The 144,179-nt window shown below is 45.8% G+C and overlaps 3 protein-coding genes across 3 annotated transcripts; 1 reads left to right on the top strand and 2 right to left on the bottom strand.

The window, feature by feature from the left end:
- Positions 1-32,454: 32,454 nt before the first annotated feature.
- LOC139412704 (E3 ubiquitin-protein ligase TRIM63-like) lies at positions 32,455-45,372 on the bottom strand. The gene is made up of 6 exons (XM_071159362.1): positions 45,196-45,372; positions 44,794-44,952; positions 43,115-43,285; positions 38,566-38,760; positions 32,812-32,969; positions 32,455-32,644 (listed from the first exon to the last, which is right to left on the bottom strand). Exons 1-6 carry the CDS (start codon positions 45,370-45,372, stop codon positions 32,455-32,457), a joined length of 1,050 nt encoding a protein of 349 aa, XP_071015463.1.
- A 1,649-nt stretch (positions 45,373-47,021) lies between these two features.
- Positions 47,022-140,845, bottom strand: LOC139413952 (protein tyrosine phosphatase domain containing 1a). The gene is made up of 11 exons (XM_071161842.1): positions 140,655-140,845; positions 123,746-123,835; positions 106,316-106,487; positions 87,669-87,749; positions 86,544-86,662; positions 84,447-84,584; positions 70,133-70,452; positions 63,932-65,320; positions 62,368-62,553; positions 58,867-58,977; positions 47,022-50,762 (listed from the first exon to the last, which is right to left on the bottom strand). Exons 2-11 carry the CDS (start codon positions 123,825-123,827, stop codon positions 50,643-50,645), a joined length of 2,718 nt encoding a protein of 905 aa, XP_071017943.1. The 5' UTR covers positions 123,828-123,835; positions 140,655-140,845; the 3' UTR covers positions 47,022-50,642.
- Positions 96,900-100,443, top strand: LOC139413971 (polysialoglycoprotein-like). The gene is made up of 2 exons (XM_071161858.1): positions 96,900-97,241; positions 99,196-100,443. Exons 1-2 carry the CDS (start codon positions 96,900-96,902, stop codon positions 100,441-100,443), a joined length of 1,590 nt encoding a protein of 529 aa, XP_071017959.1.
- Positions 140,846-144,179: the final 3,334 nt, after the last annotated feature.

Genomic DNA, 144,179 nt, shown 5'->3' with positions numbered 1-144,179 from the left:
ACTACAACATGTAGTTCCACACTACAACATGTAGTTCCACACTACAACATTCTGTTACACACTACAACATTCTGTGACACACTACAACATGTAGTTCCACACTACAACATGTTGTTACACACTACAACATGTTGCTACACACTACAACATGTTGCTACACACTACAACATGTTGTTACACACTACAACATGTTGTTACACACTACAACATGTTGTTACACACTACAACATGTTGCTACACACTACAACATGTTGTGACACACTACAACATGTAGTTCCACACTACACCATGTTGTTACACACTACAACATGTTGCTACACACTACAACATGTTGCTACACACTACAACATGTTGCTACACACTACAACATGTTGTTACACACTACAACATGTTGTTACACACTACAACATGTAGTTCCACACTACAACATGTTGTTACACACTACAACATGTTGTTACACACTACAACATGTTGTTACACACTACAACATGTAGTTCCACCCTAGAACATGTTGTTACACACTACAACATGTAGTTCCACACTACAACATGTAGTTCCACACTACAACATTCTGTTACACACTACAACATTCTGTGACACACTACAACATGCTGTGACACACTACAACACGTTCTTACACACTCGCGGGTGTCAACTTAGTGTTAAGAGTTAGAAAAATAGAATAGACAGTCACTCGATTTGCCCATGTCAGCAAAAACATATATCTCTAGCTGAAACAGACAGGCCGCAGAAACATATATCTCTAGCTGAAACAGACAGGCCGCAGAAACTGACTCAAGAGGGGTAAAGTCAAACATCACAAAAGTCCTTTTGTCCACATGGCTACGCTTTGTTACCCCCAAATATATTGTGAAGAGTGCCCATTACTTTGTTTTTGTAAGGACCCAAAAAACTAAGGGAAAGGGAGAACCCATTCAAATAAATTGAAGTTAATAGATTTTGGAAATGTACAAAAAACATATGTATTATTAGCTAGCTAACTGGCTACAGTAGGCCACTTTGATGGCTAACTGAGCAGTTAGATAGCTAATTTTACACATCGTTTAGCTAAGTGATTTAATCAAATCAAATATATTTATAAAACCCTTCTTACATCAGCTGAATAAAATACAATGAAACAAGTGTTGTACAGAAAACCAGCCTAAAACCCCAAACAGCAAGAAATGCAGGTGTAGAAGCACGGTGGCTAGCAAAAACTCCCTAGAAAGGCCAAAACCTAGGAAGAAACCTAGAGAGGAACCAGGCTATGAGTGGTGGCCAGTCCTCTTCTGGCTGTGCTGGGTGGAGTTTCTAACTTCTCTGGGATATGTGAGACGCTAGCGTCCCACCTGGCCAACATCCAGTGAAAATGCAGAGCGCCAAATTCAAATAAATTAATATAAAACTTAATATAAAAATTTAACTTTCATGAAATCACATATGCAACACACCAAATTCAAGCTACACTTGTTGTGAGTTCATGATGTTCAAATCTTCGTGATGACCAGCAGGGTCAAATAATAATAATCACAGTGGATGCATCAGGTCAGCACCTCAGGAGTAAATGTCAGTTGGCTTTTCATAGCCGATCTGCTGTTTCTAGGGAGTTGGAAACAGCAGGTCTGGGACAGGTAGCACGTCCGGTGAACAGGTCAGGATTCCATAGCCGCAGTTGAAACTGGAGCAGCAGCACGGCCAGGTGGACTGGGGACAGCAAGGAGTCATCAGGCCAGGAGGTCCTGAGGCATGGTCCTAGGGCTCAGGTCCTCAGAGAGAGAGAGAAGGAAGGATTAGGGAGAGCCAACAAAAGAAGCTCGTCATTTTATTTCAGCGTTTTGTGTAGCGCCTGCTATGCTAGCTCCTTTGCTTCTGATTCTAGTTCAGACAGTGCAGCAGTATCTAAGAAGTAATCTAACAATTCCCTAACAACTACCGTATACACACAAATCTAAGTAAAGGAATGGAATAAGAATATATACTGTTGAAGTTGGAAATTTACATACACATAGATTAGAGTCATTAAAAGTCATTTTTCAATGACCAAGTACCATGTTCATCTGTACAAACAATAGTACGCAAGTATAAACACCATGGGACCACGCAGCAGTCATACCGCTCAGGAAGGAGACACGTTCTGTCTCCTAGAGATGAACGTACTTTGGTGCGAGAAGTCTAAATCAATCCCAGAACAACAGCAAAAGTTATTGTGAAGATGCTGGAGGAAACAGGTACAAAAGTATCTATATCCACAGTAAAACGAGTTCTATATCGACATAACCTGAAAGGCCGCTCAGCAAGGAAGAAGCCACTGCTCCAAAACCGCCATAAAAAATGCCAGACTACGGTTTGCAACTGCACATGGGGACAAAGATCGTACTTTTTGGAGAAATGTCCTCTGGTCTGACGAAACAAAAATAAAACTGTTTGGCCATAATGACCATCGTTAGATTTGGATGAAAAAAACAAAGAACAATATTCCAACCGTGAAGCACGGGGGTGGCAGCATCATGTTGTAGGGGTGCATTGCTGCAGGAGGGACTGGTGCACTTCACAAAATAGATGGCATCATGAGGTAGGAAAATGATGTGTATATATTGAAGTAACTTCTCAAGACATCATTTAAAGCTTGGTTGCAGATGGGTCTTACAAATGGACCATGACCCTAAGTAATCTTCCAAAGTTGTGGCAAAATGGCTTAAGGACAACAAAGTCAAGGTATTGGAGTGGCCATCACAAAGCCATGACCTCAATCCTATAGAAAATTTGAGGGCAGAACTGACAAAGCGTGTGCGAGCAAGGAGGCCTACTAACCTGACTCAGTTACACCAGCTCTGTCAGGAGGAATGGGCCAAAATTCAACTTATTGTGGGAAGCTTGTGGAAGGCTACACGAAACGTTTGACTGAAGTTTAACAATTTAAAGGCAATGCTACCAAATACTAATTGAGTGTATGTAAACTTCTGACCCACTGGGAATATGATGAAAGAAATAAAAGCTGAAATAAATCATTCTCTCTACTATTATTTTGACATTTCACATTCTTAAAATAAGGAGGTGATTCTAACTAACCTAAGGCAGGGCATTTTTACTAGGATTACATTTCCGGAATTATGAAAAACTGATTTTAAATATATTTGGCTAAGGTGTATGTGAACTTTCAACCTCAACTGTAAATATAAATATATGGATGAACAATGGCAGATCGGCATAGGCAAGATGCAATATATTAAATACAGTATATAAACGAAATGTCCTATAACTATCAACTGCGTTTATTTTCAGCACACTTAACATGTGTAAATATTTGTATGAAAATAACAAGATTCAACAACTGAGACATAAACTGAACAAGTTCTACAGACATGTGACTAACAGAAATTGAATAATGTGTCTCTGATCAAAGGGGGAGTCAAATCAAAAGTAACAGTCAAAATCTGGTGTGGCCACCAGCTGCATTAAGTAGTGCATATCCTCCTCATGGACTGCACCAGGTTTGCCAGTTCTTGCTGTGAGATGTTACCCCACTCTTCCATCAAGGCACCTGCAACTTTCCAGACATTTCTGGGGGAATGGCCCTAGCCCTCACCCTCCGATCCAACAGGTCTCTTCGCTGGCCATGGCAGAACACTGACATTCCTGTCTTGCAGGAACTCACCAGGTGTAGTTCTAGAACTGTCTGTCTGGCTGGCTGAGTTAAGGGTGAAGAGCTGTCTCCAGGTGTAGTTCTAGAACTGTCTGTCTGGCTGAGTTAAGGGTGAAGATATGTTTCCAGGGGTAGTTCTAGAGCTGTCTGTCTGGCTGAGTTAAGCGTGAAATGCTGTCTCCAGGTGTAGTTCTTGAACTGTCTGTCTGGCTGAGTTAAGGGTGAAAAGCTGTCTCCAGGTGTAGTTCTAGAACTGTCTGTCTGGCTGAGTTAAGTGTGAAGAGCTGTCTCCAGGTGTAGTTCTAGAACTGTCTGTCTGTCTGGCTGAGTTAAGGGTGAAGAGCTGTCTCCAGGTGTAGTTCTTGAACTGTCTGGCTGGCTGAGTTAAGGGTGAAATGCTGTCTCCAGGTGTAGTTCTTGAAGTCTGTCTGGATGAGTTAAGGGTGAAGAGCTGTCTCCAGGTGTAGTTCTAGAACTCCCTGTCTGTCTGGCTGAGTTAAGGGTGAAGAGCTGTCTCCAGGTGTAGTTCTAGAACTGTCAGTCTGGCTGATTGAAGGGTGAAGAGCTGTCAGACAGGTGTAGTTATAGAACTGTCTGTCTGGCTGAGTTAAGGGTGAAGAGATGTTTCCAGGGGTAGTTCTAGAACTGTCTGTCTGGCTGAGTTAAGCGTGAAGAGCTGTCTCCAGGTGTAGTTCTAGAACTGTCTGTCTGGCTGAGTTAAGGGTGAAGAGCTGTCTACAGGTGTAGTTCTAGAACTGTCTGTCTGGCTGATTTAAGGGTGAAGAGCTGTCAGACAGGTGTAGTTCTAGAACTGTCTGTCTGGCTGAGTTAAGGGTGAAGAACTGTCTCCAGGTGTAGTTCTAGAACTCCCTGTCTGTCTGGCTGATTTAAGGGTGAAGAGCTGTCAGACAGGTGTAGTTCTAGAACTCTCTGGCTGGCTGAGTTAAGGGTGAAGAACTGTCTCCAGGGGTCGTTCTAGAACTGTCTGTCTGGCTGAGTTAAGGGTGAAGAGCTGTCTCCAGGGGTCGTTGTACAGCTGTCTGTCTCTCTCTGGCTAATTTAAGAGTGAAGAGCTACCCTCTCTGGCTAAGTTAACCCCTAAGGTCGATGTCTGTGCCCCTGCGGAAATCTAATTAGCAAAAAAAACATTTCCCATCAAAATCCGTCAGTTTAAACAAGAGACCTTTTTTTAGCACTGGGTTCGTCTCGATCCACCACATCCGTCCACGTCCCATTTCCACATCTACGGTGAAAGGTGACAGAGCTAGAGCTGTGTTTTTCAGACCATGAGACATCCTGAAAATCGTTCTTCTCACAAAGTCGCCTGTCCGAACTGTGTTGCCTACAAACTATTATGCCCCCTCTGTGGAAAGAAGAAACGAAAACGATGGTGTTCTCCGTTTTGCTCGACAACCCCCACAAAGCATCCTGAGACTCGTCTGAAGTCGGTTCAGCCGATCTTCCATCTTCTGTCTGCAGCGTCCGAACTGCTTGAGCTACAAACTACTATGACACTAATATGTTTTGCTCCATGACGCCCACAGGCCTCACCAGACTGTTCTGAAGGTATCCCTGTACCAGTTGAATGGAAGTATATATGAAGACTGTTTAATGCCAAAAAATATGTGGTTAAATACATATAAAATGTCAAAATGTTTGCTGATCTCTCAGATATAGATAGGACAGACACTTCAGAACAAATTCCCTTATTATTTTGGGTCTATCTGTTGTTCCATGTAGTGAATCTGTTATTCAATGTGTTTCTATGGGCTAATAGCAGTAAGGACTATCTGTTATTCAGTGTGTTTCTATGGGCTAATAGCAGTAAGGACTATCTGTTATTCAATGTGTTTCTATGGGCTAATAGCAGTAAGGACTATCTGTTATTCAATGTGTCTGACTCCTCCCTCTGCTCTCTCCATCCTCTCCCTTTGTCTTCCTTCCACCCCCCATCTCTCCTCCCCCATCTCATTAATAGCCGTAATTAGTAGTTGATAACAGATTCATTCATCAGCACTAATAACAGGGGAGTCAGAAAACATCTCTCAATCGTCTTGAGATGGCTCAGGACTGAGATTAGATCAGCAGACAGGTCAGGTTGATCATATACGCATGTCAACAGACTTCAGGTCCTACGGGGGAGAGGCCATACAGCCTTCAGGTCCTACAGGGGAGAGGGCATTCAGCCTTCAGGTCCTACAGGGGAGAGGCCATTCAGCCTTCAGGTCCTACGGGGGAGAGGCCATACAGCCTTCAGGTCCTACGGGGGAGAGGCCATTCAGCCTTCAGGCCATTAATTTATAGTCTCAAAAACCTAAATACTCTCCTGTATCCTCACCGGTCTACTCTCCTGTCTATTCTTATCGAGTATCAAGGTAAGTGCAGACTGTGTGAAGTAACAATGTTTATTATAACAACAGGGGCAGGCAAACGACAGGTCAAGGCAGGCAGGGGTCGATAATCCAGAGTAGGAGCAAAGGTACAGGATGGCAGGCAGGGTCAGGGACAGTGACAGGCAGAATGGTCAGGCAGGCGGGTAAAGGGTCAGGACAGGCAAGGGTCAAAAACCAGGAGGATGAGAAAAAGAGAGGCTGGGAAAAGACAGGATCTGACAGGACAAACGCTGGTAAACTTGACAAACAAGACGAACTGGCACCGACAGACAGAAAACACAGGTATAAATACCCAGAGGATAAGTGAGGAAGATGGACGACACCTAGAGGGGGTGGAGACAAGCACAAGGACAGGTGAAACAGATCCTGGCGTGACAACTCTCCTGTCTAACCAGCAAGAGACCCTGGTCTCAATTCAATCAAACCCACATTGCAGTATTTTCACAGTAGCTCTTTTTCCAAAGTAACTCATAAACTGGTCTTGGGTACTGTATAAAAACCTACAACTACTACCAGGTATGGTTTCACTTTTCAGAATTGCAAGTGTGTGGGCACAGGATGAATAATGTAAATACACTGCGTAGACATTAGTATGGAGGGTTAGAATTAATCGGAAATTACCTTTAATTCAAATCGCAGAATATTTAACTCTTCAGCTTTACAAAGGGAATAGAGCCCTAACACCACCCAGGGCAAGGCAGTCACAGTTTGAATAGAGCCCTAACACCACCCAGGAAAAGGCAGTCACAGTTTGAATAGAGCCCTAACACCCACCCAGGAAAAGGCAGTCACAGTTTGAATAGAGCCCTAACACCACCCAGGGCAAGGCAGTCACAGTTTGAATAGAGCCCTAACACCCACCCAGGAAAAGGCAGTCACAGTTTGAATAGAGCCCTAACACCACCCAGGGCAAGGCAGTCACAGTTTGAATAGAGCCCTAACACCCACCCAGGAAAAGGCAGTAACAGTTTGAATAGAGCCCTAACACCACCCAGGGCAAGGCAGTCACAGTTTGAATAGAGCCCTAACACCACCCAGGGCAAGGCAGTCACAGTTTGAATAGAGCCCTAACACCCACCCAGGAAAAGGCAGTCACAGTTTGAATAGAGAGGGCAAGGCAGTCACAGTTTGAACAACACCACCCAGGAAAAGGCAGTCACAGTTTGAATAGAGCCCTAACACCACCCAGGAAAAGGCAGTCACAGTTTGAATAGAGCCCTAACACCACCCAGGAAAAGGCAGTCACAGTTTGAATAGAGCCCTAACACCCACCCAGGAAAAGGCAGTCACAGTTTGAATAGAGCCCTAACACCACCCAGGGCAAGGCAGTCACAGTTTGAATAGAGCCCTAACACCCACCCAGGAAAAGGCAGTCACAGTTTGAATAGAGCCCTAACACCACCCAGGGCAAGGCAGTCACAGTTTGAATAGAGCCCTAACACCCACCCAGGAAAAGGCAGTAACAGTTTGAATAGAGCCCTAACACCACCCAGGGCAAGGCAGTCACAGTTTGAATAGAGCCCTAACACCACCCAGGGCAAGACAGTCACAGTTTGAATAGAGCCCTAACACCCACCCAGGAAAAGGCAGTCACAGTTTGAATAGAGCCCTAACACCACCCAGGAAAAGGCAGTCACAGTTTGAATAGAGCCCTAACACCACCCAGGGCAAGGCAGTCACAGTTTGAATAGAGCCCTAACACCACCCAGGAAAAGGCAGTCACAGTTTGAATAGAGCCCTAACACCCACCCAGGAAAAGGCAGTCACAGTTTGAATAGAGCCCTAATACCCACCCAGGAAAAGGCAGTCCCAGTTTGAATAGAGCCCTAACACCACCCAGAGCAAGGCAGTCACAGTTTGAATAGAGCCCTAACACCACCCAGGGCAAGGCAGTCACAGTTTGAATAGAGCCCTAACACCACCCAGGGCAAGGCAGTCACAGTTTGAATAGAGCCCTAACACCCACCCAGGGCAAGGCAGTCACAGTTTGAATAGAGCCCTAACACCACCCAGGACAAGGCAGTCCCAGTTTGAATAGAGCCCTAACACCACCCAGAGCAAGGCAGTCACAGTTTGAATAGAGCCCTAACACCACCCAGGACAAGGCAGTCACAGTTTGAATAGAGCCCTAACACCACCCAGGGCAAGGCAGTCACAGTTTGAATAGAGCCCTAACACCACCCAGGGCAAGGCAGTCACAGTTTGAATAGAGCCCTAACACCACCCAGGGCAATGCAGTCACAGTTTGAATAGAGCCCTAACACCCACCCAGGGCGAGGCAGTCCCAGTTTGAATAGAGCCCTAACAGCACCCAGGGCAAGGCAGTCACAGTTTGAATAGAGCCCTAACACCACCCAGGGCAAGGCAGTCACAGTTTGAATAGAGCCCTAACACCACCCAGGGCAAGGCAGTCACAGTTTGAATAGAGCCCTAACACCACCCAGGGCAAGGCAGTCACAGTTTGAATAGAGCCCTAACACCCACCCAGGGCAAGGCAGTCACAGTTTGAATAGAGCCCTAACACCACCCAGGACAAGGCAGTCACAGTTTTAATAGAGCCCTAACACCACCCAGGGCAAGGCAGTCACAGTTTGAATAGAGCCCTAACACCCCCCAGGGCAAGGCAGTCACAGTTTGAATAGAGCCCTAACACCACCCAGGGCAAGGCAGTCACAGTTTGAATAGAGCCCTAACACCACCCAGGGCAAGGCAGTCACAGTTTGAATAGAGCCCTAACACCCACCCAGGGCAAGGCAGTCCCAGTTTGAATAGAGCCCTAACACCACCCAGGGCAAGGCAGTCCCAGTTTGAATAGAGCCCTAACACCACCCAGGGCAAGGCAGTCACAGTTTGAATAGAGCCCTAACACCACCCAGGGCAAGGCAGTCACAGTTTGAATAGAGCCCTAACACCACCCAGGGCAAGGCAGTCCCAGTTTGAATAGAGCCCTAACACCACCCAGGGCAAGGCAGTCACAGCTTCATTCAAAGATCTAAATCAAATGTTATTGGTCACGTACACGTGTTTAGCAGATGTTATTGCGGGTTTAGCGACACGCTTGTGTTTCTATCTCCGAAAGTGCCGTAACATCTAACAAGTAATATCTAATAAATACCCAATACACACAAATCTAAGTAAAGGGATGGAATGAAGAATATATAAATATATGGACGAGTAAAGTCAGAACAGCATAGACTAAGATACAGTAGAATAGAATAGTGGCCAGTGATTTCAACTCTATTTATATAGGCAGCAGCCCATAATGTGCTAGTGATGGCTATTTATAACAGTCTGATGGCCTTGAGATAGAAGCTGTTTTTCAGTCTCTCGGTCCCAGCTTTGATGCACCTGTACTGACCTCGCCTTCTGGATGATAGCGGTGTGAACAGGCAATGGCTCCAGTGATTGTTGTTATTTTTGGCCTTCCTGTGACATCGGGTGCTGTAGGTGTCCTGGAGGGCAGGTAGTTTGTCACTGTTGATGCGTTGGGCAGACTGCACCACCCTCTGGAGAGCCCTGCAGTTGCGGGCGGTGCAGTTGCTGTACCAGACGGTGATACAGCCCGACAGGATGCTCTCGATTGTGCATCTGTAAAAGTTTGTGAGGGTTTTAGGTGCCAAGCCAAATTTCTTCAGCCTCCTCAGGCTTTCCACCTTCTCCACTGCAGTCCCGTCGATGTGGATAGGGGGCTGCTCCCTCTGCTGTTTCCTGAAGTCCACAATCATCTCCTATGTTTTGTTGACGTTGAGTGAGAAGTTGTTTTCCAGGCACCACACTCCCAGGGGCCTCACCTCCTCCCTGTAGGCTGTCTCATCATTGTTGGTAATCAAGCCTACTTCTGTTGTGTCGTCTGCAAACGTGATGATTGAGTTGGAGAAATGCTTGGCCACACAGTCATAGGTGAACAGGGAGTACAGGAGGGGGCTGAGCACGCACCCTTGTGGGGCCCCAGTGTTGAGGATCAGAGAAGTGGAGGTGTTGTTTCCTAATTTCACCACCTGGTGGCGGCCAGTCAGGAAGTCCAGGACTCTGTTGCACAGGGCGGGGTTCAGACCCAGGGCCTCAAACTTAATTATGAGATTGGAGGGTACTGAAATGTAAGAAGAACAATCTATGAATTTTCTCCATCAGAGAGAGAGAGCCTGGTTCGTGGTCTCAGGTGTTACCTGTGTGACAGGGAGAGAGGTAATTCAGCTGAACTCTGCCTCCTGCTCTAGCCTCCAGCTACATCTCCCGACTCCCGTCTGTCTTCTGCAAATAACATGGCGCATTCCAGAACCATGCCCTGCGGTTGTAGTACTTCCACTGAAGTACACTGGAACCCTTTCATTGTCAATAATGGCATGGCAAGAGATTTGTGGCACAAGAAAGTATAAAACCAGAAGGTGAAGTCCCAGATGTTGTCTTCAGGCGACAACTTCTTTCACTAAGCTGTTCACCTGTTCTGTTGGCAGGCATCAGCTTAGCAGCATTTCATATTGAACTAATTTACCACCAGTAACATTAACAGTATCAGAACAGGGTCAATTCGTGCTGCACCACTGCACACAGAGCACTTGTGTCAGTCTGTGCCAACGTTCTGACGTGACCTTCAGTTTACCTGTAATTTACCTGAGTTCTACCTTTGATGGAATCTCCCTAATCAACACACACACACACACACACACACACACACACACACACACGCACACGCACACGCACACGCACACAAGCACACACAGAAGCACAAAACACACACACAAGCACACACACACACAAACACACACACACACAAGCATGGCAGTGCACACACAAGGACACACGCACACATGATCACTGCCAGGACAAAGCCGACCGAACCAGAGCTTGTGCATGCACTAGTTTGTGAATACAGTGAGTGTCTAAACTGATTGTATACTGTGTCCCGAATGCCATTCTATTCCCTATTGGCCCTTGTCAAAATAAGTGCACTAGAGTACGTAGGAGTACAGTGCCATTTGGGACGCAGCCTCTTTAACTATCAGTGAGGTAGCATGAGTGACATGAAGTGAATCATGGGTAATGGGATAATAGCCTCTGTAACTCTCAGTGAGGTAGCATGAGTGACATGAAGTGAATCATGGGTAATGGGATGCAGCCTCTTTAACTCTCAGTGAGGTAGCATGAGTGACATGAAGTGAATCATGGGTAATGGGATAATAGGGATGCAGCCTCTGTAACTCTCAGTGAGGTAGCATGCGTGACTGAGTGACATGAAGTGAATCATGGGTAATGGGATAATAGGGACACAGCCTCTGTAACTCTCAGTGAGGTAGCATGAGTGACTGAGTGACATGAAGTGAATCATGGGTAATGGGATAATAGCCTCTGTAACTCTCAGTGAGGTAGCATGAGTGACATGAAGTGAATCATGGGTAATGGGATAATAGGGACACAGCCTCTGTAACTCTCAGTGAGGTAGCATGAGTGACATGAAGTGAATCATGGGTAATGGGATAATAGCCTCTGTAACTCTCAGTGAGGTAGCATGAGTGACATGAAGTGAATCATGGGTAATGGGATAATAGCCTCTGTAACTCTCAGTGAGGTAGCATGAGTGACATGAAGTGAATCATGGGTAATGGGATAATAGGGACACAGCCTCTGTAACTCTCAGTGAGGTAGCATGAGTGACATGAAGTGAATCATGGGTAATGGGATAATAGGGATGCAGCCTCTTTAACTCTCAGTGAGGTAGCATGAGTGACATGAAGTGAATCATGGGTAATGGGATAATAGGGACGCAGCCTCTGTAACTCTCAGTGAGGTAGCATGAGTGACATGAAGTGAATCATGGGTAATGGGATAATAGGGACACAGCCTCTGTAACTCTCAGTGAGGTAGCATGAGTGACTGAGTGACATGAAGTGAATCATGGGATAATAGTGTTTAATTCCTGTGACCCGTCAGGTTCTTTAACCCAGTTGAAAAAATCCACCGTGTTAAAGCCGGTCAGACATTGGATAAAACATACAGAGCACCATGGAAGCACTATCAAATGTAAAATGTCAATGTAAATATGAATTTATGTGATGAAATGTTGTGTACCTTTAGTATTTATACTTACCTGATATATTCTGTTGTTATTAGTGTACCTTAGTTCATGGCTCTCCCTCTTGCACATTCATTGTACTGTGACGTGTGTTAGTGTTAGGATTAAGGCAGGATTAAGGCAGGAAGTTGGGCCTTTGGTGGGAGGAGTCCAAGCTAGAAGTGATACAGTCTTTTGCATACACACAGACCATATGTCACAAGTGCAGTCTGTGTGAAGTAACAATGTTTATTGTAACCACAGGGGCAGGCAAACGACAGGACAAGGCAGGCAGGGGTCGATAATCCAGAGCAGAGGCAAAGGTACAGGACGGCAGGCAGGCTCAGGGTCAGGTAGTGGTCAGGCAGGCGGGTACAGGGTCAGGACAGGCAAAGGTCAAAAACCAGGAGGATGAGAAAAGAGAGACTAGGGAAAAACAGGATCTGAAACACAAAACGCTGGTTGACTTGAACTGGCAACAGACAAACAGAGAACACAGGTATAAATACACAGGGGATAATGGGGAAGATGGCTAACACCTGGAGGGGGATGCAGACAACCACAAAGACAGGTGAAACAGATCAACTCGTAATATAGTTTCCACTGTAACATGACGTGATGAAACGGTGAAACTAAACTGCAAAGCTACTTTTGAATCAAAGTATTGTAGAACGAGTGTCTAATGAAGCACAGTCCAGACACTGGTTCTTGCTGACTCAAAGCTACTTTTGATTCAAAGTGTTGTAGAACGAGTGTCTAAAGAAGCACAGTCCAGACACTGGTTCTTGCTGACTCTTGCTATCTTGCCATAATTGATTTGACAGAGAAATATCAGCTAGATAGGACAGCCAGCTGCAGCTATGACCAAGCTATGCTACACTATGTATACAAACGTTTGACTTTGTAGAATTATACAAAACATATCCTTGACTCTGTCTAAACAAATAACTATTACTGTTATTTTTATTTATTTATATATTTCCACAAATATGTATTAATGCAATTACTACTTTGCAATAGTTTATTTATATTTATCAATCGTTGGTGCACCTTGATATCCATCTGATGCTGATACTAAAGAGGACGCCTGGCAACATTCTCCAGTGGTACTGATAGAATGAAAGGTGGTTCTAGGCCCTGACCTGAGTCAGTGTGGAAGAAAAGAGTCCGACCAACAAACTGATTGACTCGACATGGAACAGCTTGAAGATTGTTGACTGGATGATACAATACATTATGTTGGAGGCTCCTGAGTGGCGCAGCGGTCTATGGCACTGCATCTCTGTGTTTGAGGCTTCACTACAGACACCCTGGATCGATTCCAGGCTGTATCACAACCGGCCGTGATTGGGAGTCCCATTTGGTGGTGCACAATTGGCCCAGGGTTGTCTGGGTTCGGCCGGTGTTGTGAATAACAATTTGTTCGTAACTGACTTGTTAAATGAAGGTTACATTTTGTATTTTTTATTACCAAAAATAACGTTGAAAAGAAGTCTGAAATTGTACTATACAGTTTACATACACTTAGGTTGGAGTCACTAAAACTCGTTTTTCAACCAACCCACACATTTCTTGTTAATTAACAAACTATAGTTTTGGCAAGTCAGTTAGCACATCTACTTTGTGCATGACACAAGTCATTTTTCCAAAATTTGTTTACAGACAGATTATTTCACTTATAGTTCACTGTATCACAATTCTAGTGGGTCAGAAGTTTACATACACTCACTTGACTGTGCATTTAAACAGCTTGGAAAATTCCAGACAATGATGTCATGGCTTTAGAAGCTTCTTATAGACTAATTGACATCATTTCATTCAGTTGGAGATGTACCTGTGGATGTATTTCAAGGCCTACCTTCAAACTCAGTGCCTCTTTGCTTGATATCATGGGAAAATCAAAAGAAATCAGACAAGACTTCAGAAAAGAACTGTAGACCTCCACAAGGCTGGTTCATCCTTGGGAGCAATTTCCAAACGCCTGAAGGTACCACGTTCATCTGTACAAACAGTAGTATGCAAGTATAAACACCTTGTGACCACGCAGCCGTCATACAGCTCAGGAAGGAGACGCATTCTGTCTCCTAGAGATGAACGTACTTTGGTGCGCAAAGTGCAAATCAATCCCAGAACAACAGCAAAGGACCATGTAAAGATGCTGGAGGAAACAGGTACAAAACTATATATCCACAGTAAAACGAGTCCTATATCGACATAACCTGAAAGGCCGCTCAGCAAGGAAGAAGCCACTGCTCCAAAACCGTCATAAAAAAGCCAGACTACGGTTTGCAACTGCACATGGGGACAAAGATCATACTTTTTGGAGAAATGTCCTCTGGTCTGATGAAACAAAAATAGAACTGTTTGGCCATAATGACCATCGTTATGTTTGGAGGAAAAAGGGGGATGCTTTCAAGCCGATGAACACCATCCCAACCGTGAAGCACGGGGGTGGCAGCATCATGTTGTGGGGGTGCTTTGCTGCAGGAGGGACTGGTGCACTTCACAAAATAGATGGCATCATGAGGTAGGAACATTATGTGGATATATTGAAGCAACATCTCAAGACATCAGTCAGGAAGTTAAAGCTTGGTCGCAAATGGGTCTTCCAAATGGACAATGACCCCAAACATGCTTCCAAAGTTGTGGTAAAATGACTTCAGGACAACAAAGTCAAGGTATTGGAGGGGCCATCACAAAGCCCTGACCTCAGTCCTATAGAACATTTTGTGGGCAGAACTGAAAAAGTGTGTGTGAGCAAAGAGCCCTACAAACCTGACTCCGTTTCTCCAGCTCTGTCATGTCCAAAATTCACCCAATTTGTTGTGGAAAGCTTGTGGAAGACTACCTGAAACATTGACCCAAGTTAAACAATTTAAAGGCAATGCTACCAAATACTAATTGAGTGTATGTTAACTTCTGACCCACTGGGAATGTGATGAAAGAAATTGAAATAAAGTAATTTGCTCTAGTATTATTCTGACATTTCACATTCTTAAAATAAAGTGGTGATCCTCAGTGACGTATGACAGGGAATTTTTACTAGGATTAAATATCAGGAATTTTGAAAAACTGAGTTAAAATGTATTTGGCTAAGGTGGTTGTAAACTTCCAACCTCAACTGTACATGTTGGCCTGGGATAAAACCTGCATGGTCAGGATGTCAGAAATATATTAATTAAATCGGTTTGCAAACATCTTTGTCAAAAACCTTCTTTTCTATGGGGAGCAACGACTCGGGACGATAAGATAAACATCTCCATGGAATCTCTTTTGACATCAGTGCTTTGGTGGCCTCATACGGTGTTTGTGGGAGTTATTCTTTGGCTGTTTAAACATTCGCAACAGAAGATAGGCACAGTACTTCTTATAGAATTCTATTACATATCCATCGGGCCCAGGGGCCTTGCTGTGCTATCACTGCGTTAATCTCCTCAAAAGTTTTTCCGGCATCGAGTGCAGCATGGGATTTATTTCCATTGTTAAATCATGGAAAATAACACACAATAAAGTTAATAAAGTTAATCTTTTCACAAATATTTCATATAGCCAGCTTGTACGGTCCAATCAAAAAATTCCCTGAGCCAGCTTGTACGGTCCAATCAAAAAATTCCCTGAGCCAGCTTGTACGGTCCAATCAAAAAATCATAATGTTCTCTGCCATCCAATAAGAAAATACTCCAGTACTATATGTTTCCTATATGGGGCGCTTGACGTTCTCTGCCATCCAATGAGAAAATACTGCAATACTGTATGTTCTCCGTAGGGGGCGCTTGAGAGTTCTCACCCAAATAGCAGTTCAAACACACACAAAAATACCACCTTTTTAGGACCCTGAAAGGTTTACTTGATTTTCAAACCAGGCATATTAGCATGCTATTTCCAGGCTATTTCAGTGGTTTTCCTCACAAGGACCATGTTTTTGGACCCAACTTGTCCAAAGGTCCTAATATGGAATGTGTTTATACAAGTGTAAGTCCACACACACTCTCGCACACACACACACTCTCGCACACACACACACTTTCACACACTTTCTCACACACACACACACACACACACACACACACACACACACACACACACACACACACACACACACACATACACACACACACACACACTTTCACACACACACACTCTATTCCTACCAGGTGGTGTAGTTTCCATGCTGTGTGCATGTGTGGACCAGCCCAGCTAGAGGGCCTGGGAATAACCGTACACATGGAAAATACCAGACCACATCTGCCCTGGGACAACCTATTGCTTCCCTAACGTTCCACAGAAAACAACAGAAAACATCTGCCCTGGGACAACCTATTGCTTCCCTAACGTTCCACAGAAAACAACAGAAAACATCTCCCCTGGGACAACCTATTGCTTCCCTAACGTTCCACAGAAAACAACAGAAAACATCTGCCCTGGGACAACCTATTGCTTCCCTAACGTTCCACAGAAAACAACAGAAAACATCTCCCCTGGGACAACCTATTGCTTCCCTAACGTTCCACAGAAAACAACAGAAAACATCTCCCCTGGGACAACCTATTGCTTCCCTAACGTTCCACAGAAAACAACAGAAAACATCTGCCCTGGGACAACCTATTGCTTCCCTAACGTTCCACAGAAAACAACAGAAAACATCTCCCCTGGGACAACCTGTTGCTTCCAGATTCTTTCCTAAACTTCCAGTGGGGTTTGCTATGAGCTACATGACTTGGAACGGCACAGCTCTACGAGATCATAACAAGTTGTGATTTGAGGCCTTCCAATGCTTTTGCAATAGCTCCATCTACAGACAAGGACATGTTACTTCGGGTTATATCAGGACTGATGATTCAAATCAAATCATACTTTATGTGCCGAATACAACAAGTGTAGACCGTGAAATGCTTACTTACAAGCCCTTAACCAACAGTGCAGTTCAAGAAAGAGATAAGAAAATAATTACCAAAAAAACTATAGTAAAAAAATAACAAAAACTAACACAATAAAATAAAAATCATGAGGCTATATACAGGGGGTACAGAGTCTATGTGGGTACAGGTTATTTGAGGTAATTTGTACATGTAGTGAAGTGACTATAATGTGACTATAATAAACAGCGTGGCAGCAGTGTAAAAAAACAATGGGGGGGGGGGTTCAATGTAATAGTGATGTACTGGGCTGTACCTTCTGTAGCGCCTTTCAGTCAGATGCCGAGCAGTTGCCATACCAGGCAGTGATGCAACCGGTCAGGATGCTCTTGATGGGGCAGCTGTAGAACTTTCCCAGAGGATCTGGGGACCCATGACAAATCTTTTCAGTCTCCTGAGCTCCTGAGGGGGATTAGGTGCTGTTGTGCCCTCTTCATGACTGTCTTGGTGTGTTTGGACCATAATAGTTTGTTGGTGATGTGGACACCAAGGAACTTGAAACTCTCGACGTGCTCCATTACAGCTCCTGTCAATGTTAATGGGGGTGTGTTAGGCCCGCCTCTTCCTGTAGTCCTTTGTCTTGATCACTAAGAGGGAGAGGTTGTTGTTCTGGCACCACACTGCCAGGTCTCTGACCTCCTCCCTATAGGCTGTCTCATCGTTGTCGGTGATCAGGCCGACCACCTTTGTGTCATCAGCAAACTTAATGATGGTGTTGGAGTTGTGCTTGGCAACGCAGTCGGGGGTGAACAGGGAGTACAGGAGGGGACTAAGCACACATCCCTGAAGGGCCTCAGTGTTGAGAATCAGCATGGCAGACGTATTGTTGCCTCCGCTTACCACATGGGGGCGGACCGTCAGGAAGTCCAGAATCCAGTTGCAGAGGGAGAGGTTTAGTTCCAGGGTCCTTAGCTTAGTGATGAGCTTTGAGGGCACTATGGTGTTGAACGCTGAGCTGTAGTCAATGAACAGCATTCTCACATAAGTGTTCCTTTTGTCCAGGTCGGAAAGGGCAATGTGGAGTGCGATTGAGATAGCATTATCTGTGGATCGTTTTTTATTATACATATATTTTTTAACCTTTATTTAATTAGGCAAGTCAGTTAAGAACAAATTCGAATTTACATACGATTTAATGACGGCCTACCAAAAGGCAAAAGGCCTCTGGCCTCCAGTCGCTAGCTGCAGTGAACTGAAAAGAGGAGCAACCCAGGGATCTGTGTGTTTTGGGGACCTTTAACAGAATGCGACTGGCAAAGGTGGTAAATGTGTAAATATGTGGTAAATAAGTAAATAAGAATTTGTTCTTGACTGACTTGCCTAGTTAAGTAAAGAAAAAAAATGAATGGATTCCGCTATTTCAGACACACCCGTTGCTGACAGGTGTATAAGATCGAGCACAGAGCCACGCAATCTCTATAGACAAACATTGACAGTAGAATGGCCCATACTGAAGAGTTCAGTGACTTTCAACATGGCACCATCATAGGATGCCACCTTTACAACAAGTCAGTTTGTCAAATTTCTGCCCTGCCCTGGTCAACGCTAAGTGCTGTTATTGTGAAGTGGAAATGTCTACGAGCAACAACGGCTTAGCCCCGAAGCGGTAGGCCACACAAGCTCATAGAATGAGACCACCAAGTGCAGAAGTGTGTAAAAATAATTTGTCCTCGGGTTGCAACACTCACTACCGAGTTCCAAACTGCCTCTGGAAGCAATGTTAGCACAATAACTGTTCGTCGGGAGCATCATGAAATGGGTTTCCATGGTCGAGCAGCCGCGCACAAGTCGAAGATCACCATGCGCAATGCCAAGCGTCGGCTGGAGCGCTGTAAAGCTAGCCGCCATTGGACTCTGGAGCAATGGAAACGCGTTCTCTAGAGTGATGAATCACGCTTCACCATCTGTCAGTCTGATGGAGAAATCTGGGTTTTGCAGATGCCAGGAGACCTCTACTTGCCCCAATGCATAGTGGCAACTGTAAAGTTTGGTGGATGCTAATTTGTCCTGGGATATAAACATTGAGTTGTTATTTTACCTGAAATACACAAGGTCCGCTACTCCGCCAATTAATCCAAACATAAAACGGTCAACCGAATCGTTTCTAGTCATCTCTCCTTCTTCCAGGCTTTTTCTTCTCTTGACTTTATATTGTGATGGCAACTTTCATAAATTAGGTGCATTACCGCCACTGACCTCGTTCATCTTTCAGTCACCCACATTGGTTATACCCATGAGGAGATGGCACATGGGTACCTGCTTCTGTAAACCAATGAGGAGATGGGAGAGGCAGGACTTACAGCAAGATCTGCATCACAAATAGAACTGACTTCTATTTTATCCCTTGGCAGAGCAGACGCTCATTTGCATGCGCGAGCAGTGTGGGTACAATAATTGAATCGTATAGATTTCTACATTTATTTTCCAACACTTCCACATGCGACGCGAGCGGTGTAGTCAGCTTGTAAGACAACATAATGTTAAATTAAGTTGTTGGCGTTTTTGGTGGAGCGCCTCCAGCAGCACCATGGAGAGGCGCGCTAGGCATGGACAAGGTAAATATATTTGCGCCTTTGCCTTTGGCAAAGTGTGCACTGGTTATCGTGGGCCGGCATCAGCGCTCACCTAAATAGCCCTCATGCCGCTAGGTGAGAGGAGTTATCATTGTTTATGGAGAGAATAATGTGAGGTGTTATGAGTTGTTGGAGGTGCGACCTTGGTCAGTTTAGCGTGGAAAATGCCTCCCTCATCAAACTGCCTCTCTAGGCGGTTGCCAAGTCCTGCCTAATTCAGTAGCATCTCTGTGAGCCATAAATATATAAATAAATATTAGTCATTTGACTTTTAAAATGTATGACCTTTTATTGTACCATGAACACAACCAGTCATGATGTTTTCCCCTGATTGTCAAACAATCACTTCAAAGGGCTCCTTTACTAGGTTACCCGTGCACTCATACACACACCATCTCAGGATGGTAAGTTGGTGGTTGAAGATATCCCTCTAGTGGTGTGGGGGCTGTGCGTTGGCAAAGTGGGTGGGGTTATATCCTTCCTATTTGGCCCTGTCCGGGGGTGTCCTCGGATGGGGCCACAGTGTCTTCTGACCCCTCCTGTCTCAGCCTCCAGTATTTATGCTGCAGTAGTTTATGTGTCGGGGGGCTAGGGTCCGTTTGTTATATCTGGAGTACTTCTCCTGTCCTATTCGGTGTCCTGTGTGAATCTAAGTGTGCGTTCTCTAATTCTCTCCTTCTCTCTTTCTTTCTCTCTCTCGGAGGACCTGAGCCCTAGGACCATGCCCCAGGACTACCTGACATGATGACTCCTTGCTGTCCCCAGTCCACCTGGCCGTGCTGCTGCTCCAGTTTAAATTGTTCTGCCTTATTATTATTCGACCATGCTGGTCATTTATGAACATTTGAACATCTTGGCCATGTTCTGTTATAATCTCCACCCGGCACAGCCAGAAGAGGACTGGCCACCCCACATAGCCTGGTTCCTCTCTAGGTTTCTTCCTAGGTTTTGGCCTTTCTATGGAGTTTTTCCTAGCCACCGTGCTTCTACACCTGCATTGCTTGCTGTTTGGGGTTTTAGGCTGGGTTTCTGTACAGCACTTTGAGATATCAGCTGATGTACGATGTATTTTATTTGACCAAAAAGTGTAATGACATTTGTCGATTGTCATCAGGCCAGAATTAATGCCTCCACTGGTCTCCACGAGCATCTCGGAGTCTGCCACATCTCTGCCTTGGCAAAATGGCAGTATTCTTGTGGAATCACATTGCATTTGGAGCGAAAGCTAAACCACCCGTTTAACTCCATTCGCTAATGTTTCATGCCTCTGTCATACAGTAATCAGGGCCAGTCCTTGCAATTCTTCTGCACTAGTCGAGACCAAAACATGCAGCCCCGGCAAAACTAGAATAGTCCCAGTTATCAAAATGATGTTGAAGAGGCCTAAAATACGTATTATCTAGACGTTGAAATTAAGTTAAATTTAGGTTCAGAATGAAAAGTGAAAATAAGTATTTTCTGTAAATTTAAAATCCGTATTTTCCAGGATGTGGAAAGGGCATCTTTTTCAGACGTTCTGAATGAAAGTTGAAAATGTCTATTTTTCAGACAATGAAATTACGTATTTTCCGGACGTTGAAATCAGACAGAAATTCAACAGCAGAGTCCCAACACCTTACCACTGCTACACCTGGCTTTCAGCTGAGCCTTGTCTGGCAGCGAAACAGTTCATTCAGCCTCATTTATTGCCTTTAAAAATACGTAGCTGATATGGCTGACCGGCTGTAATGAATGGGTCAGCTGTGATGAGTGGGTCAGCTGTAATGAATGGGCCGGCTGTGATGAGTGGACAAGCTGTAAGGAGTGGGCCAGCTGTGATGAGTGGGCCAGCTGTGATGAGTGGGCCAGCTGTAATGAGTGGGCTGGCTGTAATGAGTGGGCCGGCTGTAATGAGTGGGCCGGCTGTAATGAGTGGGCCGGCTGTAATGAGTGGGCCAGCTGTAATGAATGCGTCGGCTGTAATGAGTGGGCCAGCTGTAATGAATGGGTCGGCTGTAATGAGTGGGCCAGCTGTAATGAGTGGGCCATCTGTGATGAGTGGGCCGGCTGTAATGAATGGGTCGGCTGTAATGAGGGGGCCTGCTGTAATGAGTGGGCCTGCTGTAATGAGTGGGCCAGCTGTAATGAGTGGGCCAGCTGTAATGAGTGGGCCAGCTGTAATGATTGGGCCGGCTGTAATGAATGGACCGGCTGTAATGAGTGGACCAGCTGTAATGAGTGGACCGGCTGTGACGGTAATAATAAATCATGGTGTAATTGCCTACAGTTTTCTTGACATTTTGTTTTCATTGTTGTGATAGGCTGTGATGGAAAGTACATTTATACCGTTTCTGGAGAAAATAAACAAATATGGTGTCTAATTGAGATTTACAAACCACGGTGTAAATTTACACAGCAAGAAATGCAGAAGTATTACATTTTTCGCTATGATCAGCTTGTCAAAAATTGACAGATATATACTTGAAGTATGTGAGGTTTTTTGTGTTGCTGGCGGGTCATATTCAGTTTAGCAAATCTGCCGCCACAGGCCTGGGCTAGCTGTAATGAGTGGGCCATCTGTGATGAGTGGGCCTGCTGTAATGAGTGGGCCTGCTGTAATGAGTGGGCCGGCTGATGAGTGGGTCGGCTGATGAGTGGGTCGGCTGTAATAAGTGGGCCAGCTGTAATGAGTGGGCCTGCTGTAATGAGTGGGTCAGCTGTGATGAGTGGGTCGGCTGTAATAAGTGGGCCAGCTGTGATGAGTGGGCCAGCTGTGATGAGTGGGCCAGCTGTGATGAGTGGGTCGGCTGATGAGTGGGTCGGCTGTAATAAGTGGGCCAGCTGTAATGAGTGGGCCTGCTGTAATGAGTGGGTCAGCTGTGATGAGTGGGTCGGCTGTAATAAGTGGGCCAGCTGTGATGAGTGGGCCGGCTGTGATGAGTGAAACATTCCTTTTTCAGGACCCTGTCTTTCAAAAAAAAAAAAACATAAAAATACAAATGACTTCACACATCTTCATTGTAAAGGGTTTAAACACTGTTTCCCATGCTCGTTCAATGAACAAATTAAAGGTCAAAATAAAATAAAAACCATAAACAATTAAAGAACATGCACCTGTGGAACGGTCGTCAAGACACTAAGAACTTACAGACGGTAGGCAATTAAGGTCACAGTTATGAAAAGTTAGGACACTAAAGAGGCCTTTCTACTGACTCTGAAAAACACCAAAAGAAAGATGCCCAGGGTCCCTGCTCATCTGCGTGAACGTGCCTTAGGCATGCTGCAAGGAGGCATGAGGACTGCAGATGTGGCCAGGGCAATAAATTGCAATGACCGTACTGTGAGATGCCTAAGACCGTGCTACAGGGAGACAGGACGGACAGCTGATCGTCCTCGCAGTGGCAGACCATGTGTAACAACACCTGCACAGGATCGGTACATCCGAACATCACCTGCGGGACAGGTACAGGATGGCAACAACAACTGCCTGAGTTACAACAGGAATCCACAATCCCTCTATTAGCTCTCAGACTGTCCGCAATAGGCTGAGAGAGGCTGGACTGAGGGCTTGTAGGCCTGTTGTAAGGCAGGTCCTCATCAGACATCACCGGCAACAACGTCGCCTATGGGCACAAACCCACCGTCGCTGGACCAGACAGGACTGGCAAAAAGTGCTCTTCACTAACGAGTCGCGGTTTTGTCTCACCAGGGGTGATGGGCGCGTTTATCGTCGAAGGAATGAGTGTTACACGGTGTCCTGTACTCTGGAGAGGGATCAATTTGGAGGTGGAGGGTCCGTCATGGTCTGGGGCGGTGTGTCACAGCATCATTGGACTGAGCTTGTTGTCATTGCAGGTCATCTCAACGCTGTGCGTTTCAGGGAAGACATCCTCCTCCCTCATGTGGTACCCTTCCTGTAGGCTCATCCTGACATGACACTCCAGCATCACAATGTCACCAGCCATACTGTTCGTTCTGTGCGTGATTTCCTGCAAGACAGGAATGTCAGTGTGCTGCCATGGCCAGCGAAGAGCCCGGATCTCAATCCCATTGAGCACACCATTGACCTGTTGGATAGGAGGGTGAGGGCTAGGGCATTCCCCCCAGAAATGTCCGGGAATTTGCAGGTGCCTTGGTGGAAGACTGGGGTAACATCTCACAGCAAGAACTGGCAAATCTGGTGCAGTCCATGAGGAGATGCACTGCAGTACTTAATGCAGCTGGTGGCCACACCAGATACTGACTGTTACTTTTGACCCTCCCTTTGTTCAGGGTCACATTATTCCATTTCTGTTTCTGTCACATGTCTTTTGGATCTTGTTATTTTTATGTCTCGGTTGTTGAATCTTATGTTCATACAAATATTTACACGTTTAGTTTGCTGAAAATAAACACAGTTGACAGTGAGAGGATTTTTCTTTTTTTGCTGAGTTTATATATTTTGTATTTGTTTTGTGATGTTGGTGGGAGGGGCACTTGATTCAGCAGCCCTGGTACCATGAAGGCAAAGTGTTCCCATTTTGAACCATTTCATGTTTCTGAAGGTAGTACTCCATCTACCCGGCAGGCCCAGAGAGCAAATCAAACTCACCTATAGGTCTACCGCTGGCCAATCAGATAGCTACGATCACCATGTCTTCCATAGACGGTAAAAAGAAGGAACACACAGCAAAGTTGATACTTCAGAGATTTCAAAATGTTTAAAACCTGAGACTCAACAAACACAATGAGTTTATGTTTACGTTGTTATTCAGCACTGTTCAACACTTTTATAAGCCATAAGCTTCCTTCTCCGTACTTCCGCTAACTACAACCAGCACTGCAGCTGTAGTGAATGAGTCTAACAAAGTGTTTCCGATAAGCTTGCATTTGTTATTATTAGCAACTTGGGACTTTTTTAATATCAAGGAATATTTCACTCTCTCTGATCATAGGAGTAACAACATGAATTGGTGCATGAGACAGAAATAATGCAGTGTGATTTGAGTTTCGCCATCAGCTGGAAGACTGTGTCCCCTTTTCTCAGCAGAGGGACGGTGAGTCGGGTGAGAGGCAGCCTCACCGCTGCCCCCTCCCTCCCTCAGACTGACCATCAGCTGGAAGACTGTGTCCCCTTTTCTCAACGGAGGGAGGGAGAGCAGAGGGACGGTGAGTCAGGTGAGGCAGCCTTACTGCTGCCCCCTCCCTCCCTCCCTCAGACTGACCATCAGCTGGAAGACTGTGTCCCCTTTTCTCAACGGAGGGAGGGAGAGCAGAGGGACGGGTGAGTCAGGTGAGGCAGCCTCACTGCTGCCCCCTCCCTTCCTCCCTCAGACTGACCATCAGCTGGAAGACTGTGTCCCGTTTTCTCAGCAGAGGGAAGGAGGGCAGAGGGACGGTGAGTCAGGTGAGAGCCAGCCTCACTGCTGCCCCCTCCCTCCCTCCCTCAGACTGACCATCAGCTGGAAGACTGTGTCCCCTTTTCTCAGCAGAGGGACGGTGAGTCAGGTGAGAGGCAGCCTCACTGCTGCCCCCTCCCTCCCTCAGACTGACCATCAGATGCAGACCATCAGGGAAAAAAGCTATTTATTTTGCTCACTCAGCTGTCTCACAAGCAAAACAACAAACTACATATTACCACTGTAATGTATTGGGTCTATAGCCTACTGAGTATAGCCAATATGCAGTGATAATGTACTGGGTCTATAGCCTACTGAGCATAGCCAATATGCAGGGATAATGTATTGGGTCTATAGCCTACTGAGCATAGCCAATATGCAGTGATAATGTACTGGGTCTATAGCCTACTGAGTATAGCCAATATGCAGGGATAATGTATTGGGTCTATAGCCTACTGAGCATAGCCAATATGCAGTGATAATGTATTGGGTCTATAGCCTACTGAGTATAGCCAATATGCAGGGATAATGTACTGGGTCTATAGCCTACTGAGTATAGCCAATATGCAGGGATAATGTACTGGTACTATAGCCTACTGCGCATAGCCAATATGCAGTGATAATGTATTGGGTCTACTGAGTATAGCCAATATGCAGGGATAATGTATTGGGTCTACTGAGTATAGCCAATATGCAGGGATAATGTATTGGGCCTAATGAGCATAGCCAATAAGCAGTGATAATGTATTGGGTCTACTGAGCATAGACAATATGCATGGATAATGTATTGGGTCTACTGAGTATAGCCAATATGCAGGGATAATGTACTGGGTCTATAGCCTACTGAGTATAGCCAATATGCAGTGATAATGTATTGGGTCTACTGAGTATAGCCAATATGCAGTGATAATGTATTGGGTCTATAGCCTACTGAGTATAGCCAATATGCAGTGATAATGTATTGGGTCTACTGAGTATAGCCAATATGCAGGGATAATGTACTGGGTCTATAGCCTTCTGAGTATAGCCAATATGCAGTGATAATGTATTGGGTCTACTGAGTATAGCCAATATGCAGGCATAATGTACTGGGTCTATAGCCTACTGAGTATAGCCAATATGCAGTGATAATGTATTGGGTCTACTGAGTATAGCCAATATGCAGTGATAATGTACTGGGTCTATAGCCTACTGCGCATAGCCAATATGCAGTGATAATGTATTGGGTCTACTGAGTATAGCCAATATGCAGTGATAATGTATTGGGCCTACTGAGTATAGCCAATATGTAGTGATAATGTATTGGGTCTATAGCCTACTGAGTATAGCCAATATGCAGGGATAATGTACTGGGGCTATAGCCTACTGAGCATAGCCAATATGCAGGGATAATGTATTGGGCCTATAGCCTACTGAGTATAGCCAATATGCAGGGATAATGTATTGGGTCTACTGAGTATAGCCAATATGCAGGGATAATGTACTGGGTCTACTGAGTATAGCCAATATGCAGGGATAATGTACTGGGTCTATAGCCTACTGAGTATAGCCAATATGCAGGGATAATGTACTGGGTCTATAGCCTACTGAGTATAGCCAATATGCAGGGATAATGTAATGGGTCTATAGCCTACTGAGCATAGCCAATATGCAGTGATAATGTATTGGGTCTATAGCCTACTGCGCATAGCCAATATGCAGTGATAATGTATTGGGTCTACTGAGTATAGCCAATATGCAGGGATAATGTACTGGGTCTACTGAGTATAGCCAATATGCAGGGATAATGTACTGGGTCTATAGCCTACTGAGTATAGCCAATATGCAGTGATAATGTATTGGGTCTACTGAGTATAGCCAATATGCAGGGATAATGTACTGGGTCTATAGCCTACTGAATATAGCCAATATGCAGTGATAATGTATTGGGTCTACTGAGTATAGCCAATATGCAGGGATAATGTACTGGGTCTATAGCCTACTGTGTATAGCCAATATGCAGGGATAATGTACTGGGTCTATAGCCTACTGAATATAGCCAATATGCAGTGATAATGTATTGGGTCTACTGAGTATAGCCAATATGCAGGGATAATGTACTGGGTCTATAGCCTACTGAGTATAGCCAATATGCAGGGATAATGTACTGGGTCTATAGCCTACTGAATATAGCCAATATGCAGTGATAATGTATTGGGTCTATAGCCTACTGAGTATAGCCAATATGCAGGGATAATGTACTGGGTCTATAGCCTACTGAGTATAGCCAATATGCAGTGATAATGTACTGGGCCTATAGCCTACTGAGTATAGCCAATATGCAGTGTTAATGTATTGGGTCTATAGCCTACTGAGCATAGCCAATATGCAGTAATAATGTATTGGGTCTATAGCCTACTGAGTATAGCCAATATGCAGGGATAATGTACTGGGTCTATAGCCTACTGAGTATAGCCAATATGCAGGGATAATGTACTGGGTTTATAACCTACTGAGTCTAGCCAATATGCAGGGATAATGTACTGGGTCTATAGCCTACTGAGTATAGCCAATATGCAGGGATAATGTACTGGGTCTATAGCCTACTGAGTATAGCCAATATGCAGTGATAATGTACTGGGCCTATAGCCTACTGAGTATAGCCAATATGCAGTGTTAATGTATTGGGTCTATAGCCTACTGAGCATAGCCAATATGCAGTAATAATGTATTGGGTCTACTGAGTATAGCCAATATGCAGGGATAATGTACTGGGTCTATAGCCTACTGAGTATAGCCAATATGCAGGGATAATGTACTGGGTCTATAGCCTACTGAATATAGCCAATATGCAGTGATAATGTATTGGGTCTACTGAGTATAGCCAATATGCAGGGATAATGTACTGGGTCTATAGCCTACTGAGTATAGCCAATATGCAGGGATAATGTACTGGGTCTATAGCCTACTGAATATAGCCAATATGCAGTGATAATGTATTGGGTCTATAGCCTACTGAGTATAGCCAATATGCAGGGATAATGTATTGGGTCTATAGCCTACTGAGCATAGCCAATATGCAGTAATAATGTATTGGGTCTATAGCCTGCTGAGTATAGCCAATATGCAGGGATAATGTGCTGGGTCTATAGCCTACTGAGTATAGCCAATATGCAGGGATAATGTACTGGGTTTATAACCTACTGAGTATAGCCAATATGCAGTGATAATGTATTGGGTCTACTGAGTATAGCCAATATGCAGGGATAATGTATTGGGAGTGCTGAGCATTGCCAATATGCAGGGATAATGTATTGGGTCTATAGCCTACTGAGCATAGCCAATATGCAGTAATAATGTATTGGGTCTATAGCCTGCTGAGTATAGCCAATATGCAGGGATAATGTACTGGGTCTATAGCCTACTGAGTATAGCCAATATGCAGGGATAATGTACTGGGTTTATAACCTACTGAGTATAGCCAATATGCAGTGATAATGTATTGGGTCTACTGAGTATAGCCAATATGCAGGGATAATGTATTGGGAGTGCTGAGCATTGCCAATATGCAGGGATAATGTATTGGGTCTATAGCCTACTGAGTATAGCCAATATGCAGTGATAATGTACTGGGTCTATAGCCTACTGAGTATAGCCAATATGCAGGGATAATGTACTAGGTCTATAGCCTACTGAGTATAGCCAATATGCAGGGATAATGTACAGGGCCTATAGCCTACTGAGCATAGCCAATATGCAGTGATAATGTATTGGGTCTACTGAGCGTAGCCAATATGCAGGGATAATGTACTGGGTCTATAGCCTACTGAGTATAGCCAATATGCAGTGATAATGTACTGGGTCTATAGCCTACTGAGTATAGCCAATATGCAGGGATAATGTACTGGGTCTATAGCCTACTGAGTATAGCCAATATGCAGTGATAATGTACTGGGTCTATAGCCTACTGAGCATAGCCAATATGCAGTGATAATGTATTTGGTCTATAGCCTACTGAGTATAGCCAATATGCAGGGATAATGTACTGGGTCTATAGCCTACTGAGTATAGACAATATGCAGAGATAATGTATTGGGTCTACTGAGCGTAGCCAATATGCAGGGATAATGTACTGGGTCTATAGCCTACTGAGTATAGCCAATATGCAGTGATAATGTACTGGGTCTATAGCCTACTGAGTATAGCCAATATGCAGGGATAATGTACTGGGTCTATAGCCTACTGAGTATAGCCAATATGCAGTGATAATGTACTGGGTCTATAGCCTACTGAGCATAGCCAATATGCAGTGATAATGTATTGGGTCTATAGCCTACTGAGTATAGCCAATATGCAGGGATAATGTACTGGGTCTATAGCCTACTGAGTATAGACAATATGCAGAGATAATGTATTGGGTCTATAGCCTACTACTGTACAAACATTGCTACAGAACTGTTTTTAATTGATTAATGTTGCATAGGCTTATGTTTAAGTCATATTTAGCAGGAGATCTCGGCTTGCATTTTGACACAAAGGGATCAAAAAATCAAAGAAGACATTGTGAAGACGGAAAAAAAGATTTCTGGATCTCCAGGACACAGCAGCCAGAATGTTATAGCGAGTACTGAATGAAGAGGTTCCCCCCTCCCAGGTTCCTGAGCATGTGTAGGGATCTGAATAGAAACTTGAATCCGACTGGAGGAGCACAGTTTTATTTTGCGTTAAAGTTGGTCAGTTTCCCCCCATCCAGTAGGTGGCGGCACGCAACTTTAGTTGTTTGCGGGCCGCTGTAATACCATAGAAGATGATAGTACCACAGAGAACAACGAGCCAGATATTTCAGCGGATGTTTCAATGGGACGTTTCCACTCGCTACGAAATATGCCTAGTGGCCGGCAGCGGGAGAAGATGGTACTACCAAATATGGTAGTGAGAGGAAGCCCAGTGGCAGGCCGTGGGACAAGATGCCGCGAGATGGATTTTGGCTGACATTCTGCACATTTTCTCATCAATGAAACATTTAACCTCCATACAGTTTTCTGTTTCCAAAACTAGAATCTGTAACTAACAGAGTGGACTGCAAATATGCAAATAAATGCTAGAACGCGCCAATAGGATCTCACTAGTTCGTGCTGGGTTCAGCTCACCTCTGTGCTTGTTCTGCCCACTATGATTCATTAGCTCCAGGCTTTGGTCTGTCTTGGGTTAGTTATAAAAAGCTTTGAAAGTACTCATCACGAGTTTTGATTGGTTTACAGTTTAGTACTCGGCGGCGTTTGCCTGTCCAGCCACCGAACATAAAAGTAAGTATATTAAATTGCAAGAATTGACAACAAATGGAAATATGTTCAGAGTAACTAAATATACCCAATATGTGAAAACCAGCTCCTCCCATGACATACAGAAAAATGTTTGGACACACCTACTCATTCAAGGGTTTTTCTTCATTTATACTATTTTCTACATTGTAGAATAATAATGAAGACATCAAAACAATGAAATAACACAAATGGAATCATGTAGTAACCAAAAAAAGTGTAAAACATATCTAAATATATTTTAGATTCTTCAAAGTAGCCACCCTTTGCCTTGATGACAGCTTTGCCTACTCTTGGCTTTCTCTCAACCAGCTTCATGATAAATGCTTTTCCAACAGTCTTGAAGGAGTTCCCACATATGCTGAGCACTTGTTGGCTGCTTTTCCTTCACTCTGTGGTCCAACTCATCCCAAACCATCTCAATTGGGTTGAGGTCGGGTGATTGTGGAGGCCAGGTCATCTGATGCAGCACTCCATCACTCTCTCTCTTGGTAAAATAGCCCTTACACAGCCTGGAGGTGTTTTGGGTCATTTTCCTGTTGATAAACAAATGATAGTCCCACTAAGAGCAAACCAGATGGGATGGCGTATTGCTGCAAAATGCTCTGGTAGCCATGCTTGTTAAGTGTGAATTATAAATAAATTACAGACAGTGTCACCAGCGACGCACCCCCACAACATCACACCTCCACTTCCATGCTTCAAGGTGGGAACCACACATACAGAGATATGTTCACCCACTCCGCGGCTCACAAAGACACAGCGGTTGGAAACAAAAATCTAACTTTTGGACTCATCAGACCAAATGACAGATTTACACCTGTCTAATGTCCATTGCTCGTGTTTCTTGGCCCAAGCAAGTCTCTTCTTATTATTGGTGTCCTTTAGTAGTTGTTTCTTTTACAGCAATTTGACCATGAAGGCCTGATTCAAGCAGTCTCCTCTAAACAGTTGATTTTCAGATGTATTGGTTACTTGAACTCTGGAACATTTATTTGGGCTGCAATTTGAGGCTGGTAACTCTAATGAACGTATCCTCTACAGCAGAGGTAACTCTGAGTCTTCCTTTCCTGTGGCGGGCTTCACGAGAGCCAGTTTCATCATAGTTTTTGCGACTGCACTTAAAGATACTTTCAAAAAATGTGAAATTTTCCAGATTGACTGACCATGTCTTAAAGTAATGATGGACTGTTGTTTCTCTTCGCTTATTTGAGATGTTCTTGTCATAATATGGACTTGGTATTTAACCAAATAGTGCTATCTTCTGTATACCACCCCTATCTTGTCACAACACAACTGATTGTCTCAAATGTATTATGAAGGAAAGGAATTCCACAAATGTACTTTCAACAAGGCACACCTGTTAATTGAAATGCATTCCAGGTGACTACCTCATTAAACTGGTTGAGAGAATGCCAAGAGTGTGCAAAGCTGTAATCAAGGCAGAGGGTGGCTACTTTGAAGATTCTCAAATATATTTTGATTTGTTTAACACTTTTTTTGTTTACTATATGATTCCATATGTGTTATTACATAGTTTTATATCTGCACTATTGTTCTACAATGTAGAAAAGAAAAACCATTGAATGAATAGGTGTGTCCAAACTTTTGACTGGTACTGGAGATCGATCATTTGTGCTCCCGTGTGACGCAGCGGTCTAAGGCACTGCATGTCAGTGCAAGAGGCGTTACTACAGTCCCTGGTTTGAATCCAGGCTGTATCACATCCAGCCGTGATGGGAGTCCCATAGGGCGGCGCTCAATTGGCCCAGCATCGTCAGGTTTGGCCGGGGTAAGACGTCATCGTAAATAAGAATTTGTCTGACTTACCTAGTTAAGTAAAGGTAAATAAAACATCTGGAAAACTAAAGCAGCCTAACACCTATGGGTGCCAATATAGTAAAACCTTTGACATTTTGCTTGTTTTATAGCGTTATTATTAGACATAAAGGCTCATACATGCTTACAACATGTTATGGAGTTTTACCAATTGTCACTGGTATGATGAATTGACAGTGATAACTAAACTGACACATGAGTTTTACTATGACCACCAGGGGGTGCTATGACACAAACCGATTTAATTTATAAGGTACTGAATTGCCATTTGATGAATACCAGGAAGAAAAGGGACAGAGACCGTTTGACAAAATAGAGATAGTGTATTTAATATCTCTTGTCTGACAACTGGACATAGTGGTATATTTGGCGTATACTGTATTCTCAAGCTTTCTGTTTGGTGTCTCCGGTGGCCCCTTCCTCTTCAGAAGTGCTGTGTGTCTCCCAGCTGAGGCAGGTGTCAGAGTCTGAGTCATCTGAGTCGTCCTCGCCCTGCTCCACCAGGGAGGCTGTCTTGGTCAGCATCACGTCCAAACTCCTGTAGGCCATCGGGTCAAAGCTGGTCCTCCCAGACCTGATAGATAGAGAGAAAGAAATGTGTATTTACTGCACAATTTAAAAGCATTACAGAGTATCACTGGCAGGGAGGTGGAATTATTTAAAAAATTCACACATTTTAATATACGAATGAAACAAACGACAATTATAAATTCAAACACATATTTTCTTCTTATCCTGTACCTCCAAGCCGTGAGGTCCTGAGAGATGTTCTTGACCAGGCTCTTCCCTCTCACGGTGCCCATCCTGCGGATGTCAATGCCGGACATCAGGTCCTCTACGTACTGACCCAGGGAGATGGACTCTCTATACTGGGCTGACCAGTCCACTGGCTCCAGGACCTGCTCCAGGTACAAAAACATGAAATACATTGTGGTCCTGTATAGTTGGTAGACCATGGCACTTGCAATGGCTGGGTTGTGAGTTCCAGGGCCCCCCATACGTAAAATGTATATATATATATAAATGTATACACATATGACTGTAAATGCTTTGGATAGAAGTGTCTGCCAAAAGGCATATGGGCACTGCACAAAAATTGGTTGAATCAACATTGTTTCCACGTCATTTCAAACCCAAAATTACATTTGATGACTTTGAATCTATGTGGAAAACTGATTGGATTTGCAAAAAGTCATCTGTAAATAGCCCACTCTACCAACCTCATCCCCATATTGTTTTTATTTACTTTTTTGCAGACCAGTATTTTTACTTGCACTTCATCATGTAGAAATACTGACTTGCCTAGTTAAATAAAGGTTTTTAAAAAATCTGCACATCTATCACTCGAGTGTTAATCTGCTAAACTGTAATTACTATGGCCTATTTATTGCCTTACCTCCTCACTCCATTTGCACACACTGTATATAGATTTTTCTATTGTGTTATTGACCGTCATTTTGTTTATTCCATGTGTAACTGTGGTGTTTGTGTCACACTGCTTTGCTTTATCTTGGCCAGGTCACAGTTGTAAATGAGAACTTTTTCTCAACTGGCCTACCTGGTTAAATAAAGTTGAAATAAAATAAATACAAAATAAATAAAAAAGAAGCAATAAAACCTGCCTTCTTTAGACTAGTTGAGTATCTGGAGCATCAACATTTCCGGGTTCGATTACAGGCTCAAAATAGCCAGAAACAAAGAACTTTCTTCTGAAACTTGTCAGATTAGTCTTGTTCTGAGAAATGAAGGCTATTCAATGCGAGAAATTGCCAAGAAACTGAAGATCTCGTACAACGCTGTGTACCACTCCCTTCACAGAACAGCGCACACTGGCTCTAACCAGAATAGAAAGAGGAGTGGGAGGCCCCGGTGCACAACTGAGCAAGAGGACAAGTACATTAGAGTGTCTAGTTGGAGAAACAAACGCCTCACAGGTCCTCAACTGGACGTTGAACTTACATCTGTGGGTTATTTCCAAAGGGGTCTTCTGGTCAAACAGAATAACATATATTGATTAAAGAACAACAGACTGTTCGACTGAGGCTAAATGAGGATGATGAAAAGAGCAGAACATGCATTACCTTCTCAGCCTCTCTGTGCAGACGCCTCTCCCCCTTCAGGAAGTCAACTGGGCTTTTACTGCCATCTACATGTTTCTTCATCTCAGTGTGGACCTTGAATGAATCAATGCATTTCATTAGAGTAGCAGGATATATATTTATACTTTAGCCAACATATTTTAGTGTTCTGTTGTTATGTGTCTTGTATGTAACACTTCATCAACACACATGAAGTGAATTGAATTTCCAAGAAGGATGAGGTAACAGTGGATGCAATATATTAATACAGGTTTGATACAATACCAGTTGAAACAAGATAATAATAAACAGTTGGGTTAATGTTATTTCAGCTAAATACTTTTTATAACTAACCCAAGATAGACCACAGCCTGTCGTTTCCAATGGGAGCAATTAATCATAGTGGGCAGAACAAACAAGGAAATGGGGAGAGCCAAGCAAGAGCTAGCGAGATCGTATTGGCGCGCTCTATCATGTATTTGCATATTTCTGTTAGGGAACGCCTACTCTGTGAAATGCGCGTGTGCAATAACTAAATTCACTGTTGCACTCCTTCTAAACAACACACTTTTAAAAAACTTCAGCAAAGAGTAAAGTCTACAAAATGCAGTCCACTCAGTTTATTACAGATTATGGAGATCAAATCTTCATTGATGAGAAAATGATGTCAGCCAAAAATCTATCTCGCTCCATCTTCTTCCACTGCTGGCCACCTTTCATCACCAAATTTGGTAGTGAGTGGAAATGCCAACGGGATATTCACATTTCTACATCAGGTGAAATATCTGTCTCGTTGTTCTATCTATTTCTATATCCTCCCTATCTGTGCTTCAGCACCACTATAAGGGTCAGAGTAGTGCAGAAGATGTCGCATGCTGAGGCAGTGAAGAAAGTGTGGGTGATAGATGGATCAAGGGTGAGGGATTCTGAGAGGATCCCTGTGAATAGTCGATCAGAACAGAGGGATCGGCCAATGAGTGATCTACAGTACCAGTCAAAAGTTTGGACACACCTACTCATTCCAAGGGTTGTTCATTTTCATTAAAATGTTTTTACGATTTTCTACATTATAGAATAATAGTGAATATATCAAAACTAGGAAATAACACATATGGAATCATGTAGTAACCAAAAAAGTGTTAAACAAATAAAAATATGTTATATTTTAGATTCTTCAAAGTAGCCACCCTTTGCCTTGATGACAGCTTTGCACACTCTTGGCATTCTCTCAACCAGATTCATGAGGTAATCACCTGGAATGCATTTTAATTAACAGGTGTGCATTGTTAAAAGTTAAGTTGTGGAACTTCTTTCCTTCTTATTGCGTTTGAGCCAATCAGTTGTGTTGTGACAAGGTAGGGTGGCATACAGAAGATAACCCTATTTGGTAAAAGACCAAGTCCATATTATGGCAAGAACAGCTCAAGTAAGCAAAGAGAAACGACAGTCCATCATTACTTTAAGACATGAAGGTCAGTCAATCCGGAGAATTTCAAGAATTTCAAGAAAGTTTCTTAAAGTGCAGTCGCAAACAACATCAAGCGCTATGATGAAACTGGCTCTCATGAGGACCGCCACAGGAATGGAAGACCCAGAGTTACCTCTGTTGTAGAGGATATGTTCATTAGAGTTAACTGCACCTCAAATTGCAGCTCAAATAAATGTTCCACAGAGGCAACTCTAACTTAATTAGATGCCAACAGCCGTTAACTCCACCGAAGAAGACTGTGTCAATGTGACTTCTACCTGCTACACAGAGCATGTTGTTTAGAGAGGAGCAGAGAGGGAGAGCATCTTTACTCTATTTTCCCTCACTGGTGCTTGGTACCTGTAGTACTTGGTACCTGTAGTACTTGGTATCTGTAGTACTTGGTACCTGTAGTACTTGGTACCTGTAGTACTTGGTACCTGTAGTACTTGGTACCTGTAGTACTTGGTATCTGTAGTACTTGGTATCTGTAGTACTTGGTATCTGTAGTACTTGGTACCTGTAGTACTTTGTATCTGTAGTACTTGGTATCTGTAGTACTTGGTATCTGTACTTTACTTCACTACATTCCTAAAGACAATGATGTACTTTTTACTCCATACATTTCCCCTGACACCCAAAAGTACTCATTACATTTTGAATGCTTAGCAGGACAGGAAAATGGTCCAATTCACACACTTATCAAGAGGACATCCTTGGTCATCCCTACTGCCTCTGATCTGGCGGACTCACTAAACACACATGCTTCTTTGTAAATAATGTCTGGGTGTTGGAGTGTGCCCCTGGCTATCTGTAAATACATTTTAAAAACACATTGTGCTGTCTGGTTTGCTTAATATAAGGAATTTTGAATTATTTTGATACTTAAGTATATTTTAGCAATTTATATACTTTTGATACTTAAGTATATTTAAAACAAAATACTTTTAGACTTTTACTCAAGTAGTATTTTACTTGTCATTTTCTATTAAGGGGTCTTTACTTTTACTCAAGTATAACGATTGGATACTTCTTCCATCACATCCCCTACTGTACCATCTGCATCCATTATGTACAGCTTGGTTCCAGTTTTTCCTAAGTGCTCTTAAATCATTGCTAGTGGTTGTACTACATAATTATCCTTTAACATGTTGCTTTTGTTTACATTGTGAACATAGTTAATGTAGCTAGCTAGAGTTTTCTGGTAGATAGTAGCTTCTTGACTTCATAGCTCTTAGTAAAATAACCAGTGGTGCCTATTGGAGGCCACAGCCAGTGGTGTCGAGGTCATATGCAACCAAAATCAACTTTATTTCTCATTAATTTTAATTCCCAAGATAGAATGAACACGCATGTCAGCTGTCAAATTGAACTTCGGTGATTCTTGAGCTTGGGATGAATTGGAACGCCAACCACATCGACTGTGAGCCAGGCCTAATCGCCCAACATCAGTGGCCGACCTCACTAATGCTCTTGTGGCTGAATGGAAGCAAGTCCCCACCGCAATGTTCCAACATCTAGTGGAAAGCCTTCACAGAGGAGTGGAGGGTGTTATAGCAGCAATGTTCCAACATCTAGTAGAAAGCCTTCCCAGAAGAGTGGAGGCTGTTATAGCAGCAATGTTCCAACATCTAGTGGAAAGCCTTCCCAGAAGAGTGGAGGCTGTTATAGCAGCAATGTTCCAACATCTAGTGGAAAGCCTTCCCAGAAGAGTGGGGGCTGTTATAGCAGTAGGGGCGACATACTCCATATTAATGCCCATGATTTTGGAATGAGATATTCGACGAAGAGGTGTCCACATACTTTTGGTCATGTCGTGTAGATAGATAGATAGTATCCATGTGGAAACATTTCTAAAAACATTGCACATTATGAGGTATTGTGTAATACATTTTAAATTCAGACTAACACAACAAAATGTTTAATTTAATACCTTTTAAATTCAGACTAACACAACAAAATGTTTAATTTAATACATTTTAAATTCAGACTAACACAACAAAATGTTTAATTTAATACATTTTAAATTCAGACTAACACAACAAAATGTGGAAAAGGTAAATGGGTGTGAATACTAAAATTGATTAAATTAAAAATGTTGTGTCACTGACTTACTCACAATACCCCATAATGTCAACGTGGAATTACGTTTTCAGACATTTTTACAAATGATTTAAAAGTTAAAGGCAATAAGTATTCAACTCCTTTGTTGTTGCAAGGCTAAATAAGTTCAGGAGTAAAATGTGCTTAACAAGTCACATGGACTCACTCTGTGTGCAATAATTGTGTTTAACTTGATTTTTTAATGACTACCTCATCCCTGTACTCCACAAATACAATTATCTGTATGGTCCCTCAATCGAGCAGTGAATTTCAAACCCAGATTCAAACCCAGATTCAACCACAAAGACCATAGAGGTTTTCCAATGTCTCACAAAGAAGGGCTCCGATTGGTAGATGGGTAAAATTAAAAATCAGACATATCCCTTTGAGCATGATGAGGCTATTAATTACACTTTGGATGGTGTATCAATACACCCAGTCACTACAAAGATACAGGTGCCCTTCCTAACTCAGTTGTCGGAGAGGAAGGAAACCGCTCAGGGATTTCACCATGAGGCCAATGGTGACTTTAAAACAGTTACAGAGTTTAATGGCTGTTATAGGAGAAAACTGAGGATGGATCAACAACATTGTAGTTACTCCATGATACTAAACCAATTACAGAGTAAACACAAATATATATTGGTTATATTGGTTACTACATGATTCCATATGTGTTATTTCATAGTTTTGATGTCTTAAATATTATTTTACAATGTAGACAATAGTAAAAATAAAGAAAACCCCTTGAATGAGTAACTGTTTCCAAACTTTTGACTGGTACTGTAATCCTGTAGGATCCGAATAACTCAAATATCCCTGTAATGAACTTGTTTTTATCCTCACCTTCTGGGGAGCGTTGAGCTCGTCCATGCCATCCTGGAGGCAACGGCACCTCATGGAGCACTCCGTGTGGACCTTCGTGACCATGTGGCTCACCTTCCTCTGGATCTCCCAGATCAGACTGTCCCCCAGCTTCTTCAGGAAAGCCTCAATGTCCCTAGAGGACGAGAGGAGGTCCTGCTTCTGGCAAACCAAACCCTACAGAGAGAGATACAGAGATGGGACAGTTCAACATAGAGACTCTAACCCTAACCCTTAGAGGACGAGAGGAGGTCCTGCTTCTGGCCAACCAAACCCTACAGAGTAACACAGAGAGGACTGTCAGCTAATCTCTGATTTGCACTGGGTCGTATTCATTAGTGCACACCGTAGCAAAACGTTTCGGGAACGGGAAAATTATTTAATTTTCTTCCACCTGATTTCTACGACCCATTTCTGTTTGAAGTAATCTATTAAATCCAATTCAATTTTGTCACGTGCGTCAAATACAACAGGTGTAGACTTTACCGTGAAATGCTTACAGGAAGTACCAGTACTTAACCAACAATGCAGAGTTAAAAAGTAAGAACAATTTGCACAAAAAAAGGAAATAGTAAAACAATAAAATAAACGACTATGTACCAGGTTGTAATGAGGCTATATACAGGAAGTACCAGGTAGTAATGAGGCTATATACAGGAAGTACCAGGTAGTAATGAGGCTATATACAGGACGTACCAGGTAGTAATGAGGCTATATACAGGAAGTACCAGGTAGTAATGAGGCTATATACAGGACGTACCAGGTAGTAATGAGACTAGATAGAGGAAGTACCAGGTAGTAATGAGGCTATATACAGGAAGTACCAGGTAGTAATGAGGCTATATACAGGAAGTACCAGGTAGTAATGAGGCCATATACAGGACGTACCAGGTAGTAATGAGACCATATACAGGAAGTACCAGGTAGTAATGAGACCATATACAGGACGTACCAGGTAGTAATGAGGCTATATACAGGACGTACCAGGTAGTAATGAGACTAGATAGAGGAAGTACCAGGTAGTAATGAGGCTATATACAGGAAGTACCAGGTAGTAATGAGGCCATATACAGGACGTACCAGGTAGTAATGAGACCATATACAGGAAGTACCAGGTAGTAATGAGACCATATACAGGACGTACCAGGTAGTAATGAGACTAGATAGAGGAAGTACCAGGTAGTAATGAGGCTATATACAGGAAGTACCAGGTAGTAATGAGGCTATATACAGGAAGTACCAGGTAGTAATGAGGCCATATACAGGAAGTACCAGGTAGTAATGAGGCTATATACAGGAAGTACCAGGTAGTAATGAGACCATATACAGGACGTACCAGGTAGTAATGAGGCCATATACAGGAAGTACCAGGTAGTAATGAGACCATATACAGGACGTACCAGGTAGTAATGAGGCTATATACAGGAAGTACCAGGTAGTAATGAGGCCATATACAGGACGTACCAGGTAGTAATGAGACCATATACAGGACGTACCAGGTAGTAATGAGACTAGTTAGAGGAAGTACCAGGTAGTAATGAGGCTATATACAGGAAGTACCAGGTAGTAATGAGGCTATATACAGGAAGTACCAGGTAGTAATGAGGCTATATACAGGAAGTACCAGGTAGTAATGAGGCTATATACAGGAAGTACCAGGTAGTAATGAGGCTATATACAGGAAGTACCAGGTAGTAATGAGACCATATACAGGAAGTACCAGGTAGTAATGAGACTAGATAGAGGAAGTACCAGGTAGTAATGAGGCTATATACAGGAAGTACCAGGTAGTAATGAGGCTATATACAGGAAGTACCAGGTAGTAATGAGACTAGATTGAGGAAGTACCAGGTAGTAATGAGGCCATATACAGGACGTACCAGGTAGTAATGAGGCTATATACAGGAAGTACCAGGTAGTAATGAGGCTAGATAGAGCAAGTACCAGGTAGTAATGAGACTATATACAGGAAGTACCAGGTAGTAATGAGGCTAGATAGAGGAAGTACCAGGTAGTAATGAGGCTATATACAGGAAGTACCAGGTAGTAATGAGGCTAGATAGAGGAAGTACCAGGTAGTAATGAGGCTAGATAGAGGACGAACCAGGTAGTAATGAGGCTACAGTGCCTTGCGAAAGTATTCGGCCCACTTGAACTTTGCGACCTTTTGCCACATTTCAGGCTTCAAACATAAAGATATAAAACTGTATTTTTTTGTGAAGAATCAACAACAAGTGGGACACAATCATGAAGTGGAACGACATTTATTGGATATTTCAAACTTTTTTTAACAAATCAAAAACTGAAAAATTGGGCGTGCAAAATTATTCAGCCCCTTTACTTTCAGTGCAGCAAACTCTCTCCAGAAGTTCAGTGAGGATCTCTGAATGATCCAATGTTGACCTAAATGACTAATGATGATAAATACAATCCACCTGTGTGTAATCAAGTCTCCGTATAAATGCACCTGCACTGTGATAGTCTCAGAGGTCCGTTAAAAGCGCAGAGAGCATCATGAAGAACAAGGAACACACCAGGCAGGTCCGAGATACTGTTGTGAAGAAGTTTAAAGCCGGATTTGGATACAAAAAGATTTCCCAAGCTTTAAACATCCCAAGGAGCACTGTGCAAGCGATAATATTGAAATGGAAGGAGTATCAGACCACTGCAAATCTACCAAGACCTGTCTATTACACTCCACACTGCCCTTTCCCACGTGGACAAAAATAACACCTATGTGAGAATGCGATTCATTGACTACAGCTCAGCATTCTACACCATAGTGCCCTCAAAGCTCATCACGAAGCTAAGGACCCTGGGACTAAACACCTCCCTCTGCAACTGGATCCTGGACTTCCTGACGGGCTGCCACCAGGTGTAAAAAGTAGGAAACAATACGTCCACCACGCTGATCCTCAACACTGGAGTCCCTCAGGGGTGCGTGCTCTGTCCCCTCCTGTACTACCTGTTCACTCATGACTGCACGGCCAGGCACGACTCCACCACCATCATTAAGTTTGCCGATGGCACAACAGTGGTAGGCCTGATCACCGACAACGATGAGACAGCCTATAAGGAGGAGGTCAGAGACCTGGACGTGTGGTGCCAGGACAACAACCTCTCCCTCAACGTGATGAAGACAAATGAGATAATGATTGTGGACTACAGGAAAAGGAGGACTGAGAACCCCCCTATTCTCATCAACGGGGCTGTAGTGGAGCAGGTTGAGAGCTTCAAGTTCGTTGGTGTTCACATCATGGTCCAAACACACCAAGACAGTCAGGAAGAGGGCACGACAAAACCTATTCCCCCTCAGGAGACTGAAAAGGTTTGGCATGGGTCCTAAGATCCTCAAAACGTTCTACAGCTGCAACATCGAGAGCTGGTTGCATCACTGCCTGGTATGGCAACTGCTCGACCTCCGACCGCAAGGCACTTCAGAGGGTAGTGCGTACGGCCCAGTACATCACTGGGGCCAAGCTTCCTGCCATCCTGGACCTCAATACCAGGCGGTGTCAGAGGAAGGTCCTAAAAATGGTCAAAGACTCCAGCCACCCTAGTCAAAGACTGTTCTCTCTGCTGCAGTACAGTAGCACCAAGTCTAGGTCCAAGAGGCTTCTTAACAGCCTCTACCCCCAAGATGTAAGACTCCTGAACAGCCAATCAAATGGCTACCCAGATTATTTGCATTACTTATCTATTTTTTACTTTAACACTTATTTTTCTTAAAACTGCGTTGTTGGTTAAGGGCCTGTAAGTAAGCATTTCACTGTTGTATACGGCTCATGTGACAAATAACATTTGATTTGTACATTTTTAACCCCTCATTTTATTTTATTTTAGGTACTTTATCTTTTGTAAATCAATTCATGTGTAGTGTTTTTTAAAATTTTACTTCAATGTTATTTTATGTTTCTTCAGAGAAAATATGTGTATTGATGTCCTATGTTTTATTGTTGTTGTAATTTCAAATGTAATAACAAAACACATCATATGAAATGGGATGCAACTGAATGAAACGAAGCATCGTCTATATCCTAATATTTTCAGTAGCATAGGATTTTTCTCTCGTTACTACGTCCTCCTTAGCCACATTAAAAAACATATTACCACAGAGAATAACTGCAGTAGATTTGCTGACGTTATGCAAATAGTTCGGAAAAGTGGAGGGGAAAAAACCCATCGGACTTGGTGTGAATGGTTTACTTTGTCAAAATCGGAATCTGTATTTATTTTCTGAATTCCTCTCCAATCTGACATTTCTTAATTTGTATACTAGACTAATATTTAGAGATAATAACGAATAATAATGAAATGCTACTGATAATAATGAAGTATAATAGTATAATATAAAAGTATAAAGTTGCAGGGAAAAGCCAAGTGTTTCCCCCCGGTTAATTACCATAATCTCATATACCAAGATCGTCACAGGTAAACGTGACGACAATCAGGATTCTCATATAAAAAAATCTATGTATATACGTTTCTCCCAACTACAGTCTTGTTATTTACCCCATCCAGGTAGACCTACCTCAATGCATTTTTTGTTTGCTTCATGTTTGTCCAGCAGACTCTTCATCTGTTTGGCGAAGCCCTCCTTCCTCTGCTCGTACACATCAAATAGCTTGGACACTGCATGGGTGCTGTGGTGGCCAAACAGTTTACATCCTGCGCAGATCAACGTGTTATCCTGCAGACACACCTGGAAACAACCAGACAACAAAAGTTTACACTTACATTTGAGTCATTTATCAGCGGCTCTCATCTGGAGTGACTTACAGTTAGTAGTGTTTTATATATAAATAGGTAGTGTTTATATATAGGTATTGTTATATATAGGTAGTGTTATATATATAGGTTATGTTATTATATGTATATATAGAGGTAGTGTTTTATATAGAGGTAGTGTTTTATATAGAGGTAGTGTTTTATAGAGGTAGTGTTTTATATAGAGGTAGTGTTATATACAGTGCCTTGCGAAAGTATTCGGCCCCCTTGAACTTTGCGACCTTTTGCCACATTTCAGGCTTCAAACATAAAGATATAAAACTGTATTTTTTTGTGAAGAATCAACAACAAGTGGGACACAATCATGAAGTGGAACGACATTTATTGAATATTTCAAACTTTTTTAACAAATCAAAAACTGAAAAATTGGGCGTGCCAAATTATTCAGCCCCTTTACTTTCAGTGCAGCTTTCAGTGTATAGGTTATGTTATTTATATATATATATATATATATAGAGGTAGTGTTTTATATAGAGGTAGTATATATATATATATATATATATAGAACGCTACCTGCCCGAATGCATAGTGACAACTGTAAAGTTTGGTGGAGGAGGAATAATGATCTGGGGCTGTTTTTCATGGTTCGGGCCCCTTAGTTCCAGTGAAGGGAAATCTTACCGCTACAGCATACAATGACATTGTAGACGATTCTGTGCTTCCAACTTTGTGGCAAAGGTTTGGGGAAGGCCCTTTCCTGTTTCAGCATGACAATGCCCCCATGCACAAAGCAAGGTCCATACAGAAATGTTTTTCCGAGATCGGTGTGGAAGTACTTGACTGGCCTGCACAGAGCCCTGACCTTAACCATATCGAGCACCTTTGGGATGAATTGGAATGCCGACTGTGAGTCAGGCCTAATCGCCCAACATCAGTGCCCAACCGCACTAATGCTCTTGTGGCTGAATGGAAGCAAGTCCCTGCAGCAATGTTCCAACATCTAGTGGAAAGCCTTCCCAGAAGAGTGGAGGCTGTTATTGCAGCAAAGGGGGGGATCAACTCCATATTAAGGCCATGATTTTGTAATGAGATGTTCAATGAGCAAACGTTTGGCCATGTAGTATACTGTATATATAGAGGCAGCCTATATGGTCTTGATCAGAGCATTGTGTTCTCATACAATAGAAAATATGGTATAGTCCCAAATGACACTATTCCTTATATGGAGCCCTATGAGCCCTGGTCAGATGTAGTGCATTATATAGGGAATTAGTGTTGACTGAGAACACATTCTCATTTACAGCAATAACCTGGGGAATAGTTACAGGAGAGAAGAAGGGAAATGAATGAGTCAATTATAAGCTCGGGATGATTAGATGGCCATGATGGTATGAGGGCCAGATTGGGAATTTAGCCAGGCCACCGGGGTTAACACCCCTGCTCTTTACGAGACATTTGGATGAATGTGAACACTAAACCTACCAGATTCATGATTTCATTATGATCAGGGCACATGAATTCCTTCAGAGCTTGCTGCTTGGCCTCGTTACTCTCTGTCCTTTCCTTCAATATCGCCACGACGTTCTCAACAAACATGTTCCTCTTCAACCCGTTGAGTCCCTTGTCAGGTAAGATGTTCACCTACAATAGACAGGTTGGGTGGTTAGAATCATGTCTTACAACACGGTGATTTGATTTGGCCAAATGTATTGGTTGTCAGATACCGTATGGCCAAGGAAAGGGGGTGTTTACAGAGGACACTGGAGTAGGCAACAACAGGCATTATAGCAACACACATTATGGCATTACTTTTTTACCAATATTAGTGCACGATACTGGAACTATGGTACCATTTGGAAGAATAGAGACAGCAGCTTCTCGTACCTTTCTACACATGGGGCAGATGAACTTGTCCTGGGGCTTGTTGCAGTTCTGGGCGATGAGGGTCTGGTGAATACACTTCTTGCAGTAGTTATGACTACAACACAACTCTATAACAGGTGGACTGAAGACGTCTAAACACACAGGACAGCTCAGCTCTTTACCTAGTTGGACTTCCATTCTCAACACTGCTAATAGATACCTGTCCAGGCTGAAGCTTCAGGGTGATCTGAGGAGAGGACAGGTGCATTCCTAGTAGTATGGTCCCTGAAGGTTCCGGAACACGCATGACACTTATTGTGAGCACTTAGCCACATTATGATTATAGAATCCATAGAATTATAGAATTCAATTATTTAGTCATTCTAATTCTATTGAAAGATGAAGATAATAGTTTCCTAGCAACACACCATTATCTAGATATTTTGCCAGGGGTTAGACATTAGACAGCTTCTATCTCAAGGCCATCAGACTGTTAAACAGCCATCACTAACATTGAGTGGCTGCTGCCAACATGCTGACTCAAATCTCTAACCACTTTAATAATACAAAAAATTATGTAATAAATGTATCACTAGTCACTTTAAACAATGCCACTTTTATATCATGTTTACATACCCTACATTACTCATCTCATATGTACAGTATATACTGTACTGGATACCATCTACTGTATCTTGCCTATGCCGTTCGGCCATCACTCATCCATATGTTCATATTCTAATGCATTCCTTTACACTTGTGTGTATAAGGTAGTTGATGTGAAATTGTTAGATTACTTGTTAGATATTACTGCGCGGTCGGAACTAGAAGCACAAGCATTTCGCTACACTCACATTAACATCTGCTAACCATGTGTATGTGACCAATAACATCTGCTAACCATGTGTATGTGACCAATAACATCTGCTAACCATGTGTATGTGACCAATAACATCTGCTAACCATGTGTATGTGACCAATAACATCTGCTAACCATGTGTATGTGACCAATAACATCTGCTTACGATGTGTATGTGACCAATAACATTTGATTTGGTTTTTGACTGTACTTATGTGTCCACCCAATGGAACCCTATTCCCTAAGTAGTGCACTACAATTGGGCCACAACAAACGCCTATTTTTAATACAATCAGTGTGAAATAATTTGAGTCCACACGCAGCATCACATGTTAAGCACATTTAATTTATTCATAACGAATGTAACAATGAAAAAAATGGTGCTTCTTGAACAGTTAAACAGTACAACGTTGCTACAACGTACATCTGAAATCACCATCCCGTTAATGGAGCTGCAGCTCCCGTCCCTTTAATGGAGCTGCAGCTCCCGTCCCTTTAATGGAGCTGCAGCTCCCGTCCCTTTAATGGAGCTGCAGCTCCCGTCCCTTTAATGGAGCTGCAGCTCCCGTCCCTTTAATGGAGCTGCAGCTCCCCTCCCTTTAATGGAGCTGCAGCTCCCGTCCCTTTAATGGAGCTGCAGCTCCCGTCCCTTTAATGGAGCTGCAGCTCCCGTCCCTTTAATGGAGCTGCAGCTCCCGTCCCTTTAATGGAGCTGCAGCTCCCGTCCCTTTAATGGAGCTGCAGCTCCCGTCCCTTTAATGGAGCTGCAGCTCCCGTCCCTTTAATGGAGCTGCAGCTCCCGTCCCTTTAATGGAGCTGCAGCTCCCGTCCCTTTAATGGAGCTGCAGCTCCCGTCCCTTTAATGGAGCTGCAGCTCCCGTCCCTTTAATGGAGCTGCAGCTCCCGTCCCTTTAATGGAGCTGCAGCTCCCCTCCCTTTAATGGAGCTGCAGCTCCCGTCCCTTTAATGGAGCTGCAGCTCCCGTCCCTTTAATGGAGCTGCAGCTCCCCTCCCTTTAATGGAGCTGCAGCTCCCGTCCCTTTAAACTGGAGTTTACGTCCCTTAGTTAAACTGGAGTTTACGTCCCTTAGTTAAACTGGAGTTTACGTCCCTTAGTTAAACTGGAGTTTACGTCCCTTAGTTAAACTGGAGTTTACGTCCCTTAGTTAAACTGGAGTTTACGTCCCTTAGTTAAACTGGAGTTTACGTCCCTTAGTTAAACTGGAGTTTACGTCCCTTAGTTAAACTGGAGTTTACGTCCCTTAGTTAAACTGGAGTTTACGTCCATTAGTTAAACTGGAGTTTACGTCCCTTAGTTAAACTGGAGTTTACGTCCCTTAGTTAAACTGGAGTTTACGTCCCTTAGTTAAACTGGAGTTTACGTCCATTAGTTAAACTGGAGTTTACGTCCCTTAGTTAAACTGGAGGACTTCTGTCAGTGTTACACATCTGCAGTGGGCCACCGGCCCATCAAACAGACCTACATTACGTTGACAAAGTGTTGTCTTTACGTTGACAAAGTGTTGTCTTTACGTTGACAAAGTGTTGTCTTTACGTTGACAAAGTGTTGTCTTTACATTGACAAAGTGTTGTCTTTACATTGTCTCCTGGGCCTGCATCCCAAATGGCACCCTATTCCATATATAGTACACTACTTTAGACCCAAAAGGAATAGTAGTGCACTATAAAGGGAGTAGGGTGCCATTTGGGACGCCAGTCCAGTAAGTGAGGTCAGAGTAGTCTTAGCGGCTACGGTGTTCAACAATCTACAGTGTTTCCTTCAGAGACAACAGTACAGATCCCCATATCATGCCATTATAGTAGTTAACTAATAAACACAGTAACATTACAGATCCCCATATCAGGCCATTATAGTAGTTAACTAATAAACACAGTGACATTATAGATCCCCATATCAGGCCATTATAGTAGTTAACTAATAAACACAGTGACATTATAGATCCCCATATCAGGCCATTATAGTAGTTAACTAATAAACACAGTGACATTATAGATCCCCATATCAGGCCATTATAGTAGTTAACTAATAAACACAGTGACATTACAGATCCCCATATCAGGCCATTATAGTAGTTAACTAATAAACACAGTGACATTATAGATCCCCATATCAGGCCATTATAGTAGTTAACTAATAAACACAGTGACATTATAGATCCCCATATCAGGCCATTATAGTAGTTAACTAATAAACACAGTGACATTATAGATCCCCATATCAGGCCATTATAGTAGTTAACTAATAAACACAGTAACATTATAGATCCCCATATCAGGCCATTATAGTAGTTAACTAATAAACACAGTGACATTATAGATCCCCATATCAGGCCATTATAGTAGTTAACTAATAAACACAGTGACATTATAGATCCCCATATCAGGCCATTATAGTAGTTAACTAATAAACACAGTAAAATTATAGATCCCCATATCAGGCCATTATAGTAGTTGAGGCAGAGAGCGTTTAAATGCAGAGGTGGTTGGAGGCAGGTTTTGATGAGGTCGTCCTAACCCACTGGGAACACACTGGTTGAATCAACGTTGTTTACGTCTATGCCCAGTGGGAATGACATTTCATACAGTACAATGTTTTCTCATGTCTCAGTCAGGTGTTTTTGGTGTATTATTTAAGATGAGGACAAAAATTACAGTATTGCTTTAGAAGGACAATCACTGTGACCAGCTAGTTTGCATTACTTACGATAGAAAGAGCATTTCCAGTTGCATTTTAATCTAGCTAAGCAATTTACTAATTAACATATCAAGTTCTGCATTTTGTCGGTCTGCATCCCAAATGGCACTCTATTCCCTATATAGTGCACTACTTCTGACTAGAGCCCACGGCACAATATAGGGAATAGGACTCTGGTCTAACGTAGTGCACTATATAGGAAATAGGGCTCTGGTCTAAAGTAGTGCACTATATAGGGAATAGGGTGCTGTTTGGGACATCCTGTTTCATCATGTTTTTCTAATCAAGTGAGAAGTTCAATAAATAACACATTGGTTAGTTTTAGACAGTGAAAATATATTTTGGTTAAAATTAAATCAAGTTTTTATTTTTTTTCTCTTCTTCAGCTGAGCAAAGCAGAAGTTCAATTCTTCACTGAAATAACTTAACATTTACATTCATTTCATCAGGATTCCCTTTCCAGTCAATGCTGACAAAAACCAACGTACCGACCAACACCCTATTCCCTATATAGTGCATTACATACTTTTGACAATGACCCATTGGGCTCTGGTCTAAAGTAGTGCACTATATAGTGAATAGGGCCCTGGTCTAAAGTAGTGCACTATATAGGGAATAGGGCTCTGGTCTAAAGTAGTGCACTATATAGTGAATAGGGCCCTGGTCTAAAGTAGTGCACTATATAGGGAATAGGGCCCTGGTCTAAAGTAGTGCACTATATAGGGAAAAGGGCCCTGGTCTAAAGTAGTGCACTATATAGGGAATAGGGCCCTGGTCTAAAGTAGTGCACTATATAGGGAATAGGGCCCTGGTCTAAAGTAGTGCACTATATAGGGAAAAGGGCCCTGGTCTAAAGTAGTGCACTATATAGGGAAAAGGGCCCTGGTCTAAAGTAGTGCACTATATAGGGAATAGGGCCCTGGTCTAAAGTAGTGCACTATATAGGGAATAGGGCCCTGGTATAAAGTAGTGCACTATGTAGGGAATAGGGCCCTGGTCTATAGTAGTGCACTATATAGGAAATAGGGCCCTGGTCTAAAGTAGTGCACTATATAGGGAATAGGGCCCTGGTCTAAAGTAGTGCACTATATAGGGAATAGGGCCCTGGTCTAAAGTAGTGCACTATATAGGGAATAGGGCCCTGGTCTAACGTAGTGCACTATATAGGAAATAGGGCCCTGGTCTAAAGTAGTGCACTATATAGGGAATAGGGTGCTATTTGGGACTACCATCCATTTCCACAGCAACACCTACAGTAGTAGATGGATGAGATCAGAACACTAAGTCATGTAGCTGAAACATCACCTGGCACATTAACACAGTATGGCAGTTTTACATTTAAAAAAAAACGAACAGTAAGAAATAGCTAAAAACAAACAAAAACAAACCGTGATGCTGAAATCACATCACGTTGTCATACAACATCATCATTATTTCATCTAAAGCTTGGTAACAGTAGGGAACGCAGCGCAGCAGCAGTATCGTCCGTTAGCTAGTCAGGACAGAGCTCCACCCAAAACTATCTTTTAGTATTTGTTTCATTAGTCCAATGTTGACATAGTCCCAAACTGTTTTGCTTGTCAGCAATCAAGTTTCCAAGATATGTAACTTTCAAAATACAGAAATCATCCCCATATGATGCATTTTGAAAGTTACATAACTTAAAAACTTGATTGCTGACAAGCAAAACAGTTTGGGACTATGTCAACAATGGACTAATGAAACAAATTCCAAAATAAAGTTTTGGGTGGAGTTTTCCTTTAACGTTGGGCCAGGAGAGAGAAAGAAGGGGAGCAGAGGCGGGAGGAGGTTAGCTGGTCAAAACAGAGCTGGGTTAAACTAGACGCAAAGAACAGGGGGGGTGGGGGGAGAGAGAAGAGGTCCAAGGGAACATCAGGAGGAGTGGTTGGTCGACTCCATCTCCTCCTCGGCTCTGTCTCTCAGCTGATGCAGGATGGGAGTTAGGGTGGCCATCAGTGTCTGGTGTAGAACATGGTCCCTCTCTGAGGAGATCTGGTGGATAAGACATAGATCATGGTCACTCTGAGGAGATATGGTGGATAAGACATAGAACATGGTCACTCTCTGAGGAGATCTGGTGGATAAGACATAGAACATGGTCACTCTGAGGAGATCTGTGAGATAAGATATAGAACATGATCACTCTCTGAAGAGATCTGGTGGATAAGACATAGAACATGGTCACTCTGAGGAGATCTGGGAGATAAGATATAGAACATGGTCACTCTGAGGAGATCTGGTGGATAAGACATAGAACATGGTCACTCTCTGAGGAGAGCTGGGAGATAAGACATAGAACATGGTCACTCTCTGAGGAGATCTGGGAGATAAGACATAGAACATGGTCACTCGGAGGAGATCTGGTGGATAAAACATAGAACATGGTCACTCTTTGGGGAGATCTGGGAGATAAGACATAGAACATGGTCACTCTCTGAGGAGATCTGGGAGATAAGACACAGAACATGGTCACTCTCTGAGGAGATCTGGTGGATAAGACATAGAACATGGTCACTCTCTGAGGAGATCTGGTGGATAAGACATAGAACATGGTCACTCTCTGAGGAGAGCTGGGAGATAAGACATAGAACATGGTCACTCTCTGAGGAGATCTGGGAGATAAGACATAGAACATGGTCACTCGGAGGAGATCTGGTGGATAAAACATAGAACATGGTCACTCTCTGAGGAGATCTGGGAGATAAGACAGAACATGGTCACTCTGAGGAGATCTGGGAGATAAGACATAGAACATGGTCACTCTCTGGGGAGATCTGGGAGATAAGACATAGAACATGGTCACTCTAGGGGATCTGAGGGATAAGACATACAGAACATGGTCACTCTAGGGGATATGGTGGATAAGACATAATGAACATGGTCACTCTAGGGGATCTGAGGGATAAGACATAATGAACATGGTCACTCTAGGGGATCTGAGGGATACGACATACAAAACATGGTCACTAGGGGATCTGAGGGATAAGACATACATAACATGGTCACTCTAGGGGATCTGAGGGATAAGACATACAGAACATGGTCACTCTAGGGGATCTGAGGGATAAGACATACAGAACATGATCACTCTAGGGGATCTGATGGATAAGACATACAGAACATGGTCACTCTAGGGGATCTGAGGGATAAGACATACATAACATGGTCACTAGGGGATCTGAGGGATAAGACATAATGAACATGGTCACTCTAGGGGATCTGGGAGATAAGACATAGAACATGGTCACTCTCTGAGGAGAGCTGGGAGATAAGACATAGAACATGGTCACTCTCTGAGGAGATCTGGGAGATAAGACATAGAACATGGTCACTCGGAGGAGATCTGGTGGATAAAACATAGAACATGGTCACTCTCTGAGGAGATCTGGGAGATAAGACATATAACATGGTCACTCTCTGAGGAGATCTGGGAGATAAGACATAGAACATGGTCACTCTCTGAGGAGATCTGGGAGATAAGACATAGAACATGGTCACTCGGAGGAGATCTGGTGGATAAAACATAGAACATGGTCACTCTCTGAGGAGATCTGGGAGATAAGACATATAACATGGTCACTCTCTGAGGAGATCTGGGAGATAAGACATAGAACATGGTCACTCGGAGGAGATCTGGTGGATAAAACATAGAACATGGTCACTCTCTGAGGAGATCTGGGAGATAAGACATATAACATGGTCACTTTTTGAGGAGATCTGGGAGATAAGACATAGATCATGGTCACTCTGAGGAGATATGGTGGATAAGACATAGAACATGGTCACTCTCTGAGGAGATCTGGTGGATAAGACATAGAACATGGTCACTCTGAGGAGATCTGTGAGATAAGATATAGAACATGATCACTCTCTGAAGAGATCTGGTGGATAAGACATAGAACATGGTCACTCTGAGGAGATCTAGTGGATAAGACATAGAACATGGTCACTCTCTGAGGAGATCTGGTGGATAAGACATAGAACATGGTCACTCTGAGGAGATCTGGGAGATAAGATATAGAACATGGTCACTCTCTGAGGAGATCTGGTGGATAAGACATAGAACATGGTCACTCTCTGAGGAGAGCTGGGAGATAAGACATAGAACATGGTCACTCTCTGAGGAGATCTGGGAGATAAGACATAGAACATGGTCACTCGGAGGAGATCTGGTGGATAAAACATAGAACATGGTCACTCTCTGAGGAGATCTGGGAGATAAGACACAGAACATGGTCACTCTCTGAGGAGATCTGGTGGATAAGACATAGAACATGGTCACTCTCTGAGGAGATCTGGTGGATAAGACATAGAACATGGTCACTCTCTGAGGAGAGCTGGGAGATAAGACATAGAACATGGTCACTCTCTGAGGAGATCTGGGAGATAAGACATAGAACATGGTCACTCGGAGGAGATCTGGTGGATAAAACATAGAACATGGTCACTCTCTGAGGAGATCTGGGAGATAAGACAGAACATGGTCACTCTGAGGAGATCTGGGAGATAAGACATAGAACATGGTCACTCTCTGGGGAGATCTGGGAGATAAGACATAGAACATGGTCACTCTAGGGGATCTGAGGGATAAGACATACATAACATGGTCACTCTAGGGGATCTGAGGGATAAGACATACAGAACATGGTCACTCTAGGGGATCTGAGGGATAAGACATACAGAACAAGATCACTCTAGGGGATCTGATGGATAAGACATACAGAACATGGTCACTCTAGGGGATCTGAGGGATAAGACATACATAACATGGTCACTAGGGGATCTGAGGGATAAGACATAATGAACATGGTCACTCTAGGGGATCTGGGAGATAAGACATAGAACATGGTCACTCTCTGAGGAGAGCTGGGAGATAAGACATAGAACATGGTCACTCTCTGAGGAGATCTGGGAGATAAGACATAGAACATGGTCACTCGGAGGAGATCTGGTGGATAAAACATAGAACATGGTCACTCTCTGAGGAGATCTGGGAGATAAGACATATAACATGGTCACTCTCTGAGGAGATCTGGGAGATAAGACATAGAACATGGTCACTCGGAGGAGATCTGGTGGATAAAACATAGAACATGGTCACTCTCTGAGGAGATCTGGGAGATAAGACATATAACATGGTCACTTTTTGAGGAGATCTGGGAGATAAGACATAGAACATGGTCACTCTCTGAGGAAATCTGGTGGATAAGACATAGAACATGGTCACTCTCTGATGAGATCTGGGAGATAAGACATAGAACATGGTCACTGAGGAGATCTGGGAGATAAGACATAGAACATGGTCACACTGAGGAGATCTGGGAGATAAGACATAGAACATGGTCCCTCTCTGAGGAGATCTGGTGGATAAGACATAGATCATGGTCACTCTGAGGAGATCTGGTGTATAAGACATAGAACATGGTCACTCTCTGAGAAGATCTGGTGGATAAGACATAGAACATGGTCACTCTGAGGAGATCTGGTGGATAAGACATAGAACATGGTCACTCTGAGGAGATCTGGTGGATAAGACATAGAACATGGTCACTCTCTGAGGAGATCTGGTGGATAAGACATAGAACATGGTCACTCTGAGGAGATCTGTGTGATAAGATATAGAACATGGTCACTCTCTGAGGAGATCTGGTGGATAAGACATAGAACATGGTCACTCGGAGGAGATCTGGTGGATAAAACATAGAACATGGTCACTCTGAGGAGATCTGGTGGATAAGACATAGAACATGGTCACTCTGAGGAGATCTGGTGGATAAGACATAGAACATGGTCACTCTCTGAGGAGAGCTGGGAGATAAGACATAGAACATGGTCACTCTCTGAGGAGATCTGGGAGATAAGACATAGAACATGGTCACTCGGAGGAGATCTGGTGGATAAGACATAGAACATGGTCACTCTCTGAGGAGATCTGGTGGATAAGACATAGAACATGGTCACTCTGAAGAGATCTGGGAGATAAGACATAGAACATGGTCACTGAGGAGATCTGGTGGATAAGACATAGAACATGGTCACTCTCTGAGGAGATCTGGGAGATAAGACATAGAACATGGTCACTCTCTGAGGAGATCTGGGAGATAAGACATAGAACATGGTCACTCGGAGGAGATCTGGTGGATAAAACATAGAACATGGTCACTATCTGAGGAGATCTGGGAGATAAGACATATAACATGGTCACTCTTTGAGGAGATCTGGGAGATAAGACATAGAACATGGTCACTTTCTGAGGAGATCTGGTGGATAAGACATAGAACATGGTCACTCTGAGGAGATCTGGTGGATAAGACATAGAACATGGTCACTCTCTGAGGAGAGCTGGGAGATAAGACATAGAACATGGTCACTCTCTGAGGAGATCTGGGAGATAAGACATAGAACATGGTCACTGAGGAGATGTGGTGGATAAGACATAGAACATGGTCACTCTCTGAGGAGATCTGGGAGATAAGACATAGAACATGGTCACTCTGAGGAGATCTGGGAGATAAGATATAGAACATGGTCACTCTGAGGAGATCTGGGAGATAAGACATAATGAACATGGTCACTCTAGGGGATCTGAGGGATAAGACATATAGAACATGGTCACTCTAGGGGATCTGAGGGATAAGACACACAGAACATGGTCACTCTAGGGGATCTGAGAGATAAGACATAATGAACATGGTCACTCTAGGGGATCTGAGGGATAAGACATACAGAACATGGTCACTCTAGGGCACATATGTCAGAGTCAAGGCCCGCGGGCCACATCCGGCCCGCAAGAAGGTTTTTTACGGCCCCTGGGATGATCTTGATTTATTATTAGAACCGGCCCGCAGCAAGCCGGCAGCCCGCAGATCTTTTACACGCACCAATACTACATTTCCCACAATGCAAAGGTGACGCACCGAGCAGTAGGCTGCTTCATTTCAATATTTATTGGCACAGCAGTCGTCAGCATCACAGTAAAATTAACTTTCAGATACCCATCAAAAATGGCAAAACGGAAGGTGGATACTGAGAACCGGGGGTTTCAAACAAGGTGGGAGTCGGAGTATATGTTCACGAAGGTAGCTGGAAAACCTGTGTGTCTTCTGTGTGGAGAAAGTGTGGCGGTACTGAAAGAGTATAATCTGAGACGACATTATGAAACGAAACACGCGGACACACACGCGGACGCAACTGTCAAGGCCAGTTTTATTTTGGCAGAAGAGATCGCTAAATCAGCCCGGCCATTTACGGAGGGGGATTTCATCAAAAACTGCATGATTAAAGTTTGTGACGAAGTTTGCCCAGAAAAAAGGCAACTCTTTTTAAATGTGAGTCTGAGCAGAAACACCATTGCCGAGAGAGTAGACCAGTTGTCCATCAATCTAAAAGAGCAGCTTGTGAAAAAGGGAAAAGATTTTATTGCATATTCCTTGGCTGTGGATGAGAGCACCGACATTTCTGACATTGCCCAGTTGTCAATTTTCATCCGCGGAGTGGACTCCAACCTAAGCGTGACAGAGGAGTTTTTGGCTTTACGTCCTATGCATGGCACAACTACGGGGCATGATTTGTATGAAGAGGTGTCAAGATGTGTAAATGAGATGGAGCTGCCTTGGGAAAAACTCGTGGGTTTGACAACCGACGGAGCACCTGCGATGTGTGGACACAGGAGCGGACTGGTGGCGAAGATACGGGAAAAGATGCAAGAGGAAAACGCGACAGGTGAGCTGACAGCTTATCATTGTATCATACACCAGGAAGCGTTGTGCGGTAAAGCCTTGAAAATGGAGCATGTAATGAGCATCATCACGCGCACAGTTAACTTTATCAGAGCCAAAGGTTTGAATCACCGCCAGTTCAAGGCATTTCTGACGGAGTTAGAAACGGAGCATGGTGATTTGCCTTATCACACAGAGGTGCGATGGCTAAGCCAGGGAAAGGTGCTTCAAAGATGTTTCGAGCTTCGTGAGGAGATTTGTCTGTTCTTGGACAGCAAAGGGAAAGACACAACACAACTCCGAGACGAAATGTTTCTGTGTGAAATGGCTTTTCTGTGTGACATTACGAGTCATCTGAATGCAATAAACTTGCAGCTGCAGGGTCGGGATCGTGTCATCTCTGATATGTACAGTACAGTGAAGGCATTTAAAACCAAACTGACTCTGTGGGAGACGCAGATGCGGAAAGAAAATTTGAGCCACTTTCCCAGCTGCCAGACCATGAAAGAGAAGCTCTCTACCAGTGCGTTCCCGAGCACACAGTTGGCTGATAAAATAGGTATGCTTGCCGCTGACTTTCGACGCCGATTTGCTGACTTTGAAGCACAAAAAAGCAGGTTGGAACTGCTCGGTAACCCATTTGCTGTTGACGTGGAAAGCTCACCACCAAACCTCCAAATGGAGTTGATTGACCTCCAATGCAATGATGCACTGAGGGCAAAATATGCGGCAGTGGGTGCTGCGGAGTTCGCCCGTTTCCTCCCCGGCACAATGCCCCAGCTGCGCATCCAGGCTGCTCAAACGTTGTCTATGTTTGGCAGCACATACCTGTGTGAACAACTGTTTTCTTTGATGAACCTGAACAAAACATCACACAGAAGTCGACTTACTGCTGAACACCTCCACTCAATTCTGAGGATTTCTTCAGCTCAGAGCCTTACCCCGAACATTGATGAACTTGTGGAAAAGATGGGACACCACCAAGTATCACCCTCAACCTCAAACAAGTGAACATTACTGTGCAATCACATATTTAGAGTTTTTACTCAGTTCAAGTTTAAAAGTTAAAATTTAATATTTGTTTTCACTGCATGTTACTTCTCCTTAAACAAAGTGTTGTTTTTGATTAATAGATTTTTGCACTTTATTTTTTTGTATTTCAATCCAATTATATTTTAAAAATATTTCAGTTGAGTGGATGATAGAAAATTGCTATTATTGTTTTTTCTTTGAAGTAAATTTAGCCCACTTTTGCTAAAATAGAAAATATAGTCTACTGATGGTGCCTTGAATACCGGTTTCTTTCATTTAATGTTCATGTTATGGGGATATTTATATAAAGGAAATTTGTCTTTTGTGTCTGTTGAAAATTAAAGATTACTGACAGAGCCATAAGAAAATATTGCTTTATTTATCTGATCATATTGTAATATATTTGTTAGGTTTTCAGTAGGTTCAATTAGGTTCACTAGACTATATGCGTCATTTAAAAAATTTTCAATGAACATTCGAACAGTCCGGCCCTCGTCTTGTAGCTGATTTTTTTATTTGGCCCTCCGTCCATTTGACTTTGACACCCCTGCTCTAGGGGATCTGAGGGATAAGACATACAGAACATGGCCACTCTAGAGGATCTGGGGGATAAGACATACAGAACATGGTCACTCTAGGGGATCTGAGGGATAAGACATACATAACATGGTCACTCTAGGGGATCTGAGGGATAAGACATACAGAACATGGTCACTAGGGGATCTGAGGGATAAGACATACAGAACATGGTCACTCTAGGGGATCTGAGGGATAAGACATACAGAACATGGTCACTAGGGGATCTGAGGGATAAGACATACAGAACATGGTCACTCTAGGGGATCTGGTGGATAAGACATAATGAACATGGTCACTCTCTGATGGGATATGGGGAGGGAACACACCATATCACACCAATGCTAGTAATGGATATGTTCCAAACAGCACCCTATTCCCTATTTAGTGTACCTTTGACCAGGACCCACAGGGCTCTGGGTGACAGTATGTTAGTATGGGTATTCAGCTCAGGACCCACAGGGCTCTGGGTGACAGTATGTTAGTATGGGTATTCAGCTCAGGACCCACAGGGCTCCGGGTGACAGTATGTTAGTATGGGTATTCAGCTCAGGACCCACAGGGCTCTGGGTGACAGTATGTTAGTATGGGTATTCAGCTCAGGACCCACAGGGCTCTGGGTGACAGTATGTTAGTATGGGTATTCAGCTCAGGACCCACAGGGCTCTGGTCTAAAGTATTGCACTATGTAGAGAACAGGGTGGCATTTAGAACACGCAAATGGCTTTCTTATTCCCAATAACAGGGATGTCCTTCTGTCCAGTACTGACCTTAGTGAACACCTTGATGGTGTGATTGAGGAAGTCAGCTTCCTCCTTGTCAGGTAAGGCCAGCAGATGAGCAGCACAGTCCAGGATGCAGAGCAGGGTCAGTTTGTGGCCCTGGAGGAGAGGGAACAACAGACATAGAATTAGGGTTTAGGGTTCCAAAAGGTTTTCTCCTGCTTGGAGGATTTCCCACCTGGGAAATTCTGAAAAATCAAAGAATTTAGGGAATGTTACTTGAATATTTAAATTTGATTATATATATATATATATCACCTGACCCGGGAAGGAAGGTATAGAGGAACCTTAACCACACAATAACCTATTCCTTTGTAGCTCAATTGGTAGAGCACTGCGCTTGTCACGCCAGGGTAGTGGGTTCCACTCCAACGACCACCCATACGTAAAATATATGTATCCATTATTAAATCATTTTGGACAAAAGTCTGCTAAATGCATAGCATGTATTATTTGTTATTAATTCTACGGTTTACACACTATGTGATAAGCCACACCAACCACGCGGCAGCCCATACTAACTACGCAACAACCCCATACTAACCACGCGACAACCCATTTTACATAAGTGATATCCCATATTAACCACACGATAACCCATATGAAATAAGTGATATCCCATATTAACCACGCTGTAACCCATATCAACCATGCTGTAACCCATATCAACCACGCTGTAACCCATATGAAATAAGTGATATCCCATATTAGCCACTCTGTAACCCATATCAACGACGCTGTAACCCATATCAACCACACTGTAACCCATATTAACCACGCTGTAACCCATATCAACCACGCTGTAACCCATATCAACCACGCTGTAACCCATATCAACCACGCTGTAACCCATATCAACGACGCTGTAACCCATATCAACCACGCTGTACCCCATATCAACCACGCTGTAACCCATATTAACCACGCTGTAACCCATATCAACCACGCTGTAACCCATATCAACCACGCTGTAACCCATATCAACCACGCTGTAACCCATATTAACCACGCAGTACCCCATATTAACCACGCTGTAACCCATATTAACCACGCTGTAACCCATATCAACCACGCTGTAACCCATATCAACCACGCTGTAACCCATATCAACGACGCTGTAACCCATATCAACCACGCTGTAACCCATATCAACCACGCTGTAACCCATATTAACCACGCTGTAACCCATATTAACCACGCTGTAACCCATATCAACCACGCAGTAACCCATATCAACCACGCTGTAACCCATATTAACCACGCTGTAACCCATATCAACCACGCTGTAACCCATATCAACCACGCTGTAACCCATATCAGCCACTCTGTAACCCATATCAACCACGCTGTAACCCATATTAACCACGCTGTAACCCATATTAACCACGCTGTAACCCATATCAACCACGCTGTAACCCATATCAACCACGCTGTAGCCCATATCAACCACGCTGTAGCCCATATCAACCACGCTGTAATCCATATCAACCACGCTGTAACCCATATCAACGACGCTGTAACCCATATCAACCACGCTGTAACCCATATTAACCACGCTGTAACCCATATTAACCACGCTGTACCCCATATCAACCACGCTGTAACCCATATTAACCACGCTGTAACCCATATTAACCACGCGACAACCCATATTAACCACGCTGTAGCCCTTATCAACCACGCTGTAACCCATATTAACCACGCTGTAACCCATATTAACCACGCGACAACCCATATCAACCACGCTGTACCCAATATCAACCACGCTGTACCCAATATCAACCACGCTGTACCCCATATTAACCCATATGTTAATAAGTGATAACCCATATTAATCACTCTGTAACCCATATTAGCCACTCTGTAACCCATATTAACCACGCGACAACCCATATTAAACACGCTGTAACCCATATCAACCACGCTGTAACCCATATCAACCACGCTGTAGCCCATATCAACCACGCAGTAACCCATATCAACCACGCTGTAACCCATATTAACCACGCTGTAACCCATATCAACCACGCTGTACCCCATATCAACCACGCTGTACCCCATATCAACCACGCTGTACCCCATATCAACCACGCTGTACCCCATATTAACCACGCTGTACCCCATATCAACCACGCTGTAACCCATATCAACCACGCTGTAACCCATATCAACCACGCAACAACCCATATCAACCACGCTGTAACCCATATCAACCACGCTGTACCCCATATCAACCACGCTGTAACCCATATCAACCACGCTGTAACCCATATCAACCACGCTGTAACCCATATCAACCACGCTGTAACCCATATTAACCACGCTGTAACCCATATCAACCACGCTGTACCCCATATTAACCACGCTGTACCCCATATTAACCACGCTGTACCCCATATCAACCACGCTGTACCCCATATCAACCACGCTGTACCCCATATCAACCACGCTGTAACCCATATTAACCACGCTGTAACCCATATCAACCACGCTGTAACCCATATCAACCACGCTGTAACCCATATTAACCACGCTGTAACCCATATCAACCACGCTGTACCCCATATTAACCACGCTGTACCCCATATTAACCACGCTGTACCCCATATCAACCACGCTGTACCCCATATCAACCCATATGTTAATAAGTGATAACCCATATTAATCACGCTGTAACCCATATTAATCACGCTGTAACCCATATGAATCACGCTGTACCCCATATCAACCACGCTGTACCCCATATTAACCACGCTGTACCCCATATCAACCACGCTGTACCCCATATCAACCACGCTGTACCCCATATTAACCACGTGACAACCCATATTAACCACGCTGTAACCCATATTAATCACGCTGTAGCCGGGGCGGCAGGGTAGCCTTGTGGTTAGAGCGTTAGACTAGTAACCGGAAGGTTGCAAGTTCAAACCCCTGAGCTGACAAGGTACAAATCTGTCATTGTAAATAAGAATTTGTTCTTAACTGACTTGCCTAGTTAAATAAAGGTAAAAAAAATAGCCCATATTAACCAAGCGATAACCCATAAGTGATAACCCATGTCAACCACGCGATAACCCCCATGATAACCCATATGAAATAAGTGATAACCCATATTAAGTGATAACTCGACCACGTGACAACCCATATCAACCATGCAATAACCCATATCAACCACGTGACAACCCATATTAAATGAGTGATACCCCACATTAACCACGCAATAACCCATATTAAATGAGTGACCACGCGATAACCCATATTAAATGAGTGATAACCCACATTAACCATGCAACAGCCCATATTAAATACACAACAACCCATATTTGCAAAAATGTCTAAAAACCTGTTTTCACTATCATTATTGGATATTGTGTGTAGATTTTTATTGATTTAATCCATTTTAGAATAAGGCTGTAACGTAACAAAATGTGGAAAAAGCTAAGGTCTGAATACTTTCCGAAGGCACTGTATATGACATCATCATACCTTCTCCAGAGAATTGAGTGCATGCTGAGAGTTGTAGTTTTTCTGGCCCAGGGCCTGGACATCCTGAGAGGAGATGATTGGCTCTTTGAGCTGCTCCAGCCAGGACCACATGAGACCAGCCAGCACCATAGGGTCTCTCTCTAGACTCAGCCTCTCCCAGGCTCCTTCTCTGGAGTTCAGCTCTGTCTGCCGGACCACACACACTATCGTATTAGTAGTCAACAAAACACCTGGGTTCAAATTCTTTATCTGTGTTTCATTGAGCTGCCTATTGCAATGGAAGCAATAGAACAATTCAAATGGTGCCAACCTGGCACGTCAACCTGGCACGTCAACCTGGCACGTCAACCTGGCACGCCAACCTGGCACGTCAACCTGGCACGTCAACCTGGCACGTCAACCTGGCACGTCAACCTGGCACGTCAACCTGGCACGTCAACCTGGCACGTCAACCTGGCACGCCAACCTGGCACGTCAACCTGGCACGTCAACCTGGCACGTCAACCTGGCACGTCAACCTGGCACGCCAACCTGGCACGTCAACCTGGCACGTCAACCTGGCACGCCAACCTGGCACGCCAACCTGGCACGTCAACCTGGCACGTCAACCTGGCACGTCAACCTGGCACGTCAACCTGGCACGTCAACCTGGCACGTCAACCTGGCACGTCAACCTGGCACGCCAACCTGGCACGCCAACCTGGCACGTCAACCTGGCACGCCAACCTGGCACGCCAACCTGGCACGTCAACCTGGCACGTCAACCTGGCACGTCAACCTGGCACGCCAACCTGGCACGTCAACCTGGCACGTCAACCTGGCACGCCAACCTGGCACGCCAACCTGGCACGTCAACCTGGCACGCCAACCTGGCACGCCAACCTGGCACGTCAACCTGGCACGCCAACCTGGCACGCCAACCTGGCACGTCAACCTGGCACTCCAGGCAGGCTAAAGCAAACGCTGAAAGTATTTCATATAGTATCTGTCAAACTGTCATGTCTTACCTACCACATCAGTCAAACTGTCATGTCTACCTACCACGTCAGTCAAACTGTCATGTCTTACCTACCACATCAGTCAAACTGTCATGTCTTACCTACCACGTCAGTCAAACTGTCATGTCTTACCTACCACGTCAGTCAAACTGTCATGTCTTACCTACCACGTCAGTCAAACTGTCATGTCTTACCTACCACGTCAGTCAAACTGTCATGTCTTACCTACCACGTCAGTCAAACTGTCATGTCTTACCTACCACGTCAGTCAAACTGTCATGTCTTACCTACCACGTCAGTCAAACTGTCATGTCTTACCTACCACGTCAGTCAAACTGTCATGTCTTACCTACCACGTCAGTCAAACTGTCATGTCTTACCTGCCACGTCAGTCAAACTGTCATGTCTTACCTACCACGTCAGTCAAACTGTCATGTCTTACCTACCACGTCAGTCAAACTGTCATGTCTTACCTACCACGTCAGTCAAACTGTCATGTCTTACCTACCACGTCAGTCAAACTGTCATGTCTTACCTACCACGTCAGTCAAACTGTCATGTCTTACCTGCCACACTGAGACCTTGTAGTGGAGATCTTCATCATTCAGGCCCAAAGCCAGAGCTCTGGCCACCAGCAGACGTCTGGCTTCCAGGGACAATTCAGCATACAGGGTGATGACAGGGACCTCTGTCAGCCTCTCCCTGTCCTCTCTGTCCTTCCGTTCCTCTCTGTCCTCTCTTTCTCCAGCCTTCCCCCTCACTCTTTCCTCTCTGTCTCCAGCCCTGTCTACCCCACACACAGACTCCTCTCCTCCTGTAAGGCTCATCACAGGCATATCTCCTCTCCACGGCCTCCCCTCTGACAGCTCTTCTCCCGAGGGCTTGGACAGACTACCCCCAAACCCAAAGGACAGACTTCGCTGGCCCTCGCAGAGCTGCTTCCGTCTCTGGAAGAGAGGAGACATGTTCTTCTGGGTGTGGTGATCACTCTCCTTAGAACTCCTTTCCTGTCCTCCTCGCCTCTCCTCCCTTGTCTGCTCTCCCATGGAGAAGGGGTGGTGCTGTGGAGGGAGGCTAGGGGATGTGGGGGGCTCCCAGGCTGTGGCTAGCTGGTGATGGGTCAGAGGATTGCTGCAAGGGATGCTCCAGATGTGGTTCTGGTTCTGCTCCTGGTCTGGGTCTCGTCTGGGGTCTAGCTTATACAAGGCTGAGTCACTGTAACTCAGCAAGCGTTTCCCCGGATGCAGAGGCTTCAGGAGGGAGGCAGCCACCCCATTCTGCCGCTGCCACAGAGGGTCCAGCTCCTGGTCACTGGACAGAACCGGGTCGTGGGCCAGGGCTGGGCTGAGAGGGGGCTCTAAGAGTAACGATGGTTCCTGGAGTAGTGCTAGGTTTGGAGTGAGAGGTCGTTCCATGTGTACTGTGTGGGTTAGGGCTGTCTGAGGGCGGGGACAAGGCTGGGTTAGGGCTGTCTCAGGGTGGGGACAAGGCTGGGTTAGGGCTGTCTCAGGGTGGGGACAAGGCTGGGTTAGGGCTGTCTCAGGGTGGGGACAAGGCTGGGTTAGGGCTGTCTGAGGGCGGGGACAAGGCTGGGTTAGGGCTGTCTCAGGGTGGGGACAAGGCTGGGTTAGGGCTGTCTCATTGTGGGGACAAGGCTGGGTTAGGGCTGTCTCAGGGCGGGGACAAGGCTGGGTTAGGGCTGTATCAGGGCGGGGACAAGGCTGGGTTAGGGCTGTCTCAGGGCGGGGACAAGGCTGGGTTAGGGCTGTCTCAGGGCGGGGACAAGGCTGGGTTAGGGCTGTCTCGGGGCGGGGACAAGGCAGGCGGGGTGAAGGCACAGGGATACCCTTCCCTCTCATCTCCTTCCCCAGCAGCTGGATGGCCTGCTGGGACACTGTCTTCTCCACCTCCGCCGTCAGGTCTGGAACCTCCAACACCGCCTCCTCCACCACCACCTTCAATCACATCATCATCATCATCAACAGTCATGTCTGGAACCTCCACCACCGCCTCCTCCACCACCACCTTCAATCACATCATCATCAACAGTCATGTCTGGAACCTCCACCACCGCCTCCTCCACCACCACCTTCAATCACATCATCATCATCATCAACAGTCAGGTCTGGAACCTCCAACACCACCTCCTCCACCACCACCTTCAATCACATCATCATCATCATCATCAATAGTCAGGTCTGGAACTTCCACCACCACCTCCTCATCCACCACCTTCAATTACAACAATATCATCATCATAATCAGGTGTGCAAACATTTAAACGAAATAGAGATCCTTAACATTAAGAAAAATCCCTAAACAAAATGCAGTATTTTTTTTTACATTTATGTAGATGCAGAAAGTAAACAGCATAGTGGGTCAATTCCCTCAACAACTAAGAGTGTTGAATCGCATGTCTCAACTTCTCTGCTGTCTTGGTGCCCTGCCTACCACGCTGTGAACAGCGTGAAGCCAACCTGTGCACATGCGCAGATACTGTGTGTGAATGTGTGAGAGCGGAGTGTTGCATCTCGCTCAGCTCAATATCCTAGCCTATTAATTGATGATAGGCCCTGCTTTACTGAAGATGCAAAACATTGCAAGCCAAGAAATTGCAAGATATAGCTTCTGATTGATGATAGATAGACATAGTACACAGTTCTGACTCGGTCTGCTTGGTGGCCAACCTACCTATACTGATAGATAAGCATAGTACACAGTTCTGACTCGGTCTGCCTGGTGCTCAACCTGGCTACTGTGCCCCTCCCCTCACTAGCCTGCTCTGCCAGGACAACAACCTCTCCCTCAACGTCAGCAATTCAAAGGAGCTGATTGTGGACTACAGGAAAAGGAGGGCCGAGCACGCACCCATCCACATTGATTGGGCTGTAGCATAGTGGGTCAAGAGCTTCAAGTTCCTCGGCGTAGATATCACAAAGGAATTAACATGGTCCACACACACACACACAGTTGTGAAGAGGGCTCGACAGCGCCTCTTTCCCCTCAGGAGGTTGAAAAGTTTTAGCATGGGTCCTCAGATCCTCAAAAGGTTATACAGCTGCACCACTGAGAGCATGTTGACTGGCTCCACCACCGCTTAGTACGGCAACTGCAAGGCACCTGAGGCACTACAGAGGATGGTGAGTACGGCCCTGTACATTACTGAGGCCAAGCTCCCTGCCATCCAGGACCTCTATACCAGGCGGTGTCAGAAGAAGGCCCTTAGAACTGTCGAAGACTTAAGCCACCAAAGCCATAGTCGATTCTTTAATGCTTAACCATCTGAACGCAATGTGAATTCACATGGTATTTTATGGATTTTTATATCATTTGAACAAAAAACTGATAAAAAAAAAGACATTTTAAAAATTAAGACAAAAATTCAATTTGTCGCATCACTAATCCGCATCAACAGTCAGGTCTGGAACCTCCACCTTCAACAACAAAATCAACAGTCAGGTCTGGAACCTCCACCTTCAACAACAAAATCAACAGTCAGGTCTGGAACCTCCACCTTCAACAACAAAATCAACAGTCAGGTCTGGAACCTCCACCTTCAACAACAAAATCAACAGTCAGGTCTGGAACCTCCACCTTCAACAACAAAATCAACAGTCAGGTCTGGAACCTCCACCGTCAACAACAAAATCAACAGTCAGGTCTGGAACCTCCTCCTTCAACAACAAAATCAACAGTCAGGTCTGGAACCTCCACCGTCAACAACAAAATCAACAGTCAGGTCTGGAACCTCCACCGTCAACAACAAAATCAACAGTCAGGTCTGGAACCTCCACCGTCAACAACAAAATCAACAGTCAGGTCTGGAACCTCCACCTTCAACAACAAAATCAACAGTCAGGTCTGGAACCTCCACCTTCAACAACAAAATCAACAGTCAGGTCTGGAACCTCCACCTTCAACAACAAAATCAACAGTCAGGTCTGGAACCTCCACCGTCAACAACAAAATCAACAGTCAGGTCTGGAACCTCCACCGTCAACAACAAAATCAACAGTCAGGTCTGGAACCTCCACCGTCAACAACAAAATCAACAGTCAGGTCTGGAACCTCCACCTTCAACAACAAAATCAACAGTCAGGTCTGGAACCTCCACCTTCAACAACAAAATCAACAGTCAGGTCTGGAACCTCCACCTTCAACAACAAAATCAACAGTCAGGTCTGGAACCTCCACCGTCAACAACAAAATCAACAGTCAGGTCTGGAACCTCCACCGTCAACAACAAAATCAACAGTCAGGTCTGGAACCTCCACCTTCAACAACAAAATCAACAGTCAGGTCTGGAACCTCCACCTTCAACAACAAAATCAACAGTCAGGTCTGGAACCTCCACCTTCAACAACAAAATCAACAGTCAGGTCTGGAACCTCCACCTTCAACAACAAAATCAACAGTCAGGTCTGGAACCTCTACCGTCAACAACAAAATCAACAGTCAGGTCTGGAACCTCCACCTTCAACAACAAAATCAACAGTCAGGTCTGGAACCTCCACCACCTCCTTCAAAAACAAAAGTAATATTTAGTTTTTTTTACCTGTCTATTATACCATAATAATGTATTACCTGTCTATTATACCATAATAATGTATTACCCGTCTATTATACCATAATAATGTATTACTCATCTATACCATAATAATGTATTACCTGTCTATTATACCATAATAATGTATTACCTGTCTATTATACCATAATAATGTATTACCCGTCTATTATACCATAATAATGTATTACTCATCTATACCATAATAATGTATTACCTGTCTATTATACCATAATAATGTATTACCTGTCTATTATACCATAATTTTTTTAATTTTAATTTTACCTTTATTTAACCAGGCAAGTCAGTTAAGAACAAATTCTTATTTTCAATGACGGCCTGGGAACAGTGGGTTAACTGCCTGTTCAGGGGCAGAACGACAGATTGTCAGCTCGGGGGTTTGAACTCGCAACCTTCCGGTTACTAGTCCAACGCTCTAACCACTAGGCTACCCTGCCGCCCCATAATAATGTATTACCCGTCTATTATACCATAATAATGTATTACTCATCTATACCATAATAATGTATTACCCGTCTATACCATAATAATGTATTACCTGTCTATTATACCATAATAATGTATTACCTGTCTATTATACCATAATAATGTATTACCTGTCTATTATACCATAATAATGTATTACCCGTCTATTATACCATAATAATGTATTACCCGTCTATTATACCATAATAATGTATTACCTGTCTATTATACCATAATAATGGATTACCTGTCTATAATACCATAATAATGTATTACCTGTCTATTATACCATAATGTATTACTCATCTATACCATAATACCATAATAATGTATTACCTGTCTATTATACCATAATAATGTATTACCTGTCTATTATACCATAATAATGTATTCCCTGTCTATTATACCATAATAATGTATTACCTATTATACCATAATAATGTATTCCCCGTCTATACCATAATAATGTATTACCTGTCTATTATACCATAATAATGTATTACCTGTCTATTGTACCATAATAATGTATTACCTGTCTATTATACCATAATAATGTATTACCCGTCTAATATACCATAATAATGTATTACCTGACTATACCATAATAATGCATTCCCCGTCTATACCATAATAATGTATTACCTGTCTATTATACCATAATAATGTATTACCTGTCTATTATACCATAATAATGTATTACCTGTCTATTATACCATAATAATGTATTACCTGTCTATTATACCATAATAATGTATTACCTGTCTATTATACCATAATAATGTATTACCCGTCTATTATACCATAATAATGTATTACCTGTCTATTGTACCATAATAATGTATTACCTGTCTATTATACCATAACGTATTACCCATCTATACCATAATAATTAATTCCCGGTCTATACCATAATAATGTATTACCCGTCTATTATACCATAATAATGTATTACCTGTCTATTATACCATAATAATGTATTACCTGTCTATTATACCATAATAATGTATTACCTGTCTATTATACCATAACGTATTACCCATCTATACCATAATAATCTTTTACCTGTCTATTATCCCATAATAATGTATTACCTGTCTATTATACCATAATAATGTATTACCTGTCTATAATACCATAATAATGTATTACCTGTCTATTGTACCATAATAATGTATTACCTGTCTATTGTACCATAATAATGTTTTACCTGTCTATTATACCATAATAATGTATTACCTGTCTATTATACCATAATAATGTATTACCTGTCTATTATACCATAACGTATTACCCATCTATACCATAATAATGTATTACCTGTCTATAATACCATAATAATCTATTACCTGTCTATTGTACCATAATAATGTTTTACCTGTCTATTATACCATAATAATGTATTACCTGTCTATTATACCATAATAATGTATTACCTGTCTATTATACCATAACGTATTACCCATCTATACCATAATAATCTATTACCTGTCTATTATCCCATAATAATGTATTACCTGTCTATTATACCATAATAATGTATTACCTGTCTATTATACCATAATAATGTATTACCTGTCTATTATACCATAATAATGTATTACCTGTCTATTATCCCATAATAATCTATTACCTGTCTATTATACCATAATAATGTGTTTCCTGTCTATTATACCATAATAATGTATTACCTGTCTATTATACCATAATAATGTGTTACCTGTCTATTGGCAGCGATGTCCAGGAGGACCTTGCAGACCAGCTGGACGATCTTTGGCACGTTCTTCATCTGCCGCGCCTCGTACCCGTGCAGCAGGTGGCGTTGGCGAGTCAGGTACTGGGACAGCGTAACAGCGTTGGCTCGGGGTTCTGCGCAGGAGAACACGTTCCTCAACGGAACCAGGAACTGGGCGAACTCCCGGACACACAGCAGCTGGCCTCGGGTCTGGATGGAGTTGGGCCGCTTGGCTCTGACAAACAGGATGGCCTGGTCCGCACTCATACGAGAGGTGAACACCAGATAACATGCCAGTAATACACCTGGTAAATAGAGTAACACACCAGTAACACACCTGGTAAACAGTGTAACACACCTGGTAAACACAGAGGCACACCTGGCAAACACACAGGCACACCTGGTAAACACAGTAACAGGTAAACACAGTAATACACCTGGTAAACCCAGAAACACACCTGGTAAACACAGTAACAGGTAAACCCAGAAACACACCACGTAAACACAGTAACACACCTGGTAAACCCAGAAACGCACCACGTAAACACAGTAACAGGTAAACGCAGTAACACACCACGTAAACACACCTGGTAAACACAGTAAAACTCCTGGTAAACACACCAGTAACACACTTGGTAAACACAGTAACACACCTGGTAAACAACCAGTGACATCCTAGTAGCCACTGGGCGGCAGAGAGCCTAGCGGTAAAGAGCTAGTTTCTCGAGGCAAATAACACTGAAACATACATGATAGCACCTGCTGTTCTGGGAGACTGTGTGATCAGGCTCTTCGCAGCCGATATGAGTAAGACCTTTAAACAGGTCAACATTCACAAGGCTGCAGGGCCAGATGGATTATCAGGACGTGTACTTAGAGCATGCGCTGACCAACTGACAAGTGTCTTCACTGACATTTTAAACCTCTCCCTGTCCGAGTCTGTAATACCAACATGTTTCAAGCAGACCACCAAATTGTTCTTGGGCACAGGCACTAAGGTAACCTGCCTAAATGACTACCGACCCGTAGCACTCACATCTGTAGCCATGAAGTGCTTTGAAAGACTGGTCATGACTCACATCAACACCATTATCCCAGAAACCCTAGACTCACTCCAATTTGCATACCGCCCCAACAGATCCACAGATGATGCAATCTCTATTGCACTCCACACTGCCCTTTCCCACATGGACAAAAGGAGCACCTACGTGAGAATGCTATTCATTGACTACAGCTCAGCGTTCAACACCATAGTGCCCTCAAAGCTCATCACTAAGCTAAGGACCCTGGGACTAAACACCTCCCTCTGCAACTATATCCTGGACATCCTGATGGGCCGACCCAGGTGGTAAGGGTAGGTAACAACACATCCGCCACGCTGATCCTCAACACAGGGGACCCTCAGGGGTGCGTGCTCAGTCCCCTCCTGTACTCCCTGTTCACTCATGACTGCACAGCCAGGCATGACTCCACCACCATCACGACTCCAACACCTGGGGCAGCAGGGTAGCGGTTAGAGCGTTGGACTAATAACCGAAAGGTTGCAAGTTCAAATCCCCGAGCTGTCGTTCTGCCCCTGAACAGGCAGTTATAACCCACTGTTCCTAGGCCGTCATTGAAAATAAGAATTTGTTCTTAACTGACTTGCCTAGTTAAATAAAGGTAAAAACAATATTTAAAAAATAAGTTTGCCTATGACAACAGTGGCCTGACAACAACGAGACAGCCTATAGGGAGGAGGTCAGAGACCTGGCCGGGTGGTGCCAGGACAACAGGACAACAGCCTCTATCTCAATGTGATTAAGACAAATTGAGATGATTGTGGACTACAGGAATAAGAGAACCGAGCATGCTCTTATTCTCGTCGATGGGGCTGCAGTGGAGGAGGTTGAGAGTTTCAAGTTCCTTGGTGTCCACATCACCAACAAACTAACATGGTCCAAGCACACCAAAATTATTATCCCTCAGGAGACTTAAAAGATTTGTCCTCAGATCCTCAAAAAATTCAACAGCTGCACCATTGAGAGAATCCTGGTTGCATCACTGCCTGGTATGGAAACTGCTCAGCCTCCAACCGCAAGGCACTATAGAGGGCAGTACATCACTGGGGCCAAGTTTTCTTCCATCCAGGACCTCTATACAAGGCAGTTTTAGAGGAAGGCCCTAAAAATTGTCAAAGACTCCAGCCACCCTAGTCATAGTCTATTCTCTCTGCTACCACACGGCAAGCGGTACCAGAGCGCCAAGTCTAGGTCCAAGAGGCTTCTAAACAGCTTCTACCGCCAAGCCATAAGACTCCTGAACATCTAATCAAATGGCTACCCAGACTATTAGAAAATCCAGAAAATGACATTGTATAATTTTTAAGTAATTAATTAGCATTTTATTGCATGACATAAGTATTTGATACATCAGAAAAGCAGAACTTAATATTTGGTACAGAAACCTTTGTTTTTAAATACAGAGATCATACGTTTCCTGTAGTTCTTGACCAGGTTTGCACACACTGCAGCAGGGACTTTGGCCCACTCCTCCATACAGACCTTCTCCAGATCCTTCAGGTTTTGGGGCTGTTGCTGGGCAATACGGACTTTCAGCTCCCTCCAAAGATTTTCTATTGGGCTCAGGTCTGGAGACTGGCTAGGCCACTCCAGGACCTTGAGATGCTTTTTAGTTGCCCTGGCTGTGTGTTTCGGGTTGTTGTCATGCTGGAAGACCCAGCCACGATCCATCTAAAATGCTCTTACTGAGAGAAGGAGGTTGTTAGCCAAGATCTCGCGATACATGGCCCCATCCATCCTCCCCTCAATACGGTGCAGTCGTTCTGTCCCCTTTGCAGAAAAGCATCCCCAAAGAATGGTGTTTCCACCTCCATGCTTCACGGTTGGGATGGTGTTCTTGGGGTTGTACTCATCCTTCTTCTTCCTCCAAACACGGCGAGTGGAGTTTAGACCAAAAAGCTCTATTTTTGTCTCATCAGACCACATGACCTTCTCTCATTCCTACTCTGGATCATCCAGATGGTCATTGGCAAACTTCAGACGGGCTTGGACATGCACTGGCTTGAGCAGGGGGACCTTGCGTGTGCTGCAGGATTTTAATCCATGAAAAAGGTGCAGTTAATACAGGTAATGACTGGAGAACAGGAGGGCTTCTTAAAGAAAAACTAACAGGTCTGTGAGAGCCGGAATTCTTATTGGTCGGTAGGTGATCAAATACTGATGTCATGCAATAAAATGCAAATTAATTACTTAAAAATCATACAATGTGATTTTCTGGATTTTTGTTTTAGATTCCGTCTCTCACAGTTGAAGTGTACCTATGATAAAAATTACAAACCTCTACATGCTTTGTAAGTAGGAAAACCTGCAAAATCGGTAGTGTATCAAATACTTGTTCTCCCCACTGTATCTGTCCTCCCCAGGCCATTATAACGTACCTGTCCTCCACAGGCCATTATAACGTACCTGTCCTCCCCAGGCCATTATAACGTACCTGTCCTCCCCAGCCCATTATAACGTACCCTGTCCTCCCCAGACCATTATAATGTACCTGTCCTGTACCTGTCCTCACCAGCCCATTATAATGTACCTGTCCTGTACCTGTCCTCCCCAGCCCATTATAACGTACCTGTCCTCCCCAGCCCATTATAACGTACCTGTCCTCCCCAGCCCATTATAACGTACCTGTCCTCCCCAGCCCATTATAATGTACCTGTCCTGTACCTGTCCTCCCCAGCCCATTATAATGTACCTGTCCTGTACCTGTCCTCCCCAGTCCATTATAATGTACCTGTCCTCCCCAGCCCATTATAATGTACCTGTCCTCCCCAGCCCATTATAATGTACCTGTCCTCCCCAGCCCATTACGACGTACCTGTCCTCCCCAGCCCATTATAATGTACCTGTCCTGTACCTGTCCTCCCCAGCCCATTATAATGTACCTGTCCTCCCCAGCCCATTATAATGTACCTGTCCTGTACCTGTCCTCCCCAGCCCATTATAACGTACCTGTCCTCCCCAGCCCATTATAACGTACCTGTCCTCCCCAGCCCATTATAACGTACCTGTCCTCCCCAGCCCATTATAATGTACCTGTCCTGTACCTGTCCTCCCCAGCCCATTATAATGTACCTGTCCTGTACCTGTCCTCCCCAGTCCATTATAATGTACCTGTCCTCCCCAGCCCATTATAATGTACCTGTCCTCCCCAGCCCATTATAATGTACCTGTCCTCCCCAGCCCATTATAATGTACCTGTCCTCCCCAGCCCATTATAATGTACCTGTCCTCCCCAGCCCATTACGACGTACCTGTCCTCCCCAGCCCATTATAATGTACCTGTCCTGTACCTGTCCTCCCCAGCCCATTATAATGTACCTGTCCTCCCCAGCCCATTATAATGTACCTGTCCTGTACCTGTCCTCCCCAGCCCATTATAACGTACCTGTCCTCCCCAGCCCATTATAACGTACCTGTCCTCCCCAGCCCATTATAACGTACCTGTCCTCCCCAGCCCATTATAATGTACCTGTCCTGTACCTGTCCTCCCCAGCCCATTATAATGTACCTGTCCTCCCCAGCCCATTATAATGTACCTGTCCTCCCCAGCCCATTATAATGTGCCTGTCCTCCCCAGTCCATTATAACGTACCCTGTCCTCCCCAGCCCATTATAATGTACCTGTCCTGTACCTGTCCTCCCCAGCCCATTATAATGTACCTGTCCTCCCCAGCCCATTATAATGTACCTGTCCTGTACCTGTCCTCCCCAGTCCATTATAATGTACCTGTCCTCCCCAGCCCATTATAATGTACCTGTCCTCCCCAGCCCATTATAATGTACCTGTCCTGTACCTGTCCTCCCCAGCCCATTATAATGTACCTGTCCTCCCCAGCCCATTATAATGTACCTGTCCTGTACCTGTCCTCCCCAGCCCATTATAATGAACCTGTCCTCCCCAGTCCATTATAATGTACCTGTCCTCCACAGCCCATTATAATGTACCTGTCCTGTACCTGTCCTCCTCGGTCCATTATATTGTACCTGTCCTCCCCGGCCCATTATAACGTACCTGTCCTCCCCAGTCCATTATAATGTACCTGTCCTCCCCAGCCCATTATAATGTACCCTGTCCTCCCCAGCCCATTATAACGTACCTGTCCTCCCCAGCCCATTATAATGTACCCTGTCCTCCCCAGTCCATTATAATGTACCTGTCCTCCCCAGCCCATTATAACGTACCTGTCCTCCCCAGCCCATTATAATGTACCTGTCCTCCCCAGTCCATTATAATATACCCTGTCCTCCCCAGCCCATTATAACGTACCCTGTCCTCCCCAGTCCATTATAACGTACCTGTCCTGTACCTGTCCTCCCCAGTCCATTATAATGTACCTGTCCTCCCTAGCCCATTATAACGTACCTGTCCTCCCCAGCCCATTATAATGTACCTGTCCTCCCCAGCCCATTATAACGTACCTGTCCTGTACCTGTCCTCCCCAGCCCATTATAACGTACCTGTCCTCCCCAGCCCATTATAACGTACCTGTCCTGTACCTGTCCTCCCCAGCCCATTATAATATACCTGTCCTGTACCTGTCCTCCCCAGCCCATTATAACGTACCTGTCCTCCCCAGCCCATTATAACGTACCCTGTCCTCCCCAGCCCATTATAATGTACCCTGTCCTCCCCAGTCCATTATAACATACCCTGTCCTCCCCAGCCCATTATAATGTACCTGTCCTCCCCAGCCCATTATAACGTACTCTGTCCTCCCCAGCCCATTATAATGTACCCTGTCCTCCCCAGTCCATTATAACGTACCCTGTCCTCCCCAGCCCATTATAACGTACCCTGTCCTCCCCAGTCCATTATAACGTACCCTGTCCTCCCCAGCCCATTATAACGTACCTGTCCTGTACCTGTCCTCCCCAGCCCATTATAACGTACCTGTCCTCCCCAGCCCATTATAACGTACCTGTCCTCCCCAGTCCATTATAACATACCCTGTCCTCCCCAGCCCATTATAACGTACCCTGTCCTCCCCAGCCCATTATAATGTACCCTGTCCTCCCCAGCCCATTATAATGTACCCTGTCCTCCCCAGCCCATTATAATGTACCCTGTCCTCCCCAGCCCATTTTAACGTACCCTGTCCTCCCCAACCCATTATAACGTACCCTGTCCTCCCCAGCCCATTATAATGTACCTGTCCTCCCCAGCCCATTATAAGGTACCTGTCCTCCCCAGGCCATTATGATGTACCTGTCCTCCCCAGGCCATTATAATGTACCTGTTCTCCCCAGGCCATTATAATGTACCTGTCCTGTACCTGTCCTCCCCAGCCCATTATAATGTACCTGTCCTCCCCAGCCCATTATAACGTACCCTGTCCTCCCCAGCCCATTATAACGTACCTGTCCTCCCCAGCCCATTATAATATACCTGTCCTCCCCAGCCCATTATAATATACCTGTCCTCCCCAGACCATTATAACGTACCTGTCCTGTACCTGTCCTCCCCAGCCCATTATAATATACCTGTCCTGTACCTGTCCTCCCCAGCCCATTATAATATACCTGTCCTCCCCAGACCCTGCCGCCCCATAGCCTAGTGGTTAGAGAGTTGGACTAGTAACCCGGAAGGTTGCAAGTTCAAACCCCCCGAGCTGACAAGGTACAAATCTGTCGTTCTGCAGTTAACCCACTGTTCCTAGGCCGTCATTGAAAATAATAATTTGTTCTTAACTGACTTGCCTAGTTAAATAAAGGTAAAATAAAAATAAATACAAAATAAAATTATAACGTACCTGTCCTGTACCTGTCCTGCCCATCCCATTATAATGTACCTGTCCTGTACCTGTCCTCCCCAGCCCATTATAATATACCTGTCCTCCCCAGCCCATTATAACGTACCTGTCCTCCCCAGCCCATTATAATGTACATGTCCTGTACCTGTCCTCCCCATCCCATTATAATGTACCTGTCCTGTACCTGTCCTCCCCAGCCCATTATAATGTACCCTGTCCTCCCCAGTCCATTATAATGTACCTGTCCTCCCCAGCCCATTATAACGTACCTGTCCTCCCCAGCCCATTATAATGTACCTGTCCTCCCCAGTCCATTATAATATACCCTGTCCTCCCCAGCCCATTATAACGTACCCTGTCCTCCCCAGCCCATTATAACGTACCTGTCCTCCCCAGTCCATTATAACGTACCTGTCCTGTACCTGTCCTCCCCAGTCCATTATAATGTACCTGTCCTCCCTAGCCCATTATAACATACCTGTCCTCCCCAGCCCATTATAATGTACCTGTCCTCCCCAGCCCATTATAACGTACCTGTCCTGTACCTGTCCTCCCCAGCCCATTATAACGTACCTGTCCTCCCCAGCCCATTATAACGTACCTGTCCTGTACCTGTCCTCCCCAGCCCATTATAATATACCTGTCCTGTACCTGTCCTCCCCAGCCCATTATAACGTACCTGTCCTCCCCAGCCCATTATAACGTACCCTGTCCTCCCCAGCCCATTATAATGTACCCTGTCCTCCCCAGTCCATTATAACGTACCCTGTCCTCTCCAGCCCATTATAATGTACCTGTCCTCCCCAGCCCATTATAACGTACTCTGTCCTCCCCAGCCCATTATAATGTACCCTGTCCTCCCCAGTCCATTATAACGTACCCTGTCCTCCCCAGCCCATTATAACGTACCCTGTCCTCCCCAGTCCATTATAACGTACCCTGTCCTCCCCAGCCCATTATAACGTACCTGTCCTGTACCTGTCCTCCCCAGCCCATTATAACGCACCTGTCCTCCCCAGCCCATTATAACGTACCTGTCCTCCCCAGTCCATTATAACATACCCTGTCCTCCCCAGCCCATTATAACGTACCCTGTCCTCCCCAGCCCATTATAATGTACCCTGTCCTCCCCAGCCCATTTTAACGTACCCTGTCCTCCCCAACCCATTATAACGTACCCTGTCCTCCCCAGCCCATTATAATGTACCTGTCCTCCCCAGCCCATTATAAGGTACCTGTCCTCCCCAGGCCATTATGATGTACCTGTCCTCCCCAGGCCATTATAATGTACCTGTTCTCCCCAGGCCATTATAATGTACCTGTCCTGTACCTGTCCTCCCCAGCCCATTATAATGTACCTGTCCTCCCCAGCCCATTATAACGTACCCTGTCCTCCCCAGCCCATTATAACGTACCTGTCCTCCCCAGCCCATTATAATATACCTGTCCTCCCCAGCCCATTATAATATACCTGTCCTCCCCAGACCATTATAACGTACCTGTCCTGTACCTGTCCTCCCCAGCCCATTATAATATACCTGTCCTGTACCTGTCCTCCCCAGCCCATTATAATATACCTGTCCTCCCCAGACCCTGCCGCCCCATAGCCTAGTGGTTAGAGAGTTGGACTAGTAACCCGGAAGGTTGCAAGTTCAAACCCCCCGAGCTGACAAGGTACAAATCTGTCGTTCTGCAGTTAACCCACTGTTCCTAGGCCGTCATTGAAAATAATAATTTGTTCTTAACTGACTTGCCTAGTTAAATAAAGGTAAAATAAAAATAAATACAAAATAAAATTATAACGTACCTGTCCTGTACCTGTCCTGCCCATCCCATTATAATGTACCTGTCCTGTACCTGTCCTCCCCAGCCCATTATAATATACCTGTCCTCCCCAGCCCATTATAACGTACCTGTCCTCCCCAGCCCATTATAATGTACATGTCCTGTACCTGTCCTCCCCATCCCATTATAATGTACCTGTCCTGTACCTGTCCTCCCCAGCCCATTATAATGTACCTGTCCTCCCCAGCCCATTATAATGTACCTGTCCTCCCCATCCCATTATAATGTACCTGTCCTCCCCATCCCATTATAATGTACCTGTCCTCCCCAGCCCATTATAATGTACCTGTCCTCCCCATCCCATTATAATGTACCTGTCCTGTACCTGTCCTCCCCAGACCATTATAACGTACCTGTCCTCCCCAGCCCATTATAATGTACCTGTCCTGTACCTGTCCTCCCATCCCATTATAATGTAACTGTCCTGTACCTGTCCTCCCCAGCCCATTATAACGTACCTGTCCTCCCCAGCCCATTATAATGTACCTGTCCTGTACCTGTCCTCCCCAGCCCATTATAACGTACCTGTCCTCCCCAGCCCATTATAATGTACCTGTCCTGTACCTGTCCTCCCCAGCCCATTATAACGTACCTGTCCTCCCCAGCCCATTATAATGTACCTGTCCTGTACCTGTCCTCCCCATCCCATTATAATGTACCTGTCCTGTACCTGTCCTCCCCAGCCCATTATAATGTACCTGTCCTCCCCAGCCCATTATAACGTACCTGGCCTCCCCAGCCCATTATAACGTACCTGTCCTCCCCAGCCCATTATAACGTACCTGTCCTCCCCAGCCGATTATAACGTAACCTGTCCTCCCCAGACCATTATAACGTACCCTGTCCTCCCCAGTCCATTATAACGTACCTGTCCTCCCCAGCCCATTATAACGTACCTGTCCTCCCCAGTCCATTATAACGTACCTGTCCTCCCCAGCCCATTATAACGTACCTGTCCTCCCCAGCCCATTATAATGTACCTGTCCTGTACCTTTCCTCCCCATCCCATTATAATGTACCTGTCCTGTACCTGTCCTCCCCAGCCCATTATAATGTACCTGTCCTCCCCAGCCCATTATAATGTACCTGTCCTCCCCAGCCCATTATAATGTACCTGTCCTCCCCAGCCCATTATAATGTACCTGTTCTCACCAGCCCATTATAACGTACCTGTCCTCCCCAGCCCATTATAATGTACCTGTCCTCCCCAGCCCATTATAATGTACCTGTCCTGTACCTGTCCTCCCCATCCCATTATAATGTAACTGTCCTGTACCTGTCCTCCCCAGCCAATTATAATGTACCTGTCCTCCACAGCCCATTATAACGTACCTGGCCTTCTCAGCCCATTATAGCGTACCTGTCCTCCCCAGACCATTATAACGTACCTGTCCTCCCCAGCCCATTATAACGTACCTGTCCTCCCCAGCCCATTATAATGTACCTGTCCTGTACCTTTCCTCCCCATCCCATTATAATGTACCTGTCCTGTACCTGTCCTCCCCAGCCCATTATAATGTACCTGTCCTCCCCAGCCCATTATAATGTACCTGTCCTCCCCAGCCCATTATAATGTACCTGTTCTCACCAGCCCATTATAACGTACCTGTCCTCCCCAGCCCATTATAATGTACCTGTCCTCCCCAGCCCATTATAATGTACCTGTCCTCCCCAGCCCATTATAATGTACCTGTTCTCACCAGCCCATTATAACGTACCTGTCCTCCCCAGCCCATTATAATGTACCTGTCCTCCCCAGCCCATTATAATGTACCTGTCCTGTACCTGTCCTCCCCATCCCATTATAATGTAACTGTCCTGTACCTGTCCTCCCCAGCCAATTATAATGTACCTGTCCTCCACAGCCCATTATAACGTACCTGGCCTTCTCAGCCCATTATAACGTACCTGTCCTCCCCAGCCCAATATAACGTACCTGTCCTCCCCAGCCCATTATAACGTACCTGTCCTCCCCAGCCCATTATAACGTACCCTGTCCTCCCCAGACCATTATAACGTTCCCTGTCCTCCCCAGTCCATTATAACGTACCTGTCCTCCCCAGCCCATTATAACGTACCTGTACTCCCCAGTCCATTATAATGTACCTGTCCTCCCCAGACTATTATAACGTACCTGTCCTCCCCAGCCCATTATAACGTACCTGTCCTCCCCAGCCCATTATAATGTACCTGTCCTGTACCTGTCCTCCCCATCCCATTATAATGTACCTGTCCTGTACCTGTCCTCCCCAGCCCATTATAATGTACCTGTCCTCCCCAGCCCATTAAAATGTACCTGTCCTCCCCATCCCATTATAATGTAACTGTCCTGTACCTGTCCTCCCCAGCCCATTATAATGTACCTGTCCTCCACAGCCCATTATAACGTACCTGGCCTTCTCAGCCCATTATAACGTACCTGTCCTCCCCAGCCCATTATAACGTACCTGTCCTCCCCAGCCCATTATAACGTACCTGTCCTCCCCAGCCCATTATAACGTACCCTGTCCTCCCCAGACCATTATAACGTACCCTGTCCTCCCCAGTCCATTATAACGTACCTGTCCTCCCCAGCCCATTATAATATACCTGTCCTCCCCAGCCCATTATAACGTACCTGTCCTCCCCAGCCCATTATAATGTACCTGTCCTGTACCTGTCCTCCCCATCCCATTATAATGTACCTGTCCTGTACCTGTCCTCCCCAGCCCATTATAATGTACCTGTCCTCCCCAGCCCATTATAATGTACCTGTCCTCCCCATCCCATTATAATGTACCTGTCCTCCCCATCCCATTATAATGTACCTGTCCTCCCCAGCCCATTATAATGTACCTGTCCTCCCCATCCCATTATAATGTACCTGTCCTGTACCTGTCCTGTACCTGTCCTCCCCAGACCATTATAACGTACCTGTCCTCCCCAGCCCATTATAATGTACCTGTCCTGTACCTGTCCACCCATCCCATTATAATGTAACTGTCCTGTACCTGTCCTCCCCAGCCCATTATAACGTACCTGTCCTCCCCAGCCCATTATAATGTACCTGTCCTGTACCTGTCCTCCCCAGCCCATTATAACGTACCTGTCCACCCCAGCCCATTATAATGTACCTGTCCTGTACCTGTCCTCCCCAGCCCATTATAACGTACCTGTCCTCCCCAGCCCATTATAATGAACCTGTCCTGTACCTGTCCTCCCCATCCCATTATAATGTACCTGTCCTGTACCTGTCCTCCCCAGCCCATTATAATGTACCTGTCCTCCCCAGCCCATTATAACGTACCTGGCCTCCCCAGCCCATTATAACGTACCTGTCCTCCCCAGCCCATTATAACGTACCTGTCCTCCCCAGCCGATTATAACGTAACCTGTCCTCCCCAGACCATTATAACGTACCCTGTCCTCCCCAGTCCATTATAACGTACCTGTCCTCCCCAGCCCATTATAACGTACCTGTCCTCCCCAGTCCATTATAACGTACCTGTCCTCCCCAGACCATTATAACGTACCTGTCCTCCCCAGCCCATTATAACGTACCTGTCCTCCCCAGCCCATTATAATGTACCTGTCCTGTACCTTTCCTCCCCATCCCATTATAATGTACCTGTCCTGTACCTGTCCTCCCCAGCCCATTATAATGTACCTGTCCTCCCCAGCCCATTATAATGTACCTGTCCTCCCCAGCCCATTATAATGTACCTGTCCTCCCCAGCCCATTATAATGTACCTGTTCTCACCAGCCCATTATAACGTACCTGTCCTCCCCAGCCCATTATAATGTACCTGTCCTCCCCAGCCCATTATAATGTACCTGTCCTGTACCTGTCCTCCCCATCCCATTATAATGTAACTGTCCTGTACCTGTCCTCCCCAGCCAATTATAATGTACCTGTCCTCCACAGCCCATTATAACGTACCTGGCCTTCTCAGCCCATTATAACGTACCTGTCCTCCCCAGCCCAATATAACGTACCTGTCCTCCCCAGCCCATTATAATGTACCTGTCCTCCCCAGACTATTATAACGTACCTGTCCTCCCCAGCCCATTATAACGTACCTGTCCTCCCCAGCCCATTATAATGTACCTGTCCTGTACCTGTCCTCCCCATCCCATTATAATGTACCTGTCCTCCCCAGCCCATTAAAATGTACCTGTCCTCCCCAACCCATTATAATGTAACTGTCCTGTACCTGTCCTCCCCAGCCCATTATAATGTACCTGTCCTCCACAGCCCATTATAACGTACCTGGCCTTCTCAGCCCATTATAACGTACCTGTCCTCCCCAGCCCATTATAACGTACCTGTCCTCCCCAGCCCATTATAACGTACCTGTCCTCCCCAGCCCATTATAACGTACCCTGTCCTCCCCAGACCATTATAACGTACCCTGTCCTCCCCAGTCCACTATAACGTACCTGTCCTCCCCAGCCCATTATAACGTACCTGTACTCCCCAGTCCATTATAATGTACCTGTCCTCCCCAGCCCATTATAACGTACCTGTCAGCCCATTATAACGTACCTGTCCTGTACCTGTCCTCCCCATCCCATTATAATGTACCTGTCCTGTACCTGTCCTCCCCAGCCCATTATAACGTACCTGTCCTCCCCAGCCCATTATAACGTACCTGTCCTCCCCAGCCCATTATAACGTACCTGTCCTCCCCAGCACATTATAATGTACCTGTCCTGTACCTGTCCTCCCCAGGCCATTATAATGTACCTGTCCTCCCCAGCCCATTATAATGTACCTGTCCTGTACCTGTCCTCCCCATCCCATTATAATGTACCTGTCCTGTACCTGTCCTCCCCAGCCCATTATAATGTACCTGTCCTCCCCAGCCCATTATAATGTACCTGTCCTGTACCTGTCCTCCCCATCCCATTATAATGTACCTGTCCTGTACCTGTCCTCCCCAGTCCATTATAATGTACCTGTCCTCCCCAGCCCATTATAACGTACCTGTCCTGTACCTGTCCTCCCCAGCCCATTATAATGTACCTGTCCTCCCCAGCCCATTATAATGTACCTGTCCTGTACCTGTCCTCCCCAGCCCATTATAATATACCTATCCTGTACCTGTCCAGTACCTGTCCTCCCCAGCCCACTGTAATGTACCTGCTCTCCCCATTGCATCATAACAAACCTGTACCTGTCCTCCCCAGCCCATTATAATGTACCTGTCCTGTACCTGTCCTCCCCAGTCCATTATAACGTACCTGTCCTCCCCAGCCCATTATAACGTACCTGTCCTCCCCAGACCATTATAATGTACCTGTCCTCCCCAGCCCATTATAATGTACCTGTCCTGTACCTGTCCTCCCCAGTCCATTATAACGTACCTGTCCTCCCCAGCCCATTATAACGTACCTGTCCTCCCCAGACCATTATAATGTACCTGTCCTCCACAGCCCATTATAATGTACCTGTCCAGTACTTGTCCTCCCCAGCCCACTGTAATGTACCTGCTCTCCCCATTGCCTCATAACGAACCTGTCCCTGTCCTCCCCAGTCCATTATAACATACCTGTCCTTTACCTGTCCTCCTCCCAGCCCATTATAACATACCTGTCCTGTTCTGCCCAGCCATGTGACTTTATAGGTTTAGTGATGCTATGATTGGGTAGATTTGATGTACCTGTCCTCCCTAGGCCGGCGTGACAGTGCACGGCCATCTTTCCCTCCTGGATGGCGAACGACATCACCTTGACCATGTCCAGTATAGTAGTCAGGGACGCCACGCCGTAGTCCTTCCAGCCAAAGTTATAGAAATAAACTGTAAACAGAGGAAAGAAAACAGGACTTCTCACAGGCTGAACATGACGGGGATCCCAAAAGACACACTATTCCCTATATAATGAAACTATATAATGAAACTATTGACCAAATTGAGACGCAGTAAGAACATGAACTACTATCTACCCCAATGATGTGTTTGTTATACATTGTTACAAAGAAGGTCCAGAAGTATACAGAATGATGTCGTCTACGTAGAGGTGGATCAGAGAATCACCAGCAGCAAGAGCGATGATGTGTTATACATTGTTACAAAGGCCTGATTCAACCTGAAGAATGATGTTCACAGTGTTCCGAATGTCAAGGGAGCATCTGAGCAGTATACACTACTGCAGACTCGCAGTACCGCAGACTCTGTGAATCATTTATTTGGGCTGCAGTCTGAGGTGCAGTTAACTCTAATCAATCTACACACAATCTACACACAACACCCCATAACAACAAAGCAAAAACAGGCTTTTTAGAAATGTGTACAAAAAAACCCCAGAAATACCTGATTTCCATAAGTATTCAGACCCGTTGCTATGAGACTCGAAATTGAGCTCAGGTGCATCCTGTTTCCATTGATCATCCTTGAGATGTTTCTGCAACTTGATTGGAGTCCACCTCTGGTCAATTCAATTGATTGGACATGATTTGGAAAGGCACACACCTGTCTATATAAGGTCCCATAGTTGACAGGGCATGTCAGAGCAAAAACCAAGCCGTGAGGTCAAAGGAATTGTCTGTAAAGCTCCAAGACAGGATTGTGTCGAGGCACAGATCTGGGGAAGGGTACCAAAAATGTATGCAGCATTGAAGGTCCCCAAGAACACAGTGGCCTCCATCATTCTTAAATGGAAGAAGTTTGGAACCAACAAGACTCTTCCTAGAGCTGGCCGCCCGGCCAAACTGAGAAATCAGGGGAGAAGGGTCTTGGTCAGGAAGGTGACCAAAAACTCAATGGTCACTCTGACAGAGCTCTAGAGTTCCTCTGTGTAGATGGGAGAGCCTTCCAGAAGGACAGACATCTCTGCAGTACTCCACCAATCAGGTCTTTATGGTAGAGTGGTCAGACGGAAGTCACTCCTCAGTAAAAGGCACATGACAGCCCGCTTGGAGTTTACCAAAAGGACTCTCAGACCATGAGAAACAAGATTCTCTGGTCTAATGAAACCAAGATTGAACTCTTTGTCCTGAATGTCAAGCGTCACGTCTGGAGGAAACCTGGCACCATGAACAGAGCAAAGTACAGAGAGATCCTTGATGAAAACCTGCTCCAGAGCGCTCAGGACCTCAGACTGGGGTGAAGGTTCACCTTCCAACAGGACAACAACCCTAAGCACACAGCCAAGACAACGCAAGAGTGGCTTCGGGACAAGTCTCAACGTCCTTGAGTGGCCCAAGCAGAGCACGGACTTGAACCCGATCAAACATCTCTGGAGAGACCTGAAAATAGCCTCGCAGCAACACTCCCCAACCAACCCGAGAGGATCTGCAGTGAAGAATGTGATAAACTCCCCAAATACAGGTGTGCCAAGCTTTCAGCTTCATAACCAAGAAGACTGGAGGCTGTACTCGCTGCCAAAGGTGCTTCAACAAAGTACTGAGTACAGGGAATGAATACTTACATACATGTGGTATTTCTGTTTTTTTCTATATAAATTTGCAAAAATGTCTAAAAACCTGTTTTTGGTTTGTCATCACGGGGTATTGTGTGTCGATTTAATACATTTTAGAATAAGGCTGTAATCTAACAAAATGTGGAAAAAGTCAAGGGGTCTGAATACTTTCCAAAAGCGCTGTATAGACAGACATATGGAATGGAATGTTTAATGTTAATTTTTTATTGTTTATTTCAATGTAGTATCTAATTCACTTGCTTTGGCTATGTAAACATATGTTTCCCATGCCAATAAATCCCTTTGGATTGAATTGATTCAGAGGTAGAGATACTCACTGCCAGCCTCCATGAACATCTCAGGTCTGTAGGTGAATCCAGAGTCGTGTTCCAGAGGGTTGCCACAGCTGGCGTGTTCCCCGGGACGCTGCAGGTTGATCACCGTACGAAGGCCACACCTGGAGGGAACATGTTGCCAGTTATCAACACCACCAATAGGCCTACACGTCACACCTGAAAACACCAGGAGAACACTAGCTGTCACTAGCTATTAGCACCACCATGAGACCACTAGCTATTAGCACCACCAGGAGACCACTAGCTGTCACTAGCTATTAGCACCACCAGGAGACCACTAGCTATTAGCACCACCAGGAGACCACTAGCTGTCACTAGCTATTAGCACCACCAGGAGACCACTAGCTATTAGCACCACCACTAGCTATTAGCACCACCAGGAGACCACTAGCTGTCACTATCTATTAGCACCACCAGGAGACCACTAGCTATTAGCACCACCAGGAGACCACTAGCTATTAGCACCACCACTAGCTATTAGCACCACCAGGAGACCACTAGCTGTCACTAGCTATTAGCACCACCAGGAGACCACTAGCTATTAGCACCACCAGGAGACCACTAGCTGTCACTAGCTATTAGCACCACCAGGAGACCACTAGCTATTAGCACCACCAGGAGACCACTAGCTGTCACTAGCTATTAGCACCACCAGGAGACCACTAGCTATTAGCACCACCACTAGCTATTAGCACCACCAGGAGACCACTAGCTGTCACTATCTATTAGCACCACCAGGAGACCACTAGCTATTAGCACCACCAGGAGACCACTAGCTATTAGCACCACCACTAGCTATTAGCACCACCAGGAGACCACTAGCTGTCACTAGCTATTAGCACCACCAGGAGACCACTAGCTATTAGCACCACCAGGAGACCACTAGCTCCTGGTGGTGCTAATAGCTAGTTACAGCTAGTTGTCTCCTGGTGGTGCTAATAACTAGTGGTCTCCTGGTGGTGCTAATAGCTAGTTACAGCTAGAGGTCTCCTGGTGGTGCTAATAGCTAGTGGTCTCCTGGTGGTCTCAGGTTTGTAGGTCTATTGGTGGTACTAATAACTATTGACAGCTAGTGTTTTGTCCTCTAAAACACCAAATACCAAATACCTTGTAAACTGCTCTATGATATTGTATTTCTCGAGGATTTCAGTAGAAGGCCTTGCCATCGCCAGCAAGTTGTCAGTTATCCTGCAGAGAAAGAGACACAGAGCGAGAGCGAGAGAGCAGAATTACATGGTGATTACACATCAGGACAGTTCCACACCGTTAATGAATCACATGCAGTACATGTAATATTAATTATTCGAACAGAGCAGCCCGGAAAACAAGTGGATGAACCAGTTAAGCTGTTGGGCGTTACTGGCCATGTGTGGCAGTGGAGGAGAGTGGAAAAGGGTGAGGAGCGTGTACTGATTACTTTGTGTTTACTTATTGATCAGATATCTGTTTACAATAGGACACCACCCAGCTGGCTGCCTCAGACATGGGAGGAGCAGCGTAGCACAGGACTTACAGGAAAAATACAGAATATATAGGATACCCAGAGAATACACAATACACAGAGAATATAGAACATGCAGAGAATATAGAATACAGAGAATACAGAACATGTAGAGAATATAGAATACAGATAATATAGAATACAGATAATATAGAATACAGATAATATAGAACACAGAGAATATAGAATACAGAGGATATAGAACATGAAGAGCATATAGAACACAGAGAATATAGAACATGCAGAGAATATAGAACATGAAGAGAATATAGAACACAGAGAATATAGAATACAGAGAATATAGAACATACAGAGAATATAGAACATACAGAGAATATAGAACACAGAGAATATAGAACACAGAGAAAATAGAACATGAAGAGAATATAGAACACAGAGAATATAGAACACAGAGAATATAGAACACAGAGAATATAGAACACAGAGAATATAGAACACCGAGAATATAGAACACCGAGAATATAGAATACAGAGGATATAGAACACAGAGAATATAGAACATGCAGAGAATATAGAACACAGAGAATATAGAATACAGAGAATATAGAACATGCAGAGAATATAGAATACAGAGAATATAGAACATGCAGAGAATATAGAATATACAGAGAATATAGAACATAGAGAATATAGAATACAGATAATATAAAACACAGATAATATAGAATACACATATAAATGTAGAATACACAGATAATATAGAACAGCGGTAGGCCTGATCACTGACAACGATGAGACCGCCTATAGGGAGGTCAGAGACCTGACCTTGTGGGGCAAGGACAAAAACATCTCCCTCAACATGATCAAGACAAAGGAGAGGATTGTGGAAAACAGGAAAAGGAGGACAGAGCCCCATTCTCATCGACGGGGCTGTAGTGGAGCAGGTTGAGAGCTTCAAGTTTCTTTACTATTCCATGTGAGAAATTGCCAAGAAGCTGAAGATCTCGTACAAGGCTGTGTCCTACTCCCTTCAGCGAACAGCACAAACTGGCGCTAACCAGAATAGAAAGAGGAGTGGGAGGCCCCGGTGCACAACTGAGCAAGAGGACAAGTACATTAGAGTGTTGAGTTTGAGAAAGAGACGCCTCACAAGTCCTCAACCCTGCAGCATCATTAAATGGTACCAGCAAAACACCAGTCTCAACGTCAACAGTGAAGAGGCAACTCCAGGATGCTGCCCTTCTAGGCAGAGTTCCTCTGTCCAGTGTCTGTGTTATTTTGCTCATCTTTTATTTTTATTGACCAGTTGGAGAAAAGGCTTTTTCTTTGCAACTCTGCCTAGAAGGTTTCTGTTTCTCAAACTAGACACTAATGTACTTGTCCTCTTGCTCAGTTGTGCACCGGGGCCGCCCACTCTTTCTATTATGGATAGCGCCAGTTTGCGCTGTTCTGTGAAGGGAGTAGTACACAGCGTTGTACGAGATCTTCAGCTTCTTGGCAATTTCTCGCATGGAATAACCTTCATTTCTCAGAACAAGAATAGACTGAAATCAGGACAAAAGTTTTCAGCTGTGCTAACATAATTGCAAAAGGGTTTTCTAAATGATCAATTAGCCTTTTAAAGTGATACACCTGGATTAGCTGGATTAACACAACGTGCCACTGGAACACAGGACTGATGGTTGCTGATAATGGGCCTCTGTACTCCTATGTAGATATTCCATTAAAAAAATCTGCCGTTTCCAGCTATAATTGTCATTTACAACATTAACCATGTCTACACTGTATTTCATTTCTGAGTGACCCCAAACTTTTGAAAGACAGTGTATAATTTAGAAAACACAGAGAATATAGAATAAACAGAGAATATAGAATACACAGAGAATAAAAAATACAGACAACATACAATGCAGAATACACAAACAATATACAGTTGAAGTCGGAAGGTTACATACACCTTAACCAAATACATTTAAACTCAGTTTTTCACAATTCCTGACATTTAATCCTGGGCTGAGTCACTGGCTTACTGGTGCTCTTCCATGCTGTCCCTATGAGGGGTGCGTCGCTTGAGTGGGTTGAGTCACTGACGTGATCTTCCTGTCTGGGTTGGTACCCCCCCTCGGGTTGAGATATTTGTGGGCTATACTCGGCCTTGTCTCAGGATGGTAAGTTGTGGTTGAAGATATCCCTCTTGTGGTGTGGGGGCTGTGCTTGGGGGTTATATCCTGCCTGTTTGGCCCTGTCCAGGGGTATCATCGGACGGGGCCACAGTGTCTCCTGACCACTCCTGTCTCAGCCTCCAGTATTTATGCTGCAGTAGTTTATGTGTCGAGGGGCTAGGGTCAGTTTGTTAAATCTGGAGTACTTCCCCTGTCTTATCCGGTGTCCTGTGTGAATTTAAGCATGCTCTCTCTAATTATCTCTTTCTCGGAGGACCTGAGCCCTAGGACCATGCCTCAGGACTACCTGGCATGATGACTCCTTGCTGTCCCCAGTTCACCTGGCCGTGCTGCTACTTCAGTTTCAACTGTTCTGCCTGCGGCTATGGAACCCTGACCTGTTCACCGGACGTGCTACCTGTCCCAGACCTGCTGTTTTCAACTCTCTAGAGACAGCAGGAGCGGGAGAGATACTCTGAATGATCGGCTATGAAAAGCCAACTGACATTTACACTTGAGTTGCACCCTCGACAACTACTGTGATTATTATTATTTGACCAGGCTGGTCATTTATGAACATTTGAACATCTAGGCCATGTTCTGTTATAATCTCCACCCGGCACAGCCAGAAGAGGACTGGCCACCCCTCATAGCCGTGTTCCTCTCTAGGTTTCTTCCTAGGTTTTGGCCTTTCTAGGGAGTTTTTCCTAGCCACCGTGCCTCTCCACCTGCATTACTTACTGTTTGGGGTTTTAGGCTGGGTTTCTGTACAGCACTTTGAGATATCAGCTGATGTAAGAAGGGCTATATAAATACATTTGATTGGATTTCATCACATTCTGAGTGGGTCAGAAGTTTACATAAACTCAATTAGTATTTGGTAGCATTGCCTTTAAATTGTTTAACTTGGGTCAAACGTTTCAGGTAGCCTTCTACAAGCTTCCCAGAGTAAGTTGGGTGAATTTTGGACCATTCCTGCTGACAGAGCTGGTGTAACAGTCAGGTTTGTAGGCCCCCTTGCTCGCACAACCTTTTTCAGCTCTACCCACAAATGTTCTACTGTTTGTGATGGCCACTCCAATACAATAAGACTTTGTTAAGCCATTTTGACACAACTTTGGAAGTATGCTTGGGGTCATTGTAGATTTGGAAGACCCATTTGCAAACAAGCTTTAATTTCCTGACTGATGTCTTGAGATGTTGCTTCAATATATCCACAAAATTTTCTCTCTCATGATGCCATCTATTTTGTGAAGTGCACTAGCCCCTCCTGCAGCAAAGCACTCCCACAACATGATGCTGCCACCCCCGTGCTTCATGGTTGGGATGGTGTTCATCGGCTTGCAAGCATCCCCCTTTTTCAACCAAACATAACGATGGTCATTATGGCCAAACAGTTCTATTTTTGTTTCATCAGACCAGAAGACGTTTCTCCAAAAAGTACAATCTTTGTCCCCATGTGCAGTTGCAAACCATAGTCTGGCTTTTTTTTGGCGGTTTTGGAGCAGTGGCTTCTTCCTTGTTGAGCGGCCTTTCAGGTTATGTCGATATAGGACTAGTTTTACTGTGGATATAGATAGTTTTGTACCTGTTTCTTCCAGCATCTTTACACAGTCCTTTGCTGTTGTTCTGGGATTGATTTGCACTTTTCGCACCAAAGTAGGTTCATCTCTAGGAGACAGAACGCGTCTCCTTCCTGAGGGGTATGACGGCTGCGTGGTCCCATGGTGTTTATACTTGCATACTATTATTTGTACAGATGAACATGGTACCTTCAGGGTTTTGGAAATTGCTCCCAAGGATGAACCAGACTTGTGGAGGCTGATTTCTTTTGATTTTCCCATGATGTCAAGCAAAGAGGCACTGAGTTTGAAGGTAGGCCTTGAAATACATCCACAGGTACACCTCCAATTGACTCAAATGATGTCAATTAGCCTATCAGAAGCTTCTAAAGCCATGACATCATTTTCTGGAATTTTCCAAGCTGTTTAAAGGCACAGTCAACTTAGTGTATGTAAACTTCTGACCCACTGGAATTGTGATACAGTGAATTATAAGTGAAAAAAAATCTGTCTGTAAACAATTGTTGGAAAAATGACTTGTGTCATGAACAAAGTAGATGTCCTAACCGACTTGCCAAAACTATAGTTTGTTAACAAGAAATTTGTGGAGTGGTTGAAAAACAAGTTTTAATGGCTCCAACCTAAGTGTATGTAAACTTCCAACTTCAACCTTATAATACAGAATACACAATAGTTATAGAATACAGAATACACATACAATATAGAATGTAGTATACACAGAGAATATAGAATGTAGTATACACAGAGAATATAGAATGTAGTATACACAGAGAATATAGAATGTAGTATACACAGAGAATATAGAATGTAGTATACACAGAGAATATAGAATGTAGTATACACAGAGAATATAGAATGTAGTATACACAGAGAATATAGAATACACCAGTGGTGTATAGTACTTAAGTAACAAAACTTTAAAGTACTACTTAAGTAATTTTTGGGGGGTATCTGTACTTTACTATTTATATTTTTGACAACTTTTAATTTTACTGTTAGTACTTTTTACTGTACTTTTTATTCCATACACTCAAAAGTAGAAAAGTTACATTTTGAATAGAAAATGGTCCAATTCACAAACTTATCAATAGAACATCCCTGGTCTTCCCTACTGCCTCTGATCTGGAGGACTCACTAAACAGAGAACATCCCTGGTCTTCCCTACTGCCTCTGATCTGGAGGACTCACTAAACAGAGAACATCCCTGGTCTTCCCTACTGCCTCTGATCTGGAGGACTCACTAAACAGAGAACATCCCTGGTCATCACTACTGCCTCTGATCTGGAGGACTCACTAAACAGAGAACATCCCTAGTCATCCCTACTGCCTCTGATCTGGAGGACTCACTAAACAGAGAACATCCCTGGTCATCCCTACTGCCTCTGATCTGGAGGACTCACTAAACAGAGAACATCCCTGGTCTTCCCTACTGCCTCTGATCTGGAGGACTCACTAAACAGAGAACATCCCTGGTCATCACTACTGCCTCTGATCTGGAGGACTCACTAAACAGAGAACATCCCTGGTCATCCCTACTGCCTCTGATCTGGAGGACTCACTAAACACTAATGCTTCTTTGTAAATGATGTCTGAGTGTCTGAGTGTGCCCCTGGCTATCTGTAAATGATGTCTGAGTGTGCCCCTGGCTATTGTGCTGTCTGGTTCACAAAATATAAAGGCATTTTAAATGATATATACTTAACTAGGTATATTTTATTGATTACATTTACTTTTGATACTTAAGTACCAGTCATAAGTTTGGACACAGGTTTTTCCTTTATTTTTTACCATTTTCTATAATGTAGAATAAAACTATGAAAACGATGAAATAACACACATGGAATCATGTAGTAACCAAACAAATCTAAATATATGTTAGATTTGAGATCCTTTAAAGAATCCCTTTGCCACTGTTCTTTGTTGTTCTTATACATTTAGCATCTTCATTCATCTGTATTACTATTATTTCTTATGGGATCAGCGTTAATATGCGGACAGATTATCGTTCAATAAATGCCATTGTCTGCATCATTTCCAATCCCCCTTATATTTTGGGGGTAAATATATATATTTATATCCACATATATTTAAGCAATAAGGCTTGGGTGTGGTATATTGCCAATATACCACAGCTAAGGGCTGTTCTTGGCATGACGCAAAGCAGAGTGCCTGGATACAGCCCTTAGCCATGATATATTGGCCATATACCACAAAGCCCAGAGGTGTCTTATTGCTGTTATAAACTGGTTACCAACCTAATTAAAGCAGTAAAAATAAATGCTTTGTCATACCCGTGGTATACGGTCTGATATACCACGGCTGTCAGCCAATCAGAATTCAAGGCTCGAACCACCCAGTTTATAAATATATATATAAATAAACATGCATACATATACACATACATACAAATACGCATACATAAATACACTTTTTATTTTGCTACTCTTCGCATTCTCTCAACCAGCTTCACCTGGAATGCTTTTCCAACCATCTTGAAGGAGTTCCCACATATGCTGAGCACCTTGGCTGCTTTTCCTTCACACTGCGGTCTAACTCATCCCAAACCATCTCAATTGGGTTGAGGTCGGGTGATTGTGGAGGCCAAGTCATCTGATGCAGCACTCCATCACTCTCCTTCTTGGTCAAATAGCCCTTACACAGCCTGGAGGTGTGTTGGGTCATTTTATTGTTGAAAAAGTGAAAATAAAAAAATAATTGGTGCGTGCATATGTATTCACCCCCTTTGCTATGAAGCCCCTAAATAAGATCTGATGCATCCAATTACCTTCAGAAGTCACATAATTAGTTAAATAAAGTCCACCTGTGTGCAATCTAAGAGTCACATGATCTCAGTATATATACACCTGTTCTGAAAGGCCCCAGAGTCTGCAACACCACTAAGCAAGGGGCACCACCAAGCAAGCGGCACCATGAAGACCAAGGAGCTCTCCAAACAGGTCAGGGACAAAGTTGTGGAGAAGTACAGATCAGGGTTGGGTTATAAAATATATCAGAAACTTTGAACATCCCACAGAGCACCATTAAATCCAGTATTAAAAAAATGGAAATAATATGGCACCACAAGGTGTTGGTAAAGCCCCATCTTATCTCAGCTCACTGGTCACCATAGCAGCACGCGATCCAGCAGGTATATCTCACTGGTCACCCCCAAAGCCAATTCTTTCTTTGGTCGCCTCTCCTTCCAGTTCTCTGCTGCCAATGACTGGAACGAACTGCAAAAATCTCTGAAGCTGGAGACTCTTATCTCCCTCACTAGCTTTAAGCACCAGCTGTCAGAGCAGCTCACAGATCACTGCACCTGTACATAGCTCATCTGTAAATAGCCCATCCAATATACCTCATCCCCATACTGTATTTATTTGTTTATCTTATTTATCCTTTGCACCTCAGTATCTCTACCTGCACATTCATCTTCTACACACCTTACCATTCCAGTGTTTAATTGTTATATTGTAATTACTTCACCACCATGGCCTATTTATTGCCTAACCTCTCTCCTACCTCATTTGCACATGCTGAATATAGATTTTTCTACTGTATTGATTGTATGTTTGTTTATTCCATGTGTAACTGTTGTTTTGTGTCGAACTGCTTTGCTTTATCTTGGCCAGGTCGCAGTTGCAAATGAGAACTTGTTCTCAACTAGCCTATCTGGTTAAATAAAGGTGAAAAACAACAAACCTGCGAAGAGAGGGCCGCCCACCAAAACTCATGGACCAGGCAATGAGGGCATTAATCAGAGAGGCAACAAAGAAACCAAAGATAACCCTGAAGGAGCTGCTCCACAGCGGAGATTGGAGTATCTGTACATAGGACCACTTTAAGCTGTACACTCCACAGAGCTGGGCTTCACGGAAGGGTGGCCAGAAAAAAGCCATTGATTAAAGAAAAAAATAAGCGTTTGTGGTTCGCCAAAAGGCATGTGGGAGACTCCCAAAACAAATGGAAGAAGGTACTCTGGTCAGATGAGATTAAAATGTAGCTTTTTGGCCATCAAGGAAAACACTATGTCTGGCGCAAACCAAACACCCCTCATCACCCCGAGAACACCATCCCCATGGTGGTGGCAGCATCATGCTGTGGGGATGTTTTTCCATCGGCAGGGACTGGACAACTGGTCAGAATTTAAGGAATGATGGATGGCGCTAAATACAGGGAAATTCTTGAGGGAAACCGGTTTGTCTTCCAGAGATGAAAGACTTGGACGGAGGTTCCCCTTCCAGCAGGACAATGACCCTAAGCATACTGCTAAAGTAACACTCGAGTGGTTTAAGGGGAATCATTTAAATGTCTTGGAATGGCCTCATCAAAGCCCAGACCTCAATCCAATTGAGAATCTGTAGTATGACTTAAATATTGCTGTACACCAGCGGAACCTATCCAACTTGAAGGAGCTGGAGCAGTTTTGCCTTGAAGAATGGGCAGATATCCCAGTGGCTAGATGTGCCAAGCTTATAGAGACATACCCCAAGAGACTTGCAGCTGTAATTGCTGTAAAAGGTGGCTCTACAAAGTATTGACTTTGGCGGGGTGAATAGTTATGCACGCTCAAGTTCTGTTTGTCTTATTTCTTGTGTTTTACAATAAAAATGCATATTCAAAGTGGTAGGCATGTTGTGTAAATCAAATGACACCCCCCCTATTATTCTCTCTTGTAATGTGAAGAAAATAATAGTAGTATACTAATAGTTTATACTTATAATGTGAAGAGAGAGACTAATAGTTTATACTTATAATGTGAAGAGAGAGACTAATAGTTTATACTTGAAGCTAAACGTTCTGATCTGTTGCATCAGCCTCATTGCGTAAAACATTTTTTTTAATGCTAGTGGTTGTATTAATTTGGGATCTATCGCATCCCACAACTGTCCCAGACTATGTTTGGAATATTTATTTCTCACACAGAATATAATAGGTACTATGGGGGATAGTAGATTGACATAGGCTAGTGCTTTTGATGTTTGTTAGGCCTAGTCATCTTGTTCGCTGACAAAGTAAATGTGGACCGTTATCTTCAATGTGCACGTCGGAATTGGATAAGGATGCATGCAGTTGCATCCCCAATGTGTCGGTCTTCACTTGTAGCCTGTGAGAAAGACCAAATCAGGTGATGGAGAGCCGTGTGAGTGAAGTGCGTCGGAGCAGGCAGCAGGGAGAAGGGCTGCAGGCAGCAGGCAGCAGGGAGAAGGGCTGCAGGCAGCAGGGAGAAGGGCTGCAGGCAGCAGGCAGCAGGGAGAAGGGCTGCAGGCAGCACTCAGGGGGAAGGGCTGCAGGCAGCACTCAGGGGGAAGGGCTGCAGGCAGCACTAAGGGGGAAGGGCTGCAGGCAGCAGGCAGCAGGCAGCACTCAGGGAGAAGGGCTGCAGGCAGCAGGCAGCAGGCAGCACTCAGGGAGAAGGGCTGCAGGCAGCAGGCAGCAGGCAGCACTCAGGGAGAAGGGCTGCAGGCAGCAGGCACCACTCAGGGAGAAGGGCTGCAGGCAGCACTCAGGGAGAAGGGCAGCAGGCAGCACTCAGGGAGAAGGGCAGCAGGCAGCACTCAGGGAGAAGGGCAGCAGGCAGCACTCAGGGAGAAGGGCAGCAGGCAGCACTCAGGGAGAAGGGCAGCAGGCAGCACTCAGGGAGAAGGGCAGCAGGCAGCACTCAGGGAGAAGGGCAGCAGGCAGCACTCAGGGAGAAGGGCAGCAGGCAGCACTCAGGGAGAAGGGCAGCAGGCAGCACTCAGGGAGAAGGGCAGCAGGCAGCACTCAGGGAGAAGGGCAGCAGGCAGCACTCAGGGAGAAGGGCAGCAGGCAGCACTCAGGGAGAAGGGCTGCAGGCAGCACTCAGGGAGAAGGGCTGCAGGCAGCACTCAGGGGGAAGGGCTGCAGGCAGCAGGCAGCAGGGAGAAGGGCTGCAGGCAGCACTCATGGAGAAGGGCAGCAGGCAGCACTCATGGAGAAGGGCAGCAGGCAGCACTCATGGAGAAGGGCAGCAGGCAGCACTCAGGGAGAAGGGCAGCAGGCAGCACTCAGGGAGAAGGGCAGCAGGCAGCACTCAGGGAGAAGGGCAGCAGGCAGCACTCAGGGAGAAGGGCAGCAGGCAGCACTCAGGGGGAAGGGCAGCAGGCAGCACTCAGGGGGAAGGGCAGCAGGCAGCACTCAGGGGGAAGGGCAGCAGGCAGCACTCAGGGGGAAGGGCAGCAGGCAGCACTCAGGGGGAAGGGCAGCAGGCAGCACTCAGGGAGAAGGGCAGCAGGCAGCACTCAGGGAGAAGGGCAGCAGGCAGCACTCAGGGAGAAGGGCAGCAGGCAGCACTCAGGGAGAAGGGCAGCAGGCAGCACTCAGGGAGAAGGGCAGCAGGCAGCACTCAGGGAGAAGGGCAGCAGGCAGCACTCAGGGAGAAGGGCAGCAGGCAGCACTCAGGGGGAAGGGCTGCAGGCAGCACTCAGGGGGAAGGGCAGCAGGCAGCACTCGGGGGAAGGGCAGCAGGCAGCACTCAGGGGGAAGGGCAGCAGGCAGCACTCAGGGGGAAGGGCAGCAGGCAGCACTCAGGGGGAAGGGCAGCAGGCAGCACTCAGGGGGAAGGGCAGCAGGCAGCACTCAGGGGGAAGGGCTGCAGGCAGCACTCAGGGAGAAGGGCTGCAGGCAGCACTCAGGGAGAAGGGCTGCAGGCAGCACTCAGGGAGAAGGGCTGCAGGCAGCACTCAGGGAGAAGGGCTGCAGGCAGCACTCAGGGAGAAGGGCTGCAGGCAGCACTCAGGGAGAAGGGCTGCAGGCAGCACTCAGGGAGAAGGGCTGCAGGCAGCACTCAGGGAGAAGGGCTGCAGGCAGCACTCAGGGAGAAGGGCTGCAGGCAGCACTCAGGGGGAAGGGCTGCAGAAGGCATTGATTTTGTGCATTATGGCCACACAAAGGGGATGCCACCAGGAAATTTGAGGCATTATTAAAAATGTGTTTGATTTGAAATATGAACGCTGGTGATATGATCAAATATTTTTGTATTTTATTTAACTAGGCAAGTCAGTTAAGAACAAATACTTATTTACAATGACAGCCGACCCCGGCCAAACCCGGACGACGCTGGGCCAATATTGTGCCGCCCTATGCGACTCCCAATTATGCCCAGATGTGATGAAGCCTGGATTCGAACCAGGGACTGCAGTGACGCCTCTTGTACTGAGATGTCTTAGACCGCTGCGCCACCTGGGAGGCCTGAACACTGGTAATATGATAAAAAGCAGAACAGTAAGTTATGTTAGATGTGAACACGGGTGATATTGATTGATTTAGGAATCAACCATTCTGTTTTAAACAGGGTGCCTGTGAGAATCATGTGGGTTGTTTTTACTGGTGGGGATTGCGGTAGTAGTGGTCACCTGGGATGGGGTTAGCGGGTGCTGCAACATTGCCCAATCCTGATTCTGCAGCTGCGAGCTGGTCCTACAGGTGATGCCCATTCTGAGGAAGAGGCTGGTCCTACAGGTGATGCCCATTCTGAGGAAGAGGCTGGTCCTACAGGTGATGCCCATTCTGAGGAAGAGGCTGGTCCTACAGGTGATGCCCATTCTGAGGAAGAGGCTGGTCCTACAGGTGATGCCCATTCTGAGGAAGAGGCTGGTCCTACAGGTGATCCCCATTCTGAGGAAGAGGCTGGTCCTACAGGTGATGCCCATTCTGAGGAAGAGGCTGGTCCTACAGGTGATGCCCATTCTGAGGAAGAGGCTGGTCCTACAGGTGATGCCCATTCTGAGGAAGAGGCTGGTCCTACAGGTGATGCCCATTCTGAGGAAGAGGCTGGTCCTACAGGTGATGCCCATTCTGAGGAAGAGGCTGGTCCTACAGGTGATGCCCATTCTGAGGAAGAGGCTGGTCCTACAGGTGATGCCCATTCTGCTGCAGAGGCTGGTCCTACAGGTGATGCCCATTCTGCTGCAGAGGCTGGTCCTACAGGTGATGCCCATTCTGCTGCAGAGGCTGGTCCTACAGGTGATGCCCATTCTGCTGCAGAGGCTGGTCCTACAGGTGATGCCCATTCTGAGGAAGAGGCTGGTCCTACAGGTGATGCCCATTCTGAGGAAGAGGCTGGTCCTACAGGTGATGCCCATTCTGAGGAAGAGGCTGGTCCTACAGGTGATGCCCATTCTGCTGCAGAGGCTGGTCCTACAGGTGATGCCCATTCTGCTGCAGAGGCTGGTCCTACAGGTGATGCCCATTCTGAGGAAGAGGCTGGTCCTACAGGTGATGCCCATTCTGCTGCAGAGGCTGGTCCTACAGGTGATGCCCATTCTGCTGCAGAGGCTGGTCCTACAGGTGATGCCCATTCTGCTGCAGAGGCTGGTCCTACAGGTGATGCCCATTCTGCTGCAGAGGCTGGTCCTACAGGTGATGCCCATACTGAGGAAGAGGCTGGTCCTACAGGTGATGCCCATACTGAGGAAGAGGCTGGTCCTACAGGTGATGCCCATTCTGAGGAAGAGGCTGGTCCTACAGGTGATGCCCATTCTGAGGAAGAGGCTGGTCCTACAGTTGATGCCCATTCTGAGGAAGAGGCTGGTCCTACAGATGATGCCCATTCTGAGGAAGAGGCTGGTCCTACAGGTGATCCCCATTCTGCCGCAGAGGCTGGTCCAGGTCTCCATCATCATCCTCAGGCTCCACAATGTCCTGGTTGCTGAGGCAGACGTGCAGCATTCAACCACCTCAGACACAAAGGTAGGCTTCACCTCCAGGCCTTCATGATGGAGCTTCACAGGGTCTTCATTATCCTGAAGGACCACTCCACCACATTCCTCGCCTTGGAATGCTTTGCATTGTAGGTGGCCTCCACTGCACCCATCACCGGCTGCCTATAGGATCATTATACAGAAGGGCTCGGCCAGGCAGAGTTACCCTCTGCCAGGCAGAGTCCATCCCTTAGGATGGAGGGTAAAGGACTGTGTTACAGGACCCTGGCGTTGTGCACAGACCCGGGGAAGGCAATGTAGATGAACCTGCACCTGTGGTCACAGATGGCCTGTAGTTGATATGAATAAAACTCTTCATGATCCCACCACTGACCCCATGGATGACATGGAGCACTGTGGTCCGGTGGACATCAAATGCCTCGGACACAACACGATACGAAGTGGCACTGGCCAGCCATTAGAGAAACAGGTCTGGCCCCAGCCATGGTCCTGGTCTTCATGCTGCAAGAACTCTACCAGCCTGTCAAAAGAGGGTCATTCGGAAGTGGGGCTTGAGGTCAAGGTCGTCTGGGATGGGTACATTGGGATTTAGCAGTAGGGTCCTCTGCCACCAGTCTGTGATGAGAAAAGGCAACTTTACCAAATTGAAAACAAAATAAATAGCTTTCACATGATTTGATATGTAGGCCTTTTCTGCCATGTGTGTGCATTATTGAATGTAGCCTATAGACTACACTAAACCACATGATCTAATATTATAGTCCAAGTAGATGTATCACATTGAGAATGAACTTGGCTACATACAGACCAGTACAGTGTAATAATTGACTTAGAATGTGGCCTACCTACATTTGCATTTTGGTCAAGGAGAATACAGCGCCTCAACAGCGCCCTCCTTTGACCAGATGCCTGTCGTCTCCTCCTCCTTCCAGCCTCGGTCTTCTGAACAGCCAACGGCAGTTCATCATTATAGCCAGGACAACAAATACAGCTGCCATGAAAGCTAAATACATGTCTAACAACGACAGACAGCAAGGACTATGAGATGTGGTGAGTTGCCGCTGCAGGTAACGTTAAAGTGTGTGGTATGTCTGTCTCAAGTCTCATACAGTGAACGGTGTGCCGAGTGGAGTCACAGAGGGTTTAAAATACTATAACAATGGACACTTCCAATACAGACAGAGGAAAACAGACACAGAGGGTTTAACATACTATAACAATGGACACTTCCAATACAGACAAACAACGACACATCCAATACAGACGGAGGAAAACAGACACAGAGGGTTTAACATACTATAACAATGGACACTTCCAATACAGACAGAGGAAAACAGACACAGAGGGTTTAACATACTATAACAATGGACACTTCCAATACAGACAAACAACGACACATCCAATACAGACGGAGGAAAACAGACAAACAACGACACATCCAATACAGACAAACAACAACACATCCAATACAGACAGAGGAAAACATTGATTGACTTGATTATTCACATCATTCTTAGCTAAGCGGTATAGTCGTTGTGTGTTCTCAATGGACATTGTTCATGAAGTTGTAAGATGTGTAGATAGTCATTTGTTATGCTAACAAGCTAGCATCAACCTCCAATAGACAGGCGAAGCGCTAGTACACTTGACTGAAAGGACACCGTGCGTTTACAGTATACTAAAAATGAACTAATAGTATATACTCGTGAAGTATATAGTATACAGTATGTTAGTATGGGAACACAGCTCCGGTCTTTGGTTGTCCTTGGCTGTCCCTTCGATGCCCCCTCAACTGAACCTACACTGCCTTTACAGACTAACTTGCCTCAACTTGATCCCAAACCGACTGACATGCTTTCAATCTCCGTCATTTACATATTTATTTGTTGTCTTACTTTTGATGCGCTTTGAGATTCTTTGAAAAGTTAAAGAATGTATTAATTATTATATCTGTAACTCAAGCATGCCTAGTAGTACTGAGTTTGGTAATGCTTAGAGACATTTATTTAAGAGGACCACAATGGAAATACCGTTTCAAACTTTTTTGTGTCATCCTCAATGATTTAAAATGGCTTTATCCACGAGGTTTTATTGTGTTTTAAATGATCAAATAGATCTATCATACTACCTATCTATCTAACTAAATATCTATCTTACTACCCACATATCTATCTTACTACCCACATATCTATCTATCTTACTACCCACATATCTATCTTACTACCCATCTATCTATCCATCCATCCATCCATCTTACTACCCATCTATCTATCTTACTACCCATATCGATCTATATCTACCCATCTAAATATCTATCCAACAACATATCTATATTACAACCCATCTACCTACCTATCTATCTACAGATCTACCTACCTACCTACCTACCTACCTACCTACCTACCTATCTATCTTACTACCCATCTATCTATTCAATTCAAGGGGCTTTATTGGCATGGGAAACGTGTTAACATTGCCAAAGCAAGTGAGGTAGATAATATACAAAAGTGAAATAAACAATACAAATTTACAGTAAACATTACACATACAGAAGTTTTAAAATAATAAAGACATTACAAATGTCATACATACATACATACATACATATATATATATATATATATATACACACACACACACACACACACACACACACACACACACACACTGCTCAAAAAAATAAAGGGAACACTTAAACAACACAATGTAACTCCAAGTCAATCACACTTCTGTGAAATCAAACTGTCCACTTAGGAAGCAACACTGATTGACAATAAATTTCACATGCTGTTGTGCAAATGGAATAGACAACAGGTGGAAATTATAGGCAATTAGCAAGACACCCCCAATAAAGGAGTGGTTCTGCAGGTGGTGACCACAGACCACTTCTCAGTTCCTATGCTTCCTGGCTGATGTTTTGGTCACTTTTGAATGCTGGCGGTGCTTTCACTTTAGTGGTAGCATGAGACGGAGTCTACAACCCACACAAGTGGCTCAGGTAGTGCAGCTCATCCAGGATGGCACATCAATGCGAGCTGTGGCAAGAAGGTTTGCTGTGTCTGTCAGCGTAGTGTCCAGAGCATGGAGGTGCTACCAGGAGACAGGCCAGTACATCAGGAGACATGGAGGAGGCCGTAGGACAATTTTGTTTCTGGTGTCCTTTGACAGCTCTTTGGTCTTGGCCATAGTGGAGTTTGGAGTGTGACTGTTTGAGGTTGTGGACAGGTGTCTTTTATACTGATAACAAGTTCAAACAGGTGCCATTAATACAGGTAACGAGTGGAGGACAGAGGAGCCTCTTAAAGAAGAAGTTACAAGTCTATGAGAGCCAGAAATCTTGCTTGTGTGACCAAATACTTATTTTCCACCATTATTTGCAAATAAATTAATTATCAAAATGTGATTTTCTGGATTTTTTTTCTCATTTTGTCTGTCATAGTTGAAGTGTACCTATGATGAAAATTACAGGCCTCTCTCATATTTTTAAGTGGGAGAACTTGCTCAATTGGTGGCTGCCTAAATACTTTTTTGCCCCACTGTATGTATAGTTTTTTGTGTGCTCTAGGGCAACAGTGTCTAGATGGAATTTGTATTTGTGGTCGTGGCGACTGGACCTTTTTTGGAACACCATTATTTTGGTCTTACTGAGATTTACTGTCAGGGCCCAGGTCTGACAGAATCTGTGCAGAATATCTAGGTGCTGCTGTAGGCCCTCCTTGGTTGGTGACAGAAGCACCAGATCATCAGCAAACAGCAGACATTTGACTTCGGATTCTAGTAGGGTGAGGCCGGGTGCTGCAGACTTTTCTAGTGCCCGTGCCAATTCGTTGATATATATGTTGAAGAGGGTGGGGCTTAAGCTGCATCCCTGTCTCACCCCACGGCCCTGTGAGTTTTTTTGCCAATTTTAACCGCACACTTGTTGTTTGTGTACATGGATTTTATAATGTTGTATGTTTTTCCCTCAACACCACTTTTCATCAATTTGTATAGCAGACCCTCATGCCAAATTGAGTCAAAGGCTTTTTTTAAATCAACAAAGCATGAGAAGACTTTGCCTTTGTTTTGTTTGTTGGTGTGCAGGGTGAACACGTACGTACGGTAATTTGGTCAAAAAATGGACATTTGCTCAGTACATTGTTTTCACTGAGGAAATGTACGAGTCTGCTGTTAATGATAATGCAGAGGATTTTCCCAAGGTTACTTTTGACGCAAAGTAGTTTTTGGGGTCAAATTTGTCTCCACTTTTGTGGATTGGGCTGATCAGTCCTTGGTTCCAAATATTGGGGAAGATGCCAGAGCTAAGGATGATGTTAAAGCGTTTTAGTATAGCCAATTGGAATTTGCTGTCTGTATATTTGATAATTTTATTAAGGATACCATCAACACCGCATGCCTTTTTGGGTTGGAGGGTTTTTATTTTGTCCTGTAGTTCATTCAAGGTAATTGGAGAATCCAGTGGGTTCTGGTCGTCTTTAATAGTTGATTCTAAGATTTGTATTTGATCATGTACATGTTTTTGCTCTTTATCCTTTGTTATAGAGCCAAAAAGATTGGAGAAGTGGTTTACCCATACATCTCCATTTTGGATAGATAATTCTTTGTGTTGTTGTTTGTTTAGTGTTTTCCAATTTTCCCAGAAGTGGTTAGAGTCTATGGATTCTTCAATTACATTGAGCTGATTTCTAACGTGCTGTTCCTTCTTTTTCCGTAGTGTATTTCTGTATGGTTTTAGTGATTCACCATAGTGAAGGCGTAGACTCAGGTTTTCTGGGTATCTATGTTTTTGGTTGGACAGGTTTCTCAATTTCTTTCTTAGATTTTTGCTTTCTTCATCAAACCATTTGTCATTGTTGTTAATTTTATTCGGTTTTCTATTTGAGATTTTTAGATTTGATAGGGAAGCTGAGAGGTCAAATATACTGTTAAGATTTTCTACTGCCAAGTTTACACCTTCACTATTACAGTGGAACGTTTTACCCAGGAATTTGTCTAAAAGGGATTGAATTTGTTGTTGCCTAATTGGAAACCTACCAAAAAACAAACTGCATTCCTTCCATCTATAGCATTTCTTAATATTACTCAGTTCCTTTGGCTTTAATGTCTCATGATTTGAGTATTGCTCTGTTCAAGTAGACTGTGATTTTTCTGTGATCTGATAGGGGTGTTAGTGGGCTGACTGTGAACGCTCTGAGAGACTCTGGGTTGAGGTCAGTGATAAAGTAGTCTACAGTAGTCTACAGTCCCCTCGAAGCCTACCATTAACTATGTACATACCCAGCGTGCGACAGAGCTGCAGGAGGTGTGACCCGTTTTTGTTGGTTATGTTGTCATAGTTGTGCCTAGGGGGGCATATGTGGGAGAGAATGCTGTCACCTGCAGGCAGGTGTGTGTCCCCCTGTGTGCTGAGGGTGTCAGGTTCTTGTCCGGTTCTGGTATTTAGGTCACCACAGACTAGTACATGTCCCTGGGCCTGGAAATGATTCATTTCCCCCTCCAGGATGGAGAAGCTGTCTTCATTATAGTATGGGGGTTCTAGTGGGGGGATATACTGTAGGATGGAGAAGCTGTCTTCATTAAAGTATGGGGGTTCTATATATATACACATCTACCTATCTCAATACATGTATATATCTAACTACCTGTCTATCTAACTAACTACCTATCTATCTTACTACCTATCTATCTAACTACCTATCTATCTTGCCACCTACCTAACTACCTATCCATCTAACTACCTATCCATCCAACTACCTAATCCAGAGCTGTCTGATACTATCTAACTATCTATCTATCTATCTATCTATCTATAAGCCCAGAAGAGAGACAGAGGACAGACACGGGATGTTAGACAGAGACTCACCATGAGGAGTACAGTCCCTTAACGGCCTGCTCCTTGTCACTCCAGCGGGCCGGGTTCTCGTATTTACAGGCCCTCCCTCCACACGCCATGGAGCACTGCATGTGACCTGGGATCACATGTCTCAAAGTCTCCCCCACCTTGGTGTACTTGGCTGTGGGGACCCGAGTACTGACTGCAGAGAGAGAGAAGAGGAGAGATCAACAAGCACATCCCACTAGACTACATACTAGCTGCATTCTGTGTGACTAGACTACATCATCCCCATTCTGTGTGACTAGGCTACATCATCCCCATTCTGTGTGACTAGGCTACATCATCCCCATTCTGTGTGACTAGACTACATCATCCCCATTCTGTGTGACTAGACTACATCATCCCCATTCTGTGTGACTAGACTACATCATCCCCATTCTGTGTGACTAGACTACATCATCCCCATTCTGTGTGACTAGACTACATCATCCCCATTCTGTGTGACTAGACTACATCATCCCCATTCTGTGTGACTAGACTACATCATCCCCATTCTGTGTGACTAGACTACATCATCCCCATTCTGTGTGACTAGGCTACATCATCCCCATTCTGTGTGACTAGACTACATCATCCCCATTCTTGTGACTAGACTACATCATCCCCATTCTGTGTGACTAGGCTACATCATCCCCATTCTGTGTGACTAGACTACATATTCTCCTGCTGTATTTTACGTTGGCTTTTCTCTCCAACAACAGACACCTCTTTGAAAACACACGTTCACAGACAAAAAATTTCCCTAGCAACTAAAGCCTTCTCCTCCCCTCATTAATGTGGGTTAGCATCTCAGCATCTTTACCTCAAGGTAAACCAAACAAGACTAGAAATGTCCAAGTATCATTAGCCCTGTCAGTGCCTCAACCAGCTACTCTGACTAGCCCTGTCAGGTCTTCAACCAGCTCCTCTGACTAGCCCTGTCAGGTCATCAACCAGCTCCTCTGACTAGCCCTGTCAGGTCTTCAACCAGCTCCTCTGACTAGCCCTGTCAGGTCTTCAACCAGCTCCTCTGACTAGCCCTGTCAGGTCTTCAACCAGCTCCTCTGACTAGCCCTGTCAGGTCTTCAACCAGCTCCTCTGACTAGCCCTGTCAGGTCTTCAACCAGCTCCTCTGACTAGCCCTGTCAGTGCCTCAACCAGCTCCTCTAACTAGCCCTGTCAAGGTCTTCAACCAGCTCCTCTAACTAGCCCTGTCAGTGCCTCAACCAGCTCCTCTGACTAGCCCTGTCATACTGAGTTCAGACAGATTTGACCAGCCAGGTTAACAGAGAGATGTTCAGACAGATCTGAACCAGCCAGGTTAACAGAGAGATGTTCAGACAGATCTGAACCAGCCAGGTTAACAGAGAGATGTTCAGACAGATCTGAACTAGCCAGGTTAACAGAGAGATGTTCAGACAGATCTGAACCAGCCAGGTTAACAGAGAGATGTTCAGACAGATCTGAACCAGCCAGGTTAACAGAGAGATGTTCAGACAGATCTGAACCAGCCAGGTTAACAGAGAGATGTTCAGACAGATCTGAACCAGCCAGGTTAACAGAGAGATGTTCAGACAGATCTGAGGTCCCCCTGCGTGTCCGCTGTCCTCAAGGTCCCTCAGTGTCTCCTCAAGGTCCCCCTGTGGCTCCGCTGTACTCAAGGTCCCCCTGTCCTCAAGGTCCCCCATTCCTCAAGGTCCCTCAGTGTCTCCGCTGTCCTCAAGGCCCCCCTGTCCTCAAGGTCCCCGTGCGTCTCCGCTGTCCTCAAGGTCCCTCAGACTCCTTGTCTAATTGACACAGTCCTCCTAGCTGCCTCAGTCTAATCCTGTGCCATGGACCTAGTACAGCCTGCCTCTCCCTGCCCTGTCTAACCAGCCCCTCTCTCTTTCTCCCCTGCCCTGTCTAACCAGCCCCTCTCTCTCTCTCTCCCTGCCCTGTCTAACCAGCCCCCCTCTCTCCCTGCCCTGTCTAACCAGCCCCCCTCTATCCCTGCCCTGTCTAACCAGCCCCCCTCTCTCCCTGCCCTGTCTAACCAGCCCCCCTCTCTCCCTGCCCTGTCTAACCAGCCCCCCTCTCTCCCTGTCCTGTCTAACCAGCCCCCCTCTCTCCCTGTCCTGTCTAACCAGCCCCTCTCCCTGCCCTGTCTAACCAGCCCCCCCTCTCTCCCTGCCCTTTCTAACCAGCCCCTCTCTCTCCCTGCCCTGTCTAACCAGCCCCTCTCTCTCCCTGCCCTGTCTAACCAGCCCCTCTCTCTCCCTGTCTAACCTGTGTATTGACAGTCAGTGAGGCTGCATGCTGGCTAAACGGAGCGATCCAGTGACTCATCGCAGTACAGTAGCCCGCTGGCACAAAGAGAGGCCAATACAATCCATCATTACTTTCATCACACAGTCACTGTCCCCATGACAACCAACTCACTCCTAAATCCTCAGTAGGTGGGAGCCGGTATGTCTGTATGTTGCTGTGTTCATTATGGAGTGACAGTGGTGATGGAGTACTCCCATCACAGGGATCTGGTCTAAAGTAGTGCACTACATAGGGAATAGGTCTCATTTGGGGCCGCCCTCAGCGACTAAACACAATGGGTTTGGAATGAAGCTGTTATTCTAGTGTTTACATCTCAACGACAATAAGAGTGGTTTATGTAACAGAAGAACACAAAGAGATGTTGTTCTGATAGAGAGAGGCTGCTGTTCAAACCTCCAGAGATCAGAGAGATATAACGAGAGAGAGACTGCTGTTCAAACCTCCAGAAATCAGAGAGTTATAACGAGAGAGAGAGAGGGAGAGAGAGAGGCTGCTGTTCAAACCTCCAGAGATCAGAGAGTTATAACGAGAGAGAGAGAGAGGGAGAGAGAGAGAGACTGCTGTTCAAACCTCCAGAGATCAGAGAGATATAACGAGAGAGAGAGAGAGAGAGAGAGGCTGCTGTTCAAACCTCCAGAGATCAGAGAGATATAACGAGAGAGAGAGAGGGAGAGAGAGAGACTGCTGTTCAAACCTCCAGAGATCAGAGAGATATAACGAGAGAAAGACTGCTGTTCAGACCTCCAGAGATCAGAGAGATATAACGAGAGAGAGAGAGGGAGAGAGAGAGACTGCTGTTCAAACCTCCAGAGATCAGAGAGTTATAACGAGAGAGAGAGAGAGAGAGAGGGAGAGACTGCTGTTCAAACCTCCAGAGATCAGAGAGTTATAACGAGAGAGAGAGAGAGGGAGAGAGAGAGACTGCTGTTCAAACCTCCAGAGATCAGAGAGATATAACGAGAGAGAGAGAGGGAGAGAGAGAGAGACTGCTGTTCAAACCTCCAGAGATCAGAGAGATATAACGAGAGAGAGAGAGGGAGAGAGAGAGAGACTGCTGTTCAAACCTCCAGAGATCAGAGAGTTATAACGAGAGAGAGAGAGAGAGAGAGAGAGAGAGAGAGAGAGGGAGAGAGAGAGACTGCTGTTCAAACCTCCAGAAATCAGAGAGATATAACGAGAGAGAGAGAGGGAGAGAGAGAGACTGCTGTTCAAACCTCCAGAGATCAGAGAGTTATAACGAGAGAGAGAGAGGGAGAGAGAGAGACTGCTGTTCAAACCTCCAGAGATCAGAGAGTTATAACGAGAGAGAGAGAGACTGCTGTTCAAACCTCCAGAGATCAGAGAGATATAACGAGAGAGAGAGAGGGAGAGAGAGAGAGACTGCTGTTCAAACCTCCAGAGATCAGAGAGATATAACGAGAGAGAGAGAGGGAGAGAGAGAGACTGCTGTTCAAACCTCCAGAGATCAGAGAGATATAACGAGAGAGAGACTGCTGTTCAAACCTCCAGAGATCAGAGAGTTATAACGAGAGAGAGAGAGACTGCTGTTCAAACCTCCAGAGATCAGAGAGATATAACGAGAGAGAGAGGGAGAGAGAGAGAGACTGCTGTTCAAACCTCCAGAGATCAGAGAGATATAACGAGAGAGAGAGAGGGAGAGAGAGAGACTGCTGTTCAAACCTCCAGAGATCAGAGAGATATAACGAGAGAGAGACTGCTGTTCAAACCTCCAGAGATCAGAGAGTTATAACGAGAGAGAGAGAGAGGGAGAGAGAGAGAGACTGCTGTTCAAACCTCCAGAGATCAGAGAGATATAACGAGAGAGAGAGAGAGAGAGAGGCTGCTGTTCAAACCTCCAGAGATCAGAGAGATATAACGAGAGAGAGAGAGGGAGAGAGAGAGACTGCTGTTCAAACCTCCAGAGATCAGAGAGATATAACGAGAGAGACTGCTGTTCAGACCTCCAGAGATCAGAGAGATATAACGAGAGAGAGAGAGGGAGAGAGAGAGACTGCTGTTCAAACCTCCAGAGATCAGAGAGTTATAACGAGAGAGAGAGAGAGAGAGGGAGAGACTGCTGTTCAAACCTCCAGAGATCAGAGAGTTATAACGAGAGAGAGAGAGAGGGAGAGAGAGAGACTGCTGTTCAAACCTCCAGAGATCAGAGAGATATAACGAGAGAGAGAGAGGGAGAGAGAGAGAGACTGCTGTTCAAACCTCCAGAGATCAGAGAGATATAACGAGAGAGAGAGAGGGAGAGAGAGAGAGACTGCTGTTCAAACCTCCAGAGATCAGAGAGTTATAACGAGAGAGAGAGAGAGAGAGAGAGAGAGAGAGGGAGAGAGAGAGAGAGAGACTGCTGTTCAAACCTCCAGAAATCAGAGAGATATAACGAGAGAGAGAGAGGGAGAGAGAGAGACTGCTGTTCAAACCTCCAGAGATCAGAGAGTTATAACGAGAGAGAGAGAGGGAGAGAGAGAGAGAGACTGCTGTTCAAACCTCCAGAAATCAGAGAGATATAACGAGAGAGAGAGAGGGAGAGAGAGAGACTGCTGTTCAAACCTCCAGAGATCAGAGAGTTATAACGAGAGAGAGAGAGGGAGAGAGAGAGACTGCTGTTCAAACCTCCAGAGATCAGAGAGTTATAACGAGAGAGAGAGAGACTGCTGTTCAAACCTCCAGAGATCAGAGAGATATAACGAGAGAGAGAGAGGGAGAGAGAGAGAGACTGCTGTTCAAACCTCCAGAGATCAGAGAGATATAACGAGAGAGAGAGAGGGAGAGAGAGAGACTGCTGTTCAAACCTCCAGAGATCAGAGAGATATAACGAGAGAGAGACTGCTGTTCAAACCTCCAGAGATCAGAGAGTTATAACGAGAGAGAGAGAGACTGCTGTTCAAACCTCCAGAGATCAGAGAGATATAACGAGAGAGAGAGAGGGAGAGAGAGAGAGACTGCTGTTCAAACCTCCAGAGATCAGAGAGATATAACGAGAGAGAGAGAGGGAGAGAGAGAGACTGCTGTTCAAACCTCCAGAGATCAGAGAGATATAACGAGAGAGAGACTGCTGTTCAAACCTCCAGAGATCAGAGAGTTATAACGAGAGAGAGAGAGACTGCTGTTCAAACCTCCAGAGATCAGAGAGATATAACGAGAGAGAGAGAGGGAGAGAGAGAGAGACTGCTGTTCAAACCTCCAGAGATCAGAGAGATATAACGAGAGAGAGAGAGGGAGAGAGAGAGACTGCTGTTCAAACCTCCAGAGATCAGAGAGATATAACGAGAGAGAGAGAGGGAGAGAGAGAGACTGCTGTTCAAACCTCCAGAGATCAGAGAGTTATAACGAGAGAGAGAGAGGGAGAGAGAGAGAGACTGCTGTTCAAACCTCCAGAGATCAGAGAGTTATAACGAGAGAGAGAGAGGGAGAGAGAGAGACTGCTGTTCAAACCTCCAGAGATCAGAGAGATATAACGAGAGAGAGACTGCTGTTCAAACCTCCAGAGATCAGAGAGTTATAACGAGAGAGAGAGAGGGAGAGAGAGAGACTGCTGTTCAAACCTCCAGAGATCAGAGAGTTATAACGAGAGAGAGAGAGGGAGAGAGAGAGACTGCTGTTCAAACCTCCAGAGATCAGAGAGATATAACGAGAGAGAGAGAGGGAGAGAGAGAGACTGCTGTTCAAACCTCCAGAGATCAGAGAGATATAACGAGAGAGAGAGAGGGAGAGAGAGAGACTGCTGTTCAAACCTCCAGAGATCAGAGAGATATAACGAGAGAGAGAGAGAGAGACTGCTGTTCAAACCTCCAGAGATCAGAGAGATATAACGAGAGAGAGACTGCTGTTCAAACCTCCAGAGATCAGAGAGATATAACGAGAGAGAGACTGCTGTTCAAACCTCCAGAGATCAGAGAGATATAACGAGAGAGAGAGAGGGAGAGAGAGAGACTGCTGTTCAAACCTCCAGAGATCAGAGAGATATAACGAGAGAGAGAGAGGGAGAGAGAGAGACTGCTGTTCAAACCTCCAGAGATCAGAGAGATATAACGAGAGAGAGAGGGAGAGAGAGAGACTGCTGTTCAAACCTCCAGAGATCAGAGAGATATAACGAGAGAGAGACTGCTGTTCAAACCTCCAGAGATCAGAGAGTTATAACGAGAGAGAGAGAGGGAGAGAGAGAGACTGCTGTTCAAACCTCCAGAGATCAGAGAGTTATAACGAGAGAGAGAGAGGGAGAGAGAGAGGCTGCTGTTCAAACCTCCAGAGATCAGAGAGATATAACGAGAGAGAGAGAGAGAGGGAGAGAGAGAGACTGCTGTTCAAACCTCCAGAGATCAGAGAGATATAACGAGAGAGAGAGAGGGAGAGAGAGAGAGACTGCTGTTCAAACCTCCAGAGATCAGAGAGTTATAACGAGAGAGAGAGAGAGAGAGAGAGAGAGAGAGAGGAGAGAGAGAGAGAGACTGCTGTTCAAACCTCCAGAAATCAGAGAGATATAACGAGAGAGAGAGAGGGAGAGAGAGAGACTGCTGTTCAAACCTCCAGAGATCAGAGAGTTATAACGAGAGAGAGAGAGGGAGAGAGAGAGAGAGACTGCTGTTCAAACCTCCAGAAATCAGAGAGATATAACGAGAGAGAGAGAGGGAGAGAGAGAGAGACTGCTGTTCAAACCTCCAGAGATCAGAGAGTTATAACGAGAGAGAGAGAGGGAGAGAGAGAGACTGCTGTTCAAACCTCCAGAGATCAGAGAGTTATAACGAGAGAGAGAGAGACTGCTGTTCAAACCTCCAGAGATCAGAGAGATATAACGAGAGAGAGAGAGGGAGAGAGAGAGAGACTGCTGTTCAAACCTCCAGAGATCAGAGAGATATAACGAGAGAGAGAGAGGGAGAGAGAGAGACTGCTGTTCAAACCTCCAGAGATCAGAGAGATATAACGAGAGAGAGACTGCTGTTCAAACCTCCAGAGATCAGAGAGTTATAACGAGAGAGAGAGAGACTGCTGTTCAAACCTCCAGAGATCAGAGAGATATAACGAGAGAGAGAGAGGGAGAGAGAGAGAGACTGCTGTTCAAACCTCCAGAGATCAGAGAGATATAACGAGAGAGAGAGAGGGAGAGAGAGAGACTGCTGTTCAAACCTCCAGAGATCAGAGAGATATAACGAGAGAGAGAGAGGGAGAGAGAGAGACTGCTGTTCAAACCTCCAGAGATCAGAGAGTTATAACGAGAGAGAGAGAGGGAGAGAGAGAGACTGCTGTTCAAACCTCCAGAGATCAGAGAGTTATAACGAGAGAGAGAGAGGGAGAGAGAGAGACTGCTGTTCAAACCTCCAGAGATCAGAGAGATATAACGAGAGAGAGACTGCTGTTCAAACCTCCAGAGATCAGAGAGTTATAACGAGAGAGAGAGAGGGAGAGAGAGAGACTGCTGTTCAAACCTCCAGAGATCAGAGAGTTATAACGAGAGAGAGAGAGGGAGAGAGAGAGACTGCTGTTCAAACCTCCAGAGATCAGAGAGATATAACGAGAGAGAGAGAGGGAGAGAGAGAGACTGCTGTTCAAACCTCCAGAGATCAGAGAGATATAACGAGAGAGAGAGAGGGAGAGAGAGAGACTGCTGTTCAAACCTCCAGAGATCAGAGAGATATAACGAGAGAGAGAGAGAGAGAGAGAGACTGCTGTTCAAACCTCCAGAGATCAGAGAGATATAACGAGAGAGAGACTGCTGTTCAAACCTCCAGAGATCAGAGAGATATAACGAGAGAGAGACTGCTGTTCAAACCTCCAGAGATCAGAGAGATATAACGAGAGAGAGAGAGGGAGAGAGAGAGAGAGAGACTGCTGTTCAAACCTCCAGAGATCAGAGAGATATAACGAGAGAGAGAGAGGGAGAGAGAGAGACTGCTGTTCAAACCTCCAGAGATCAGAGAGATATAACGAGAGAGAGAGGGAGAGAGAGAGACTGCTGTTCAAACCTCCAGAGATCAGAGAGATATAACGAGAGAGAGACTGCTGTTCAAACCTCCAGAGATCAGAGAGTTATAACGAGAGAGAGAGAGGGAGAGAGAGAGACTGCTGTTCAAACCTCCAGAGATCAGAGAGTTATAACGAGAGAGAGAGAGGGAGAGAGAGAGGCTGCTGTTCAAACCTCCAGAGATCAGAGAGATATAACGAGAGAGAGAGAGAGAGAGGAGAGAGAGAGACTGCTGTTCAAACCTCCAGAGATCAGAGAGATATAACGAGAGAGAGAGAGGGAGAGAGAGAGAGACTGCTGTTCAAACCTCCAGAGATCAGAGAGTTATAACGAGAGAGAGAGAGAGAGAGAGAGAGAGAGAGAGAGAGATCAGAGAGATATAACGAGAGAGAGAGAGAGAGGAGAGAGAGAGAGCTGCTGTTCAAACCTCCAGAAATCAGAGAGATATAACGAGAGAGAGAGAGGGAGAGAGAGAGACTGCTGTTCAAACCTCCAGAGATCAGAGAGTTATAACGAGAGAGAGAGAGGGAGAGAGAGAGAGAGACTGCTGTTCAAACCTCCAGAAATCAGAGAGATATAACGAGAGAGAGAGAGGGAGAGAGAGAGACTGCTGTTCAAACCTCCAGAGATCAGAGAGTTATAACGAGAGAGCGAGAGGGAGAGAGAGAGACTGCTGTTCAAACCTCCAGAGATCAGAGAGTTATAACGAGAGAGAGAGAGACTGCTGTTCAAACCTCCAGAGATCAGAGAGATATAACGAGAGAGAGAGAGGGAGAGAGAGAGAGACTGCTGTTCAAACCTCCAGAGATCAGAGAGATATAACGAGAGAGAGAGAGGGAGAGAGAGAGACTGCTGTTCAAACCTCCAGAGATCAGAGAGATATAACGAGAGAGAGACTGCTGTTCAAACCTCCAGAGATCAGAGAGTTATAACGAGAGAGAGAGAGACTGCTGTTCAAACCTCCAGAGATCAGAGAGATATAACGAGAGAGAGAGAGGGAGAGAGAGAGAGACTGCTGTTCAAACCTCCAGAGATCAGAGAGATATAACGAGAGAGAGAGAGGGAGAGAGAGAGACTGCTGTTCAAACCTCCAGAGATCAGAGAGATATAACGAGAGAGAGACTGCTGTTCAAACCTCCAGAGATCAGAGAGTTATAACGAGAGAGAGAGAGAGAGAGAGAGACTGCTGTTCAAACCTCCAGAGATCAGAGAGATATAACGAGAGAGAGAGAGGGAGAGAGAGAGAGACTGCTGTTCAAACCTCCAGAGATCAGAGAGATATAACGAGAGAGAGAGAGGGAGAGAGAGAGAGACTGCTGTTCAAACCTCCAGAGATCAGAGAGATATAACGAGAGAGAGAGAGGGAGAGAGAGAGACTGCTGTTCAAACCTCCAGAGATCAGAGAGATATAACGAGAGAGAGAGAGGGAGAGAGAGAGACTGCTGTTCAAACCTCCAGAGATCAGAGAGTTATAACGAGAGAGAGAGAGGGAGAGAGAGAGACTGCTGTTCAAACCTCCAGAGATCAGAGAGATATAACGAGAGAGAGACTGCTGTTCAAACCTCCAGAGATCAGAGAGTTATAACGAGAGAGAGAGAGGGAGAGAGAGAGACTGCTGTTCAAACCTCCAGAGATCAGAGAGTTATAACGAGAGAGAGAGAGGGAGAGAGAGAGACTGCTGTTCAAACCTCCAGAGATCAGAGAGATATAACGAGAGAGAGAGAGGGAGAGAGAGAGACTGCTGTTCAAACCTCCAGAGATCAGAGAGATATAACGAGAGAGAGAGAGGGAGAGAGAGAGACTGCTGTTCAAACCTCCAGAGATCAGAGAGATATAACGAGAGAGAGAGAGAGAGAGAGATATAACTGCTGTTCAAACCTCCAGAGATCAGAGAGATATAACGAGAGAGAGACTGCTGTTCAAACCTCCAGAGATCAGAGAGATATAACGAGAGAGAGACTGCTGTTCAAACCTCCAGAGATCAGAGAGATATAACGAGAGAGAGAGAGGGAGAGAGAGAGACTGCTGTTCAAACCTCCAGAGATCAGAGAGATATAACGAGAGAGAGAGAGGGAGAGAGAGAGACTGCTGTTCAAACCTCCAGAGATCAGAGAGATATAACGAGAGAGAGAGAGGGAGAGAGAGAGACTGCTGTTCAAACCTCCAGAGATCAGAGAGTTATAACGAGAGAGAGAGAGACTGCTGTTCAAACCTCCAGAGATCAGAGAGATATAACGAGAGAGAGAGAGGGAGAGAGAGAGAGACTGCTGTTCAAACCTCCAGAGATCAGAGAGATATAACGAGAGAGAGAGCTGTTCAAACCTCCAGGATCAGAGAGAGAGAGAGAGAGAGGGAGAGAGAGAGAGACTGCTGTTCAAACCTCCAGAGATCAGAGAGATATAACGAGAGAGAGAGAGGGAGAGAGAGAGACTGCTGTTCAAACCTCCAGAGATCAGAGAGATATAACGAGAGAGAGAGAGAGAGAGAGAGACTGCTGTTCAAACCTCCAGAGATCAGAGAGTTATAACGAGAGAGAGAGAGAGAGAGAGACTGCTGTTCAAACCTCCAGAGATCAGAGAGATATAACGAGAGAGAGAGAGGGAGAGAGAGAGAGACTGCTGTTCAAACCTCCAGAGATCAGAGAGATATAACGAGAGAGAGAGAGGGAGAGAGAGAGACTGCTGTTCAAACCTCCAGAGATCAGAGAGATATAACGAGAGAGAGAGAGGGAGAGAGAGAGACTGCTGTTCAAACCTCCAGAGATCAGAGAGTTATAACGAGAGAGAGAGAGAGAGAGAGAGACTGCTGTTCAAACCTCCAGAGATCAGAGAGATATAACGAGAGAGAGAGAGGGAGAGAGAGAGAGACTGCTGTTCAAACCTCCAGAGATCAGAGAGATATAACGAGAGAGAGAGAGAGGAGAGAGAGAGACTGCTGTTCAAACCTCCAGAGATCAGAGAGATATAACGAGAGAGAGAGAGGGAGAGAGAGAGACTGCTGTTCAAACCTCCAGAGATCAGAGAGTTATAACGAGAGAGAGAGAGGGAGAGAGAGAGACTGCTGTTCAAACCTCCAGAGATCAGAGAGTTATAACGAGAGAGAGAGAGAGAGAGAGAGAGAGACTGCTGTTCAAACCTCCAGAGATCAGAGAGATATAACGAGAGAGAGACTGCTGTTCAAACCTCCAGAGATCAGAGAGTTATAACGAGAGAGAGAGAGGGAGAGAGAGAGACTGCTGTTCAAACCTCCAGAGATCAGAGAGATATAACGAGAGAGAGAGAGGGAGAGAGAGAGACTGCTGTTCAAACCTCCAGAGATCAGAGAGATATAACGAGAGAGAGAGAGGTAGAGAGAGAGACTGCTGTACAAACCTCCAGAGATCAGAGAGATATAACGAGAGAGAGAGAGGGAGAGAGAGAGACTGCTGTTCAAACCTCCAGAGATCAGAGAGATATAACGAGAGAGAGAGAGAGAGAGAGACTGCTGTTCAAACCTCCAGAGATCAGAGAGATATAACGAGAGAGAGACTGCTGTTCAAACCTCCAGAGATCAGAGAGATATAACGAGAGAGAGACTGCTGTTCAAACCTCCAGAGATCAGAGAGATATAACGAGAGAGAGAGAGGGAGAGAGAGAGACTGCTGTTCAAACCTCCAGAGATCAGAGAGATATAACGAGAGAGAGAGAGGGAGAGAGAGAGACTGCTGTTCAAACCTCCAGAGATCAGAGAGATATAACGAGAGAGAGAGGGAGAGAGAGAGACTGCTGTTCAAACCTCCAGAGATCAGAGAGATATAACGAGAGAGAGACTGCTGTTCAAACCTCCAGAGATCAGAGAGTTATAACGAGAGAGAGAGAGGGAGAGAGAGAGACTGCTGTTCAAACCTCCAGAGATCAGAGAGTTATAACGAGAGAGAGAGAGGGAGAGAGAGAGGCTGCTGTTCAAACCTCCAGAGATCAGAGAGATATAACGAGAGAGAGAGAGAGAGGGAGAGAGAGAGACTGCTGTTCAAACCTCCAGAGATCAGAGAGATATAACGAGAGAGAGAGAGGGAGAGAGAGAGAGACTGCTGTTCAAACCTCCAGAGATCAGAGAGTTATAACGAGAGAGAGAGAGAGAGAGAGAGAGAGAGAGAGAGGGAGAGAGAGAGAGAGACTGCTGTTCAAACCTCCAGAAATCAGAGAGATATAACGAGAGAGAGAGAGGGAGAGAGAGAGACTGCTGTTCAAACCTCCAGAGATCAGAGAGTTATAACGAGAGAGAGAGAGGGAGAGAGAGAGAGAGACTGCTGTTCAAACCTCCAGAAATCAGAGAGATATAACGAGAGAGAGAGAGGGAGAGAGAGAGACTGCTGTTCAAACCTCCAGAGATCAGAGAGTTATAACGAGAGAGCGAGAGGGAGAGAGAGAGACTGCTGTTCAAACCTCCAGAGATCAGAGAGTTATAACGAGAGAGAGAGAGACTGCTGTTCAAACCTCCAGAGATCAGAGAGATATAACGAGAGAGAGAGAGGGAGAGAGAGAGAGACTGCTGTTCAAACCTCCAGAGATCAGAGAGATATAACGAGAGAGAGAGAGGGAGAGAGAGAGACTGCTGTTCAAACCTCCAGAGATCAGAGAGATATAACGAGAGAGAGACTGCTGTTCAAACCTCCAGAGATCAGAGAGTTATAACGAGAGAGAGAGAGACTGCTGTTCAAACCTCCAGAGATCAGAGAGATATAACGAGAGAGAGAGAGGGAGAGAGAGAGAGACTGCTGTTCAAACCTCCAGAGATCAGAGAGATATAACGAGAGAGAGAGAGGGAGAGAGAGAGACTGCTGTTCAAACCTCCAGAGATCAGAGAGATATAACGAGAGAGAGACTGCTGTTCAAACCTCCAGAGATCAGAGAGTTATAACGAGAGAGAGAGAGACTGCTGTTCAAACCTCCAGAGATCAGAGAGATATAACGAGAGAGAGAGAGGGAGAGAGAGAGAGACTGCTGTTCAAACCTCCAGAGATCAGAGAGATATAACGAGAGAGAGAGAGGGAGAGAGAGAGACTGCTGTTCAAACCTCCAGAGATCAGAGAGATATAACGAGAGAGAGAGAGGGAGAGAGAGAGACTGCTGTTCAAACCTCCAGAGATCAGAGAGTTATAACGAGAGAGAGAGAGGGAGAGAGAGAGACTGCTGTTCAAACCTCCAGAGATCAGAGAGTTATAACGAGAGAGAGAGAGGGAGAGAGAGAGACTGCTGTTCAAACCTCCAGAGATCAGAGAGATATAACGAGAGAGAGACTGCTGTTCAAACCTCCAGAGATCAGAGAGTTATAACGAGAGAGAGAGAGGGAGAGAGAGAGACTGCTGTTCAAACCTCCAGAGATCAGAGAGTTATAACGAGAGAGAGAGAGGGAGAGAGAGAGACTGCTGTTCAAACCTCCAGAGATCAGAGAGATATAACGAGAGAGAGAGAGGGAGAGAGAGAGACTGCTGTTCAAACCTCCAGAGATCAGAGAGATATAACGAGAGAGAGAGAGGGAGAGAGAGAGACTGCTGTTCAAACCTCCAGAGATCAGAGAGATATAACGAGAGAGAGAGAGAGAGACTGCTGTTCAAACCTCCAGAGATCAGAGAGATATAACGAGAGAGAGACTGCTGTTCAAACCTCCAGAGATCAGAGAGATATAACGAGAGAGAGACTGCTGTTCAAACCTCCAGAGATCAGAGAGATATAACGAGAGAGAGAGAGGGAGAGAGAGAGACTGCTGTTCAAACCTCCAGAGATCAGAGAGATATAACGAGAGAGAGAGAGGGAGAGAGAGAGGCTGCTGTTCAAACCTCCAGAGATCAGAGAGTTATAACGAGAGAGAGAGAGGGAGAGAGAGAGACTGCTGTTCAAACCTCCAGAGATCAGAGAGATATAACGAGAGAGACTGCTGTTCAAACCTCCAGAGATCAGAGAGTTATAACGAGAGAGAGAGAGAGAGAGAGAGGGAGAGACTGCTGTTCAAACCTCCAGAGATCAGAGAGTTATAACGAGAGAGAGAGAGGGAGAGAGAGAGACTGCTGTTCAAACCTCCAGAGATCAGAGAGTTATAACGAGAGAGAGAGAGGGAGAGAGAGAGACTGCTGTTCAAACCTCCAGAGATCAGAGAGATATAACGAGAGAGACTGCTGTTCAAACCTCCAGAGATCAGCATCATGCTGTGGGGATGTTTTTCAGTGGCAAGGATTGGTCAGGATTTAGGAAAAGATGAACAAAGCAAAGTACAGAGAGATCCTTGATGAAAACCTGCTCCAGAGCTCTCAGGACCTCAGACTGGGGCGAAGGTTCACCTTCCAACAGCACAACGACCCTAAGCACACAGCCAAGACAATGCAGGAGTGGCTTCAGGGACAAATCTCTGAATGTCCTTGAGGGGCCCAGCCAAAGCCCGGACATAGAGAGAAGAACAGGATTAACTAGTCAAATGCAGATGTTTTATTTCACCTTTATTTAACCAGGTAGGCTAGTTGAGAACACCTTTATTTAACCAGGTAGGCTAGTTGAGAACACCTTTATTTAACCAGGTAGACTAGTTGAGAACACCTTTATTTAACCAGGTAGGCTAGTTGAGAACACCTTTATTTAACCAGGTAGGCTAGTTGAGAACACCTTTATTTAACCAGGTAGGCTAGTTGAGAACACCTTTATTTAACCAGGTAGGCTAGTTGAGAACACCTTTATTTAACCAGGTAGGCTAGTTGAGAACACCTTTATTTAACCAGGTAGGCTAGTTGAGAACACCTTTATTTAACCAGGTAGGCCAGTTGAGAACAAGTTCTAATTTACAACTGCAACCTGGCCAAGATAAAGCAAAGCAGTGCAACAAACAACAACACAGAGTTACACATGGAATAATCAAACATACAGTCAATAACACAATAGGGGAAAAAAGTCTATATACATTGTGTGCAAATGGCGTGAGGTGGTAAGGCAATAAATGGGCCATAGTAGCAAACTAATTACAATTTAGCAAATTAACACTGGAGTGATAAATGACCAGATGAACATGCGCAGGTAGAGAAACTGGTGTGCAAAAGAGCAGAAAAGTAAATAAATAAAAACAGTATGGGGATGAGGTAGGTGGATTGGATTGGCTATTTACCGATAGACTATGTACAGCTGCAGCGATCGGTTAGCTGCTCAGATAGCTGATGTTTAAAGTTAGTGAGAGAAATCTAAGTCTCCAGCTTCAGCGATTTTTGCAATTCGTTCCAGTCGTTGGCAGCAGAGAACTGGAAGGAAAGGCAGCCAAATGAGGTGTTGGCTTTAGGGATGATCAGTGAGATATACCTGCTGGAGCGTGTGCTATGGGTGGGTGTTGCTATGGTGACCAGTGAGCTGAGATAAGGCGGAGCTTTACCTAGCAAAGACTTATAGATGACCTGGAGCCAGTGGGTTTGGCGACGAATATGTAGTGAGGGCCAGCCAACGAGAGCATACAGGTCACAGTGGTGGGTAGTATATGGGGCTTTGGTGACAAAACGGATTGCACTGTTATAGACTGCATCCAGTTTGCTGAGTAGAGTGTTGGAGGCTATTTTGTAAATGACATCGCCAAAGTCAAGGATCAGTAGGATGGTCAGTTTTACGAGGATATGTTTAGGAGCATGAGTGAAGGATGCTTTGCTGTGAAATAGGAAGCCTATTCTAGATTTAATTTTGGATTGGAGATGCTTGATGTGAGTTTGTAAGGAGAGATTACAGTCTAGCCAGACACCTAGGTATTTGTAGTTGTCCACATATTCTAAGTCAGAAACCGTCCAGAGTAGTGATGCTAGGTAGTGTGCCAAGCTTGTAGTGTCACACCCAAGAAGCCTCGAGGCTGTAATCGCTGCCAAAGGTTCTTCAACAAAGTACAGAGTAAAGGATCTGAATACTGATGGAAATGTAATATTACAGTTTTTTTAGTTTTTATACATTTGCAAAAATGTCTAGAGAACTGTTTCTGCTTTGTCATTCTGGGGTATTGTGATGTCATTCTGGGGTATTGTGATGTCATTCTGGGGTATTGTGATGTCATTCTGGGGTATTGTGATGTCATTCTGGGGTATTGTGATGTCATTCTGGGGTATTGTGTGTAGATTGATGAGGGTAAAAATAATAATGTAATCCATTTTAGAATGAGGCTGTAACATAACAACATGTGGAAAACGTCAAGGGGTCTGGATACTTTCCAAATGTACTACAAACACCGAGGACTTTGGATTGATATGGATTTGACCTTTAAAAAAACATATATACTGAAGAAAAATCTAAACGCAACAATTTCAAAGATTTTGCTGAGTTACAGTTCATATAAGGAAATCAGTCAATTGAAATAAATTAATTAGGCCCTAAATCTATGGATTTCACATGATTGGAATGGCCTGGGAGGGCATAGGCTGGGGAGCCAGGCTCAGCCAATCAGACAATTTCCCACAATAGGGAAATACTCCTGTTTAATCAGCTTCTTGATAAACCACACGTGTCAGGTGGATGGATTATCTTGACAAAGGATTAAATACTAGCAGGGATGTAAACGTTTCGGTTAAAGGTGTCTTTTTCTACAGAAACAGATTGTACCTTTCAACAATATGAAGCACATTATTCAATCAACCTTTCACCTGTTCTCTATAATGGGGATATTATTAATCAAAGTGCAGCTGCTACTAAAACTCTTAAACCTTTGGATGCCATCTACCATAGTGCCCTTCCTTTTGTTACAGGTGACAGTGTTGATACTCATCACTGCATCCTGTATCTATAGGTTGGCTGGACCTCACTAAAGACCCGTAGATCTCTACATTCATAAACGTCCATCTTTTCTAACTTTGATGTTGAATTGCCTAACCCGTTCACAGAATTGGTTAACCCTTGAGATTCCTAGGGTTTCCTCTCCACCCAGGTAAATATGTGTTTAATGCACCGTATTGCAGGAACAATAGGCAAAAATACACCACTGGTCATAACTTTTAGGACACCTACTCATTCAAGGGTTTTTCTTAATTTGTTTTAATATTTTCTACATTGTAGAATACTATTGAAGACATCAAAACTATGAAATAACACATGGAGTAACAAACAAAAAAAGTGTACACGATAGACACATTACTACTGTAGAACAGTAACACCTACCTGTGTTCATGCTGTTGCCTGTGTTGAGGTCCCCAGAGGAAGAGTAGGGCACATCAGTCAGCAGGCTAACACCAGCCGCCATGGCACACTCTGGAAGGACAGAGGTAACATGCTGTAACAGAGACAGGTAACACTAACAAACAGAAACACACACACAGGTGAGGCTGAGACAGAGGGACAGGTAACACTAACAAACAGAAACACACACAGGTGAGGCTGAGACAGAGGGACAGGTAACACTAACAAACAGAAACACACACAGGTGAGGCTGAGACAGAGGGACAGGTAACACTAACAAACAGAAACACACACAGGTGAGGCTGAGACAGAGAGACAGGTAACACTAACAAACAGAAACACACACAGGTGAGGCTGAGACAGAGAGACAGGTAACACTAACAAACAGAAACACACACAGGTGAGGCTGAGACAGAGAGACAGGTAACACTAACAAACAGAAACACACACAGGTGAGGCTGAGACAGAGAGACAGGTAACACTAACAAACAGAAACACACACAGGTGAGGCTGAGACAGAGAGACAGGTAACACTAACAAACAGAAACACACACAGGTGAGGCTGAGACAGAGAGACAGGTAACACTAACAAACAGAAACACACACAGGTGAGGCTGAGACAGAGAGACAGGTAACACTAACAAACAGAAACACACACAGGTGAGGCTGAGACAGAGAGACAGGTAACACTAACAAACAGAAACACACACAGGTGAGGCTGAGACAGAGAGACAGGTAACACTAACAAACAGAAACACACACAGGTGAGGCTGAGACAGAGAGACAGGTAACACTAACAAACAGAAACACACACAGGTGAGGCTGAGACAGAGAGACAGGTAACACTAACAAACAGAAACACACACAGGTGAGGCTGAGACAGAGAGACAGGTAACACTAACAAACAGAAACACACACAGGTGAGGCTGAGACAGAGAGACAGGTAACACTAACAAACAGAAACACACACAGGTGAGGCTGAGACAGAGAGACAGGTAACACTAACAAACAGAAACACACACAGGTGAGGCTGAGACAGAGACAGGTAACACTAATAAACAGAAACACACACAGGTGAGTCTGAGACAGAGAGACAGGTAACACTAACAAACAGAAACACACACAGGTGAGGCTGAGACAGAGAGACAGGTAACACTAACAAACAGAAACACACACAGGTGAGGCTGAGACAGAGAGACAGGTAACACTAACAAACAGAAACACACACAGGTGAGTCTGAGACAGAGAGACAGGTAACACTAACAAACAGAAACACACACAGGTGAGGCTGAGACAGAGGGACAGGTAACACTAACAAACAGAAACACACACAGGTGAGTCTAAGACAGAGAGACCCCAGGACAGCAGCACAATTAGACCCAACCAAATCATGAGAAAACAAAAAGATAATTAAATACAACCCATATTTATGCTTATTTATTTTATCTTGTGTCCTTTAACGATTTGTACATTGTTAAAACACTGTATATATATATATATAATATGACATTTGTAATGTCTTTATTGTTTTGAAACTTCTGTATGTGTAATGTTTACTGTTCATTTTTATTGTTTATTTCACTTTATATATTCACTTTTGTATATTATCTACCTCGCTTGCTTTAGCAATGTTAACACATGTTTCCCATGCCAATAAAGCCCTTGAATTGAGACAGAGCCTGAGGCAGAGAGACAGCGAGCGAGACAGACAGGCACACAAACACCCTATATAATCCAACCCAGATCAGGACCCCCACCCCTGCAGCAAGGACCTCAAAATGACAGCCACCCAAATGCCCAGGTTGTGAAAACAGGCCCAACTCCAAAACCCACCCAAGCCCCATCCATCGACCTAAGAGGTATTCACCAGACGCTCAGCATAACGTTGCACAGTTTACCGAAACATATATATATTTTTTTATTTATTTACGGTTTGATACTAGAATTTTTGGTACTTCATTCAAATGTGTCCCAGGTGATCGAGAGGACCAACTCTGTATCTGCCCCTTTATAGCACGAAGAGCAAAGAGCCTGCTCCACTTCCTGATTCATTCCTAGAGCCGTCTGTACACTTCCCGATTCATTCCTAGAGCCGTCTGTCCACTTCCTGATTCATTCCTAGAGCCGTCTGTCCACTTCCTGATTCATTACTAGAGCCGTCTGTCCACTTCCTGATTCATTACTAGAGCCGTCTGTCCACTTCCTGATTTATTACTAGAGCAGTCTGTCCACTTCCTGATTCATTACTAGAGCTGTCTGGCTGTGTTGTTAGCTCCCTACTCATCATGTTACATAGCTCCACTTCCTGATTCATTACTAGAGCCGTCTGTCCACTTCCTGATTCATTACTAGAGCCGTCTGTCCACTTCCTGATTCATTACTAGAGCAGTCTGTCCACTTCCTGATTCATTACTAGAGCAGTCTGTCCACTTCCTGATTCATTACTAGAGCTGTCTGTTCACTTCCTGATTCGTTACTAGAGCTGTCTGGCTGTGTTGTTAGCTCCCTACTCATCATGTCACACAGCTCCACTTCCCGATTCATTACTAGAGCCGTCTGTCCACTTCCCGATTCATTACTAGAGCCGTCTGTCCACTTCCCGATTCATTACTAGAGCCGTCTGTCCACTTCCCGATTCATTACTAGAGCCGTCTGTCCACTTCCCGATTCATTACTAGAGCCGTCTGTCCACTTCCTGATTCATTACTAGAGCCGTCTGTCCACTTCCTGATTCATTACTAGAGCCGTCTGTCCACTTCCTGATTCATTACTAGAGCCGTCTGTCCACTTCCTGATTCATTACTAGAGCCGTCTGTCCACTTCCTGATTCATTACTAGAGCCGTCTGTCCACTTCCTGATTCATTACTAGAGCCGTCTGTCCACTTCCTGATTCATTACTAGAGCCGTCTGTCCACTTCCTGATTCATTACTAGAGCCGTCTGTCCACTTCCTGATTCATTACTAGAGCCGTCTGTCCACTTCCTGATTCATTACTAGAGCCGTCTGTCCACTTCCTGATTCATTACTAGAGCCGTCTGTCCACTTCCTGATTCATTACTAGAGCCGTCTGCCCACTTCCTGATTCATTACTAGAGCCGTCTGTCCACTTCCTGATTCATTACTAGAGCCGTCTGTCCACTTCCTGATTCATTACTAGAGCCGTCTGTCCACTTCCTGATTCATTACTAGAGCTGTCTGGCTGTGTTGTTAGCTCCCTACTCGTCATGTTACACAGCTCCATTTCCTGATTCATTACTAGAGCTGTCTGGCTGTGTTGTTAGCTTCCTACTCATTATGTTACACAGCTCCAGGGATCTATCAGCACCCACTTAACACAGCTCTGGTCCTAGGCAGACTTCCTCCATGAGGAGGGATCTATCAGCACCCATTTAACACAGCTCTGCTCCTAAGCAGACTTTCTCCATGAGGAGGGATCTATCAGCACCCATTTAACACAGCTCTGCTCCTAGGTAGACTTCCTCCATGAGGAGGGGTCTATCAGCAACCATTTAACACAGCTCTGGTCCTAGGCAGACTTCCTCCATGAGGAGGGATCTATCAGCACCCATTTAACACAGCTCTGCTCCTAGGCAGACTTCCTCCATGAGGAGGGATCTATCAGCACCCATTTAACACAGCTCTGCTCCTAAGCAGACTTTCTCCATGAGGAGGGATCTATCAGCACCCATTTAACACAGCTCTGCTCCTAGGTAGACTTCCTCCATGAGGAGGGGTCTATCAGCAACCATTTAACACAGCTCTGGTCCTAGGCAGACTTCCTCCATGAGGAGGGATCTATCAGCACCCATTTAACACAGCTCTGCTCCTAGGCAGACTTCCTCCATGAGGAGGGATCTATCAGCACCCATTTAACACAGCTCTGGTCCTAGGCAGACTTTCTCCATGAGGAGGGGTCTAAGATTCCTATGAAACAAAACAAGAAACACTTTGAAAAAAGCAGAATGATTCTAAGCCTAACTCATACTTCACTTTTTACTATTTTTATCCTCCAATGTAATGTCCTACAAAAAATATATATATATTATTTCACCTTTATTTAACCAGGTAGCTTGACAGATACAACGACACAGAGTTACACATGGAATAAACAATAAACAAGCCAATAACACAATAAAGTCAATGACACAGTAGAAAAAAGAAAGTCTATATACAGTGTGTGCAAAAGGCATGAGGAGGTAGGCAATAAATAGGCCATAGGAGCGAATAGTTACAATGTAGCAAATTAACACTGGAGTGATAAATGAGCAAATGATGATGTGCAAGTAGAGATACTGGTGTGCAAAAGAGCAGAAAAGTAAATAACATAAAAACAGTATGGGGATGAGATAGGTAAAAATGGGTGGACTATTTAAAGATGGACAATGTACAGCTGCAGCGATCGGTTAGCTGCTCAGATAGCTGATGTTTAAATATGTTAGACTCCGCCTGAATCCACTAGCCAGGGAGGGAGGATAGAACCAGCTGGGTTAGACTCCCCCTGAATCCACTAGCCAGGGAGGGAGGATAGAACCAGCTGGGTTAGACTCCGCCTGAATCCACTAGCCAGGGAGGGAGAATAGAACCAGCTGGGTTAGACTCCGCCTGAATCCACTAGCCAGGGAGGGAGGATAGAACCAGCTGGGTTAGACTCCGCCTGAATCCACTAGCCAGGGAGGGAGGATAGAACCAGCTGGGTTAGACTCCGCCTGAATCCACTAGCCAGGGAGGGAGGATAGAACCAGCTGAGTTAGACTCCGCCTGAATCCACTAGCCAGGGAGGGAGGATAGAACCAGCTGGGTTAGACTCCGCCTGAATCCACTAGCCAGGGAGGGAGGATAGAACCAGCTGGGTTAGACTCCGCCTGAATCCACTAGCCAGGGAGGGAGGATAGAACCAGCTGGGTTAGACTCCCCCTGAATCCACTAGCCAGGGAGGGAGGATAGAACCAGCTGGGTTAGACTCCGCCTGAATCCACTAGCCAGGGAGGGAGGATAGAACCAGCTGGGTTAGACTCAGCCTGAATCCACTAGCCAGGGAGGGAGGATAGAACCAGCTGGGTTAGACTCAGCCTGAATCCACTAGCCAGGGAGGGAGGATAGAACCAGCTGGGTTAGACTCAGCCTGAATCCACTAGACAGGGAGGGAGTAAACATAAGCTATAATAACATTTTCAAATATTAAAATGTGGTCAAGGGACAAAAAAGCTAGCATGTTTTTCTGTGTGCGAGTCCATTGTGGAGGGAAGCTAGCATGATCTTGCTGTGTGCTAGTCCATTGTGGAGGGAAGCTAGCATGTTCTTGCTGTGTGCTAGTCCATTGTGGAGGGAAGCTAGCATGTTCTTGCTGTGTGCTAGTCCATTGTGGAGGGAAGCTAGCATGTTCTTTCTGTGTGCTAGTCCATTGTGGAGGGAAGCTAGCATGTTCTTTCTGTGTGCTAGTCCATTGTGGAGGGAAGCTAGCATGTTCTTGCTGTGTGCTAGTCCATTGTGGAGGGAAGCTAGCATGTTCTTTCTGTGTGCTAGTCCATTGTGGAGGGAAGCTAGCATGTTCTTTCTGTGTGCTAGTCCATTGTGGAGGGAAGCTAGCATGTTCTTTCTGTGTGTGAGTCCATTGTGGAGGGAAGCTAGCATGTTCTTGCTGTGTGCTAGTCCATTGTGGAGGGAAGCTAGCATGTTCTTTCTGTGTGCTAGTCCATTGTGGAGGGAAGCTAGCATGTTCTTTCTGTGTGCTAGTCCATTGTGGAGGGAAGCTAGCATGTTCTTGCTGTGTGCTAGTCCATTGTGGAGGGAAGCTAGCATGTTCTTTCTGTGTGCTAGTCCATTGTGGAGGGAAGCTAGCATGTTCTTTCTGTGTGCTAGTCCATTGTGGAGGGAAGCTAGCATGTTCTTTCTGTGTGTGAGTCCATTGTGGAGGGAAGCTAGCATGTTCTTGCTGTGTGCTAGTCCATTGTGGAGGGAAGCTAGCATGTTCTTGCTGTGTGCTAGTCCATTGTGGAGGGAAGCTAGCATGTTCTTTCTGTGTGCTAGTCCATTGTGGAGGGAAGCTAGCATGTTCTTGCTGTGTGCTAGTCCATTGTGGAGGGAAGCTAGCATGTTCTTGCTGTGTGCTAGTCCATTGTGGAGGGAAGCTAGCATGTTCTTGCTGTGTGCTAGTCCATTGTGGGGGGAAGCTAGCATGTTCTTTCTGTGTGCTAGTCCATTGTGGAGGGAAGCTAGCATGATCTTGCTGTGTGCTAGTCCATTGTGGAGGGAAGCTAGCATGTTCTTTCTGTGTGCTAGTCCATTGTGGGGGGAAGCTAGCATGTTCTTTCTGTGTGCTAGTCCATTGTGGAGGGAAGCTAGCATGATCTTGCTGTGTGCTAGTCCATCCACACACACACAATTGTTCAGACGTCCTCTTCACTTGAACCTTGACCTTTTCTGTTGGAATATGTATTTTGCATCTGGATTCCGTTGGAGTTTCCTTTTTGTTGGCTTTTTTTCAGCCTTATTTCTTTGGATAACTTTGGACTTGGACTTTCATACCAGGACTGAAAGGTTCAACCAGAGGTGCTGGTAGGACTTAGCTTTCGAACAGTGATGTTGACTCTGACAGGACTTCATTTGTTGTTGATCATTGAATTATTATTTTGTTGTTTTTATGCTGAGCCCCATTTGATTTTTCCTGTCACCATTGCACTGAACACGTTTCCTATTCTTTATTTCTGACAAGGTTGTGTGGTTTACTCAGGTTTGTTACAGAAAATGGCACCCCAGATGGGTCAATCCGGCTGTAAGACTGACTTCAATGTGGTCCACAGGAAGGGAAAGCCCAACACTGTACCTGATGCCTTGTCCTGCTCTCTCTCACCACCTGACTCGATAGCTGCTGCCTGTATAAGGACTGAGACTATCCAACCTTCCAGCTGATTGGTCAGAGACTGCAGATGCTCAAGCCACTGACAAGGAGATACATGTTGTCATAGACGAGGTCAAGAAGGGAAGTCAAGACCAGGCCGAAACCCCTGCATCCTGGAAAATGACGACCTGTTCAGACAGATACCAGGACAGAGTTTTAGTTACCTGTGCTGGAGACCTCCTGTTCAGACAGATACCAGGACAGAGTTTTGGTTACCTGTCCTAGAGACCTCCTGTTCAGACAGATACCAGGACAGAGTTTTGGTTACCTGTCCTAGAGACCTCCTGTTCAGACAGATACCAGGACAGAGTTTTGGTAACCTGTCCTAGAGACCTCCTGTTCAGACAGATACCAGGACAGAGTTTTGGTTACCTGTCCTAGAGACCTCCTGTTCAGACAGATACCAGGACAGAGTTTTGGTTACCTGTCCTAGAGACCTCCTGTTCACGGGACGGCTGAAAAGACTGTTGCGGTTGGCTGTAGCTTACTGGCCACAAGTCAGAAACGAGGTATACAGCAGAAACATTCAATCTCCTCCAGGATCAAGATCTCTGTTGCCTAAACGGTTGTGTGAGTCATAAAACAAACAATTACCGGAAGTGTGTTTTCCCCCAGGCATGGTACAGAAATGGTATAAACATCTGGATACCACCCACCCACCCCTCACACACACACACACCCACACACCTAATAGGCCTTATCACTTGCAGTGCTGATCATTGTGGGTGAAACACCTGTTCCTCTGCCTTCATCCAAAATGGCATCCTTATTTAGTGCACTACTTTAAATAGGGAAACGGTTCCATTTAGGACACAGCATCTTTTTCTTTCTGTATTAATTCATCTCAAACATGAACAGCCAGAACTAGTTAGACCCAGACTACAATCAAGACACATTTCACCTGACGGACCAACTCCGGGTCGTATTCACCTGACGGACCAACTCCGGGTCGCGGTCACCTGACGGACCAACTCCGGGCCGCGGTCACCTGACGGACCAACTCCGGGTCGCGGTCACCTGACGGACCAACTCCGGGTCGCGGTCACCTGACGGACCAACTCCGGGTCGCGGTCACCTGACGGACCAACTCCGGGTCGCGGTCACCTGACGGACCAACTCCGGGTCGCGGTCACCTGACGGACCAACTCCGGGTCGCGGTCACCTGACGGACCAACTCCGGGTCGCGGTCACCTGACGGACCAACTCCGGGTCGCGGTCACCTGACGGACCAACTCCGGGTCGCGGTCACCTGACGGACCAACTCCGGGTCGCAGTCACCTGACGGACCAACTCCGGGTCGCAGTCACCTGACGGACCAACTCCGGGTCGCAGTCACCTGACGGACCAACTCCGGGTCGCAGTCACCTGACGGACCAACTCCGGGTCGCAGTCACCTGACGGACCAACTCCGGGTCGCAGTCACCTGACGGACCAACTCCGGGTCGCAGTCACCTGACGGACCAACTCCGGGTCGCAGTCACCTGACGGACCAACTCCGGGTCGCAGTCACCTGACGGACCAACTCCGGGTCGCAGTCACCTGACGGACCAACTCCGGGTCGCAGTCACCTGACGGACCAACTCCGGGTCGCAGTCACCTGACGGACCAACTCCGGGTCGCAGTCACCTGACGGACCAACTCCGGGTCGCAGTCACCTGACGGACCAACTCCGGGTCGCAGTCACCTGACGGACCAACTCCGGGTCGCAGTCACCTGACGGACCAACTCCGGGTCGCAGTCACCTGACGGACCAACTCCGGGTCGCAGTCACCTGACGGACCAACTCCGGGTCGCAGTCACCTGACGGACCAACTCCGGGTCGCAGTCACCTGACGGACCAACTCCGGGTCGCAGTCACCTGACGGACCAACTCCGGGTCGCAGTCACCTGACGGACCAACTCCGGGTCGCAGTCACCTGACGGACCAACTCCGGGTCGCAGTCACCTGACGGACCAACTCCGGGTCGCAGTCACCTGACGGACCAACTCCGGGTCGCAGTCACCTGACGGACCAACTCCGGGTCGCAGTCACCTGACGGACCAACTCCGGGTCGCAGTCACCTGACGGACCAACTCCGGGTCGCAGTCACCTGACGGACCAACTCCGGGTCGCAGTCACCTGACGGACCAACTCCGGGTCGCAGTCACCTGACGGACCAACTCCGGGTCGCAGTCACCTGACGGACCAACTCCGGGTCGCAGTCACCTGACGGACCAACTCCGGGTCGCAGTCACCTGACGGACCAACTCCGGGTCGCAGTCACCTGACGGACCAACTCCGGGTCGCAGTCACCTGACGGACCAACTCCGGGTCGCAGTCACCTGACGGACCAACTCCGGGTCGCAGTCACCTGACGGACCAACTCCGGGTCGCAGTCACCTGACGGACCAACTCCGGGTCGCAGTCACCTGACGGACCAACTCCGGGTCGCAGTCACCTGACGGACCAACTCCGGGTCGCAGTCACCTGACGGACCAACTCCGGGTCGCAGTCACCTGACGGACCAACTCCGGGTCGCAGTCACCTGACGGACCAACTCCGGGTCGCAGTCACCTGACGGACCAACTCCGGGTCGCAGTCACCTGACGGACCAACTCCGGGTCGCAGTCACCTGACGGACCAACTCCGGGTCGCAGTCACCTGACGGACCAACTCCGGGTCGCAGTCACCTGACGGACCAACTCCGGGTCGCAGTCACCTGACGGACCAACTCCGGGTCGCAGTCACCTGACGGACCAACTCCGGGTCGCAGTCACCTGACGGACCAACTCCGGGTCGCAGTCACCTGACGGACCAACTCCGGGTCGCAGTCACCTGACGGACCAACTCCGGGTCGCAGTCACCTGACGGACCAACTCCGGGTCGCAGTCACCTGACGGACCAACTCCGGGTCGCAGTCACCTGACGGACCAACTCCGGGTCGCAGTCACCTGACGGACCAACTCCGGGTCGCAGTCACCTGACGGACCAACTCCGGGTCGCAGTCACCTGACGGACCAACTCCGGGTCGCAGTCACCTGACGGACCAACTCCGGGTCGCAGTCACCTGACGGACCAACTCCGGGTCGCAGTCACCTGACGGACCAACTCCGGGTCGCAGTCACCTGACGGACCAACTCCGGGTCGCAGTCACCTGACGGACCAACTCCGGGTCGCAGTCACCTGACGGACCAACTCCGGGTCGCAGTCACCTGACGGACCAACTCCGGGTCGCAGTCACCTGACGGACCAACTCCGGGTCGCAGTCACCTGACGGACCAACTCCGGGTCGCAGTCACCTGACGGACCAACTCCGGGTCGCAGTCACCTGACGGACCAACTCCGGGTCGCAGTCACCTGACGGACCAACTCCGGGTCGCAGTCACCTGACGGACCAACTCCGGGTCGCAGTCACCTGACGGACCAACTCCGGGTCGCAGTCACCTGACGGACCAACTCCGGGTCGCAGTCACCTGACGGACCAACTCCGGGTCGCAGTCACCTGACGGACCAACTCCGGGTCGCAGTCACCTGACGGACCAACTCCGGGTCGCAGTCACCTGACGGACCAACTCCGGGTCGCAGTCACCTGACGGACCAACTCCGGGTCGCAGTCACCTGACGGACCAACTCCGGGTCGCAGTCACCTGACGGACCAACTCCGGGTCGCAGTCACCTGACGGACCAACTCCGGGTCGCAGTCACCTGACGGACCAACTCCGGGTCGCAGTCACCTGACGGACCAACTCCGGGTCGCAGTCACCTGACGGACCAACTCCGGGTCGCAGTCACCTGACGGACCAACTCCGGGTCGCAGTCACCTGACGGACCAACTCCGGGTCGCAGTCACCTGACGGACCAACTCCGGGTCGCAGTCACCTGACGGACCAACTCCGGGTCGCAGTCACCTGACGGACCAACTCCGGGTCGCAGTCACCTGACGGACCAACTCCGGGTCGCAGTCACCTGACGGACCAACTCCGGGTCGCAGTCACCTGACGGACCAACTCCGGGTCGCAGTCACCTGACGGACCAACTCCGGGTCGCAGTCACCTGACGGACCAACTCCGGGTCGCAGTCACCTGACGGACCAACTCCGGGTCGCAGTCACCTGACGGACCAACTCCGGGTCGCAGTCACCTGACGGACCAACTCCGGGTCGCAGTCACCTGACGGACCAACTCCGGGTCGCAGTCACCTGACGGACCAACTCCGGGTCGCAGTCACCTGACGGACCAACTCCGGGTCGCAGTCACCTGACGGACCAACTCCGGGTCGCAGTCACCTGACGGACCAACTCCGGGTCGCAGTCACCTGACGGACCAACTCCGGGTCGCAGTCACCTGACGGACCAACTCCGGGTCGCAGTCACCTGACGGACCAACTCCGGGTCGCAGTCACCTGACGGACCAACTCCGGGTCGCAGTCACCTGACGGACCAACTCCGGGTCGCAGTCACCTGACGGACCAACTCCGGGTCGCAGTCACCTGACGGACCAACTCCGGGTCGCAGTCACCTGACGGACCAACTCCGGGTCGCAGTCACCTGACGGACCAACTCCGGGTCGCAGTCACCTGACGGACCAACTCCGGGTCGCAGTCACCTGACGGACCAACTCCGGGTCGCAGTCACCTGACGGACCAACTCCGGGTCGCAGTCACCTGACGGACCAACTCCGGGTCGCAGTCACCTGACGGACCAACTCCGGGTCGCAGTCACCTGACGGACCAACTCCGGGTCGCAGTCACCTGACGGACCAACTCCGGGTCGCAGTCACCTGACGGACCAACTCCGGGTCGCAGTCACCTGACGGACCAACTCCGGGTCGCAGTCACCTGACGGACCAACTCCGGGTCGCAGTCACCTGACGGACCAACTCCGGGTCGCAGTCACCTGACGGACCAACTCCGGGTCGCAGTCACCTGACGGACCAACTCCGGGTCGCAGTCACCTGACGGACCAACTCCGGGTCGCAGTCACCTGACGGACCAACTCCGGGTCGCAGTCACCTGACGGACCAACTCCGGGTCGCAGTCACCTGACGGACCAACTCCGGGTCGCAGTCACCTGACGGACCAACTCCGGGTCGCAGTCACCTGACGGACCAACTCCGGGTCGCAGTCACCTGACGGACCAACTCCGGGTCGCAGTCACCTGACGGACCAACTCCGGGTCGCAGTCACCTGACGGACCAACTCCGGGTCGCAGTCACCTGACGGACCAACTCCGGGTCGCAGTCACCTGACGGACCAACTCCGGGTCGCAGTCACCTGACGGACCAACTCCGGGTCGCAGTCACCTGACGGACCAACTCCGGGTCGCAGTCACCTGACGGACCAACTCCGGGTCGCAGTCACCTGACGGACCAACTCCGGGTCGCAGTCACCTGACGGACCAACTCCGGGTCGCAGTCACCTGACGGACCAACTCCGGGTCGCAGTCACCTGACGGACCAACTCCGGGTCGCAGTCACCTGACGGACCAACTCCGGGTCGCAGTCACCTGACGGACCAACTCCGGGTCGCAGTCACCTGACGGACCAACTCCGGGTCGCAGTCACCTGACGGACCAACTCCGGGTCGCAGTCACCTGACGGACCAACTCCGGGTCGCAGTCACCTGACGGACCAACTCCGGGTCGCAGTCACCTGACGGACCAACTCCGGGTCGCAGTCACCTGACGGACCAACTCCGGGTCGCAGTCACCTGACGGACCAACTCCGGGTCGCAGTCACCTGACGGACCAACTCCGGGTCGCAGTCACCTGACGGACCAACTCCGGGTCGCAGTCACCTGACGGACCAACTCCGGGTCGCAGTCACCTGACGGACCAACTCCGGGTCGCAGTCACCTGACGGACCAACTCCGGGTCGCAGTCACCTGACGGACCAACTCCGGGTCGCAGTCACCTGACGGACCAACTCCGGGTCGCAGTCACCTGACGGACCAACTCCGGGTCGCAGTCACCTGACGGACCAACTCCGGGTCGCAGTCACCTGACGGACCAACTCCGGGTCGCGGTCACCTGACGGACCAACTCCGGGTCGCAGTCACCTGACGGACCAACTCCGGGTCGCGGTCACCTGACGGACCAACTCCGGGTCGCGGTCACCTGACGGACCAACTCCGGGTCGCGGTCACCTGACGGACCAACTCCGGGTCGCGGTCACCTGACGGACCAACTCCGGGTCGCAGTCACCTGACGGACCAACTCCGGGTCGCAGTCACCTGACGGACCAACTCCGGGTCGTAGTCACCTGACGGGCCAACTCCGGGTCGTAGTCACCTGACGGACCAACTCCGGGTCGCAGTCACCTGACGGACCAACTCCGGGTCGCAGTCACCTGACGGACCAACTCCGGGTCGCAGTCACCTGACGGACCAACTCCGGGTCGCAGTCACCTGACGGACCAACTCCGGGTCGCGGTCACCTGACGGACCAACTCCGGGTCGCGGTCACCTGACGGACCAACTCCGGGTCGCGGTCACCTGACGGACCAACTCCGGGTCGCGGTCACCTGACGGACCAACTCCGGGTCGCGGTCACCTGACGGACCAACTCCGGGTCGCAGTCACCTGACGGACCAACTCCGGGTCGCAGTCACCTGACGGACCAACTCCGGGTCGCAGTCACCTGACGGACCAACTCCGGGTCGCAGTCACCTGACGGACCAACTCCGGGTCGCAGTCACCTGACGGACCAACTCCGGGTCGCAGTCACCTGACGGACCAACTCCGGGTCGCAGTCACCTGACGGACCAACTCCGGGTCGCAGTCACCTGACGGACCAACTCCGGGTCGCGGTCACCTGACGGACCAACTCCGGGTCGCGGTCACCTGACGGACCAACTCCGGGTCGCGGTCACCTGACGGACCAACTCCGGGTCGCGGTCACCTGACGGACCAACTCCGGGTCGCAGTCACCTGACGGACCAACTCCGGGTCGCAGTCACCTGACGGACCAACTCCGGGTCGCAGTCACCTGACGGACCAACTCCGGGTCGCAGTCACCTGACGGACCAACTCCGGGTCGTAGTCACCTGACGGACCAACTCCGGGTCGCAGTCACCTGACGGACCAACTCCGGGTCGCAGTCACCTGACGGACCAACTCCGGGTCGCAGTCACCTGACGGACCAACTCCGGGTCGTAGTCACCTGACGGACCAACTCCGGGTCGTAGTCACCTGACGGACCAACTCCGGGTCGTAGTCACCTGACGGACCAACTCCGGGTCGCAGTCACCTGACGGACCAACTCCGGGTCGCAGTCACCTGACGGACCAACTCCGGGTCGCAGTCACCTGACGGACCAACTCCGGGTCGTAGTCACCTGACGGACCAACTCCGGGTCGTAGTCACCTGACGGACCAACTCCGGGTCGCAGTCACCTGACGGACCAACTCCGGGTCGCAGTCACCTGACGGACCAACTCCGGGTCGCGGTCACCTGACGGACCAACTCCGGGTCGCGGTCACCTGACGGACCAACTCCGGGTCGCGGTCACCTGACGGACCAACTCCGGGTCGCGGTCACCTGACGGACCAACTCCGGGTCGCGGTCACCTGACGGACCAACTCCGGGTCGCGGTCACCTGACGGACCAACTCCGGGTCGCAGTCACCTGACGGACCAACTCCGGGTCGCAGTCACCTGACGGACCAACTCCGGGTCGCAGTCACCTGACGGACCAACTCCGGGTCGTAGTCACCTGACGGACCAACTCCGGGTCGCAGTCACCTGACGGACCAACTCCGGGTCGCAGTCACCTGACGGACCAACTCCGGGTCGCAGTCACCTGACGGACCAACTCCGGGTCGCAGTCACCTGACGGACCAACTCCGGGTCGCGGTCACCTGACGGACCAACTCCGGGTCGCGGTCACCTGACGGACCAACTCCGGGTCGCAGTCACCTGACGGACCAACTCCGGGTCGCAGTCACCTGACGGACCAACTCCGGGTCGCAGTCACCTGACGGACCAACTCCGGGTCGCAGTCACCTGACGGACCAACTCCGGGTCGCAGTCACCTGACGGACCAACTCCGGGTCGCGGTCACCTGACGGACCAACTCCGGGTCGCGGTCACCTGACGGACCAACTCCGGGTCGCAGTCACCTGACGGACCAACTCCGGGTCGTAGTCACCTGACGGACCAACTCCGGGTCGCAGTCACCTGACGGACCAATAGAAACTCTTGTTTTAGTAAATAAGAAAACATCATACCGGTGCAGGCCAAAGGGTTGAATAGGTTCAGTTAGTATTGTTTCAACATTCATCTGATAGCATCTGGTTAATTCATGTTGGGAACACAGACCGGTGTGTGGGTGTAGACTAGCGTTTTCTCCACTAATTTACATTCATTGTAATGTACACTGACTGACAGATCCAGCAGAGACATAGTGAGACAGCAGCTCAAACCAGCCAACTAGGCCACTTCAACAATTCCATAGGCAGCATCCCAAATGGCACCCTATCCCCTGTAGTGCACTACATAGGGAATAGGGCCCTGGTCTGAAGTAGTGTACTATATAGGGATTAGAGCCCTGGTCTAAAGTAGTGCACTATATAGGGAATAGGGTCCTGGTCTAAAGTAGTGCACTATATAGGGAATATAGAAATTCAATCAGCTGCTGACGTCAGGCTGATGTCACATTGGAATCTGACGCTGGTACAATCACCACCCTGTTCTCTACAGGCCTATACACATTCTCCTCCCTCCCACTCACCTGCACAATGCTGCCAACAGCACACAGAGAGAGAGGAGATAGAGACTGTCCTTCAGTTCATACATTACCTGATGTTAAGACCGAGAGGTGAGGTACACTCACTGGATGTAGCATCCCAAGACGAGAGAGAGAGAGAGAGAGAAGACAGACAGACAGAGAGAGTAAGAGAGAGCCAGAGAGTAAGAGAGAGAAAGACAGAGAGACAGAGAGGAGAGAGAGACAGAGAGGATGACTCTCTCAGTGCGTAGGATATTGTGCAGTGAGTGGTACTAGTCATCACCCACTGGGCTTGTTAATAAATAAGCATGCTCTGTCTGAGCTCGGTCTCTCCCACACGTCTGTTGGGGTCTCTAAAGGATTGGTGAGATTCAATTCAAGCGCTCTACAGTGCCACCATTTTACTTGCGTAAGCGCCTAAATATTTTGTGTGCGACCGGGATTTTTAATTTAGGAGCACCAGTGTGCCAAGAAAAACGTCACCCAGATGGTAATTGAATGATTACTTCCCTGTACAGCAGCCCCTGAGTGGAGAATACACTGAGCGTCGTTTCATGACCTTCATGCTTGCACCATTACTACAAATAAAATGGATTTCTATCTCATTTTTCATTGTGCTCCTAAAATTGTTCTACTTAAGCGCACACATGCTCCGTGTAAAAAAATAAAAAAAGGTCAGAGTAGAATCTTGAATACAGTTATTGTGCCAGCTAAGGTCTGGTATGACTGTCAAAACGGGTCTTGTAAAATAAAATAGCCCACTGGTGGATCCCTTGACTGCATTGAGCATCAACAGCCTTTGAGCTGATAGCCCTTAGTGACCGTGCCAGTCTATGCCACTACCTATGGCAATACAGTCAATCCATGGTATTGTTTCAATGCAATGCTTTGAAGTAGGTAGAATCTGTTCATGATTGGCTAGCTACTATTCATATGAAATAGTCACAGCCTACTGGTCTGGTTCATGAAAAGATCAACTGACATTCAAAAGGCAGAAAACAGCTAGCCATCTGCTTCCATACTCTGTTCATCCACTGTTAGGCATGATTGCTTTTGTTCTGGGGAGGATAGGCTTCATGCTAGTAACTAGCTAGCTCGACACGACAAAACAAACGAGTAACCGTCTGGGATCTGCTAGCTAGCTAATATTTGTTTGATTGATTGATCATAGGTAATTTTAGCTACCCATCGTTTTTTTAATCAGAGTTAGCTAGCTAGTTACATCCTCAATCGCTAACAGCTAATGTTTTAGCATTTAACTATCTAACGGCTAACAAGGAACTGCAAATACCTTAGTCTTCTCTTTTGATTGTGCTGCTTTCGATGACTTTTGACTGAAGCGAACTCAGCTAAAAGCAAGACAATCGTTCACGTTGCAACACCATATCTTCTTAATCGCTGTTAAATAACCCGTATCTATTTATTTCTGCCCATTGTGAATGAATTTATCCTGCAGGCTAGCTAACTAGATAGCAACCTGACATGTTGTCAAATGAAAAGTGCTGTGCTCATTGGCTGTTCCAGTATCATATGACCACGCCCCGCTTCAGTAGTAGGATGCGTTCCAGGATGACTGCATTTCGGCGCTGCGCTAAAAGTGATTTCAAACTAGAAGGCTCGAATTCTTTACTCTTCCTGGCAATGTTTTTGCAATTGACTCGTTCACTTGAAAATATAGAGTGGTACTCAGATATGTGTTGTATTGTATTTCCCCCAAACCTAACACCTGCCCCATTGACCTTATCCCTGGAATAATCCAAAATGCACCTCAAACAGGTATAGAATGGAAAATATTAAACAAACTTGGAAATAGTAGGGTATCTCGTCAATTAAACTAACAATAATTATTGCCATTACAATAAATACTTTTCTATAATTGAATTATCAATGGACAATACGTCATATTCCGTAATATCAGGACATAACAAATAAAATAATTTGGAAAATATAACCAACACCAAAATGGAAAAGACAGACCTAATTCATATCATAGAAAATAAAACGTATTTGCCACATGCACCAAATACAACAGATGTAGACTTGCAATGCAGTGAAATGCTGAATACAACAGGTGTAGACTTGCACTGCAGTGAAATGTTGAATACAACAGGTGTAGAATTGCAATGCAGTGAAATGCTGAATACAACAGGTGTAGACTTGAAATGCAGTGAAATGCTGAATACAACAGGTGTAGACTTGCAATGCAGTGAAATGCTGAATACAACAGGTGTAGACTTGCACTGCAGTGAAATGCTGAATACAACAGGTGTAGACTTGCACTGCAGTGAAATGCTGAATACAACAGGTGTAGACTTGCAATGCAGTGAAATGTTCAATACAACAGGTGTAGACTTGCAATGCAGTGAAATGCTGAATACAACAGGTGTAGACTTGCAATGCAGTGAAATGCTGAATACAACAGGTGTAGACTTGCACTGCAGTGAAATGCTGAATACAACAGGTGTAGACTTGCACTGCAGTGAAATGCTGAATACAACAGGTGTAGACTTGCAATGCAGTGAAATGCTGAATACAACAGGTGTAGACTTGCAATGCAGTGAAATTCTGAATACAACAGGTGTAGACTTGCAATGCAGTGAAATGCTGAATACAACAGGTGTAGACTTGCAATGCAGTGAAATGCTCAATACAACAGGTGTAGACTTGCAATGCAGTGAAATGCTGAATACAACAGGTGTAGACTTGCAATGCAGTGAAATGCTGAATACAACAGGTGTAGACTTGAACTGCAGTGAAATGCTTACTTACTAGTTGTTTCCCAACAATGCAGAATTTAAAAAGTAAGACATTTGCTAATAAAAAAGGGACATAAGACAATAAAATAGCAATAACAAAGGCCATTGTCGAGATATTCATACCCCTTGACTTCAATGCCCCTTGATTTTGTTGTTACAGTCTGAATTCAAAATGGATTAAATGTGTATTTTTTCTCACCTATCTACACATAATACCCCAAAATGACTACGTGAAAACATATATATATATATATATATTTTTACAAGTTTATTAAAATTGAAATACAGAAATATCACATTTACATAATTATTCACACACACTGAGTCGATACTTTGTAGAAGCAGCTTTGGTAGCGATTACAGCTGTGAGTCTTTCTGGGTAAGTCTCTAAGAGTGATTACAGCTGTGAGTCTTTCTGGGTAAGTCTCTAAGAGTGATTACAGCTGTGAGTCTTTCTGGGTAAGTCTCTAAGAGTGATTACAGCTGTGAGTCTTTCTGGGTAAGTCTCTAAGAGCTTTACACACCTGGACTGCGCAACATTTGCTCATTATTCTTTTCAAAATTCTTCAAGCTCTGTCAAACTGGTTGTTGATCATTGCTAGACAACTATTTTCAGGTCTTGCCATGGATTTTGAAGTAGATTTAAGTCAAATCTGTAACTCAGCCACTCAGGAACATTCACTGTCTTCTTGGTGAGCAACTCCAGTGTAGATTTGGCCTTAAGTTGTTGTCCTGCTGAGAGGTGAATAAATTTTCCTCTAGGATTTTGCCTGTGCTTAGCTCCATCCCATTAATTTTTTTATCCTGAAAAACTCCCTAGTCCTTAACGATTACAAACATACCCATAACATGATGCAGCCACCACTATGCTTGAAAATATGGTGAGTGCTACTCGGTAATGTGTTGTATTAGATTTCCCCCAAACATAACACTTTCTATTCAGGACAATACGTGAATTGCTTTGCTACATTTTTGATGTGTTGCAAACAGTATGCATGTATTGGAATACTTTTATTCTGAACAGGCTTCCTTCTTTTCACTCTGTCAATTAGGTTAGTATTGTGGAGTAAGACAATGTTTTGATCCATCCTCAGTTTTCTCCTATAAGAGCCATTAAACTCTGTAACTGTTTTAAAGTCACCATTAGCTTCCTTTCCAACTGAGTTAAGAAGGACGCATGTATCTTTGTAGTGACTGGGTGTATTGATAAAGGACAACAACCCTAAGCACACAGCCAAGACAAAGCAGGAGTGGCTTCAGGACAAGTCTTTGAATGCCCTTGAGTGGCCCAGCCAGAGCCCGATTGAACATCTCTGGAGAGACCTGAAAATAGCTGTGCAGCAACGCTCCTCATCCAACCTGATAGAGTTTGAGAGGATCTGCAGAGAAGAATGGGAGAAACTCCGCAAATACAGGTGTGCCAAGCTTGTAGCGTCATATCCAAGAAGACTCGAGGCTGTCATACCCAAGAAATGTGATATTTCAGTAAAAAATATATATATATGTACATTTGCAAACATTTCTAAAAATCTGTTTGTGCTTCATCATTATGGGGTATTGTGTGTAGATTGATGAGGGGGAAAAACATTGTAATCCATTTTAGAATAAGGCTGTAACATTACAAAATGTGGAAAAAGTAAAGAGGTCTGAATACTTACGGAATGCACCGTAAATCACAGCCACTGACAAAGCACATGCCTACTATCGTTACATCGTAGCTCAGCAACAAAGAGTGGTTTCATCACAGTAACACATTCAGAGATCGTTTTATAGCCATTATTCTAAAATAATTCATAGATTTTAAACAATTTCTGTTTCTCATAGACAGGCAATATTCATATGAGATGATAGGCGAGTTCCTAACGACTTCAGAAAGCCAAGCTAGAGCTCTGTGAGATGTCCACAGCAATGGAGGTAGACATTTTCTAATATGTATTTTTCCGTTATAAGGACAGTGAAATCTTATACTTAGTCGTTTTATAATTTGATTATGCAATATTTAGAAAGCGTATCAGTCATTTCAAGCCTTATTCATAAAGTGTATTTTTAATTTGTTACAT

Source organism: Oncorhynchus clarkii, chromosome 7, assembly GCF_045791955.1.
Source record: "Oncorhynchus clarkii lewisi isolate Uvic-CL-2024 chromosome 7, UVic_Ocla_1.0, whole genome shotgun sequence".
NCBI lineage: Eukaryota > Metazoa > Chordata > Actinopteri > Salmoniformes > Salmonidae > Oncorhynchus > Oncorhynchus clarkii.
This window is presented reverse-complemented; position numbering and strand designations above follow the sequence as displayed.

Coding starts and splice junctions, on each gene's coding strand:
- LOC139412704 (XM_071159362.1), bottom strand. CDS start 45,372: ATGGAAGTCCAACTAGGTAAAGAGCTGAGCTGTCCTGTGTGTTTAGAC. Junction 43,286..44,793: donor ATAATGAAATCATGAATCTG/GTAGGTTTAGTG, acceptor GGTTGTTTCCAG/GTGTGTCTGCAGGATAACAC. Junction 32,645..32,811: donor CAGGACCTCACGGCTTGGAG/GTACAGGATAAG, acceptor TCTATCTATCAG/GTCTGGGAGGACCAGCTTTG.
- LOC139413971 (XM_071161858.1), top strand. CDS start 96,900: ATGGAGAGCCGTGTGAGTGAAGTGCGTCGGAGCAGGCAGCAGGGAGAA. Junction 97,242..99,195: donor AGAAGGGCTGCAGGCAGCAG/GCACCACTCAGG, acceptor CTGATTCTGCAG/CTGCGAGCTGGTCCTACAGG.
- LOC139413952 (XM_071161842.1), bottom strand. CDS start 123,827: ATGGCGGCTGGTGTTAGCCTGCTGACTGATGTGCCCTACTCTTCCTCT. Junction 62,554..63,931: donor ACAAGGTCTCAGTGTGGCAG/GTAAGACATGAC, acceptor GTGGTCCGGCAG/ACAGAGCTGAACTCCAGAGA. Junction 50,763..58,866: donor CCATCAAGGTGTTCACTAAG/GTCAGTACTGGA, acceptor CTTATCCACCAG/ATCTCCTCAGAGAGGGACCA.